At 36.3% G+C, this 115,770-nt stretch overlaps 1 protein-coding gene across 9 annotated transcripts; it reads right to left on the bottom strand.

The window, feature by feature from the left end:
- Nucleotides 1-13,700: 13,700 nt before the first annotated feature.
- Nucleotides 13,701-77,034, bottom strand: POT1 (protection of telomeres 1). Of its 9 annotated transcripts, XR_015286218.1 has the most exons (23): nucleotides 76,634-77,034; nucleotides 72,354-72,487; nucleotides 68,121-68,193; nucleotides 66,740-66,831; nucleotides 66,604-66,631; nucleotides 62,850-62,960; nucleotides 61,056-61,103; nucleotides 59,784-59,898; nucleotides 53,074-53,204; nucleotides 44,003-44,293; nucleotides 39,975-40,130; nucleotides 33,901-34,061; nucleotides 31,676-31,764; nucleotides 30,513-30,557; nucleotides 29,868-30,024; nucleotides 28,407-28,612; nucleotides 26,984-27,119; nucleotides 24,297-24,391; nucleotides 22,640-22,731; nucleotides 20,387-20,492; nucleotides 19,228-19,368; nucleotides 17,381-17,454; nucleotides 13,701-15,882 (listed from the first exon to the last, which is right to left on the bottom strand). XR_015286218.1 is itself a non-coding variant. In XM_086886961.1 (21 exons), the coding sequence occupies exons 4-21, from the start codon at nucleotides 66,781-66,783 to the stop codon at nucleotides 19,256-19,258; spliced, it is 2,124 nt and encodes a 707-aa protein (XP_086743087.1). In that variant the 5' UTR covers nucleotides 66,784-66,831; nucleotides 68,121-68,193; nucleotides 72,354-72,487; nucleotides 76,634-77,034; the 3' UTR covers nucleotides 17,493-19,255. The 9 variants fall into 9 exon arrangements, 3 of the variants coding, with proteins under 3 accessions (XP_086743087.1, XP_023774337.2, XP_023774338.2); XR_015286215.1 differs by lacking the exon at nucleotides 66,604-66,631; XR_015286216.1 differs by lacking the exon at nucleotides 66,604-66,631 and having other exon boundaries at nucleotides 76,854-77,034.
- Nucleotides 77,035-115,770: the final 38,736 nt, after the last annotated feature.

The raw sequence follows: 115,770 nt of genomic DNA, 5'->3' as shown, positions 1-115,770 counted from the left end.
TGGTTTTTTTTGCAATGATATTTAGTTATTAATCAATCTTGTGGAACCCTGAACCTGATGTATACAATGATTATTTATTCTATTATTGTTATTACTTCAATTGACAGAAGGGAACAAATAGAGCTTCATATGAGTATCAAGCAAAAAGGATCTGCATCTTTGAAACCCTGAAGCTCCTTTTTCTGAGCCAAGAGAAACTCCAACACAAAAGTGAAATGTGGAAGAATTTGTTACAGTATATTAATCATGAAACTGAGTTAATTAAACAATACTTGAAGAAAAACACTGTATCAAAAATGGTGCATAAATATAGGTTTTATAATGAAAATATTGATCATTAATCTGTCTTACAATAATATAACTTTTTTTTTTTTCTCAGTAATGGCCTTAAAATCTAAGGTTACATCAAAATTATTTGATTATAGGTAATGAGTATTATTAGGTGGTGAAAAATATTAGAATCCAATACAGAAGCAAGGGATGGCTATTTCTGTATCCTGTGTTATAACAAACATGATTTTCATGTTTCTCTTCAACAATGCTGTTCTATATAGATACAAATAGGGCTTTAAAGAGGATTCTGTAGTCAATTTATACTGGTGTTTGTAGCTGTTTTTGCAGGTGGAGAATTTGCACAGAAATAAAAAGCCTTTTAACATCTGTAAGTACAATTGCCCAAGAGAGAAAAACTACAGACAGGAGAAGGATGCCATTCAAAATTATGACTATTACTGTAGAACTTGTTCTTTCTGTGTGTTCCAAAAAAATCACCAGTCAGTGTGAAAATGGATCTGTTCTTTACCACAATTATTTTCCTCCAATTTGTGTCCAAGTTAGCTTGCTGAGATAGACTGGTGGACTTTTGGACTTTTGGACTCATTTTCCCTTTGGAACCTAAAGAGAAATTTTTTTTAAAAAGTATATATATATATATATATATATATATATATATATATAAAACCCCTGAACCAACCAACCAACAGAAAACAAACAATAAAAACCCTCAACAACAACAATCCCTCCTCCTCAAACCAAAACAACAAAAACCCTGTAAATTCCTTTATCAATTACAAAGCAAAAATGAGAACAGAGGAAGTTACATTTCAGGCCTGCCACTTTCACCAGTTTCCCTAATTTGAAATTGCAGTTGTTCTATGAGCTTGAGTCATATTTGAGTCTTTTCTTGACCTTTTGTAGAAAGAAGCAGGTGTGAGGGAATAGTCAGTTCCCTGTGTACATGTTATACTAATGGACACAACCTTAGGAAGGCAAGGCAAGGTTGGGGAGATGTTATAAACAGCAAGAAGTTATTTTCCATCCCCCTGCCTGCCATCCAGAGGGTGATCAGGGCTTTTCAGAAAGTATTTAGCTGATACAATCTATCCTATTGTGATTTTCAATTTACAGTGCAAGTGATTGACTGATGTTGTTGGTTAATGTAGTGAATATGTTTCTGTATATGTTTTATCTGTGTGGTTTAGGCTGTGTTGAAATTGCATCAATTTACAGTGTTAACTGTTATGCAGCATAAATAGAGCCTGTATGGAAATTTGAATTGGGAACTAAATGAGCAGATGCAGAGATAATTCCAGCTGTCACCATTAATATTTCAATTTTTTTTTAATTTTTTTTTTTTTTAACGAATACTGCTCCAATTTTAAATACAAGTTTGGGGCTATGTATGGATAAAACAGGAGGAAGCCATTTTTACTCAGGTATTGTTCACCCAGGTACCACACAGCGTACCCACGTAGCACAGCCAGGGGTGCCACGTTCTGACTTGCAGAGAGGGCTCTGGCTGCCTGCCCTGCAGGAAACACCTGTCCTATACCCAAAGAGTTGTGTGCTACTGATACTGCAGATGAAGACATTACCAATACACAAACAGATTCTCCTTCAGCCCTTTGTGACTTCCCAACTCATACTTTAAGGGCCCCTTAGTGCAGTTTCCCTTTGGAGCCATACCAGCTGAAAGGGCATAAAGCTGAGATGGAAATCTGCCAGATGCCAACAAATAGCCAAGATTTGGTAGAAAAATTATATTGTGTTTAAACATAATATTTTGTTTATATAGACAGAAAAAAAATTAGGTATTAATGTCATCAAATGTGTGCAGACATCTTTACCTACAAATAGATCTCAATCCTCAGTTAGATATTCCTTCCTCCCTAGATGAGGTGGGGATATAGGGAAAAGCAAGTGGTTGGAACAGATTGTTGAGGTGAAGGTCTGCAGGAAAGACAATTTCCTCTATAACTATCATCTTATTTGTCTTTTTAATCTTGGAGACAGCATTAAATGTTTCCCAGGCACCCCTAACAAACCCCACATAGCTGCGCCTGCTGCACATTTTTCCTTAGCACACAGTTTTACAGATCTACATCCTAAAATTTGTAGGGAATAGCTCCCTCCCCTGCAAAAGATAAGGTATTGCTGCAAGTCACAGAGGACCAATCTTGTACTGACTCCTTAAGTGTTAAAGGGAAAATCAGCCCATTTAATTGGACTGCAGTGGTAAATTGCACTGGCTGACACATTTGTGCAGTATTTACTATATTTACTGTGTAATTTGTGAATTTTACTCAGACATCTAGGTTGTAAATTCATTTAGAAATATAATTAGAGTCTTTAAAAAACACGGTAGAAACAGCTCGTTAAGGAAATTTTTCCCTAGAAAAAACAAAAATCTTCTTATAGACTTTTCTTTTCTGACTGGGGGGCTTATACAGTCTTTCAACAAAAAGCAGATAAAAGAAGCATCTGTTTCATAATCATCATATAGACAGCATAATAGTGTCAGAATGCAAATACTACAAGAACTGCAGATGCTGGGTCAGTCCTCAAAAAGTATTCGATATCCACAGTTTTGAGAACAGTGTAAGATTGGCATACACATACAGCAATCTTTTCATTACAAAAAAAAAAAATACAACTCTCAAACTGCCACTTTCCTGCAGGATTAAACTTTAGAGTTCATTTTCATGAATTGTAATATCTCAGGTTTTTTGTAAAAAAACATGTGAAGTACCCTAACAGATTACACATCCTCTGAAGAGGTATGGCCTAAGAAGAAAATTAGTGGGTTTACCAAAGATGAAAAGTGATTTAGGTAATATTTTTTCTGCTTGCATTTGCTAAACTGCTATTTAGGAATATCCATACTAATTGAGACCCCTGGGTACAACATCAATAAAAATAATAAATGTATTGTGAACACTGATCAAAGTCTCCTTCTTCCCTTGTCCTTGGATTAGAAGTATGAAATTATAAGAAAAATTCAAATAGTTTTTTTAAAAAATAGAAATTATATTTAAAATAATAAACTTATCTATTGCTATCCAGTAAATTTGTAAAGGTCTTTTAATGGGCAGGCTCAGCTGTGCTGGCACGAAAGCATGCTCATCCCATAATCAAAATGGTCCCCCTCTGGCAGAGTGTGGGCAGGAATAAGACACATGGATTTTAAAACTGGATGAAGAAGTTTATGTTTGACCTTGGTTAGAAATCAATATAAATTTTTCACATCCTATGTGTTTGCAGGCCCAGTCTGTAGAACAGACTATAAACCTTGCTCTGTAGAACCTACCAAAGAGCCCAGAATTTTTACTTCCACTAATATGTTCCTTTTGTTTCTGAAAGTAACAATGTTTCCCATTATTATTCCCATTATTATTAAGAAGCATGTCTTTAGTAATGCTCACTTTATCTGCTGGTAAAACATACAAAGACATACACATGTAGGTAAAGTTGACAGAAGGAAACTGACTATTGTAAGAACAATAAAAAGATGGTGCTGCCCTAAGTGGTTGTGGTGGGTTTACCCTGCCTGGACACTAGGTGTCCACTAAGCTGCTCCATCTTTCCATCCTCACTGTGACAGAGGGAGAAAACAAGGAAAAAAAAATCAATTGTGGTTTTAAAAAAAGGTAATTTACTAAAGAAAAAGTGAAGATTGCAGAAGTGTAAGCAAAAAGAAAACCAAAAGATTTTATTCTCTTCTTCCCATCAGCAGAAAATGTCAGCCTCTCCCTGGGAAGAAAGGTTTCATCACCCATAGTAGCTACTCCAGAAGGCAAACATTGGAAATAACAAATGCCCTTCTTTCCTCCTCCTTTCTCTTAGCTTTTATATTTATCATAAGGTATGAAATTTCCTTTTGGTCAGTTTGGGTCAGCAGCCCTGATTTTGTCTCCTCTCAAGACCTTGCCCAGCCCCAGTCCCCCAGTGGAGCGCTGGAATGTTGGAGTGAGGGCAGGGGTGCTGTGCCAGCACTGCTCAGCAGTAGCCAGAAACTGGGCTGTTACCAACACCTTTCCAGTACCAATGTAAAGCACAGCACTGGGGCAGCTCTGGGAGGGAAATTACCTCCATCTCAGCCAGAGCCTGTCACAGCTTACATGTTCTCCTTCCCATGAGAACTGGTACAGGGTAGAGAGCACCTCAAGTCTCTGCCTGCCACTGCTGACGTCTGCCATTCCCTGTCTCTCCTTTGTTTCCTGATGAATCTTTATAAAAGATGGAATAGGAATTTAGATCACAGTCATTACCAAACTGTTCCTAGAGTGTGAGAAATAAACCTGGCAGAATTAGTAACATGGGATTCCGAATGGGCTGTCCTGTGTTTCCTTTTCCTTTTTTTGTTCATCAAATATCTTAAAACCTGCAATTACGTTTTGGTTGTTGTTGGCACTCTTTTGTTGGCCACATTTTTTCAGCCACAATAAAGGGCATAACCTTACTGAGACTGATTATGATGCCCCAGATTCTTTCAAATAACACACTGGCCAACAGTTGGAGACAGTGTGCAAATAAATATATAAATATACACATAGCTTGCAGTGCTGGTCTTTCAAAGATAACCCATTAGCAAAGAAAAGATAGTGAGAATAGATATTGATATAAGAAGCCAGACCCATATTATAATACAAAGCAAGACTGTTAAATTAAGATTGAATAGATGGATATCCATTTAGTTTGCTAACTATAGAATTAATATATTATAGTTTGAAAAAGAAAAAAAAAATGGAGTAAAATCTCATTAAGATAATTATCTTCTTTTTCATGACAATGAACAATTTTAAGCTATACTGAAGTATGCTGAGACTTACAAGGAGCAGCTGTGGTCACTTAGTTGGTTCAGTTTGGAGAAGAGAAGGCTGAGGGTGCCTAATTACAGTCTACAACTTCCTCAGAGGGTCAGAGCTGTTTATCTCCTCTCTTTGGGAACCAGCAACAATGAATAAGTTCAGACTGAACATTAGGAAAATGTCTCTCATCTGACAAAAGCTGAGGAAGAGTATATGAAACAGCCCTGATGAATAATGTCCTTTGATGTGGTTTAGTGGTTTAGGGGTGTGCTGTGCCAGAGAGCTCATATTTCTAATTAGTCAGGAATAGCCTGGAAGCAGGAACTGCTAAGCAATTAACTGTGGGTACAGACCCATCAGGAATTAAGCACAGAGAAACTTTTGGTGAAATCCCACTCTTGCTGAAATGGAAAGCAAAACGCACCTATTGATTTCAGCAGCATCAGCAATGTATTGACTGCATCATTCACCAGTTTGCCAGCCAGTTTGTCCTTGATCTGTTTGCTTTTCTCATCCTGAATGCAGCCACTGGGACTATCACCTCTATTTCATGCTAGAAAGGTTGTGTAACCAGCAGCTTTTTCAATCCACAAGAGCAAAATGTTGAGAGTTTCAACTGGTGGTGTAAAATCATGGCTCTATTGATTGAGTGCCTTGTTGTGGTTGCAGTGGGTAGCACCAACCTTGCCACCAAAGCAATCTTCATTGCTGGTGGCCTTTGGGACTAAAAAAGACTTAAAGCCAGAAGGAATGAGGTGAACTTTAGAATGATGTCACCCCTTGTGCTTTGCCAAATAAATAATTCCTTGTGGCACTGCATAGACTAAGGACCCAGTGCGGGGAGTTAAAGGAATGGGGGACTTGTGACATGACTGCATTCAACTAAAAGTTGGTGTCTTCTTGTTGTTTTGTTGATGACAGCATCCAGAAAATTCCTAAATGTTTAAAGGAGAAATGAAGTATGTTATGGATTTTTCAGTCTTTACATTGGGAAGAGTTATGTGCAACATTAAGCTTAAATTGATTTTCAGTGCTTGAGCACTGGCCTGGACAATGGATCTAATGAGTATCCACAGTTATTTAAATAGCAGAATTGAATACCTGGGTTGCAACAGTTCTCTTCTTGGTTTAGAATTATGTTTTGTTAAGGAAACTCTTCTTTTGGTTCTGAGAGGTGAATTTATTTGGGAACTGTAAACATCAAAAAAACCCCTTGCCTTTGCTATTTAAGCTGTGATAGTTTTGCCCTAGTACTCAGCTTAGAAACAAACAATGAAAACAGAAGCTGAGACACAGAAAATCCCAGCTGCTATAAAGCACATTTTGTGGGAATCATAAATCTATATCTATAAAGAGCTTAAAATTGCCATGATCCTTTGTCAATACACTTGGTCTTTTGGGGTTTTTTCCACCAGCTTTGTGCAAAGCTGGCAGAAAACTGGCCAGAGTGGTACCTGTGGATCACCAGAAAATCCAATCCATTTCAATCTAAATCAGAAATCCTTTCTTCATCCCGTGTGAGAAGGTATTTTGTGACAGAACAGCATCCAAAATTGGTCCTGGGAGGGAGGGCTCTGGGTCTCTACTTTTATGTTCACCCAAGAAAACAGTCCCACAGGAGCTGGTGTGTGTTAAATTTACCAGTTGACTCGGAGAAGAAAGATGTCTGCCTCACACTGTGTTGCAATCCTTAGCTACTTGTTACTTTTAGACAAAAAAATTGTGTGGCTATTACATGATCATTTCCTTTCAGAATGAAAAGACAAGACAGATTTATAACTAAATGTGTATGACAGACTGCTCACCTAATCCTTCAGTTCCTGAACACCCTCAGTTCCCATCGAGGTCATGTGAAATACAGGAGTAATAGCACCTTGCGAAGACATGAAGGAAGGACTATTCAGGGGCTGCAAGTTCAACAAAATCAGTGGCAGAGCTTTGGTATAGGGTCACACCAGGGGTATCACACTTTTTCCTTACCTTTCCTTACCTCAGATTGCATTCTGGACGAATCATATTTAGGACGTGGGTTTTCTTTTCTCTGCACAAACCATTATGGAACTTTAATAGCAGCGAAGTGTGATGTTAACCCCTGTGATCTGAATGATGTTCCTCTAATTTGCAATCTCTTAATTAACGTCTGACGTGGCTCAGCTATTATTTACACTTATAGTGGTTGGCCATCTGGGCTTCACTAATAAATAAGCACTTTAATGGCTGAACTACTTAATAACCCTTCAGTGAAAGAAGATGAAAATTAAGGAAATTCTTTCATTATGAAAATATGCTGTGCCATCTAATTGTTCAAAAGCAGATGTCACTCAAATTCAATTAAGCTGTTTAATGACCTGCATGCTTATTCCTAACTTGATGGAAGGTTTGACACAGTTAAAGTAAATACAAATGGCTGGTATGACTTTATCTTATTGTGTTCCTGCTTTTTGCTACTTTCCCAAAATATCCATGTCAATCTGTGTTTTTTTCTTATGAAAATTGATAAATTTGCATTGTGTGGCCTGAAATAAGAGCTTATAAAAATTGCTAACAGACATATTTTTCTTATTTTCACTTCCAAATGTGTAGTAATTGTCTCACAAAAAAAGTCTCAAATTATTCAAATGTGAGGCAGTCATAAATGTTGTTGGTTAGATAGGCAGCAAAGCTCCCCAAGCCAGATCTAAGTTAGTGATTTAGCCTCTTTTGTTAGTGACAGATTGGGAGAGATATTAAGGCTGCTTTTTCTCTGTAAACAATGTCCTATAATATACCAAGTTTTACAGCACGTTAATGAAATCCATATATAAGTTCATCCTGGTTTATTAAGAAACAGACATGCAATATTCACTGATTATTAAAATGTTATCCAGCACTTCATATTTTATAATGTGCTTCCATCTTCTTTGTTTCCCTCATCCTTGTGACTTTTTAATTAGCTAATTATTGCTTAGTACTTATTACTTACAAAATTAAGAATTAAGGATTATCTTCATTACAAACTTACATCCATACTGCAGACTTCCTGCCCAACACTTTTCATGGCATTAAGAGGTGGCTATTTCAGTCTTTCCCGACAGAAATATGAAGTTGTGTGGATGAGGTGTAGCTCCTCCTGACTGGGATAGACTTAAGGGAGTTGTAGAGGTGCTGTGCTTCCCACAGCCATGTGGACGTGCCAGCTCCTGCCGTGCTGCAAAACTTCTCCCCACAGCAGTCACTGCCCAAGGGCTTTCCTTGCCTTTGCCATGGGCAGCAAGGTCAGCTGCACCTGCCCAAAGCAAACATCAGGAGGAAATGTTCAGTCCTGCACTGCAGTGGGAGAAGGGCTAGAATGTCCTTTAAAAAATCTGGTTTTTAGACTAGATGTGGTGCAAATATCTCTTTATTATAAGCAAATGGAGTTTTTCAGATGTGTTGGTAATTCTGAAACCATGACTTAAACCTAAGAAGAAATCCTGAAGTGAATCTTGATGCAGATGCTCTGGATGGACAGGACAGCTTCCTGCTAAGGAGTGCCAAGAGAAGCCTTTCCTTCACACACTGATCTCAGGATCTGATTTCCAGACTCCACGATGGGAAGCAGATGACCTGGGAGCCCTGGAGGCCCAGAGCCATCCACATGGTGACACAGCCCTAGAGCAATAGAGCCTGAAAAACAAGGCTCTTCAGCATCTGCTGCTGCCAGGGAGCTGGCAGGCCTCCAACCGAGCAGTCTATGTTCCAGCAGAAGGCTTTGAACAGGATGCATTTCTGAAAAATGCTTGCATTTAGACTCATAATTTTTCATTTTATAAAACAATTTGAAGACTGCTTTTGGCACATCCCAGCCTAGATTTTTGCTGTGTCAACAACCCGCAGTAGAACTCCATTCTCTCTTCTTGAAGGAATATGGGGCTACATGCAAAGCTCTGCTCCACCCTCTAATTCTTAAATGTGCCCCTGTGTTTTAGAAAATAGCCCAAAGTACTCTTTGATTAAGAGTTTTGCCACGTGTGTTTTGAGGTCACTGCAACTGTTGTGTCTTTTTCACTGGGTGTTAACATTTTGGGTTGGAATTCACTCCAATTGTGCTTTCCACATACAGAAGTCATTGCTCTGTGTTAGGAAGTAGGTATGTTTATTTACCTATCAGTGTACTAATACCAATATTGGAATGTAACTTTATAGTTGAGGACTTTATAGTTCAGACACGGTTCAGAAACTTGTGACATGGAAGAAGTTTTAAGTTGCTCTGGAAGAAAAGACAGATTTTTAAATTTAAATTTTGAAACATGAAAACATATCCAAACTTTCACTGGTACTTGACAACAAAGTACCATAGATTTGCTAGAAACTCTTCTGAATAGTTAAAAAATGCAACAAAATAAAGAGCAACAAAAACAGTGATATCAAAAACATGTGTCATTCTCCTTCTCATTTCTGTGGCTACGATCATCATCTGCAATTACAAGTTCTTTTGGAAGGTGAATCACAGGCATGTAAAATATGCTTTTCCAATGCTCTTTTCCAATGCTTTCTCTGTTCTGCATAGTTTAAATTTCTAGGATGTTTAGCCAGTAAAATTCTACTGAAAAGCTGCTTTTCTTTCCTTGGTTAGGTGCTCCTTATAGGTACTTGTCTGAGTGAAGTCTCACTTATGTGGACTCTTTTGGGCAAAATCTTGATCTGTCTCTTTCAGAGTTAAAAGTAACATGGGGCTCTTCCTAAGGCAAGGCTAGGCACATCTTATAAAAATTATGATCTCTGCACCAAGTGCTGCGCTGTGAAAGACTTTCACTTTGGATATTTCAAAAGAAAAATGTAAACTTGCTCAGAGATGACTGAAATCCATGTTGGCATGGTTAGTACAGTTCTAAGCTAGGTCTGATCCTTCATATTCCTGTGGCTCAGCGTGAGGGTGGCATTGCTTGTGCACTTCGTACAATGCTGCTTTTTTTTGAGTCTGAAAAGAAGGGCTGATGTTGTCTAAGGATATTATATTAAAAAGGTAGTCTGAAATTAAGAGACAATTCTGAAACTTGGACAGATCTCCAGATGTCTTCCAATACAACAGATTTAAAAAAATTAAATACAAATACTTTGTGATACACTACTGAAGGATTGCCCTGTCCACCTGGTCTTTTGAGCTGTGGCTACATGTCACTAAATGCTCATCAGCAAATCCAGTTCAAAAAGTTACATCCACCATTTCTGTCACTTATTGCCACTCCTTCTTAGCTCTGGTAACTCAACTTTTCATGTGACTCTTTTCACAGGTTCATTTGTGGAATAATGCAGACTAAGTGATCATTTTCTAATATTTCTTTTTAAGGAAATCTTTTATTTTAGGCCAGGACATTTAAAATTTGTTTGGAGAGCTGCCATGCTCAAATCCAGAGGAGATTTGGAGACTTTTGGAGAGGGGGTGTAGGAAAACACAGCTGGGTACAAATGTAAATCTGGAAGTGGATTTGCTGCCAGTACAATAGCAGCTTGTGTGGAGTGAGAGCTGCTTCCCTCTAACTCACTATCATTTAAAAACTGAAAATTCTCACTTAAGCTCTTTTAGCATTTTTTGATTGTGAAATTCTCAAAATTCAGAAAGGATTTCCAGAACAGGACAGTCAGGAACAGCTGCCAGGCTTTTAATGACTTCTGGAAGCAAGAAATAATCCAACAGGTTTTGGTTAGGAATGAACCCAAGATTTATTAAAGATGAAACCTCTTTCTCTGTATGTTTTCAGGACAACACTACCTAAATAACAGTAGGTAAGGTGAAAAAAAAAAAAAAAATCATGTTATTTTTTTATTCACATACCCTCCATTCATCTGCTTAATTTATGAGTTGCAGCTCATCACCAGCACACACAACTTAAAACAGTCTCCATATGCCTGTCTGGGAAGGACATAGCACGTGATTCCCAAATCTGGCTGTGGCTCCTGCCTAGACTGGCTTAAAAATTATGTATTAGTCAGGGATCTTCTGTCCACAGAGATCAAAAAGGAAATACTTCAGATGTACTTCTAATAAGATAATATGTTTGCCAGGCTGAGCTTTGGATTTTGCCTAAGTGGACACATGGCCAGCCAAATGAATGAGCCTATGGCAAGCCTCATGCAAAAAAATAAATGTCATCATTTTCTTGGACAGCAGTGCAGGATTCAGGGAAGTCTTACTGTGCTTGCATCTATGATTGTCTCTTCTCTAGCACAAATTTTTGGTCATCATCCTTAATTTGTGTATATTTAAGTGGATTTCCCTTTAAAAGCATCCTGATGCTGCCAGAACAATAAGGGTAAACATGAAAAGCTTAAACATCCTCCAGATATATGCCAAAGAGATTCCCATTACAAAACAGAGGATGAGTAAAAGGCTCAGGCTGGAGGGCCTGTCATGATGATCTTATTTACAAGGAAAACACTTATTTTCCAGTATCTGCAGATAATAATAATACCCAGAATAACAGAAATCTGTGAAGAATCTCGCAATTCCTTCTTTTACACACTGATAAATAAAACAACATTTTCTTTCAATGAGCACATACATCTTTGGGCTGCAGTACTTCCTGTACAATTAAAAGAAGAGATGTGATACTCATTTGCTGAATTTTCTGAAGCCCTTTCCATCCACTTGCATGTCTCTTAGTACTAGATGAATTAATAGATAATAGAGCCGGTGCTTGAAGCACAGCTGGGTAGAAGTAGAAACAGATTGTCTAACTTCTAAGGGGTTGATTTAGCCTTAAAAATATGACTTAGTTCTGCACTATATGAAACAGATGGGTTGTTTGTGCAATTAAGTGTTAAGTTCTCCCCTTGATGAAAATGCCCAAGACCTCTATTATCAACTATCAGTGAAGGTGTGTGTGTACAGGGAAGGATACAACCCTCAATGTTAAATAATGCATTTGTCAGACGACTGGGGACAGAAAGGTAGCACACTGCACATTTCTACCCCATGATATTCCTGCTCTTAATCTGGGAAATCAAACAATTTATGGACCATAACCAAATTTATTTGTGTTTATCAAAATCCCACATCTCATCAAGGGCCTGACTCTGCCCCATCAGTGAACAGTGCCAGAATTTTAGGATTAACAGCCTTCCAAGTTATTATGTTGTCAATTGTCACACTCTTCACGAAGACCAGGACATCTCAGGCAGCAATGGCCAGACATCAGTGTTTTAGTGCAAGCATCTGCTCCTGAGCCTGCAAAGGCAGCAGCTCTACTGGGCTGAGATGCACACCTGTCCATATGTGTTTTGAAACTGTTCAGACACATGTTATTGTAAACTGTGATTTCATCTGCTGCTTCTATTTTAACTTGTCAGTGCTCTCTTTTAGATCTAGACCAACTGTTGCAGTTTTTAATACCTAACCTTTGAAAATTAATTCGAGGACCAACAGGAGAGTACTGATACATTGTTTGAAAACTGGCAGTGTTTTATACTGGGGAGGTGCCCTTTCTTCTGGGATCCCAGTAAGTAAGGCACTGACACTCAGAGATGGACAGATGACTTATTAAGTATGGAAATTGTAGAGGAGGTGACAGCAATCTGAGTCCCTTTTGAAGCTGAGAAGTGCAGCTGTTGCAGTCAGAGGAGCCCCTCCCTATGGGTCACAGCACAGCACATGGTGTTCTGCTGGGGCTGGGGCTCACTGGCATTCCCAGGTACAGACTCATCCGCCACTGACAGCTGTCACGTTTGGAATCTGGACTCAGCTTTGAGGAGTCCTGGGGATACTACACTCCAATACTCTCAGCTCAATAAAGGTATGGTTCCCAAAGAGGTGCATTCATATAATTATGGTTGAAAACATATTGAATACTGTGAATTTGTTATGTATACCTTGAATATATAAAGCATATATTCAAGGTATAAAGCACTTGTATGGTATCTATAAGAAAAAGAATCCCTTTTAATTCAGTGCCTCCTCTGGGGCCTCTGCTCTATTTGAGCAAGTAGTCTTGTACTTTTCATCAAATTAAATTTTTATTTACTATCTTGTTTCAGATGAAAATTCTTTACCCAAGCTAAATTACCAAAAGCAGAATTTATCAATGTCCCATTTTCCCATGTGTCAGTTTAAATTATTATTTATTTCCAATTCTGATCTGCATTGTTGCATGTGGTCTTGACAGGAGTATTTGGTACAGCTCTGTGCTTTTCTGACACATATTAGCCAATGACCTCGATATCTAAGATGAGGCTTGAGTACCTTTGCCATAGCCCCTAAGCGGAGAGTTCAGGATTCCCTGCTCCATCACATCACATCAGCTACCTCCTTATCCAGACTGAAAAGTAGGCCAGACATTCACATCTTTCTAGGCCTTACAGCAGAGCTAAATGAGTTTTGAAAATTATTGCCATTTTTAAACTGCCTTGATAAGCTTGCTGTGAAAAAGTACACTTAGAAGGTATCATTGTGGAATATCATCTTTGCCAGAAAAAATGATCTGATCTGAGTAGGTCCTGGCACTTGGTGAACGACAAATACTGTAATTTTGCCAATTCCTTCTCCATACAGTTTTTAAAGGATAGAAAAAAATTCCAGTAACTGGACCCAGAGGAATTAAACTTGTATAGAAATATAATTGTGAATTAGTCTAGTTAATCACTTAGAACACAATGGAATAATATTCAAGATGTTATTTATTATCCAATCATATAGAGCACAGTAGGCAAAAGATCTACATTAGAATTTGTAAAGTACAAAATCTGAATTATAGAACTGCCAGATTAGATATTTAAGGTTCACTCCTCATTCCTCATTGTTCCTTCATGTGTAACTTCTGACCTTTCTCAACCCTTCAAACAAAATGTTTGAAGTTTTCTTTTCTGCTTCTGTTTCCTGCAAGAAGGACCCAAGCCTCAGCACATTGCTAAACAAATGCATTGAACTGACCTGTAGGGAAAAAGCAATTCTTCACCTTTGTCCTTACTTTTAAGGCCATTTGGTTTACTCTCAACAAAACAGCAAGTAATGGAAACAGCTGTTTCCCTTAAAGTCAATTGCCATTTTCTGGGCAGTGAGACCTTACACACATGCCATGGTTTAGGAATGGCAGTTCCCAATTCAGTGCCCCCACCTAGACACTCCAAACCAGGCTCTGCTCTCTCTCACTCCCCCATTTTCCCCTCTCTGTCCCCTGTAGCAGAATGGGGAAGAGAATTAGAGACAAAAAAGATAAAGGTCACAATTTTAGATAAGAACAATTTACTGGAAACAGCAATGAAACAAGAAAATGAACAGTAATAGCAACAATATTAATGAGAGAGGGTACAAGAAAAGAAATGATGCACATGGGAAAAAAATCCCCCAAAGCAGAACAGAGGGCCCGCTCTCCACAAGAGGGTCCCTTTCCCCCACCCCTGGCAGTGATGTGAAGTGGTACAGAATAAGCTCTGCATGCCAGCCATGCCCACTCTTGGCTGCTGCAAAACAATTACCCTGTCCTGACCAGACCCTGGACACCACCACACTGCCCGTACCAGGGTACCTCTGCAGGACAGGAGACTGCAGGGCAGCGTGTCCAGATGGCCTCTGACACCTCGATATCCCAGGCTTATGTCAAATGCAATCACACCAATGTTTACATTCTTATAAATGGGTTTTTACTCCTTTGGCATGGTTAATATGTTAGGAAAATTGTATCCTTCAAGATGGAGTAGCAAATGAATGTATGTCAGTGACAGTATTTAAAACAGCTGCATGGTGAAAGCCCCTTACTCACCCCGTTAAAAACAATAAGGAGCCCCTTTGGTTAATATACAACCTGTCAGCAACTGATCATGTATGCCACTTCAAACATTGCTTCAGAGGGGCTTGGAGTTGCTTAAGGCCTCATTTGTAGACACAAGAAGAAATAAAATCTGTAATTAAATCTGTTCCAGCAGCAGATTTCAGTTTCAGTTTTGCTGCTATTTAACCAAAAAATTCAAGCAACATTTATAAACTGCCATTGTTCAGAGAATTCCTTTCAGTGAAGTAACACCTCCATAATTCAAAGCTATCTGATAGCTGGCCTTTGAAATTACAGCTGAATACGGACTCAATTCTAAAGGTGTGGCTTGTACAAAACTGTACTTTTTAGTGTCAGTTTAGCAGTGTCAGTCCACAGGCTGTGCACACAGAGTAGCAGGTACAGAACAAAGTTATGCTTAAAGCTGTTATGTAATAGAACAGTTGATAGAAAAACAAAACCAAAACCTCCTTTGCTGGCACATATTTCCCCATTCAGCATACATCCTTGTAGAAACAAATTAAAACAAGTATCTACTACGTGTAGATTTATTCCTTGAGTTTCAGTCTGCTCTGTTTATGTAGACAAATGGTACCGATACCGCAGTTTTATGGAGATACCTCCACAGCAAGTATCAGACTTGCAGTAGGAAACAAGGAAAAATTGTAGCACATTATTCTGGGGTGAAGTCCACCCATATCTTTACCACAAATATGAATTCATTAATTTTAGCATAATTCTGCTCTACATTTTTTAAGCACTTTGGATCAGGTATTCCATCATCAGATGATTGTTTTCCCAAACCACAGTTCTTATTGGGAATTTCACCTATAGGAAATGTTGTGAACAGGAGCTGCAGCAAACTGTCTCATAAAGACTTTCTATCACTTCTTATTTTTATTACTATCCTCTGGAACTGTTCTTTCCTTCTGTCTCCATTTTATGCTGATTTTTTGTTTCCGATTCTTTACGTTCATTGTACACTTTGAAAAATACTTGGAAGTAAATTCTTATTTGGATTCTTTTTTCTCTCCTCCAGTGAACAAAACTTTTTTGCAGTGGTCCCTTTGCACCTGAAGAAATTGAAAATATGTATCACCTGAAGAACTTGAATGTATATTTAATTTTTTGCACAACTCCATTTAAATATTTGGCCTTTCCCTATAGGGTAGAATCCCAGTTCCTACCTGTTTTACATCTTAATGCAATGGCTTGGCCAAAAAGTGACCTAATATGCATAAATTCTCATGATTTAAAATGCTGTGGTATTGAAAAGCTAAGCACTCATCCCTGTTAAGACAATAAACTCCCTTCCTCCTGTGTTTCAAGCCTCAGTTCGTATCCTCTGGGCTCCACTGTCCTTCTCACAATCCCACTTCCTGCAGCTCTGTAGCCAAAGGATTAGCATTAAGCTAAGCATTTCAAAGCCTTGTCTGTAAATCTCTAGATCCCGTAACTGCAAAAGCTGATGAGAAAGTTCAATCACTACTCAACAGCAGTAATACCTAACAGGAATGCCTCCTTGTTTCTGCAATATGTTATTTATTTACATTCTGTCTTTCCAGCTGGAGTTTCAAGAGTATGACATGTCCAAGAACTTAAATTCAACTCAATTTGGAAAGCCTTCCAAAGTCCTTAAGTTTTTTAATTCCCTTAAAACACAGACTTCAAGGAGACAAATTACACAGGCATCCCTAAAAACACTATTCTGAATCTATTTTGTTTTCTTTTTTTCCCTGAAAAAACCTTTTTTAATTACAGCTTTATCATTTTTTTTGCACTTATCCATTGGAACAATTAATAGGCTCATGGTCCTTTCTTGGTCTTTTATATTTCTGTTATTTTCCCTCACAGCTCCTCCTTTTATATTCAGATATTCTTCCCCCTTGATGATGGTGCTGTGAGTGATGTACTTCACATTCCATGCATATTTTCCATTTCTAGTAGGGAGGTGCTGTTTTGATTCAGTTTTCCTGTACACTTGGATCTATGTGAAGGAAGAAAGATGTGAAACAGGCAAGACATGCCTGGAGCTCTCACTGTATCTTAGTGTACCAGTATTAACCCCATCTCCTCCTACTGGGTCAGATTTTGAGTGTCTTTAAATATATATTTCAGTAATTAAAAAACTATTAGAGTAGACATTTGAGCTTTTATTAAAATGTTTTAGAAACTGAAATCATACACCTGGTCAAGAAACTCACCAAAGGAAATAAAGAGTTTCATTTGTAATTAAGAAAATTGTAAGTAATGGCTAAAAGTCATTGCTTCTTGAGATGCTCATCTTTCAGAAACCAGAGCCTGCTGGTGCTGCAGACTCGGGACACAATCTCAGGATTTCACCCTCCAGTCAGACACTCTCAGCACTGACCAGGCACCCAACCTTAGCTAGCTAAGGTTCAAGTCCCACCTCAGTGACTTCCACTGCTCTGTACAAAGGCTACCAATGAGAGCCATTTTAAAATGTCTGTCCAGTAATTCCTTTCTATACAGTGATCTTCAGTATGAACAAATATATAATTATTAACTTATTTATACACATTATATTTAGAAAAAGAATTAAACATGTACCTTTTAATCCAACAAACCATACATTCATTTGGAGCACTATGATGGATGAAGGCTACCGATGACAGTTTTCACAGCTGTGAAACAGAAATTAAAACTCAAATACATGAAAGAATTACTTGGAGAAATCTTTATTAAAAATTTTAATAAAATATTCAGTAGTCAAAAAATTATGTGATGCACATGTAGGGTTTTTTAGGCAGGGATGTCAGGCAAGACATGGTGAAATTGATTTATTTTACACTGAAGTTCAAAACATCTTTTTATTTATTACTTTACAAAGACAAATTAGAAAAACTGTACAATGTCAGTATCTTTCAAAGTTGTTAACAAAAATCTAGAAATAGAAATTCAGGTTTTTATACCCTATATAAAATAAAAGCAAAGAAGATTGCCTTCAATTTAACTTCTAACTTGTGAAAACATTTGGGTATGGCCAGTGTCTTAAGTTTTATAATATTCATTTGTTCTAACTAATTGTGTTGGTGCATTTATGCAAAAATTCCAGAAAACTTTCTTAAGTCAGTAGACTCTTTGATAAACTGCTGGTTCAATTCCAAAATATTTTTTATTTTTTAGAAATTTTTAAAGGAAATATGCACTCACCACTTTTAATACTGGTTGCCCCTATACACCAATCAACAAAGAACAATATGCTGGCTTATGACATTTAAACACAGTATAATTTACAGTACAAGAAAATTACAAATTACCGGAGGATATTTGATGAAATTTCAAGACAAATTGCATAATCTATTAAATGGCCCTCAAAAATGGAAAAAAAAAATTGTTATCTAATATCAAAACAATAATCTACTTAAAAATATCTCATCTTGCTTCTGAAATTCTTTAAAAACATCTGCTGTAAATACTAATTTTGTTCTGATGGAAAGCATTCGATTTGACAGGGATTTCTACATTAATTATCCTTACAGAAACATGTTCTGAACTTGTCCTAGAGACTTCTGAATGTAAAGTAAAACCACCATATAGTTTTCTAGTCAGCAGAATTTTCAATCCATGATAGCACCAGATCAGTTTTGTATCTCTAAATTTAGGCACACAATCTGATTATGTAAGATGGTAAAGGCAGATCGAGCCTTTGAAAACACAGACCCAGCTAATAAACATGCAAGCAACTTTGGTACCCAACCAGGCCACCTCAGAATCATTACTAAATGTCAATATTCATTTTACAATTTTACACTAGTTTACTTTCATGGCTTGACTTTAATTTTAGTGGTAATCACTACATGGCCATGCTCACAACCCCATCAGGATCTGCAGTAACTGGTACATGTAGCAGTTACTTGAGTGTCACTAATGGGAGGAGTTTGTCTAAATGTACAAATCAGTACAAAATGAAAGAAGTCTCTAAAAACCAACCTCCCTGTCAAACTGAGAACAGTAATATTGGCTTGTACAAAGTAGTGTGAGTTTACCCAAGATCTCTTTCTCTCTGCCTCTGTTGACATAATTTAATACAAAAATACAACAATTTAATACAAAAATGAACACACAGTGACTACATTTTTCTGAGTAAAATTCACAAATTTAGAGTAACCTCATCACTGCCTTTATGAAGGACAGATGGAAAGTAGATTGCTTCCATCAGCCCAAGCCAAGCAGCTTCCAGTGAGAGAAGCTTAGAACCTGTACCTGGCTTTAGATCACAAAGTTGTGAGCCAGGAAAAAAGCAAACATATCAGAGTATAATTCCCATTTCCATTCAAACATAAACTAAAAGTTCATAAAAACAGGTTAAATTCCTAAGATAGGAACAACAATTTTTTATTTTTTTTTTTAAATACAATCTCTGATCCCAGCCCCCCCCAGAAACTGATTCTTACTGGATTACTTCCAATTAGCAACACATGACTATACAACATCTTCAGCAACTGTAGTGTCAAAAATTTGGTAATAAACTTGATTTTTCATTGCGTCTCTGACATTATAGGACCTGATGAAGCACTCCAGCCACGGCAAGTCACCTACCAACAAAATCCAAATTACTGTTCAATATTCATTTCTAATTTTTATAACATGCAAGTATAACTTGAGCAAGATCTTAACTAGGATATCTAAATTTTTACAATAGTTAATAATAAGAAAAATGAATTGTTAACTTTGAAATTCCAACTGGTATCTTTTAAATTTCCCACAAGATCTGAAATGGTGCTCAGTGACAGCCTTCCAAGACTTGTACTCCCTGCACCAGCATTCCACAGAACACTTGGACCCAGCAGTCATGCCACAGTATAAAATACATATATGTAAAGGCTTTCCAATAATAAAAATTCATCTCCATGCGTCTCAATGAGACAATTTCATTGGTCTCAAAGGGAAAATCCTTTACAACCTTTATTACAGGACAACTTTTTGTAAGTATGGCAAAGACTCCAGGGTGATTGCAGTGGTCACTGACAGCCATGTACCCGGAGTATGCTCTGGAGATCAGAGCTGCATATTACACACCCATCTACCTTGGACATGTGTAGTTCAGGCAGAGCTACTTCCTTTCACAACACATACACCGCACAAAAAACTCTGCAAATGGATTTGGATTAAGCATTTGCTCAATTTCCATGGATACTTCCCATGGCAAGGGATGTTCCAAGGCAGCATGTGCAATCAAAAGCAGGGTATCACCCAAAGCATGTGCCATACGCTGAATTTCCTTTCTGTTTTCCCTAACGTGCTGTGACATTCAGTATGAGGGTGTTCTGGTTAACTTTCATATGACTACAGATGGCAGGTTAGTGCCTGCACAGGCATGACTCTATTCACACACCACTGCATGCTACATGAGAATTTACTGAACCATTTCTTTTCTTTCTCAAAGGCAGAGTTAATATGAAAGACATGTTTCAGAACAAATTAATATGAACTCTGCTTTCAGGCTCCAGCATTTTTCAGCTTCCAGTGTAAGCTGAATTCTAAGACTATGCATATGCAATAGCAGATTGAAAGACCCCTTCCCACCCCCTTTTGAAAAAACAGCAAGCTGACCTAGTTTTCTTCCTGGAGGGCAGAGTGTATCCATGGTCATCTGCATCTTTTGCTGAAGAAAATTACTAGTTAAGATTTCAGAGGCAGGAATTTGGAAAAACTTCTCCTGAAAGAGAACAGAAGAATACGAAGTGTTGAAAGAGGGGTAAGAAATCATTAGCCAGAACCTTGATTGCATGTTCTTTTAGGAAGTTAAAATCAGGTAACACAACAGAAGAATTGTATTATTTCAAAAAACTGTCCAGATACAGAAAAAACCCAAACTGTCTGAAAAAAATGATCGGTCTATTTTTCAGTTCCTTGAGTACTCAGGGACTACAGCCACCCAGAAAGCACATGTCGGTCACTGTACGTAACTGGCAGATATTCCTCATGAAACTCCATAACCAGACATTATCAGACAATGTTATGGCCAGAGAGGATCAGCCCCCTCAACAGGCCCTCACATCTTGAGAGGAACAAGATCCCTTTAAAACAAGGGGCACTGCAGCCTGGCTTTGTATCTGTGGAACTCTCTTAGCGCGAGTTTCATTTTTAGAAATTCAGGCAGTTTTAGAAACTACAGAAAAATGCTTATACTGTAGGGTACACTTCTGAATATATTGAGACTAACCAGAAGTGCACTTTCTGAGACATAAAATAATAAATGGAACTCTGAAATGTTAAACATTTTCTGTGTATTATTAAACCACATACAGTAAGTACAAAAAAACTCCAAGTTTATTCTTTCCAAGCTTGTTACCTGATTTTGGATCCCTAAAGGCTCATCATTTTATAACTTCTCAGAGTGAGCTTAAGATTTGTGGTAGTAATTTCTCATTTTTGTTAAAAGATACAGCTACAGAATAATCTGCCTCTGTATAATTTTTGTATGACATGTTTAATGGCAATGATCAGAAGATAGGGGATAATCCAGCAGCAGGAATGACACAGATAACTTTCTCGTCTCTCTCTTCAGTCTTCTTCTGACTACAGAACATTTTAGTTTTTTGCCTTCACTGACTTTTCCTGTAAGGAGGGAAGGAAAGAGAAGCACTGTGCTCCTATGGAAGTGCAACTGGAGGCTAATGTAAAACTGCACTTCAAAGCAGCCCAGCTCCTTCTCAGGTGGTGCTGAAGGACTGGAGTTTAGGCTTGGAAACTCTTGGCTTGTCTTTGAAGTACCACCAGCAGGAAGGTGAACAGCTGGCACTTCAGAAGAAACTGTGGGTATTTTCCTGCAGCTAAACTGTAGTACTGAGCAGTATCTGATAAAAAAATGAGCCACCATGAAGTAAAAATTTTTGGAACTCTGCATCAAGAGATGTCCCCCACCCTCCTTTTACAGTTTAGTTTCTTGATATAAAAAGAAAAAAGAATAGTAGAAGGAAAAGATGACTGGCTGAAATGGAGATTTTAGTCTTAGATCTCCATTGCTGTTAAAACACCATGTATTTTAAGAAAAAACACACTTTTTTCTGATATTATTTTTACTTACAGTCTTAAAATTAAACAAGAGCATTCTCTTTAAAGTCCCATTCAAAGTAATTCAATATAATAACAGAAAATGTGCAGATATATACACATTAAACAACACTGCTGTGCACAAAAAAAATTTCACTAAATTCTTTTTCTGTCCCATTTTGTCACACCCACACTGCTGTGACAGGAAAGTCATCCAATCTTCAGTGTCTCAGGTAGCAGGAATGGTCTTAAGTTGCTTCAGAGAAAACTGAAGGTAGGTTAATTCTAAGGTTAGTGAAGTAGTTGAATAAACTGCTTCTGAAATCCAAGAGAAATATCTGCACAGATACAGCTGTCCAGGGAAAGAGGGCCTCCTTACCTCATGCTCATGTGAAACAAAAAAATCAAGCATTACTGAAAGGAGAGATTCTATTAAGAGTTAAAAAAAGAGGTAATGAGATTTTAAGCTGATGCAGAAGTTAACTGCATAAATCCTGAAACATTCCTATCATTCACACAGCATTCAGGCTGCATAATTTAACATTGCCAATAAAAGAGAACTTCAGCTATAGGAATATATAAGTTTATGGAAATATCAAATAATCTTCAAGCTGCAATTTTGTCTTTATGCTTTAATATTCCATACTCTGTACAGTATTAATAATAACCTTATAGCATTGCAATTGTTCCCACGAAACACTGCAGGTAACATAGAATGAATATTTGTGGACATACATTTGCCATTTTAAAAACAAATATAATCCAAACTCACACCATCTGTAGAGTCTACTTTTACCTAGATTTACTTACATAATCAAAAAGGTATGCATTTAGTGCTCCTGTTTCATCAACCAGTGTAAACTTCATAATAAAAACATACTGGAGCAGTTCAATACCTAAAACTGAAGGAAAGAAAAATTGGTATTTCTCTGAGAGAATATGCAATCTTTTAATAGCAACTCTTTTAATAGGAACTGACTTTGAATATTGTCATTACAAGTATTAAACACCAAAATAGAGAGACTGTGGTGTCTGACAGCAAAATATCATTTATCTCTTGAGACCACATTGCAATTTTCCTAGAAACACCTTAATAGATGAGCCTATAAAAACACAAAGATTCTTAAGTACTTATTCCCATGCTAGTAAACAAAAAGCTAGTATTTGCTTAGATTATAGATCCCACCGTAGTAGGATCCTCCTAGTCTTGTGTTCTTTTATCCATGGAAGATTAAAGGAGAGGTGCTCTTAATTCAGTGGTAATACAAATTCCACCTGAAAACTATTTTCTGAGGAAAAACAGTTTATTTGGTATGATGTAGTAAAAGCTACCAGGCTTGTTCAGGAAAAAAAAAAAACTTTGCTGGCAGTTCTGAAAGTATTTCAGTGTAGGTAAAAGACTACAGTCACCACATCACTGGCAGCAGTAACTGTTATGCCGCAAACACAAAAAAACTGAAACAGTCAAAGTTAGTACAGCTCAGCATCAGTCTTTTCCAGGTACACTTACTTAAATTGGTAGTCATTTTATGTTCAACTGATCTGATATACTTACGGGTTTATACTTTAGCCTGAAAATACAGCTGATAGAAGAATGATACACATAACACAGTGTAACTGCCAGAAAGCATGAATTAATATTGTTTTCACTTTGAGAACTAAATGTCTGGCAGTTATATATTATAATAAAATCACTGGCAGTTATATATTACTTTACAATTATTTAATAGGATACAATTATGAAAGTTTATTTAAGAAAATCACTGTATTGCTCAAATAGTTTTCTTCTTTTAGAAAGTGTTTATCAAACATATATTGCTAGATATCCCAATTTAATATTTTAGAACATGAATTGATAAACATGCAAATATTCTTTTTCCTTAATGTGTTGTAAAGTTTTAAACTCAATTTCCATCATTGTAACATGTTGACTTCATATAGCAACACAAGGAACACATGAAGCACAGAACTCAAGTAATTGTTGTGGTATCACTCCTTTAATTTATTTCTTGTAGACTCTCTGGAAAATGAAGTTTACAGAAGAAAAAAGTCTAACTTGTATGAGTCATTAAATAAGACTGTCTTTAGTTCAGGTCAGAAAAACAGTATCTACAAAAGGAAAAGCAAGATTAAGTTCTAGGACTGCAAGTTTAAAAGTAACATCTAGAAAATTCAATTAAAAAAAATTCATGACCCCTGTATCATCATAAGCGTTACTACTTATGCCAATGGTAGAAACTAGTCAGCATATAAAATCCTTTAATTCATACTGCAATAGTTTCAAAAGTAAGTATGTTATTTTGATTGGTAAAAGGTGAATGAATTTTACAGGACCATATTCAACACAACCATAACTACATGCTTTCTGTGCAAAACTGCAACCCAGAACTGCGAGTCAAACTATTTCACATTGACCCTTCAGAACCAAGGCACAAAAGTATTTCAGGACAGTATCATGTTAGCTGACCTTGTGCAATTTCAGTTGGTTCCCATGATGGTTGCTGTTCTGCTGCAATGGAACTTAGATTCTTCATAGGCTTTGGAGTTGAACACTGCTTGCACCTAGCATTTAAAACAACATATTGAGACTAACCAAACACTGATGTATTTGTACTAGAATTATTCTGCACAGAAAAAAACCCCAAAACTCTTGATTTTCTTACACAGTGAAGTGCAAAAGTATTTATATTGCTGCTTGAAGTAACTACTTCACCAGACACACCAGCTTTGGAGCGAAACAAAAACCCTTAATGCTTTTTTTTTTGAACTATCCATGAGGAGAAATAAACCTAGAAAAGACCACGTCAGTAATTAGACAGGAATAAAACTGTACATCAAAGCTGAAGAGCTGGGGTTGTTCAGCCTTGAAAACAGAGGGTCCAGGCAGACCCTACTGTGGCCTCTCTTATATATAAAAGGGAGGAAAGTGAGAGAAGACAGAGACAAGACTCTTTTCTATAAGAAAGACAGAGACAGACTTTTAACCAGGGCCTGTAGTGAAGAACAAGGAAAAACATTTTTAAACTGAGAGAGGGTAGATGTAGATTTTGCAGAAAGAAGAAACACTTCACAAAGAAGTTGAGGCACTGGAACAGGTTGTCCAGAAACACTATGGATTCCCTGTACCTGGAAGTGTTCAAGACGAGACTGGTGTAGTGCAAGGTGTCTGTGCCCAAGGCAGGGAGTTGGATTAGCTGATCATGAGAGGTCCCTTTCAACCCAAACCATTCTATGATTCTAAGATCACTACATTACTAAACATATGCTCATATGCCACTACTTCCCAATTTGTAAAAGCAGACATTAATCTAAACTTGTAGCATGCTCTAAACCCATTACAGAGTTACAGGAGAAATGTGGCTTTGCCTATGCTGAGAATATTAACTAAGAGTTGTTAAAAAAGTCTATTTTATTACTGGTGTATTTTCACCAAGTATTATAAATTTTACACGTAACATATTAAGCAAATGCTACAAGTGGATTGAAGTATTGAACTGTTTTCAAAGTTGCTCCCATTTGCCTCAAGGAATGAAATTACAGAACAAAACTAGTTGTTCCAAATTAAGTTGCTGTGTTAGTATACTACTGTTAGAATTTGAAATAAACATCTATTATAGTTTAAAATTATATGTAAAGCATGTCAAATCAATAAAACTACTTCTGCTTAAGTGATATAGTCAAGTCACTTTTTTCCTTTAAAAAACTCAAACTCCAATAAAATAACAACTGCAAATTTTGCTTTTTATATGCAGTGTGTCTGTGTTTTATATATAAATGAATATGCACGCAAATGCATACACATAGAATTCATTCTACCAAACAGAATCTTTTCTTAGCAAAGTATATGCCACTAATAGAAACATGAATGAAACATAGCTCTGAAATGTCAGCATACTTTTGAGATTCTTTCCTAAATATCCTATAAGCAACCATCGAATACCTTATAAACCATTTTACTTTTACAGTTCAACCATTTGAAGAGTGAACGATGTCTGACGGTGAGTGGCATGTAGCAGGGGAAATATACGGATTATGAAAGTGCAAGCAGAAATACTTTGTAACAGTGAAGATCCTGTCCCAGTAGGAGTATCCATATACTACCTTTATTTAAAAAAAGCTGTAGAGAGCAATATCTGGAAAGGTCAAAACTATATATGACAGAGAGAAACAATTACCTGTATTAATTTCATGGACGGCCCTTACGTACAGTGAAACTTTACGGTTCACTTGAAACATGGGATATTTCTGCATAGAAAATTTTTGACTGCCTGGAGACCTAGCATAGTGCCCCACTGCACTGTGCTCTGCCTGAGGTGCTGAGAGAGAGGACTCAGCTTGCATGGGGGAGGTTGGTATTTCTGAGCTCAGTAGCTGTATGCTGCTGGGCATTACTGGGGGAACACACTGCTGACAGCTCCCACTGAGCAGGAACATGGCACTGCATGGCAGATCACAAATACCAGACCTAGGTGTGGTTACTGTGTTCCACAGCTTTGGAACTGTGGAATTCAGAAACCCGGTGAAGTCATCTCTACAGTGAATGACATCCACAAAGAGGTAAGGCACTTTGCAGTGCTGTGGATCATCATAAGTTACAAATGGTAACGAAAAGCTGTCCAAAATCCCTTACTGCTTCCAAAACTTAAGCTTTCCCAACACTAAGAATGAGCCGTATATTGACTGGCTGATGATTATCTTCTGTATCTCTATTTAAATATTATCTGTTATATTGTATATATCTGCATCTAAAACCCCTCAGCATACAGTTTCGAAAACAAGGTATGTTTTGACTTTAGTCAAAGTGAGACCAGAAAATGGAAGATCTGGACTAGAAGAGGTATTTCAGTACTTTGCACAGCATGTGCATTTCCATTTCTACAGCCCACTGCTCTGCCCAGGCACCACAGACAAGACTGGAACTGGAGTGCTGTGTAATTAAGGTCTTAAGATTTGCAGATCAAGAGCCAAACTGCAGTCAGTCCTTTGATACCAGGTATCAAATGATACCACATTTCATCCCCAATGTCAGTACTGTAGATCATGCAATATATTTTACATCAAAGTCTTCCCTTCAAGTACTGCAGTCTGAATTACTGAAGAAAATGCTATCTATTACAGCAACTAATGAAATATCAACAAATACTTTTAACCTACCCATAATATTTTACATTCCTTTGTAGAAGAAAAGGAGCTGAAAGATCTAATAATTCAAGATCATCTTCTGTGGATCTCACAGGAATAACACACTTAAATCTTTTTGAAAGCTTCCAGATTTCTTTCAGAGTTCCACCTATTAAAAACCAAATAACCATGGTTTCTTAAACAGTAGTCAGAAATAAACTGAACAACTTACATTTCTCAGCTGATTTCAGGGACTTCAATAGTAATTGATATCACTACTGAAAACCCAAAAAATAGCCTAATACCTTCTCACTTTTACTCAACAATAGATTTGATTAAGAAACAAAAATAGACATTTATCATAGCAGATGCCTTAATAACTTCCTCATAGCTAACACTGCAATGAAGAGGTTGTATTTAGTTAACATCACTTTCATATAATTACTCCGATGATCTTACTAGCCATTTTCTTAGAAAAAAATCAAAGCAACCAAACTGACCTTTTATATGCACATATCCATACACAGACATACTTAGTTGCTGACACTTTAATATCTGAAAATAGATTTACCGAGTTATATTGCTCAGCTGTTCTAGGAAAATGGAGAAGAAATAGATTCTTTTTTTCTTCCTTAAGAAAAGTTAGATTGAAGTCAGTTGGGAACACATCAGAAATAAAGCAGCTATCAGAAATAATCCATTATAAAAGAAAGCAGAAAACAGAAGGGGTTTTGTCATTGACCCTCACACAAAGGACCACCTGACTTACATTCATTTATTCACATCACTACTTGAGCACAATTGAAGATTTTGTTTTGAACTCTGAATGGTGCTATATGCAATTTATTATTTTTATTATATAAAAATTCCTTAATAGTACTCTTGATAAATTGCTTTGTTTAATGGTCAGTGGCTATTTCTCTTTCCTGAGAAAATCTGATAAAAACCACACCAAACCAAAAAAACTCACACTGAGAGAAGCTCTACTAATCTGAAACAACACTGACATCCAGAGGCTGACAAATTTAACTGGAAGCTTGTATTATGAGAAGCCTTTCAAAACTTTCCACATCACTACTAAAAACAGGCCTGTTTAGAAGACTTGCCAAGGTTTTAAATCAGAACTGTAAAACCAGTAAGCACAGCTAGAAGAAAAAAGACATTCAGCTGTTAATTTCAGCGTAATCAACAATAAACAACATTGGCATAGTTTTAAAATAGACTGAATCATCTTACAAGACCTTCACAGGTCTTGTCTGTGAACCTGTTTCCTGTGAACATGAACCATCTCCTGTTTGCACAAAAGCAACTTATAGTTCCATCTCAGTTCTTCTTTTCTTTGAACATGCCTTTATGATCATCACTACTTACACTGAATACAACTTCAACATATCTTTACTCTGTACATACATAGAGGGGACACAGTTCTGTAAGAATTGGTATATTTGCAATTTACCTTCTATCATAAGCAAGGTGTCTTCAGGATGTTGAAGCATTTCATCATGCTTCACAAAATGGATGGCTATTTCCCTCTGCTTCTGGTCTTGTGTAGTCCATGTTACAGATTCATACCAGGATGTACTGTGTAATTCTGGGTTTGGGGCCGTACTGGCAGAGCCACGTAAAATGGAGTCAAAGTCATCTCTATCTGGAACTTCTTGCCTAAAACAATTTCCAAATTGAGTAAGTATATTATAACAGGTTCTCCTTAGACGATCTACCCACAAGGATGACAGTACTCCAAACAAATATTAGAATACAGTCATGAGAGTTAATGTACGTACAGGAAAAACATCCTAATTGTTTTATCAGTTTAAACATTTAGAGTTATATAGTATATCATGGCTTTCCATGTTAATAAATATGCTAAGTAATATGCCAACTTACCTAGGAGCAGAGGCAGCCTAGTGGCCACATACCACACTAATGAAAATCCGTGGAAAGCCAAATCTATCAGCTTTATGTTATTTCAGTTGGGCCTTAAAAGGGCCACAAAATGCATACTGCTTCACTAGAGTGAAAAGACTGCATCAACTTACATAATTTCATATTTTAGTCTGTTTGACTTTGCATAAACTGACAGAGGAAAAAGAAAAAAAGGACAGGATCAGAATAGTTCCACGTAATTACTGCCAAGTGAAAATCTACAACTCTGCACCACGCAGTTTCTATCCTGTCCTGCTGGAATGCACCCTTTGTGTGCTTCCACTTGTCATACACAGAGAAGCAATAATGCAGGCCACCCAAATAACACACATATTATGGAATTGGTTAGGTTATAAAAGGTCTCTGAGAGCGTCCAAAGCAGGGCAATGACGATGGTGAAGGGCCTTAAGGGGAAGCCATATGAGGAGCAGCTGAGGTCACCTGGTCTGTTCAGCATGAAGGAGACCCCACTGTAGTTACAACTTCCTCTTGAGGGGAAGAGGAGTGGCAGGCATTGATCTCTTCTTTGTGGTGACCAGTGACAGGACCCACGGGAATGGCCTGAAGTTGTGTGATTTCCCTGATATTTTTGGATCCAGAAAAGATGCTTTGTCTGGAAGATGCACTTTAGTCAAAAATATTTTATCAATTCATTTAGAGACTATTACACCTCTTTGAATATCCTATTTTAAAGCTTCAATAAAGAAATACTTGAGATACTTCTATACAGCTATGATATGGAAAAAAACTGTACTGCTGCATTTGCAAATTAAGAAAACATTGTTTTGAAAGCACTCACAAGATTCTGTAAATTGAACTCATCTGATGATTTAAAAAAATCCTACTTATTATCAGTGCATTTCAAATCTTTCCACAAAATTTTATACATTTAAATTCAGCTCATCTTACACAAAAAAAATTCACTGAAAATCTAGGCATCCCAAAACATACAGAGCAATTCCTAGTTACTTGTAATGTATGAAACACTTACAAAGAGTTGCATTTGGAACAATGAAGTTTAACAGACTGATGGAGCTTTTGGGGTTTATAAGTTCTCAGCTTTGCTCTAATGCGATACTGTTGAGGTGCTGTGCTGTTTGTTATGGTTTTCAGTTCTGTGTTACTCAAATCCTGATGATCTGTTAATACTGCAAAACAATACACAGAGAGATGAAAAAGCACCATGCATACTATTAATCAATGAAATATTTGTAATACTGGAAATAGCAGTCACAGTTATGCATTTTTCCTTAATTTCCAGCTTTTCTTGCCTTTCCAGCTGCAGCCTTAATTTTATCAACACAATTTGTTATTACAGTTAGTCAGATAAATCACATTAGGCTGAGGGAGTAGGGTGTACAGGGTACAGAAACACAACATGTAGAAAAACCAAATGAAAGAAGAATATACAAATATGATCTATTCTTTTAAAATAAACCAAATACAACACACGTGGAATTTATACTCTCAGAATAGCTCTTCCTATAACCTTATAATAACCTTTATATATAACCATATATGGATAACCATTTAACTATAACCATATATCCTATAATAAACTTTAAGGTAATGTTTTAAAACTACTTTTGTTCTCTAGCAAAATTAAAATTCACCTTAAGGTCAAAATGTTACCTACCTGTAACAGATAGCTGCTGACATCTCTGTAAGTGCAATTCAAGATCTATAATCAAGAAGAATTTCATAATTATTTTCCGCCATTCTTTTCTTTTTTATCATGCAGACACATAGAAACAGGTAGGTAGATAAAGAGGTAGATACACACACAAAACCAAAAGCTGAACAAATGAAAATGAAAATCCCAATAATGTATGAAAACAATACAACAACAAACCCAAAAAAAAGTAGCAAAAGTAAGCTGGAGACACACACTGAATATCAAGAGTTAATATAATAGAGGGGAAGTTAGCATATACATTAAATAGGAATATTTATTAAAGTGAACACTTTTCAGAAGTATACTGTGAATGATTTGCTGACATAAATTGTATGCATCCCCTGTAATCTTTCTGGACATTAACATAAATACATTATTCTAATACCAATACAGACTGCCTGGTCCCTTTAAACAACCTCTACTACACACAGAGTGCAGCAAATAAGTGCAAAATTTTTCAGGTATGGACTGGACATGAAGCATTTATTTATGCTTGACTTCTGCATCCTTTTAGAAATGCCTTATGTTTCTATGTTAATAATGGCTGAGTAACACAGATTTTTTAAAAGCTAGAAGCAAATATACAGACTACGTCCAACCAGCTTTAGAGTTTAATTCCCTTTTAGTTATTCTTATCCTGGGCTAAAAGTACCATTCAGAAAATAATATGGGGTCTGTAGAAGTGTATATAAGATATCACTGTTCTGTGGAAGTGCACCTTACATACACCTCACACAACTTTTCATCCAATGGCTTAAGAAGGGCTCCTCAACAGGCAGCTGTTTAGTAGCATTTTCAGTGCCTGTCCCTGCAGAATCCCCCTTTAGAGGGAGCAACTTGCATAATTCTGCTTTGTGATCTAATACAGTATGATTGAGAACACCATCTGTGTTTAAGAATTTATTCACTAACTCCTATGAAAGTATCTTTCCATGTAATATGAAATGCTTGTGCTGGAAGACAGAAAGAGTAATGTAAATTTACAGTCTAATAAACTGAAGGAATTCTCTAAGGCTTTGAATGTGAAAGTAGCATTACACACACAGAAAAAGCAGTAACTGTGACCTTATCTCAACCATATATAAATAAGAAGAAAGTGCACATCAGCTTTCAGTTGCTCTTACCTGTAACATTGCCAAAAGTGCTATCCATGTCCATTGAACACATGCTTTCCATATCCTGACTGTCTGTCAGTTCCACAGATTCTAAAAATCTAAAGATAAATGGCTAAATATTTTATAAACTAGAGAAATTTTTTTATATATTGTCATTCACATACACACATATAAATATATATGGGACTACACAGACACTTACAAGAAACATATTTATTGTCAATACACAGGTATAGTGTTCAGACATAAATATTCCAGCAGAGACATAAAAATCAACCGAGCCAGAAGTTTCAGAAGGTTATATTAATGATGCAGATGAGACACTTTCCAAATCACTTCTGGAACATTAAACACAAAAGAGTGCCAAAAGAAGTATGTACTTCTGCAAACATAATTCCTGATAATGGAATATGGACTTTGGTTACTTAGCCTTTCCTAAGGAAGAAAAAAAGTTTATAACTTTCGGAAGAAGTGGCAGATCACTCAGGAGGATTACACGGATATTACACAGGCAGAAAATTAGAAGTGCAAAATCTGACTAGAACTTAATATGACTACTGCTGTATGAGAACAAAAATAGCTTCTTCAAATGTATCACCCACTAAAGGAGGGCTACGGAAAATCTCCATCCTTTAATGGATGTTGCGGGAAACAACAAGCGACAAAGGATGAGGAAAAGGCCAATGTACTTCATGCCTTCTTTACTTCCATTGTAATAGTAAGAACAATTATTCTTGGAGCATCCAGACTCCTGACCTGAGAGAAGGATGGGGAGCAAAATGAAACCTCCATAACCTAAGAGGAAATAGTTACTGACCTGCTACACCACTTAAACACACACATATGTTTAATGGGTGGCTGGGATCTACCCACAGATACTGAGGGGGATGGAAGAAGTGCTCAAAAATCCACTTTCTATCATTTATCAGCAGTCCTGGGTAAGCAAGGAGGTTTCAGTAGATTGAAAATTAAAGCAGATGGTTATCTACAAGAAGGGTCAGAGGGAGGATCCAGGGAACTACGGGCCTGTAGTTCTACAATAGGAACTACTGAGCCCGAGCTCAGTGCTGGAGGTCATGGAGCAGATCACTCTCTGTATGTTGTCATCATGTAGCACATGAAGGATGCCCAGGGGATCAGACACAGCCAGCATGGGTTTATGAGACATGTCCTGCTTGACCAACCTCATTGCCTCTTATGACAAATTGACCTGCTTAGTGGATGAGGAAACAGCTGTGGATGTAGTTTACCCGGACCTTAGTAAAGCCTTTGACAGTGTTTCCCATAGCATTCTCACAGAGCAACTGGGTGTCATAGCTGGGATGGGTGCATATTTGCTGGGTAAAAAACTGGCTAGGCCCAGAAAGTAGTGGTGAATGAAGTTACCTCCAGCTGGTGGCCACTCACAAATGGTGCTCCCCAGGGGTCAGTACAGGGGCCTGTTTAGTATCTCTACCAATGACAAGGTGACTGAGGGCATGGCACCCTCAGTCAGTTTACAGATGATCCCAAGCTGAGCAGGAGTGTTGATCTGTTGGAGTGCAGGAAGGCTCAGCAGAGGACTCTGGACAGGCTGGACTGATGGCCAAGGCCAAGTGCATGAGGTTCAACAAGGTGAACTGCACTTGGGTCACAACAAGTCCATGCAGTGCTACAGGCTGCGGCAGAGTGGCTGGAAAGAGGTGCAGCAGAAAAGGACCTGGTGAAGGAGCTAGAGCAGAAGTCCTGTGAGGAGCAGCTGAGGGAGCTGGGATGCTTTAGCTTGGAGGTGAGGAAGGTCAGGGGGGACCTTATCACTTATGTCTACAATAAGAGCGTGACAGGAGGTTGTATTGAGGTGGGGTCAGCCTCTTCTCCCACTCAACAAGTGACAGAAGGAGAGGAAATGGCTTCAAGTTGTGCCTGGGGAGGTTTACATCAGGTATTAAGAAAAATTTCTTCATGGAAAGGGTTGACAAGAACTGAAAAAAGCAGCTCAGGAAAAATGGTGGAGTCATTGTCCCTGGAGGTATTTTAAAATCACGTATATGTAGCACTTAGAGACATGGTTTAGTGGGGGACTTACCTATCCCTCCAAATATGGTCATCTTAGTGGTGCTAAAGACATATTCTGTTCTCAAGCTTCTGATTCTTAGATACATTTACAATTCTAAACTCTATAGCTGTTACATTAGCCTAGAATTTTGAAGAGTGACCTAGAGAAAAGGATATATCTACACATACATAGTACTTACGCTTTTAGTTCCTTAACATCTGGGTTACTTTCTGGCAAGACTCCTATTCCTCGACCATAACAAGTGCCACCATGAAGATGAAATTCTATATGAGAGACATCTTCATTGTCAGCACTTGCTTGTTTCGTATGAATACTGTAAATTCTCAGAAAACATCCAATCTGAAAGGAAAAAAAAACCAACCACTTTGATAACACAAAGTTAGTTACTTACGTGGAAGATTCTAGTGCTCATGAAGCCTCATCCCTGTTTTAACTGAACACAGAACGGCTGAAGCTGGCAGGGACCTCTGGCGATTACCTCGTTCTTGTGCCCAAAGCAGAGTCAACTAGAGCAGACTTCTTAGGACTGTTTCCAGATGGGTTTTAAGTATTTTCAGGTACGAAAACTGTAAAACCTCTCTGTGTGATCTGTTTATTTTGCTTTATCAGAAAACATTACTGGCAGCAAAGGCTGATTCAGAACCAGAATAAGCCTTCTTGGTAAATCTAATTCTCAAACACACTTCAGAAGACAGATCAAACACTCCTTTCACAAGGGCACAATCTGCCTTCTATATTCCCAACACAGCCCCACAGAGACTGACATCCTGTGATTTGGTTTAGGAATGATCACATTCAGCAATTGATCTGCTCATCATCGTGCATGGCTTACTATGTTTACATGTATACGTACATACCTGCTTACTCAGATTTCTCCATCGTATCTTACTCTTACACATTACAGATAACATTTTTTAGCACCAGAACAAAAGACAACATGCATTAGAAACGGAAAGATTTTGGCACTTCTCCTATCTTTGTTAGATCTCCTCAGGTACATGGAGAATATGCTTCCTGTTTTGCTTAGAATGATTTTGTGTTTTCTGAAACAGTTTTGTCAAGTTACACAAACAGACTTATGCTAACTTATGCAAGCACCTATTAAAAATGAAGTTATGACGTGGTGGACACTGCACACATTTTATAACTTTGCTTTTATTTCAAAATATTACTCCCATTATCCCCCAAAGGAAGCCCACACACCCAACCAAATAACCAAAACCAAGCCAAATGTTCTAAAGGCACTTAACATGGTCTCAATTACACAGTTACCAAATATTTTTTTTAATTTATAATATGAGATCTAGATAATAGTTGACAAGCTACATACACTCAACAACCTGGTTTTATATTAATTCTAAACATCTTTTAAATAGCCTGATAGGAATGAGAAATTAATTTAAATTTACTTCAATTAAAATTAGTATTACAGCAGTTCATTTATTAAGTAGTATTTCAGCCTCAACTTTAACCAGTGGAAACTGAAAAAATATTCCTATTAGATTGGATTGGTCATGTCACAGTACAACACTTTTAAACACATGTATATATGCATAAAAGCAGATGGAGCAGCAACCTGTGCCTAGAATCCTCCTCTGTATCAAGGAACAAACTATGACTACATAATGCTGGTATCAAACTGCTCTTTTAAACAATAATCACACATGAAAAAGGCAGCATATTTTCCAATTGAGGCAGCAGGAACATAATGGTGCACTTCAGTCCGCACCTATTTTGCTTCTGGCACGGAGCTCTTACCAGACTTTTAATTGATCTGCACTGTTAGTAGGCTGTTCATTTTGTTCATTCAAAGCACCACCAGGACAGCTTGTGCATTTAGATGGCAGTTAAGAGGCTTATCCTAAGACATTTTGTTTTTTTCCTTTCCAGATGTTGATTTTACTTAATTATGAATTTCAAAAAAAACAAAGGACACTCATATCATAAGACTAATTACTATGAAAAATGCTTTTGGAGAAATTTTTTTAGAAGTTCTTACCTAAGCTCTGCTTAGGGAATAACCATACGTAAATAAAACTGTCATCAAGAGTAATATGCATATTAAGAGAAAAAAGTTTAATTGACAAATTTCTTTGTTTTATAAAAAATAGTATATAAAAAATAAGTATTTTCTTTAGTATGAACACAAAAAATTAAGTATCAGAGAGAGAAGAGCTCAGAAGCCAAGAATACATTTATTAGATCCTTTTCTGAAAATTTTATTATTTTATGTATTTTAATATCACTTTGAACTACAAAAAAGAGATGCATAATAATCAGCATTGCCAAATACCAAAAAAGGTCTGTAAGGTTCTGAATGTCAGCCCAGAGACGCCTGTGTGGACAGAATGCTGTTTCTGTGGATTCCTTTGGGAGGCAGCCTTGCTTACTGTAACAGCAGAGAGCAAATGTGTTTGCTGTTAAAAATGTTACTGTATTAGAATGTTCTGTATTGTTTACAGAATGCCAGCAGACTACACTCTTTATATACCTTACTCGGAAGAAATTGTAATCTACATTAAACACCATGATTTACAGAGCCATCACTAAAATCTAGTACAAACCCAGCTTATTACTTGACTTTACAGCAGTTCTGTTTATGACCTACCTCGTTTAGAGGAAGTTCATTTAAAGGTGAAATTAAAGTGAGTAAAAACATTTCTTGCAGTAATATAAAATATACCAATACCCTATTTTCAGTCTAATTAAAATATGACTATTTAAAGAACACACATTAAGGCTAAAGAGAATTGAAATGCATAAGTCATATATGCAGTTCCCTGTAACTAGTTAACTAGAACAACTTTTCAGCATAGGAAATTCTCATAATTATTTCAATACATATTGGGTTGTGTTCATAATCACACTGGAATTCAGTGAATTCACAACAGCATGTGTCATTGCAGGTAAATATTCATGTTTGTCCAAAAAGGCACACAAGAAGCTGCCTTTATCTACAGGAATCACCCAACAAATTCACCTGCACTCAATTTTGCCTATATTTATGGTTGATTATATTCAGTGAGATTTGTCATCATTTTTATTGCAGCAACAGTCCAATTTTACTGAGTAAATAGCACACAACTTTCTGCAAACGAGACATTTAGGCACCATTTTTGGGCAGTAAGAAATAACAAATCCATTTAAGTTTGAAGGACTCAAGAGTGGTGTCTTTTGGGTTTTTTTCCTTTTCAATGAGTAAAAAGACAGAAGTGGGGAGAATACAACTCACAGGTTGAAAGAATGCTACCTAGGTCTGAAAAATATGAAGCTAGACATTGTATCCATGTAGCAACTCATTTGAATTGTGTGTTGAAAATGTGACTCTGCCACCACTAGGAAAACAAACTTCTTAGTTTAGTCAAACTACCATCATGAAAAACATGACGTGATAGTCATGTCATAGGAGAAACAGCTGAAAATAGACAAATTCTACACCTGAAGATATATAAGACAAAGAAAATACTGTGAAACTACGGACTAGGACACGTATGTATGCTCAAGGTTACTTGTTTTAATTGCATTATCCAAAAAATGCATGGCAACACAGAATTGATGGTATCAAGCCAGAAGGGGAATGCACTGGATCATATATTCAGTGAAAACCAGAATCAGGAAACCTCTGACCAACTGTGGGCAGCTGGACCCCTACTGTGCTGACCACTGACACTCATTCATCTTGATACTTACCACCCAAGCAAAATGCCCCAGATGGAGAAACCCATGTCACAGACCTATTCCCAAACTTCACGGTGAAGTCAGTGAACCCTGAGAAGTGCTGGAAAACTGGCATAAGGTTAAACAATGTGGAGCAACCATATTCCAGACAGCTGTAGGCTGGGGTTCCTACAGCAATAAGAAAGCCTCATCCACTCCAGGTACATTGCCAGAGGATAAGGGAAATTCAAGCACAAGTGGTAAACACCATTTTCTTTGCTTAGTTGTAGGTCTTGCCCTGTCCTTATGGCCCAGGCAATAATCTGCTTCAAAGATGAGATTTCCGAAAATTCTCTTTGTGCTCTGTTATGGCACCAAATGCTGAAAAGCCACAGCCCTGCCCCTCAGGAAAGGGAGGCCAGTAAATATAGGGGAAAAAATTCTACTTACAGTATCACCTGCAACATACCTTCAACATACCTTTAACTAAGGTTCTCTCCATTGAAAATTTAAAGTATTAGTTGTCTTAGAAAATGAGATAAAGTGCTCGTATCTTCAGCATTCTCTGGACAGACAATATAAACAAGGAGTTTTTAACAAACTCTTGCAGCAATATCCCTGGCACTGTGCTCCATGATTTGCCAAAAATTCCCTGTAATATATTACCCACTTTCTCTGGCGTGTGGTACTTAGAGATTCCTTGTCTGAACATGCACCTACAGATACAATTTTAAAACAAGAACATGTATTTCAGTTTGGTTTTTTTTAATCTGGCCTTCTTGTTATCAAGGTTGTGTAAAACAGATTGCTCCTACATAAAACATCATTTCCAAGCTGCAACTGTTATTGTAAATGGTACACTAGAGGCGAGAGTGTAACCTAACAATTTTGTAACAATTTACATTGAAAAAGGCCACTTTAAGCTAATGTTAAGTGTAGAAGACAAGACTGAAAAACAGAGCACTTTTTACTGTTTCTGAAACCATAAACTGTTTCTGAAAGCATAAATTAGCAAAATACCTAATCAGACTTGGGAAGGCACATGTGGATCCACTAAACACTTGCCAGTTCTGTACTGCTACAGAAATTAATTTTTAAAAATAGCTTTGTGTAACAAGATCCTGAACTCAATAAAGTATCATACATATTTTGATTATGCTTTTTTATGATATGACATGATTTCCACTAGTATTTAAAAGCCTTTAATAAAATACTCCATTTTAGGGAGAATTTCCCACAAATTTTATAATATATATATATGTGTGTATATACATTTTTATACATATATATATGTATAAAAATTATTCTCTGAAATACAATTAATTCTACATGTTACAATCTACAATTAATAAATATTTCTGAAATTTAATTGTCAGCATATCAGCTCTTTTTCTTTGATAACTCCACTAAGACAAGCAACTAAAATGTTGTGTACAAGAATTATCTAATTTGAAACTACTGCAACTTTGGACATAGCCAGAAAGAGAAAAACACCCACAAGAAGTCAAAGGGGGGTTTCTTAACAATTTCTTTTGAAATGATTAAATCAATCTTCTACTATACAGTGCAGTATCCAGCAAAGGTAAAAATGCTTCAGAAATGCAAAAGAGCAAGTGGATAGCAAACAAAAAATTGAGAGAATTAAGCTATCCCATGTATCATATACTCAGTATGTGATTCAACTTCTGAATATAAATGGGGAAGAATAATAAAGGAAGAATTATCTGCTACTCAAGAAAATATGTTTTATTAATATAAAATACTTTTTTCCTTCATATTCAAAACATACCATTTCAGTAGAACACCAGTTTTTTACACCAGTTAGCAAGAGAAAAGTTCTATAAGAGAACTTGTAAGAAATGAAATACTGCTGTCAGTTTTGTTATGAATTCTTACAAAAAAATTTTGCACTTACTTTGCTATCTGTAATTTACTTATGAATGGGTGTTAATGTATCAAAATAATTTCATATCTGCTGATAGACCCAGCATAAAAAAAAAGGCTATCGCTTCTCTTTATTTTCTAAGTAAGAGTTTTCTTAAAAACAATCTTGGGTATAGAGGGCAAGGCATGAAATGAAAGATGCATTCTTTGCCAAGTTCCTGTATTCTGAAGCAAGATGGCAGTATTGCTGAAGATCTAATGTTTAATTTTGTTGTTGTTTTCTCCATCTAGGCACAATCAACATTACTGACCTACTAAATGGAGATTGCACTGCAAACTGCAGAAACTTATAGAACAGAAAATCTTCTATTGACTTTGGAATTAAGGGTGTTTAACAGGACTACAGGTTTAACACTGCATCGTATAATTTAAAAATAATTCTAAAGCATACAATACATTTTCTGAGTGCATTATTTTCATTGTCTGGAAAGTGCTTAATTGGAAGAATATTTTCACGGCAATTTTAGGGTAATGAGCCTGTTTAACACATGTTGAAGTTCTGCTTTCAAATAAAAGGTATGGGAAATACAGCAAAGATAAAGAGGCACATTAAACTAATTACAGCAGAACTGAACTGATGCATTCTCTGAAGCAACTTTTAAGCAGAAAACAGGCCACAAAAAGAGCGAGAAATACCAAACTGTGCGTTACCTTAAGTGATTCTGCCAGGTGTACATGGTTATCATAGACTAGAATGTCCACTGTTAGATCTCTCAGCTGATGAAGAAGAACTTTTTCCCCTTCCAGGTCTTTTGCTTCCACAGGCACCTTCCATGTGGGGTAGGGACATTTTGTGCCATCCCAAACCTGCATGTAAATACATGTAAATGAACAATTTCAATGTGCTCAGAATACTTTAGAGTTAGACTTAAACAACTTATATTTTTATTATTTTGATTAAAAATTATTAAAAATAAGAGATCTTAGTTGTAGTCTCAGTCTAAAAGCCATTAAAATACTTGAATTAGACCTTAAGGGATTTTTAATTTATTACTCCTTACAGAGCATAAAATCACCTCAACAGAGAATATAACCAACTGCTAAGACCTGGCATTTTTTAATATTTAAATAAAAATAACAGCTCTAGCTAAACCTCAGCTGTCTATCATCAGCACAGAATGACAAAATATTCTGAGCTGGAAAGGACTCACAAAGATCATCAAGTCTAACTCTTAAGTGAATGCTCCACATGGGGACTGAACCCTCAGCCTTGTGCTCTCGGAACCATGGTCTGAGCAGCTGAAACAATCTTAGGGTCAGCTGTTACAACTATCAGAATTCATCATATGCAGAACTGTCTGCACTTAATATTTTAATCCTGCTGTAGGGTTTTTTTAACCAGTCCACTACGTGAAAACTGAGTACACAGCATTTACTGACCTATTACTGATGATCTCCTATATCGGTATACACTGCTAGTTACCCAGAACATATTAGAAAAACATCAGTACTTAACTGTATTTATTAACAATAATTCTAAAACTTGTTTGCATAAAGCTGATACTTGATACACTCCAAGTACTGAAATATCAGTAGTTATATTTTAGCTATCAAAGTGTTGTGAAAACGTAAGCTTACTGACAGGCTTAACACCTTGAAACAAAATCTCACTTCTTAACCTAAACATCCTGTAAAACCCTAGTTTCCTGAGTTTCTGAAAATATACTCTTCTCAAAGACACAAAAATAATGATTTCATATACTGGCATAGTAGAACAAAAATCTAGAAGCAGTTGGACTATATTTCTGAAATTCTGCTCTTCATAGGATTTCATACATGTATGTTCAACAGAAGAACCTATTTTCCAATTTTCAGATAGTTTGTGATATCAAGGTGCTTTGTCCCACGAGTTAGGCACTGCAAGAGGGCAAGAAAAAAAGACACTAAAGCCTAAAGGATTTCTTCCCCTTATGCTTAACTGTTTTGGATCAACAGACCCACAGGAAAAGATCTAAGAATCAGCAAAGCTATGTATAAATGCACTAAGAATAACTCATGGAATATGCATCCAAAATCAAAAGATAAAAGGGAAAACTGTTCATAGTGAAAATGACCCATGACATCAAATTATGTTGCCAAATGAGAGTAAATTCTGAAGGACCCAGATAATGAGGTGGTGTATGCTGCCATAGATTTAAAAAAGCCTGTTATCTTCTGATCCTGTACCATGAAATACTTAAAACCACCTTTGAAAGAAAGGTTGTCTATTGCTTGAATTATCACATCTTTTACAGAACTCAGCTTGAAAACAGATTTAGTGCATACATATTACAAATTTAGTCACTCTGACGAAGTAAAGAATCTTATGTTTGTGAAGTTTTCCATTATTTTTCAACTGGCTTTACTTGAGACACTTTGGTAATTATACACTGGAGAGATGATCTGACAAATGGATTAAAATAACCTGCATGCTCCCTGATCAGAAGAAAAGGATGGTGACTTAGTTTTAAAATGTCCTCTGGTGAAGAGGAACTAACAGGGTTGGCACCAGGGCACCTTTTAGAAGAATTTATAAGCTAGTGGTTTCGGGATTTTTCTTGCACAAATATAAAAACAGATAAAGCTCTCTACCTCAGGAGCTTGGCAGCTCTACTTTCCACAAAACATGAAAACATCCCAGTTTCAAAAGGTGCTGGTTTCAAAAACGAATACTGGAATAAAATCCAAAACTGGTTTAATTAATTTTGAAAAAAAACCAAAAAATGGTTCTATTACTAGTCATGAACAGACTGGAGCTAAAGAAAAGTTAGTGGTAACATTTTACCACCATGGTAGGAAAACACTGAAATGGGAGAGACAAAATACCAGTTTCTGTCTTCAGCAGAATATGCTCATCATACAACTTACCTTAATGTACACAATTTAACTGACAGAAAGGAAGAAAAGAGTAATAATAAAACTCTTATAAAAGGCATTAATGACAGAATAATTTCTACAGTGTATTCTTTAGTCTTCACCAATCTGAATAACAAAATTCTCATAAAATGGTAAACAGTAACAGGTCAGTGATTATGCCTTGTCCAACTCTACGGCCTTGCAAATAGGAACTAATTTATCAAGTGTAATTTAAGTTACAGTTGTGCTACAGGTGATGCACAAAATTGCTGAAATTAATTTCAGTTGTCTTTGAAGCACTCTCCACTAGGTACATGAGATAAATGCTTAAAATAATCATGATTTTTTTAATAGTACAATCAACCATTATTTTACCTGATATACTTGGAATAAAATAAATGCAAATTATAATTATAAAATGCATAACAAAATTATACAATAAAACACTATTTAATGAGCACTCAATTTGAGCTGGTATTGAATTGGTTGTTTTGTTTGATTTTTTTTTATTTAGCAAATCAAGAAAATAATCAGAGATCTGTCTACAAGTTTTTAGAAACGTTTCTTTTCTATCACAACCAGTATTTGATATCAGAATGGATTTTACCACTGTTGAAAAATGGAGGAAATTGGCAATAGAATATTAATGTAGCTTCTCCAATGTATTCTAATACATATTTAAGTATTTAATATTTTATGCTAAAAACTTGATGTACCATTATTTGACCTCAAGCTTTTACCTTCATATCCTAAGATTTCCCAAATTAATCACCTTTACTACACAAAAGTGACAAAATCGACTTCAGGTGTTACAACACAGGAAAGTGTGTAAAAAAAATATTAATTTAAGAATTAAATTGACTTGTCTCCATCCTTGCAGAAGGTCCCTCAATGCTGAAGATACACTTATTGATGAACAACTTAATTACAGTCCACAAAGTAATGAAAATTTACTGGGTCTCATTTGACATCTCTTTCAAAAGGCATAATTAAATGGAAATATTTGTAGCAGTTGCAGAATATGTTACAGCATGCACTTAAGGTTCTTTCTGTGTAGCAATGCATTGCTCTGTATGAGAAAAATCTTTGCTGCTTCAATGAAGGTATAACGCCAAGTGCTATTTCTAAAAATATTCTAACAATACAGTTTAACACAGTAGAACCAATATATTATTTTATGAAGTCATAAAGTGGAAAATAACAGCTTGTAATTACTCATGTTTTAACAGCCAAGTAAAAAATAAATACAGAGGAATTCTGGAAGAGCACCAGACTGATACATTGGAACTACAACTAGGAATATTATGGAGACCTCCTTTCTATTTAGCTAATGTGAAGGATCACCTTTAGAATCTGCTCTCTTGTTCCATGGCACTTTGCATTTTGTACTTTCAGTGCGCATTGATGCCCAAAGCGCTCATGTATAACTAAAAGAAGCTACCTGAAATCCATCATGATAGCATAATCCATTCATTCTTTTTTAGGCAGTGCTATTTACTGCACTAATCATATCCAGCAAACCTAGAAAAACAAGCAGTAAATGCTGCTAACTAGAAAACAAGTTTAACAAGTTTAAACAAGTTTTATCTACAAATCTTCATGAAATTTTGATCTATATAATGCCATCTTAATAAACCTCTCTAAAAAACCAAACAAGGTGATCAAAGACAACTGGGCTTTCTATTTTGTTTTCATAGAATCAAAATAGCAAAAGATCACAGATTTGCTTACACTAAAAATATTTATCTACATAATATTATTTCAATTAATACGTATGTTTTATTAAAAAATATATCACAATGTCTTAATAAACCTAACAAATTATTTTTAAAAAGGAAGTCTACCTTTAGAAGAAAAGAAGATCCATCCACTTTTGCTTTTCCTACCAGCTGGCACGTAAGATCAAAGAACAGCATTGGCTCAACACCAGACAATTTTGTTGCTGGTCCAGAGATGGAAATATTACTGGCTGCCCAAATACGTAATTCTTCTATTGTTTTCTGTTCTTCATCCAGGAAAGTGTAGTCTCTGCTAGAAGCTCGAGGAACTACTGGAGCTCCTACAGTTCCATCAAATGTTAAGGATGCAAATCCCCCACTGGTAATTCCCTGCATCTGTCCATTGTATTCCCTGATCTGTAATAAAACATGAATGAGAAAAAAACCAGTTTTCACTGCATGGAAAAACGAATATATTTCTGCTTTATCATGTGCATGGAAAATGGACCATTGATCACCTCTGTTCCTGGTTCTATTGGGAGAACAGAGTCAAAATAAAAACAAAACAAAAAGGTAAAATTAATATTAATAAGAAAACAAAATGTATAAGCAGAAATATAACCTTACACAAGAAATTTCTGAAGAGGCAGACAAATAACTACCTGTAACATTTATACCTACACCGTCTTTGCAGAGTATTTTATTTGCACACATCAAAGTATTTGTGTGGGGAACAGATAAGGATTACCCTTATAAAAGGGGAAACTAAAGCACTAGAGAAATTAATTGTTAAGGGTCACACAGCAGAGTAATGGCAAAATTATTCTGGATTCCTGATTTTGGCCCCTCACCAATAGCCCTGCTTCCCAACACTATGGAACTGAAAAAAAATGTATCAGCTCAAGAAGGTATTTTTTTTTCTATAAAGCAAATAGTGATGAGCTTTCATTCCTTGAATTACGAATACAGCTATCACAGTTATTCAGTGTCTACTGCCCTGCTTGTGGCAGGTCTCCTAAATCCTGCTAACTTAGCTGTGCATCTGCTGCCATATGAAACACAGTATTTAAAGTCTGAAGCATTCCTTCAAGGGTCCAGTCTAGTCTTACTGCTCCCTGCAATTATAGATTTATCTATATCAAAGCACTGCATGACTCATTATTCTGAAATCTGAAACAGTCTTTTTTGACCCATTCCTTTTTAATTAATGTCGGGTTACCAAGTAAGCAGTAACACGCATGAATACAGCAACCGTGAGACAGTCTAGGATGAGCTTCCCAGGGCTCAGTTTTCAAATGGTTGAAAATCCCACTGATTTGAAATGCAGAACATGCAATATGCATCAGAAGTCCTAAACAGCAAAACACTGCCAATGATTTAGGCCTGTATTTTATAAACATAGTGAAATTTTAAAAGCACACAAATCAGGCATTCATTGACCTTGGAAATTCATAAGCAAAGCAGTTCAATCTTGGTGACAGAACTCCTTTAATCCCTGGTACTCTGACATAATGCATAAATGCATTAAGGGTCATCTCTAAGATAAACTTTGATTTACTTAAGCAGTCTTCAGACTTGACCAATGGAGCACATCAATTCAGGATGTAGTTCTTCCTCAGTGAACCACTGAAAAGCTTCAGTCTTTTAACCTTTATGTTTAAATATTGAAAATACAAGAAAAGCCAAAGGACAAATAAGGAAAATGCATGGTTTCATAATCATTTTGCCCCCCATTATCAATGATCTGGAAAAAACATGTTCCCCTGTAAGATGTTATCTAATTTAAGCACACAGATTTACTTTAGTTGCTATCAATTGAATGAAACTTGATGAAAACTCTCATCACCTTTACCTCTTCATCCTGTATCAAAATATACTTCAAGAGTATTTTTTGTATCTTGTCTGAAATGTCAAATGCTTCTTGAAGTGTTTTAATTTCTAATTTACCTATTATTTATTTTTTCACTAGTTCTTTTAAATCATCATAAAAATATCTTGATTTCTTTCTTAGTAAAAATTGTGTCCTAGTCTCCTATGAATGCTCTAGGCCTTCCACGAAACCAGAAAGAAAGTACTATGTCTCCCTGGGCTACCACCCAGGGAGACAACTTCCACCTTAAGTTATTCTCCTCTCTTCCCAAATCCTTCATGTCATGCTTTGAGCATTCAGGAGGCTGACATACTGCACTTCTGACATCTCTCAGTACCCTCATTTAGTGAATTTTAAATCAGCCTTAATGTTGGAAAAGGCAATTATAAAATAAAATAAAAAAAAAGAAATATGTAACACGGTAAATCTCAACTGTCATGATGAGAAAATTACCAGTGATCTTTAACAAAACCAGATGTCCTCACTCACAGGCAGGTGGAGAAGCCACTGAGTCCTTTCAAATGTAAACAGAATTCGACAATATTAGTGAGCAACAGAAGAAACAGGAATAGAAAATGTAGAATAGGTTACAGAAAGAAGTAGTTCACAGCTGGAAAATTACTTATGTTGGACCCATGGAACAGACGGTGGTTAACAGAAATTCTCTGGGCCTGTCCTTTAAAAACAAATCATTGCTAAAGTGATGAGGGATCACTGGAGTGTAAAATGAACAAAAATCTATGGACAAATGTTGTTTCATTATGGCACTCTTAAGTAGATATCAGATTAAGTTAAGCATTGATCCTGTAAACATGTTGTATCTTCCAAACATTTTTGAATTTGAATTAAATTTACAAAAGAGTCAATCTGGGACTTTTACATATGACAACAATTCCCCTTCAGTAAATTTTGTGTAATTTCTAGAGGAGATGGATATATCTTTCAAAAAATTGGTGGGGGAAGGTGAATCAGGGGGTTAACAGGGAAGCAGGGCAGACAGGTATCACTTTTAAAATTCCATTAAACTTTTAAATAATTTCAACAGTTAATGGTTGCTGAATAAAAATATCCTCTGGGACAACAATGGAGCAGATAAAATACATTTGGCTTGTTCTAAACAGGTAAATTCCAGTACATATTGCAGGAATCTCTGGCATAGTTTTTGTAAACTAAAGAACAATAGGTGAAATGTCACCTTAACAAACTGCATGGTCAATAAACTCCACTGATTTCTATGCAGTACAACACTATCCTGAATATGGTTATTGAAAAGAAGCAAATCTTGAAATATTTATAAATAGATTTACAGCAAAGTAAAATACATCCTTTTTTCTTTTTTTTTTTTTTTAACTGAAGATGGTGTTATTCATCTCACTAAATGGAAAAGTGTGATAGTAAGTAGTGTATAAAGCTGGAATAATAGCATCTCCAAGGTAGTTTTCCATCAAAACTGATTGTTAAATTATAGAAGCAAAGGACTATTATGAAACCACTGCAGTCACAGATCATCTTAGAGTATCAAAAAATGCCTAGGGAAACAAAATATACCAAGCTAACGTACATGTTTTTATACTAAGAAGAAAGACTTTATTTTTTTTATTATTGTCACTGATGATATCTGTATGAAGGAAAGTATCCTGGCAGAAAAAAAACCCCATTAGAATGCATCTGGTAGATTTCATTATATTTTATAAATATTCTCCCATCTTAAGTAAATAGTCTAAACAAATTTGGATAATACAGGATGCTGATTATATTTTCTTATATTTTAATAATGTAATCCTGGTTTACCTGTACCTCCAGCTGTATGAACAGAGAGCTACTAATGAAATAGAGAAGTCATTTGAAGTATAAATTAAACCGTTCTGAATATGTTTAAGTATCACAAGAAGAACTATCAAAACTGTCTGCAGGCACCTTCTGAAAGAAAATTAACAATGATAGTTACATGGAAGTAAAATGATTTTTTGAAGACATGATGAACACATCTCGATATTAGGACCATAAATTATAGCTTATCCTCTAGCATTCTTGAATTGCTGCCTGTAAAATAAGATTGTCAGAAACATCTGTAGCAATGGAAACACAAATTAAAGAAGAAAATGAGCAATACACTGTATTTTGTTAACCAATTCAATTCACCTGAAGATATAAGTATTTTGTGGAAAAATTTGTATGCAAAAAGTTTATACACTTAGGCCACTTGAAATAATTTCTGGTTTAATAATTTAAAAAGCCAGAAGGCACTGTGATACTGCTTTAGAAATATTCCTTAGAGAAAGTGGCATAGTTTACTTTAGGAAATTCTAAAAAATTATTATTTTGAAATATCTTCTACATATTTAAAACCTGATCCAGTAACTTGACCAAAAGTACTGATATGAAAATCATATGTGCAAATTGCTAAGACTTCAAATTACAGAGACACTTTATCACTGCCTACAGTCACTATTTCCTGACATTATTTACTATAGGAAAAATACTTTTTTAAAATTTAAATTCCATTCAAAGTGAGTTGCATGCCTTACAGAATTTTTGAAGGGGAGCCAAAAGCAATAGTAATACTGATATTTCTGAGAAAAAAAAAAAAAAAAGTTTTTTTCTGTATTAAAAAGAATCTCCTAACTGCTTACTAAAAAAAAAAAATTGATTCCTTCCACTCTTTTGAAAAGAATTTTAAAACTGGGTAGCAGTGCAACAGACAACACCCTCGCTCTTCAACATCCTTTTTAGCAGAAAGTCTCAAACCTGATTTTGGCCAAGTTTATATATTTGGACCACATTTACTCAGAAGACACTAAGAATCTGGGAGCTATATTCTGCCAAAGTTTAATGTTCATTCAGTACGCTGTATAACCAAGCTCCAGACTTTCCCCCCGCCCCCCATCCTTATCAACCTGACAGCTACAGCTAGGGCTGCCCAGGAACAAGTGAGCAGATATTTCAGCTGTGTCTTTCTCTCAGTGTCTTCCATATTTCATTAAGCAGAAAGAAGGAAAGAAATCAGCTTTCATTGGACAAACTGGATTAAACTAAAGGAGAGAATATAAAGAGACAAGGAAACTGCTAGCTAAGTGCAAAAGTAAGAGTGCTCCTGGAAATAACAGCAGATTGTTTAAAGATCAAAGTAAGTAACACAGTGGAACAAATGCTATCTTAAATATTACTATATTTAGGAGAGTGACGAACTAAAAGAGAGACAGAACAGAACTGGTAAGGATAACAAAAAAGGGAGTGTGATACTTTCATGTTGTTATGAAGACGTGCTCCATATACTCAACATTCAGATTCCTCCTCCTCTGTGGATAAACACCTTAGAAACTCACTAACAAAACATCCATCTTACACTTGTCAATCTACTGATCTATGAAAGGAAAAACCATCTATATGGTGGCTATTAAATCCTTTTGCTCAAAGAGACTATGCTTTTACATTGTAAATCTAAAGAGTTTGAATCAGATGAATATGGAATTAATAGCATGCAAAGATTTTGATTTTCCTGGTGTTTTCCTGCATTTTTTTATTCTACAGATCTAGGATGCTGAATCAGGCATGGTGGTATTTAGTCGAAGATTTGATATGCTAGTCTTGGAGTTAACTTCCAATCTTAATGATTCTCCTATTCTGTCATCTAATCACAAAGATAAAACAACAGGATTATAATCCATAATTATTCCAAGTTCAGCAGATGACAGTTACTGATGCCTGTGCAAACTCAGTTCAGCTCATGATGCATTTATGTTATGATACCATGTTCCGTAACCCCCATGACCCTATTTTTCTATAGAACATTTTCCTACACAGTGCATGACTTGAGAAGTGCAGTGGTGATGCAACAGTACTATCTAAGAAAGAGAGGGACAACTTTACAATTTCTACTTCAATTGTTACAGCAACTGGTGCCTATGTACAGAAGTTAAGGTTAATGAAAGTAGGAGAGGAGAACAGCATCAGGATTACTATGACAAAAAGCTAGAGAATTAAGGGTTTGTAGTTGCCAAAGAATTTGCATTATGCCAAGAAAGTCAAGCAAGTGAAGTTTATAATAGAGTTCACTGTCTCTGTCTTCATTCTCTAAGTGTTACACATGAACCACACAGCTCTGCAATGCCACATATTCAAGAAAAAGATCCACCAGAACACATTCTGGACATCCTGACCGCATTGAACAAATACACTGTACTTGTACTAGAGTACACTGAACAAGATGAATGCCAAAATAAGAATGTGCCTCACTTTTCCAATTCTCAAACATTAAAATGGCAATCAAATACCAGATCTCTTCACTGGAAATGAGGAAATAAGTTCTTATTTGTGAATCACTCAGAAGTAATAGGGAATACTAGAGAAAAGCCAACGAGAAAATTAACTATTCTATCATCATGGCAGGGTTTGAAGTATTTTATGAAAGGCAGAAGTCAAGGAAGGGTAAAATACTGCAGGTGTAGCCAGTTCCAGCAGATTGCCTCTTCCCACAGTTTAAGTGCACCATTAGGCATTACTTCTAAGATACTAAGAGTATTCACAGTGAACAATAAACAAGAATGTCCAAGAAAAATCAACCTAAGAAAACTCTTCCTTAGACATGAAGATAGAAAGAGACTAGACAAATAGATCATGGCCTGGCTTTTATATTGGGAGATGGGGGGCTAGTCTTCCACAATCTCTGCAGAGCATTGATTGTGGCTGAAAGCCTGGGTACAGTACTGTGAATCACGAAATTCTGTAATTCATGAGAAATCATCATATGATGCCATGCATAAAGATGCACTTCAAGAAATATTAACAGAAATGTAATTAAAACTAGATAATTTTCCAGTTTTATTACTAAGACACTTAAATTTTCCTTCTCTGCATCAAATATTAGGCAAATTAAATTACTCTCTATCCCCAGTAATTCCAACAGAATCCTCTTCATTAAATTCATATTAGCTCTGACCATCAGATCTTGTCAACACCTCTGTTACTATGAGGAGAAGTTATCCATTAAAAGTCAATAGTGTTAACTGGGAGCAGTAATTTTTAAAACGTGTTTGCTATCAATGTCAACTCCCTAGAAGTTCCTCAAAAGCACATCTGCTCCCTCAATCTCCCTCCAAGGATTGAATGTGAACACATGCTCTTCAGGCTATGTATATCTATGTCCCCACTGGTAAGCACAGCTTTTACAAACTACGGCCTCTACTACCCTGGCTTGCTTTCCATTCAAGCTGAGAGAAGGTGATTAAGGCCTGAATACAAAAGCAGGAAAGAGTGAAGGAAGAACTGCAGAAAGTGTAATTAGAAGTCATACCTACAATGTTGCTTATGGATGAAAGACGAAGAAGTCCTCCCTCTCCCAGTTCATTCCCAGAAGCTGACACCAGCCTCTTGTGTCAGATTTACAGCTGTTCAGATCAGATATGAAAACTTCCAAAATACCTGTTTCTTTGTTGGGGGTAATCAGAACATTCCCATCCAGAAAAAGACATCTTAGCAACTCTAGATCATTTTCACTTAGAAAGTAATTAAACAAGCTCTGAGCTCATCCGAAGAGAGAGAGATATAGAAGAGACATAGATTGTGAGCAGCTGGAGGTCTGTTAGGACTGGAAACTACTTAGAACAGCTCAACTGGGATGAAATAAAAAAGATAAGAGAAGCAAATTGATAGACCTTCTCTTTAAATCCTGGAACATCATCCTGGAGAATGATAAAAGTACCAACTGACAAGAATTCTAGAATGATCTCCTAAAAAAGTGATGCCAAATCAGAACAGTGAGGTCCCTTACCTGTAGGCTGTATCAGTAGGCTTCCTTAGTAAGGTTGTGATAATAATAAATAGTAGAAATTAGACATTACTATGTTTGCATAAAAGAAGGTGCAAACATCAATTTTCTGACAGTGGTCTTGTTTATTTTCTTAATGTGTACTTAGAAATCCAATACTGACCTACCACAGTCATACAATTTTTCAATTATTCTTTTTGACCAGTTCCTTTCTACTTTCTTTTTCCACATATATAAAATACATACTCTGTTTCAGAAGCAATAAACAAGTTTTTATCTCCACTGAGTTTCTAAACTGAATGTATCTGTATAACAATCACCCTGATGGTTTCAGAGAAAATATTAAAATTTAGTGTAAGACTTTCCCATCTGAAGTCAAATTCATGAACTTCCAAGACTGATAACACATCTCAAGTACTGATCAGCACCACAAGCTTCAAAATATAATAATACAATTTAATTCCACTCTCATTATATATACAGATGACCTCAGAGAAACCTTATACTAACTCAGAATAGGTTAGCTAATTTCTCTCTCAATGGTAAATACTTATAATATAGAGGAATAACTCTAGACTGTTTCTGAATCTTAACAAGTTCTTTCGTAACAATCTCAGCAGTATGAAACTCAAATACTGGCTAAATCTTACTACTTTTTACATTTATTGTCATGGGGTTTTGTTCTTTGTTCTCCTACTACAGCATATCAAAATATTCATGCTTAGGACTATGGATATTTATCCCTTTAATCATCCTTTTGTACAATCCTAAATTTCCTACATCTCTCAAGTTTCCTAGAACACTCTCAAGAGTGTTCTGATATGCAAACTGGGCTCTTCTTTCCCCCACCCCGCCACTGGCCTCTTTCATTATCTTTATTAATTTCTGCTATAATTATTTTACACAAAAATTAAATACAAAATTATGTACAGTTATGTTGCAAATTAATGATAAAATCACATCTTTGGTCCTATTAAGCACCTCTTTATGTATGATCCAGCATCACAAGACTTCCATTCAGTGCCTGTAGGATGGTTCCCCCTCCCCATACAGTTGCAGCAGGCATAAGAAAAATAGCCAGCAGAAGCAGTACCAGAGCTACAGTTTCCTGCATGCCCTTTCAGACAGATAGATAGGAAATGATGCAGGGTAACACTGAAGCAGCAGCAGGAGCACACTGCACACTAACAAGCCCAGACTGATTTGCTATACTGGAGTAATTCTCCAGCTGACCTAAACTGCTCCATAATAGAAGACCTAAAGAAACTCCTCAATTCTATCAGCTTGAACAGGAGTAAAATGTGCCAATTTATGTCAGTTAAACTCTATCCATCTAGAAGTACCACATGATTTCTTGTCAAGTAGTTTAATAAACACTGTTGTTGAAAAAATGTCATTGTCATTTTCAGTTTTGGTCCATGCCATAACCACAGCTGTTTTAACAATCAGCTGTTTTATCCAGTGTCTCCAAGAGTTAATTTCTGTATGTGTAGAACTAAATTATTACCGTGGTCCTCTCACTGCAGAAAAGCAAGCACATAAACACATCCTAGTACATACCTTTATTCTATGAAATCGAACAATATCTCCAACTTTGTAAATTTTTGGTAGAAAATCTACGTTTCCATTAAAAAGATTGCATGTTAACTTCACATTTGATGGGTCCACCAGTGTTACAACTGAGCAATAATCTGTAAAATATAAAAGTGTCTGGATGAATAACAGGCATTATGGAATTATTAATACACATATACTAAATTTGGGAGGAATACCCTTATGGGCAATTTTTTTCTACTATGACATTTTAAATATTAACTTTTTCAAAGTTAATTTTTTACAGTATCATAGTAACTGAAGTGTGGCCCATCTTGCCAATAATTAGCCCAAATAACTGAAAATGAAATGTGTGATTAAGCACATCACAACAATCACATGTTGCAAGGACACACAAGCCTTTTTCTTCTGCCTGGAACAGGCATCCTATTCTTTCATGTTTCAATTATGTGTTCTACAAAATGAGGAGCATATCTAAAGTTTTATAAAATAAGTTTCTAAGATTTATTTTGCACTATTTCTGACAAGGTAATGAGTTCCACAAGGAAATTAAAGCATAAATTACATATCCTTCACTTCAACAAAATATGCAAGATAGACATATATACCACAAGAACAGAGTAAAAATATGAAATATGCCTTTCTGAATTTAAACTTCATGGAATTTAATTTCTAGTAATGATCTAAAAAGTAAAATCAAAACACGATACAAAGATGACAATGCAGCCCAGAATACAGCAATATTTGTGGATGACATAAATGAAACCTGTATTTTCCATTTCAGCTTACAGAACATGTATGCTATCCAAGAGACACCATCTCTTAAAAAAAAACCCAAACAGAAGAGAAAAAAATCTAAATGATCAAAACCCCCAATTTCCCTGAGCTGTAACTCTATGAGGCAACTAGTAATAATGACACTACACCAGTTTATATAGCTAGGAACTGAATAAAGGTGTTGTAGTTCTAAAACAAAGTCAATAAAATGTCCATCATTCACATTACAAAGACATGTAAGTTGATGCTAGACAGCTTTGAAAGAGAATACTATCAGTCTAGTAAAACTGACAGATTTGCCTTATATAAAAAAGCTACAGGAAGGCAGTCATAAAAAGATGATTTTTATATGTAAATTTTCTGAATAGATTCCCTAAACATAAAGACAGGTATGTAAGACTGGATTAAAATACATGCTTCTAAAGAAATATTCCTCTGTTTCCAGCACTTATCCCCTTTAATTTTCCTATCATTTAAGCTTAGAGTTTAAATGCCCTAATGATTTGACTGAATTAAGTGGTGAAAGAAATCCAGTGAAGGCTTACCAAGAAATAAAACTTTGCCTACAGATACAAAAACCTTCTGTATTTCAACAAAACTAGTACCCTTCATCCTTCCCAGGATTTTTACACAGGCTCAATAATGATGAATTATCATCTTTTGCATTCAGAAGTTGCTGAGATCACTTTTCCACACTCCCACCAAAGGCACAAGGTCCATATGGAGTTTATTTTGAAATTCTATACTAGGAATGTCAAGAATAAACTTCAGTCACTGGCTGACGAAACTGCAAGTATCTACTCCTGTAATCCAAAGACTGATGTATTTCTTTGGGTATGAATTCTAGAGGTTAACTTAAAAGTTCTATTGCAAATATGTGCAAAATGAGGAATTAAGAAGAAAAACCCATATGGTTCATGGATTTACAATCCTTTGGGGATGAAGAATAACATGCTACAGCGCACTGATATAATCCAACATCAGAATCAAGGGGAAATAGCAAAAAAATTCCACATTAAAATTGTGGTTACTCTTTGATGCTGTGATTATACAACCTAGTCAGCTTCATACATGTGCAGCTGCCTATTTAATGGTAGAAGTTAACACACTGTCTCAATTTTGCTGTGTAATTAGCATAATCATATAGGACTGATAATCATCCTAGTCAGAGCAGTATAAAATAGTACACTTGCTTTACATAGCCAGGAAACACTTTCTACATAATAGAGGTTCTCTGTCTCTGTGACTTTAGACTTCCATTCCTTACTATCACCTCAAAACATCACTTCTATAAACTTAATTACATTAGAGGTCTTTGAGAACAAAGCTTAAAGACTTTTTAAAATGAAATCCTCATTCAACAAAGTCCTTTTTGAAGGTTAAAACAAAAAAGTCACCTGCCTTTTCTTTTTCAGCTGAAATGTAAAAATTGTTTCCTATATTCCACACTAGCATTATAGATCAGTGTATGAATTCACTGAAAAAAAATGAATTTTCCAAAAAAATAGTGAGTCAAATGCTAGACAGAATTGCTGAATTTAAATAATATCCTAGAGTTAAACAAAACAATATAATGCCATTGGTCACACTTTTGATTTTTCTCAATGTACCCTCCAACAAAGCAAAATCCCTTCATTACCTAGCTAACAAACAAATAAATAATGGAAGTTTACATATTGGAGTCAATTTTCTGTTACTACAGAAATTCACTCCACTTGTTAAAAAAAAAATCCACTGATTTTCTTTAAAATAATTTTACCACTGGTAGATGTTACTTGGAATAACATGACTTAAAAATATGACACAATGGATGCACAGTTCTGCAAATTTATATGCTATGGCAGAAAGCCTTTTACTTTCATACTAGATTGTCTTGGTAAAAGCACTGAATTTCAGCTGACACTACACAAAACTACAAACTGCATTTACCTTTTTTTTTAAATATATTTAATTATTATGAAGGGGTATTCTCACTTAGGCTTAACATTACATGAGGAACCACCTGCCATGGACAGCTACCTGTAAGGATGCTTGTAATATCCCACAATTGTTACAAAAACAAGGAGACATAACTCATGTTTAATTTAAATGAAAGTACAGTGTGATAGTCTGCATGTGTCTTACATGCTTCTTATATTCTTCCAGATTAGTCCTTACTGTTCTTTAAAAATACAATTGCTATAATTTGCTAATGAGTTCTTTATTTCATTTCATAAAAAAATCCACAACTATTACTAAATATGAGAAGGTCTGTATAGAGAATGCTGACTGTCAAGCTTCTAGGTCCTTTAAATAGTTTGAAATAGAAATCTCTTGCAGCTCTGTAACAGTTACTGAAAATCTCAAGTTGCCTCCACTATCATGACAGTTCAGGTTCATTCTTCAGGTTGCAACTTTCCTTTCACAATTCCATAGCATTTCTAATCTTTTATGGAAATCTCTGTTATGCTGGTTATTAGCATGAGCAGAAATCCAGCATTTCTCCACATTGTGTACAGATAGATAAAAAACAAACACGAAAACCCAAAACCCCACAGCTTTACATACCATCTCATTTTTCAGTCATCCTAAGAAAACCAGAATTGCTAAAAAAGCTTTCCAGATTGGTAGCTATTGATACTGTAGGACCAACAAGTTGTTTAGAATTTACTGAATAAATATTTATTATAGTTTTACTGAGGACTTCAGCAGTTCCTGACTAATATGCTTGTATAAATTGTTAAGGTGGAAAGCACTGATCTAATTACACATCCCCTTTTGGGCAATCACAAATTTATTTCTCAATAACATTTAGTGGAAAACACACTACCCTGAACCAGTAACTTCTCCATTCCAAGAGATAAAAAGGTTTTGGGCAATGTTGTTAGCAGTCAGAGACTCTAATTAAAGACTGCCTTCTGTTTCTTTTATTTCAATACATACAAAAAAGGCAGAGATTATTGTAGCAAATTATTCTCTCTTCAAAACTAAATGAAACATTTAATACTGTTTTCAAGAATTACTGAGGCCTTTCAATACACAAGTGTCTGCACTAACACCAAGAAATTGACCTAGTTAATTTACCATTTATACTTCAACAAGACAGGGAAAAAATAATAAAAATGTACACACACTTCTATGTGTATATATATATATATATATATATATGTACATACAAATACATTTTGCAGAAACCCAAAACAAAAACCCCTGAAGAACCAAACTGTTTTACTAAGGCTTGTTATTTCTAACACGGTGATACGCTTTAGAGATACAATTTGGTAACTACCAGAAGCATCTGGCTAAACAGATGTTTCAGTGCTGTAATTTTTAAACTGTAGATCAAAGTAACTGTCTTGAGATTTCTATTAATTATTTATTCAACTATTTACTATTGTTATTAATTCCTCTAAGTATCTTTTATTTATCTTCTATACTTAAAGATAAGAAAGAGTGGTTATTTAAAAAAGAAATGCATATAAACCACTGTGAACAGAAGGGAAAACATTATTCTAATCTCTAGGGGTCCAGATATTAAATTGCTACCTTTACCTCTGCAACTGTTTTTACTCTGTTCTGCAAAACTTAAATAAATCCTCAACATTTTGATTCAGAAAAAAACCCCCAAAATAGAATACAATACTTTGAAGGAAAAACTACTACAGGTTTAAGTTTGCTTCCTCACAAATGGATACCACAACATTCTGTGATGGGTTTGCTTTGCAGTGTAAAGTTGGTTTGCTATTACTTGCTAAAATTTGACTATTGTAATTCAAGTTAACCAAGTGGTATAGTTTAAATTAGAGTTCATTCTTTCAGCTACATAATTTTAAACAAATTCTGGGCTGTTTTATTAACTTGGCTCAAGATCAAATAAAAACTGAAAATAAAAATAAAACTAAGGACTTAAAAAATTCTGTAAGAATCTGATTTGATTCTTAATCTGCATTTTGGGCATGTAAAACTGTTGACCTGGAAGCGGCCAAGCTTTTTAGAAGTATCTTTTACAACTTGCTATCCTTTATTAATCTTGATTCTAAGAAATATTTCATAAAAATAAAATAGTTGCAATCTACATGCATGTCTAGGTAGGATAAGATTTTAACTGAACATGTGACATACAAATAGACTGCATGCACCTATGATAAAATGCTAGATGGAGGTTTCCTCAGAAAAACAGGATATTCATGCTGTGACACTGTTAACCAGCAGCAAGGATTCTTCATTATTCCTTGCTTTATGGAAAATACTGACCAATATCTACATGAAAACAAAGGGCTGGGGAAACAGTAGGTGTCACGCTGTAACGTCCTAAAACTTTCATGGTCAAGCACATAGTCTTTGTAATTGGACACTACAAAGACACTACTCTTATTTCTTCTATTTACTTCTCTTTTCTATTAAATCTCAAGGTTAAGTACTTGAGATATCCTAAAGATTAAGGGAGGGGAGAGAGGAGAATATAATCTTTGTTAAAAATTTAAAATATCTTAGAGACTCATAAACTACTGGGGAAGGAAAGTTGGAATATAATTTTGAACACTTCCAACAGCTCTTCTAGCAGACAAAATCCTGCCTGTCTCTTGTACCAAGCAAGACCCAAAGCACTTTCTTGGACAGTTTTCAGAACTCATAAAGCTCTCATATACAGACATTTCAGACTATATGCCTCAAGCAAAAGCGTGCTTAGCTAAAACAACTTTATCTGTAATAAATAATTTATAAACATAATGAAAACTCATTTCATTCATCAGTGTTTTAACATTCATCTAATGCAATCATGGCAATGGAAATGATGAACTTTTAATTATACATTATATAAACCAACCAGATTAAATTAGGCACCAGTCCAGTGGTACCCACCTTTAATGAGAACACAGAGCAAGGCCTCATCCTTAAGCCTTAATATGTGTAAGAAGGACCAGCATCCTATACCTCAGAACGTACCTATATAGTGAATAAAAATCCATGTGGATAAAGCACAGTGGCCCCACTTTCTGTGCTTCCAGTGGGCACCAGCTAAAAATTATATGATTCTATTATTACTGTGTCAGACAGAGAATGCATTGGTGTAGGACTGGGCCAGATCTAAAGCAACCACAAAATTTTCTGACAAGACCCACTTTGTGCCCTGACAATGCAGAACAATCGTTGACCATTTTGTATCCTCTCAAGCAATCATCACTCTGGATAATGCAAAAAAATCAAAAACCAACACTGAAATATTTGACTGATTAGTGAATATTTTTACTCAAAACCCCAGACTGATTAAAACTGTCTCAGAGATTTTCATTATAAAGTAGCAAGTGAATTACAACTATCTTCATAAATAAGAAATATCAGATTGCATCCCTGTTCTCTACTGATACTATTTTAGTGTTAGCTACACTGTGTTATTTTAATAATGTCAACTGAAAATATATAGGGAAGACATATTAGGAAGTTATTAATTACATTTAGGCAAGGACTAGTTGCTAAATAAATAATCATTTTCCCTAATAAATTTCTACTACTTAAGAAATTGAAGTGATTAACTTGGCAAATGACTCAGCAGAAAAAAAATCTCTCCTAGCTGCTTCAGAGACATGCTGCTTCGAAAGTTGGTGCATTTAACTTCACTGTTTCTATATATGTCGAAAGAATGGCTGCCCTAATGATTTCCAGCAATCAGCACTTGTCTACTTAAGATGTTCCACATCCTCAGCTGCCCAAAGTCTTGTTAAAGTAGCTGGACAAATGACAAATCTCCTTTAAGAACCTTCTTAATTTGCTGTCTTCACCAATCTGCCTAGAGTGACTGGTATCTCTCATTTATTTGTTCTTCTCTTTCCTTGGTATTAGCTGGTCAAAACTATGGTTAAAGGATCAGGTGAATTTGTTGTTTTGGTTGATTTTTAACAAACATAATAAGAACAATTCTAGCTGGAGGAGATTTCAAATGTCTTGAACATAGTACATACCAGTTCCTTTGCTAATATATGGAGGCTTGAAGAATTTCACAACACCATACAAGTTCACTATAGTTCCATCTTTCAGATGATTGAGTGGAGTATAAACATATTTTGGAGCAACAGACTGAAAAGGCATGATACAATGAGGGAACAAAAGAAAAAATTATTCAAACATTCACATAGAATTTTGCCTTTTAACATCATTTATCCTCAGACATAATTATTTCATCTTAAAGAAATAAAGATTATCTATTTCTTTGTATTTTATTCACTTGAGACTCGAAAGCACACAAGACTTTTAATTTCTTTCTGGGATTGCATCTTTCTTACAATAAGCCAACCACTTAATTGAATAAGTTTCAATACACGAACCAGGCGAGCAGAAGTCATTACAATAAAGAACAATGAGACTTTTTTACTGATCCATTTTAACATGTCCATCCAGAGAACTTTTTAAAGCACAAACATAAATAGCTTTGTATTTCTGCTTGGCAGTGTCACTGTACAGACTCCTTGTCTTGGGCTGGTGCGGGGGTTATGTCTCACAGCCACTGTGCATATCTGATTAAAATACCACAATTCTGGCAGATTTGAGAAATTAGGGGCTACATTCTACAGTTTAAGGACTATTCTCCTCTCATCTTAAGGTTGTAATATATGCTGATTAGATTCTTTTAAAGAAAGAAGTTCTCTCAAACTGCTTGATAACTTACGTTTTCAAGTACTATACTGAAAAAACGAGACTGTAAGTAAAAATTCAAAATGAGCTCTATCACCATTGGTACTGAATCTTTAAAATCATGATAAAGACCATTACAATTTCACAAATCAGTTCCTCTGTCTTTAAAATACTATTTATTGTAGAATTTTAATTTAGACACGTAAGGGCTTGCTCCAAACAGAAATCAAAACAAACGTTAAGACCAGTATTGGAAGTCTGATTTTAAAACAAAGGAAGTTTAATATTTCCTTTTTTTTTGGTTTTACAACACAAGCATACAATCTTATTTAAATCAATGAACCTTTCTAGTTCAAATTTCCTAAAGCAACATGAAGTCCGTTTGGAGATCAAGATGGGAACTATACAAGTATAGAAAATGTACTACTTTTTTCAAATGTTATTTTGTGTTCCAGGTATATTATTTGCAAAAATAAAAGCTAATGACTGCTGGGATAAGAGAACAAAAGTAAATTAAACAGGAGCAAAAATGAATGCCACACCTTCTTATTTACATGCCGTTAATCTCATGTGATTTAATAATATCCCAAATACAAACTCACCACAGATGCAGTTTCTGATGCAGCCGTTGTTCCTGCTTTAACGCAAATCTGTGGAGAAAAAATAACAAACTTTCTGATTACAAAATTGATAATACTGCAAATATAACAACATTTGAAAACTTTAAAGCAAATACAACACTGTAAGGAAATGCAAACCAGCCCTACAGCCATTTTTCCCAGAAGAATCATGTGTGAATCTAGTAAAATTTTAGCTACAGAAGAAAAGGAAGTATTTAATGCAATTACACTAGGATAAAAGCTTCTTCAAAAAAAATACACACGTTTTCTAAAGCCATGTAGCTGAATATGTTAGGTGACATTAATAGAGTAGCATTTGAAAGTTGGAGGCCACAAACTTAAAAATGCACTTGCTTAACAAAGACCAGAAATGGGTTTAAGGTTTTTTACATAAAGATGTATGTACATGTAAATGCTTAGAGCAGATCTATTCTCAGTGACTCATTACTTTCCTTTGGGAGAAAAAATTCACCAGAATGGGATAAATTGTATTTAAAGATAGTTCCTAAGCTTTCTGAGACTTACTTGTAAGCCAGACTTATCTTCAATGTACGGTCTTGTAAAGAACTAATCATGGTGATTTGATGAAAAGCCCCACTCTCTGTGAGGAACACAGGGCTCAGCTGCCTTCCCAGCCCCTGTGACAGAGCCCCTGTCACAGCAGTTCCCTGCCCCACACTGCCAACTCCTGCTAGGGATCTGCTTTTGCTCTCCACCTCAGCTACATCCCTGAAACTGATTTTACTTTTAAACAGCTGAGTGAAAAGTTATGATTGAGGAAGTGAAGCACACATGAAGTCATTTGTATGAATGCTATTATGCATCCAATACGCCTGTCACCAAGCAAAGTGCCACACGCTCCATTCTGTGGTCAATGAGGAGAGAAACAGCACAACCCAGGCATTCAGGGGGCTGCACAGTGTCTGAGGTCTTGCCAATACTCAGCTAAAGGCCTTGGGTAGACTCTAAAGTTTAGACACTTTTAGTTTACACAAACCTATTCAGGCTCAGGGTGGTTTTGCTATCTATCATCTTCAATGAAAAATACTCTTTTTACCTTTATATCATCATCATCATCAACAGATAATGAATGCAGGATACAATCTGCACTATAATTTTAAATAATTTTGTTTCTCATTGAGCTGTGTGCCAAGTTTTAATTACCTGTAGAGGTCAATTAAAAAACAAAAGTGCCTGAGATTTAAAAAAAAAAAAAAAATATTTTTTTTTCTTAAATTTAGGATTTAATTAGACAACAACTGTACAGATAAGGCTAAACAGAACTGATGTGAGAGTGGCATAAAAGAACAAATATTTTACTCAGGACAAAAGGGTATAATTCTCTGTATAAAATTTAGATTATAGCATTCCATCTATTTAAAAGGCAACAACTAATGATTTGCATTAAAACAGTAAACTCATAGACCAGAGAAAACTAAAAATTATAGACCTGAAATCACTCTTGCACCCTCTGCCTTGTCTGCATTATTGAAATGTGTTATGCACAGGAGTAGTTGAAACAACTCTAGAAATCTATCTAAAGTCAACTGAAGTCAAATTCATGCACTCAACAAGTAGAAATTTACCTGGAAAATAATTTGTTTAGGGTTATTATAAAATTCCATGTGCACACAGACACAAACGTGACATGTTTCCTGATTAACATGGTAAAATAATCTGTACCGTTTCACTTTCTAATAGGTTTTATTGTTTTTTTCTATTATAAAGCAAAATGTCAATATAAGCATTTTGGAAACTAAAAAATTGGGCACATACATAAATGGCTGATCCAGCTTCTTCAGACACTTCCAGGTGACACTCATGTCTACCATCCTCTCTTGCTGTAGGCAATTTTATCACCTTAAATCCTGCAACTATCATGGTTTCCTATGGGAACAGAGCAATAAACAGAAAATTACAGACTCCAACACATGCTCTATTTTAAGACTATATGATGTGAAAATTCACTCTGAAGTCTCAAGACACTGAAGAAACAACAACCCTGAACAAATTGTAAAATCTGTCTTTAAGTTTCTCAATTTAGTTCTTTTACCCATGGAATTTATATTTACAACAAACGCCAGAAAGCTTTTCTTTTTAATTCTGCTAAAATTTTCACACCCATGATGCTACTATAACTGAGTGCTATTTTTGACAAAGCCTAAGGAGGAAGATTCACACTGCATAAAGCAAGAGAATCATTCCTCTTTGAATACACTGAAGACTGACTCCTTTCTGGTTAGCTTAACTAAAGTAGAAAAAAAATCACATGTCACACCAACAGTGATCAAACATTTTTTCTTAGAGCTTCTTTCTCATTGAATTACAGCTGTACTTTTAAGAAACTCTCCTATAAACTCTTTTTTGGCTGGACCAAACATCCAGGCCAACATCTTCCTGAAGGGTTAAATACCTAGTTCAATCAAGAGGTAGATTTCTTTTAGCAAAAGAGACCTTACAAACTTCTCTGGGATCACTGCTGAGATTCTGGCACAGGAAGCAATTGTAACTCTATTTTCATGTCAGTACAAAGTTCCTCAGACACCACAAAATGAACAAGAAAAAGAGGATTTAAAGGGTACATGGCAAGTCCCAGAAGCAGCTCATGGTTTTAGCAGCAACCTCACCAAATCAAAAAGAAAAAAACAAAGAAAAAAATAAAAAGGAGGACAAGATAGAAAATACATTAAATATCTTTAGGTAATCAGATATGATTAAGATAGCTATGTGATACAATGTAAATCTTCTTTATAGTCAGCTCCCCCTGTTATCAGAACTGTTTAGCTGGCCTGTGCCAGTGTGCTCCATTCCAATAAACACATTAGACTTGGAAGCCTATTTCTATTCAAGCTTCTACCAAAAGCATTTCCATAAACTTTTACTGAATAACTTTTCTTCATGTGTTTATTTGTTTACAACAAATAAAAGATCTTTCTGATTAAAGTTGACAGTTTTAGCCAAATATTGCACTATGACAGCACTTTTTTTGCTATTCAGCAATCTGACAATGCTATGCTAAATGATTTAAGATCTAAAACCTTAATGTTTTGTGCAAGAAAAAGGCTTCTAGATTAAGTGACAGTGATATATGTAGTTATTAAAACATTGGGGGGAAAAATCTGCAGAAAATATAAATTTAATCAGACAGTTTAATTCACAATGAAACTACTTAGGGCATGGTGATTTTCAGGTAGTGTCACAATATATACTTTGACTAAAAAATAATATATAAACATAAGAGTAAGCCAAAGCTAAGTTAAAACATGGCAAAACAATTAGAACACTCAGTATTCTTTTTGCACCGCTAACAGACTGTCCTACTAACATACGAGAAAGTTGTTTCAGTCTTTCCAGACACAGAAACACATGAATAAAATTTCAGGAAACTCCATGAATTTTGTCAAAATCAGATATTAGTACAATGACTTTCACTCTTAGCTGATGCTAACCAGAATGTTCCTTCAACAGTAAAATCAACCTTTACCTAAAAAGTTATGCCTTGCTTATAAGTTTTTCCCATTTCAGCATTTTATTAGAACGTAGACTGCTCAACATTCCGGGATGTGGCTGTTGAGTCAGGATTGGAGCTCTGTACAGGTAACTTCTCCTGTGTCAGAAGGAACTTCAGAATTACATAGACTCAGCCCTTTAACAGGCTGACAACAAATGAAAAAAATTTTGAGTAGCATTAGGTCACTGATGATTATTCTCATGTAATACATATGCCATATGTAGCACCACATTAAAAAAACCAAACAAAATCCCTCTCAGACTGAGAAAGGGCTGTGCAATTCCGTAAGGAAGACAGCACTAACCTCAATATCTAGTTCTACAGGTAGAAAGAACAGATACACTCTCAGATTTTTTACAAATTCACAGTCAACTGTGACAGGTTGTGACTTGCAGTTTCTAAACATGCAAAAAAAAATTTCATAATATTTGCACAGTGCCTTGATATTTAATTAGTTTTCAAACTAGATTAGTTTCCATTTCACCTTTAGCTAAGAAGACCTTGTAATTGGCTTGGGAATCAAAGCTATTTATAGAAATTGGTGGATATTCATGTCAACAGATGTGCATTGCATAAATAAACTATGAGATTCAAACAATACCTTTAAATGGCAAAAAAAAATTCTATTTTCCTCATTCAAAAAGTGTGAAATACAGGAAAGACAATATTTTTCCTGATGGTTATTCTTTTACAGATCGAGAAGACTCAGGAGACAATATGGTTACTCATATTTTTGGAAATTGCCAGCTCCTCCCCCAGCTACTTTGCTACATTTCTTCTAGTATGCCAAGAATGATATGGAAATTAAAAAATACTAAAATCTGAAATGGCATACAGCAAATAAGCAGTACTAGACCTTACTGAAGTAATTTTTAAATGGCTAAAAAATGGGACTTTTTATGAAACTCTGCTAGCTTCAGAAATCATTGTCATCTCATATTCATATTCTTCCAAAATTAAAATCTCATTTGAGATATGAGGGAAGACCACGAAGGCTCAGTTCTCTGGGGAAGAACAAATTGACATTTTAAAGCACCTCAGCTTAGGGTTGTTGCTTGTGGGTTGTAGTTTTCTACCCAGGTCTTTAGTAATGATCTTTTTCTCTTCTAATTGCTGCTCAGTGCCTTGTTCAACATTTGTATTTCAGGACAAAACTGATTTGTTCACCAAATTTAAAAAGATTCTGCAGCTTGCACATTTAGCAAATTAGTTCAGGAACTTTCCACCCCAGCTTCCTCATCAAAATTCAAAATTCCTTGGAATAAAAAAACCTGTATAAACACTGTAATTTACCCAGAGAGATTGTAGATGCCCCATCATTGGAAGTGTTCCAAGTGAGACTGGATAGGGCTTTGGAGCAATCTAAAGAGGTGAAGTATGTCCCTGCCCATATGTCCCTCCCTGTGGTGGGAAGGTTGTGACTGGCTGACCTTTAAAGGTGCCTTCCAGCCCAAACCATTCTATGATTTAGTGTGAATTTGTATCACAAATCGAAAAGCACTAACATGAGCTCATAATGCATCATATACTAATTTTAATTTCATATTTGGCTAATACTGACATGTCAATAAATTGATCTGCAATCTTATAAAAAGACTGAGATAATTGTTTTTATCTTGTTTTCCTTCTTTAGCGGTAACACTGTCTCAGAAACTCATAGGCTCACTTGTCTAAGTCTTTTACCTGGAGCAAATCTAACCAAACTTCTATTTCTGACAAAGCAAGACACTGGCACCAAGTCAGTAAAACAACTCTGTATGGACAGTTTTGAATTTATTTTTTTTTTAATCTTTTAGTATAACTGTCTTTTAAGTTAATTTAATTGTAAAACGTATTTTATCAAATGGCAAAACATTCAAAATACAAATATAAATGAGTGACTTCTCTATTATCCATATTCATGATCCTTTGCTTGCTAGGTAAACAGCACTGATAAAAAGAATTGTTTTATTTCAATATTAGTGTAAGAAATAATTTACATAAGCAAATACTTTTTTTTTCTTTCTAGTTTGTACTTACAGATTTGAAGGGACTGAACAGACTGTTTCTAATTTTAGGGATAAAAGAAGACAAGAAAAGAAGTCAACATATATCTGTGAAAAACAATTCCTATGACAAGAATATATATGTATATAAGTCTTGGTGTTTTTTTTACCCCATGGTGTATAATTTTTGCACAATCCTCTGCCATTTTTCCATATATTAAAACACTGATGCTGTTGATCTGGGAACACAAGTTATCCGAATCTACAGGAAAAAAGGCAAAATTGATTCAAATCACTATACCTTCTCCAAAACTAAACAGCAGTGGAAAGAGATTTACAAAACAAGCTGATCAACAGTCTAACACATTACAGTTAATGTACAAACAGGAAATGTACTAACTACAGGTATGCTGCCCAGAATATTCTTTGTAAGAGGATTAAAATGTGAATGTTGTACACCAGTGTACAATTAAACAAAAATTAAAAAGATTTCCACTTGGTTAATTCAATGTATAGTGTTAGAAAGGAAATATTATGCAGTCACATTAACACAGATCCTATTGTAGAATCTATTATAAATTGAAGATATTCTAGGACACAGAAATATTAATTAATAGCCTCCCAGGAGGACTGGAGCAGAAATCATATTGTTATTTTAAGTTTTCTACTTTTTACTGTTAGATGTACAAACTTATGTTTCCATGGAGAATGTGCATAAATTCTCCTCTCCTGAACAGTCACTGAAATCAGCAAGACCCAGGGAGGTTAAGCAGGAGGTTAAGCACCCCTCTGAGAACCCTGGAGCCAGCAGGGAGACTGGCTAGGGTCCCAAGAAATTCAACACCTCTGCTAACACCAGCCACAACTGCAGAAACAGGAAGGATCTGCACACCCCAGGACTGCTGTTCAGGCACAGGAGGCAGCAGACCCCTGACAAATTACCTCCTCCACCTTCCTGACTGGAGGGGATGACAAGCTTAAGGCTGGAAAGGAATGTATTATTTTTTTGCATCATTTATTACATGATGAACAATGCAAAGAGTTCAGATAGAGGACCTATCCTTCAAAGAGCTAATCTAGCTACTGGTATTCAAATACTTGAGTAGTCAGGTGAAATTTCCTTAAGTGCTTAAATTAAAACAGAATGAAACACAAATATTTTGCTGCTAATCAAAATACTGACCTATACTAAATGTGCCCTTGCACAGTATATGCTATATATATATATATTATGTGGTCACTATTATATGTGCAATTTCCTTGGTCCTTCTTATGATAAGCAGTTTGAAAATACACTGTTAAAGCTATACATATACCTAATACATTTCAAGGACAGTCTTTTAAAAAGTTATGCAACAAGAAGTCTACTGAAATATAAAGACTGCATTGTTTCCGTTAACTCACCTGGCGTAAGTTTATCTTAATTTTTTTTTGTAGAAAATTAACAGTTTTAGAGAGTATTTTAAATCTTACATTCTATTGAACACTATACAAAAGCAGGAACTACTAATGTAATACTATAAATTAAAAATATATATTTAAATGTAGTACCTTGAAGAACAATCTTGAAAAAGTCTGTTCCATCTCTGAGTTTTGTTAATGGATAGGAAAGAGTAACTATTCCCTACAAAGCAAAAAATAAAAGAAAATGTTGTGAACTAAGACTTTATGCCTCTAAGTTACTGAAATGCTGGTAACAGCATTAACATCTGTAAGATAAAGGCAGAATTTAAGGAACAAGCCTAAATTGCCATCTACATTCTTAATAAAAAAACAAAAAACAACTGCTATAGATAGCATTAAAAAGCAACATTCTGGAGATATAACAAAGTATTATATGTCAATACTATTTAGATGCTACAGCTAGATGATAAACATAAATAAGATAGTAAAATAAGACAGTAGCTATGGAACTGTACATGCAACTTTTATTACAAAAATAGCAAAAAACGTTAGTTTTAGCACAAAACCTGAAAGACATCTGAAGAGGTAGTGATCAAAATCTTAAAAGATACAGAAATTTCTTCAAAAATATTGGAAAAGGATTACAACACAAATATCAGAATAAAATCACATTCAAGATATAATAGAAGCATATGAAGAAATATAATGTTCTGTACAAAAAAAATACAGCTGTGAGAAGAGTACTACAAAGGTTTGAAATGGTCATGTCCTACTTATTAGGCAATAATACAAATGCTCTAAAAGATGCTATGATTTAATGATTAATTCAAAATATTCTTTATATTGTGAAGCTGAAGTTATAATGAAGCAAAAATCAGCAACTTCAGCGATGTTAACATTTCACACCTCTTTAGTAACACTTCTAGTTAGAAATATGGTTATCATCTGCATTACCAAAGATGTCAGTCAAGTGTATTCTTTCACAGCATGGCAGATAAAGCACTGTTACCTTCTCAATGATAAAACCAAAAAAAATTGGTTCAATAAAGAAAAATATAAATACTGAAAACAGACTCTGTAAAATGCTTAAAAAAAAGCTAAACAAATAACACAAAAATAGACTAAAAGGTTTCTTGCAAAAAAAGAGCAGGGCAATATATCTATAAATGCAACATTAAGAGGACAGACAGGTAAATTATAGTTTTACTTTAGTAATTTGCTTAAACCAAATCAGGATAAAATATGCAGCAGTGAATTGTTACCCCAGAGGCCTTTCACAGTAAAATTTGTCATACGATGTGCTAACTGAGGAGTAATCCAAATCAAATTCAACAAGATTTTACTATCTCTTATAAAGAAATAATACCAGTCCACAAAACCTCAACATTATTTACAGATGCTGATTTCCAAAATATTTTGATAATTAAATCTCCTTATAAAACTCATTAGTCTTCTCTGTGAAAAGTAAGAACTTACATGTAAAAACAGAAAGCTTTCTTTCTTGTTTTCAAAATTACAGCTTTGTTTAAATTTTCACTCTATATATATATATATATATACACACACACACATATATATATTTGTTCCTGCTGAGATTGTTGTGAATTGTAAAGGTAAATAAAATTGTGAACTGTGAATTGTCACAGGTAAATAAAAAACTACAGAATTTTTCTTATAATAAAATCTTTGCAATGAAACAGTCACCTCAGGAACACTCAATGTTTACATATATATTTTTTTCTTAGTAAGAAATTTCAATCTGCACCAGCACACTACTTAAAAGTGGAATTCATCGATGCAATAGTGACTGCTTTTTGACCATCTTTACTTTTTATTTTTCCTTTTACATCCCAGTACCTTCCAAAGTGTTTTCAAATTCTGGGATCACATTCTTTGCTATAATGGTCTGGCCCCTCCACTTTCCTCTGTATCCCAAACACCTAAGCTATAGTTCTCTTTCCCCAGCTACTACCCATTTCCTCACACTGCCCCACTGCCTTCCCCACATGCCTGAATATCTCGAGCTTCAAACTTCAAAAGAACCTACCTTAGCAAAATTTACTCAGATTGACTCTTCCCTAATAAATCTTGCACTGCTTATTGAGTTCAGAAGCAAACTTTCCAAAACACTCCACATGCCACTAGATGCACTCTCAAACCAACCACGTACAATTCTTCTACTGCATGTGTCTCCTTCCTGAGAAGGCCTCGCTCCCTCAATTTGGTTCTATAGCTGTTTTGGCATCTTATTTTCAGGTTTGGTTCAGATTTGCCACAGCAAAATCCAGAGGATGATGAACTAATAGGAGAAGGCATCATGTTTAGTTAATGAACATGATGACTTGAAGAGGTACAAATATTGCTTGTGCTGTTTTTCTACCAATTTGAAGTTTGCCGTTTTCAAAGAGGTGCCAGGAAGATAAAAACACACAGAAGAATGAAAGGACTGAGGCACACAAGTCAGACAGAAGGATTCCAAATGTTTTTTGTTGCTTTTGCCAGAACACATTTCATAAAAATCCTCCCCTGCCCTTCCCCCCTTGTCAAAGCAGGACCTGATCCCTGTTTTGGCAGGTCTAGAGTGACAGTGTGCCACCACAAAGATAACCTAACATCAGTGCATTCTAAGGTTCACTTCAAGCTCAGCCTGCAGAACTGGATTTTCCTTCACATTTAATGGTGCATTAGCACCAGCTTTATCAACTCTCAGTCGTGCTGTTTATGCCAAGCTGTTTTAGTCACCTACTAATCCATGTCAGCAGCAGCATGAAGTTCTCTTTACATAAGGCAGAAGCCTGAGAAAGACATTCTACATACTCTTCCCTTCAGAATCAGCTAGAGCACTGCATGTATGCTTCAGATCATAGTCTGGTAGTAATTGCTCTGCTTTCTGAATAGAAATATTTATTTTGGCAGAAAGATTTTCTAACTTATAATGCATTTTTATCTCCTTCACCCCTTTCTTCTGAACAAGTATCCCTGTTCTTCCATGTCAGAGCTGCTTGCAGACATACCTCTTCAAAACAGGAAAGTCTATATATCATACAGGTGAACAGGGACAGAAAACTACACCCTGAGGAACAAACCCTGTTTGCTAGCAGCAATGGTTATTGATGTTTCCATTTGTTCCTTTACAAGACCTGAGGGAGGCTCATTCTCAATCAAATCACCTCCTACACCACTCAACTGCTGCCTGCTGCCAGACAGGGTAGTTCTGCTCCTTCGCTACACCGAAGCACACCACTCTTGGCATCCATTTGACACCAGAAGGAACCAGTGCAGAGTGAGAGCAGCAGAAAATTATCCTTTCTCCAGCAATAAGGACAGTCTTCTGAAAGCTTCCTTCTCATGAATGGCCTCGATCACAGGGTCACATAAGCACTAGAGTTGGAACTGAGAATACACAGCTGTGGTAGCAAAAGTGCTTTTTCAGATACAGAAATACATTAGATCAGTTCAGCTCATATTTTTAAAACGCTTATGCCATTTTTTTAAGGATTCAAGACAACTTAGGTTTTCTACAGAACCAGATTGCTTTAACTTTTCCCCTTTTTTCTTTTTAATTAACAGATTGAAAGAAAGCCTGAATTAATGCTGATATCCTGACACATAAGCATCAGTGATGCCTAAAATGATTCTCAGTCACAGACAAAAAAAAAGTTAAACAGGATAAAAAAAGAACACACTCAAGAATTGACACTGCGTTTTACTGAGAACACTTGTTTTAGGCATGGAAAAGGTTGTTTCTGCATTTCACTAGTATCGCAGGATTGTACTTCCAATCCGAAATATATTTAAGATTACTGTCAAATGTAAGTGCACACTTCGTAATTATAAAAAACCTAATTGTGCCTTGATGCTGATAGTTGCTACAAACATTTTTTATAAAACTGGATATTGCATTATTTCATACAAAAGGAAAACTACTTTAGAAGTTTTTTAGTTACCCTGTAATCAGTTATTCTCAATTCACTTACTCTGATCTTTTAACAGGATTGAAGTGCTTATTACGTTTTTTTTTTATACCAAAATACCACTTAACCTCCCACAATCCCTCCATTTTAAGAAATGCATTCTGCATATTAATGTGTTTTAAATTGGTCCACAGCTTATAAACTCTGAAAAGAGAAACTCCTACAAAATTTTAGTCTGATAACGTAAGAGAAAGGGACAGGACTGTGAATCAATGAAGGTAAAAGCAACATGAAATTAGGTTCAAAATGGTCATAATTTTCCACTGCTAAAAGATATGCAACAGATGAACACAAAGACACACAAGTTGCAGAAGGTCACCAACTGAGCTGGAATACAAAAGTGCATTGCTAATGTTAAGAGGAGCTATTTCAAAGCTAGACAAAATTTTTTTACTGGTCAGTTTACCTGAATGTATTTGTTGGTGTGATCACGGCCTTCTTGCAAATGTTGCAAATTCTCCTTCTGCAAATGGCTTGGTAGTGGAATCTCAGACTGTCCTTTAATGATTTTCAGCAACTGAACAGGCATAGCTGCTTTATCTAAACAAAAATCATAAAAAGAGTCCTGAAGCTCCTTCTTTTGTTCTAATGAAGAGTTACTAGAAGTTGCACCGCAGTCAGAAGGGGACTATTTTCCTATTTCATAACAAGACAGTTTAATTATGTAAAACTATTTCAGGGGGATTGGGCTCATCTCTTAGTATCATAAGAAGCAAGAAGAAAGTAACATTTCCTCGAAAATAGACTGCCATCCAAATTACTTGATTTTTCAAACATTCCAAAACACCATAAATGACAATAAAATATTTATTTACATATAAATAAATAGAAATGCATATAAATGCAAAGAGTAATGTAAACAGTGTTAATATTTTATATAGAAATGCAGATAAAAACCATGCAAAGGCTTTGAATAACTCCTTCCCCAGCACAAGGTCAAAGACAGTCTCCATAAATAGCTTCTTCCCTAGAAGAAAATTCGACTGCAAGAAATTAAAACATCTGTCATTTTAACTTAAAATGAACAAAAGATGCTTATGTACAGATCACAAAATTTTCATCAATGAATCAAGTAATGAAACAAATAATAATAAAAAAATAAGATGGGTATCTACAGATTCCAAGCATGGAAGGCACTCGGAATAAGATAAGGAATGTATGACTGTGTCATCTATGGTCTGCCCTCATTGTGCTAAAAGTCAATGAAATAAATTAGTAGTGACAGTGTTATAATGCTGAGAATAGGGGAGAGCTTCAAAGAGTAATCTATTGCAGTGAAGTTACACATAATAGAAAAAAGTGATCTAGCAATGAGAAGCTATTGGCGTATTTTCTCATTACATTGTCATCTCATTTCTTCTGGGGGTATCTTTGTCTTTACAGTACAATTTTTATTTCAAGTGGGTATCTACAGAACAGCCACAACATTATCAATCTTCTGTTTCCAGTAAGTTTTAATAAACTAAGCAAAAAAATGCTTTCTGTTTTCTGAAAATCCAGATGGCAGCATTATTGCCACAGCTTTAATTTCAAACAGTTTAGCAATTCTTATATGATAGTAAAGAACAGGAAAGAAAATATTTTCTGTAGTTTTGAACGGACACAAAAACTTGGCATTCTACTCAGTAAAAGCTTAAACTACATTCAGTTATAGCTCAAAAGAACTTTTGCAGTGCTAAGCAGACTGAATTCCCAAAAAATATTCAGTGATAATGAAATGGAATTGGGAAACCACTGCAAAATGGAAAGACCAGTGAAGACTTTCTCTTATGACCATCATAAGTTACAAACATAAGTCAGCACATAGAGGTGCAGAGTGCAAAATTATGCACATTCTTTTAAAAAGTGCATTATTCTTCAGAAAATTCAAAAATCTACCTTATTGTTACTCCAGTATCCAAAGATACCAGACTTCACTATTAACTCATGACTGTTTCTCTGGCTGTTAGCAACCCTTCTTTCTCCTTCCCCATTTTCTGGGAAACACCCCCCCAGTGCTGTTATTCTTGTCTAGCAGATATAAGCAAGAAGTCACAGTCACTCATGACATATCAATATTTTGGTTTGAGGATGTCTCAGTTGCAATGGCACACACAGGATGACTATCTTGTTTTTTCCTAGCTTCCAATTTACATGAGGAGGAAGAAAGCAGAAATGAAGCATTATGAACTGACCACAATCCTCATTCTCTATCCCCTGCACAGCTCAGGGAGAGAAACTGGTAGAGAAATTGGAGTGGAGCTAAGCCCAGAAAATAGGAGAGGTGAGTGAAAGGTCTTTAGACTTGTTCTTATTTATCATTATCCCACCCTGATTTGATGACCAGCAAGTTAAATTCCTTTGAGTCTCTTTTGTCCATGTAAATGGTGAGTGATCTCCCCATCTCAACCTGCAAGCTTTTAGTTGTATTTTCTCTTCCCTGTCCTCCTGGGGGGAATGATAAGAGTGGCTTTGGCAGGCATCTGGCTTCCAGCCAGGGTCAACCTATGACAGCACAGAGCTGAGATGTACAGCACCAGACAGGTTCCAATTTCTGCCTGTTTCAGTAGAAGTAAAAGCCTGCTACAAAGGTGCAGATGCTGTTCCTGCTTTGATTAGTGAGGTATTAGAAGTTAGGATTTCTGTAAGACATTACTAAATGAGCCTAAAAACGATGCCTTTGTCTGTATGTTTTCAAACATGCACCAAACCACAAGAGCATTGTCATTAGCCTACTAGGATTTCAAGTCTCTAGTGAAAGAGCAACTAGAAGATTTACACAGCTTTTCAGTTCAAAGTATCTACTTCACACTTTATTCTAGCAGACTGAGAAGCTGATCTATTCCACCTAGAAAAAGTCAACTTCAAAGTTAATCAACAACTGTTGTTAAACAACAGTATAATGAGCCATATATATACAATACAACATAACAGAATAACAATTTTTTTATCTTGTTTCTCTCTGTTACATTACTTAGCAGTGAAAAATAGTTTTTTCTGTTTATTTTCCCCATGATGATGTCTTAAGAACACAGAGCATTATATTTTAATAACAGAATTATATTTTGTTATAATTTGAATTTATGTGAATAACATTCTAGTAGAAAACAAGTGGGGTGTTTTTACAGATCTTAAACTCCTATATATATATAAAACTAAGGTCATGTGTTCTAACTGCTAATCTCTGCAGCTTTCAGATTCTTCTTCTCAGCAATTAAAAACCAAAGATATGAGTATCCAGTTCTAAGAGTTACAAAAGTAAATTTTCCAAAACTAACTGATAGAGCACTGGCTCACAAAATCTACATGAAGATATTGTTAGGGCTGTTCTTGGTGTCCCCAACTCATCTGGAGAGCAGCTAAGTGAAAATGAGTGTCAAATACCTTTGTTGCTCTCAAAAGCCTGACTAACACTGACAGGAATCATTCCAACTTGAGCCTAAGGCCTAAGGAGCCCGTAAATGGTGTAAAGAGAGATGCATAAAGATAGATACTGAAAAAAAACCCAAACAAAAACAACAGAGACTGCAGAAAAGGCAGACAGCAGCATGGGACACTCCTTGAAGAAGAGTGACACAACACATACACACAGCAGGAAGAAGACTGAACTAGAAATACCTTTTGCCTTCCAGTAATTAAAGTGACAAAAATATGGAGAGTGAGCAACCAGAGAGCTTAACAATTTTAACAAAGAATTATATGAAAGAATGTAGACTGTTTAAAGTAGACTATATACTGTATATAGGATGTAACTCACAGTTTAACACCCCCAAAGAGAATGCAATATGCATCACTCAAGTGAAATGTAACACTGAGGACTGCTATGGTCTTAACTCTTATGGGCTGCTCTGCCCTATCCTTGATGTTCTAGAAAATTTAATCCTTTCCCTGCTACCAAGAAATACTTCAGTCATACACAAAAATTCCATGAAGAGAATAATGTCATTTTGGGAAACCAAAGAGAATAAAACACATGACTTTGTGGACTTCTGAAGGAAACTTCACCGAAGTCTCACGAAGAACGAAGGAATAGCCAAGAGCATCAGCATCTTACTAATGTGGTAAGTCACAGTGGTAGGTACTTGAAGTCCCTGTAAACATAAATACTAGTCCGTGCAATATTCAGGCTAACTGTGCAAAAGTTAAAATAATTATGAAATAAGTCATGTTTCATTAGAAAAACGCACATACTTGTAGACACAGCCATACATTCTTGCTATATTTTATGCAACGTTTGCCATAAAAATAATGATTTGCAGCTTGAGCAGAATAGGCAGTACAGACTACCACAAACCCAAGCTGCCATCACAAGACAAAGCTTTTGTCACATAGCAGTCTTAATGAAATCAAGACCATCAGTGAACAAAGCGTGCAGTCTGGCTAGACTTTTTTCAAAGGTCTAATTTTGTAATTTATTAGTTGAGAATTCTCATGAGGTGAAAATATCATGTCAGATTAACTGAAATAGAAGGAGAAATCAAGTCAGTACCGTGACACATCTTATTGCCCTGGCTGCAAGGCTTCACCTTGCTCTTGCTGCAGATCTTCGGGCATTTGTCTTTTTTTGGGAAGTATATCCTTACTATTAATTACACAAGTGATACTTAGTTTCATTAGAGTACAACTAGGTTTCTTAAGGAAACAAAATTTATTTCAGATTAAAATTTACTCATCTGACATTGTCAATAGACTACAATCAAACATTACCTGAGGAAAAGGGATTCTCACACAGTCATTAATATCTCAACTCTAGTACTTCATCTCTAGAAAGCAGCAACACACTGAAAAGTAGCGGCCTCAGGAGGACAGGGCTACTCTGCAGATCCCACACGTCACACGGTATTAATTAATCGCTTCAGAAAGTGAATCCACCAGTTACAAGAAGCCAAGACTCTTAAAACCGAGACCATCAGCACAGGCGTATTACCAACAAAACTCCCCTTTCGGTTTACTCAGTGCCCGGAAAGAACTTCCAAAGCCGTGGAGCCCGTGTGCAGGGCAGCTGCGGGACGGAGGGAGGTACAACCGGGCCCGCAGACCCACCGCTCCCCGCCTGCCGCCGCTCCCCGTTCGTGCCCGTCCCGCTCCGCCGCCGCCTGCGCAACTTCCGCCCGCACCGCGCACCGTCCGCACACTGCGCATGCCCGGGCGGCGCGCGCGCGCGCAACGGCGGTGTCGGGCACACCCGTCCTGCCGGGACCGGGACAGGGACAGGGCTGGGAGTGGGAACCGGGACGGCTTGGAACCCACTGATGCTCTTCTCTTTTCTCTTCTGGTTCTGTTTGTTTTTTTTTTTTTTTTTTTATGTCTGTGAAAGATCTGTTATCAGTTAAAACTAGTGAGCTGAAATAATGGAAAGCTTATACATTATAGGTACCTTAATTAAAATAATCTGGAAACATCAAGTTGCACTCCAGATGAATATATGGTTACTTGATCTTCTCGTCTTAACTTCTCTCCTTTTTGCTCTTTCTTTTTCTAGTTACTTTTATTTTTAATTTGCTATTAAATTATTTCTATAAAGTAATCTTAAACCTAGAAGAGTTGGAGGTTTTTATGCCCTGTCCTGTATGTAATCAAAAGAGAAAAAAAAATAAGCAGACTTTTGATAAAATACTCAGTTTTATGTGTCGACAAAACAACAATCGGGTCTGCCAGAAATCTAGCCTGAAGTCTGTTTTTCTTTAATACTGTTTTTGAATGGTAGTCATATTCCTCTTCAGAAGGATGGCGCGGGGCGGGGACGGGTGAGGGAGGGGCGGGGACGGGTGAGGGAGGGGCGGGGACGGGTGAGGGAGGGGCGGGGACGGGTGAGGGAGGGGCGGGGACGGGTGAGGGAGAAGCGGGGACGGCAAAGCGCGGGCTGTGGGTGGCCGGGCTGTCCCAGTGTCCCTGTGCCCCGGTGTGCCCGTGTCGCCGTGCCCCGCTGTGCCCGTCTCCCCGTGCCCCGGGCCGGTGCGGCCCCTCGTGCAGGAGCCGTTCCGGCCCTGGGCAGCCCCTCCCTCCCGGCCCGCTCCCGGCTGTTCCCCAGCCGCCCTGGGATGTTCAGTGACCATATGTGGTAGCCGGTAAATCGTGGATGTTGCGTCCGTGTTCAGGTGAACTTAGAAGCCGCCACCTGCAGAAAGTTAAAAAAATACGGGGGAGAAGAACACCCTGCGTCTTGCTGGCGTCTGTTGTTGAAATGGCTTTGGGAAGCAGTATTCATCGCTGACAGCGACGCGGGGGCCCTGAGGCTTGCTGGTGTTTGGATGCTGCAAGTTGACACGTGCCAAGGTGTCACTGACACATGCCAAGATCCCGTTTGCAGTGCTTGCCAATTCAAAATTACAGCATTCGTGGCTCAGCGTTTCAACAGTGATGCTTCTTCCTTTAGAGACTTCAGCTTTCTGTCTCCAGCACCTCAGAGATACGTTTGCTGCCAGTCTATGTTCTCTCTTTCCTTTCCCATCTCTGCAGTCCTGAATAACTGGGACAGCTTTCTTTTCCTTGTTTCTCATCACTTAGTAATTTTTAAAAAGTCCCACTGGAAACAATTTTCTCCTTTCTCTACCTTCAAATAATTTCTTTCTCAACCCTCCTCCTATTTTGGAACTCTGTTAGTTACGTCTCTGGAGTGTTTTATAGTTACACTTAGAATTCAAATCCAATTCAAAAAATGGAGCTTGGATCTATCGATGTTCAGGCAGCCTCTGGAGGGACATCTATGCTTTGTACTCATTTTCACCGCTGACAACCTTTTCTGGAACAGGCTTCTTTTCTTTGATCATCACAGTTCTCAATAAATTTTAATCCTGTACCTTCCATTGGGTATTGATGTACCATGCTTGATTATGAGCAAAAATATTATTAAGACCTTGTTAAACAGACGTGATAAAAGTAGCCCACAGTCAGAGCTAAGGCAGAGCTGGGAATTTAAAATTTAAGGCAGCTGGTTACATGGAGGTCTAATGATCTGCCGTTTGTAGAGCCAGCTATAGCAGATAGGCTGAGGCTAGCGTGACTTGCCCACATCCTTCATTTCCATCAAAAGATTTTGAGAAATCAAACTTATCTTTAGGCTATTAAGTTCTGTCCAGCAAACATTTCTGGTAGAATATTTTCTGTCTTATTTTATGACCTCTATTTTTACATTGCAACAATAGTTTTCAATATAGAAAGCAATATGAAAACTTCATCGGCAAAGAAAAGTTGATGAAGTGGTAGCTTTGGCCCATGATGCATTTCTCTTTTCTGTTAGGTTTCTTTTTTTCATGTCTGTAAAAGGTCTGTTTAGCAATTAAAATTACAGTAAAGTGAAATAATAGAAAGCTTATACATTATAGGTGAATTAAATTAAAATAATTTGGAAACATCAGGTTGCATTCCAGAGTCATTTTAATGGTTGATTGATCTTGTCCTCTTACTTCTCTTTTGCTACTTCTGTTTCCAGTTACTTTTTCTAAATTTACTATTAAATTCATTCCATAAAGTAATCTTAAACCTAGAAGAATTGGAGTGTTTTATGTCATGTCCTGTATATAATCAAAAGAGAAAAACCTGAGAAAAAGCTGTATATAAGCAAAATTTTGATTTTGATAAAAGAATACCTTAGTTTATATGTCAACAAAGCAATTGAGTCTGCCAGAAATTTAGCCTGAAGTCTGTTTTTCTTTAATTTTAACCTTGCTTCTTCTTCAGTTACTAGTTTTAATTTAAGAAATTTAAGAAGTTAGATGAATTACGTCAGAAGGTTATTTTTAATGTTCCAGTAAGTGTGTGTATTCTCATACTACTCATACTTGGAGCAATCTTGAAATGTGCTGCAGATTAGATGTATCATAATAGAAAATAGTACCTCTGCAGAGGGAAAGAAATCACCAAAACCATAATTCTGATCTTAATGTTGGTTTGCTTTGTGGCTTTTAATAAACTGCTTGCACTACAAAACAAAAGTCCTTGAATAAATAAGATGGTAGTGTTATTTCTTGAGCCCAAGCTTTGGGGCGAGGTCCACATGTAAATTACACATGCTTTTAACCAGTTTAAGAATCCTTGGAAATCCCCAAATGCAACTGAAATTCTGATCTCACTGAAAATACTAAAAAATTTCCATTCACTTGAGCAAGACCGAAAGGTCTCCCCTGTACATCAAAATTGTATGAAACATCAGACATTGAATCAAAGCTTTGAGGAATAGGAGCCTTACACATTAAATCAATACCTAGTCACAGAAGCTTCTGAAGACTGCTGTCTTAATGAGGCAAGAACTAGATATGGGTTCCAGAAACTAGCCTCAAGTTAATGGTTTTGGTGGGGTTTTTTTTTTCAATAATAAACCCCCTCAAAAAAACACCCCAAAAATCAAACACCCCCAAAAAACTAGGCAAGCTTTTCAAGTATGTTTTTCCAAACACACATTGCAGTACCAGTCAAGTCCTTAAGCCATATTGAAAATTCTACCTCTTCAGTCTTATTTCCCTCAGATATCTTAGTAAACAGTAGCAAAAGAATTCTCCTATAGGAGTAGAATTGGCTATTTTCATTAGCAGCTGCCTTGGTATAATGTTTTCCAAGTTCAACATGAGACATTTCACAGCCTAAATGCAGCCCTTTCTACTCCTTTACCTTTACTTTGTTTTGATGATAGCGCTTGATTTTTACTTGAACTTTTATGGATACTGGCCAAATTCAGGTAGAGATCCTTTGCAGTACATCTGAAATTATGTATTGCTTGCTAGAATTGATAGGCTAGGAGAAGTCAAAAATGCAGATTTATTAAAATTACAGAAATTATTACAGCATAAATGTTTAAGAATTTCTAGATGATTTCCAGGAATCAATTTTGATTAATTGCATCTTTATAGAAATAATTAATGTGTAGTCACTCAATAAAAAATCATATGACTATGGCATGCTTTTTCATTACAAAGTACTGTGCTTAAAGGATTTTCCTTCTGTAAAGAACAGTCAGATTCATGACTTGTTGTAACTGCTGGGAAATCTGAAATGCAGAGACCAGAATTTGAGTATTTTGAAATAAGTATATATGAAGTACTAAAATAAGCAATTCTTTGTTGTTTGTCTTATATTAGTGTTCTGTGTGACTGAAGCTCACTTACATGGCTGTAACTTATGTGGGTTTAAAAATAAATAGAGCATATGTTTATAAGTATTTAATGGCTATGTTATCATAATTTAAGAAGCAAGATTAGCAGAGGAGGATAAATCTTTTATTAGACCAAATTGTATAGGTTATGATTTGTATATGATAGCATGGAACACTTTCAATGATTATTAATGATATTTCAGTAGCTCAGTCACTGAGCAGATTCATGACTGGCTCCCTGATCAAAAGACAGCTTTAAATAACTCACTAATGGAGTATTGGGTGAAGAAAGACACATTTTGAGCAGGAGACAATTTTCCTCAGTATCTAGGAGATAAGGAAAAAGAAATAGGAGAGGATCCTGGGAAGAGCAAGAGATTGAATATAGGCAAGGGAACGGAGAAAGTCTCCACTAATGTGATCCTGGACACACACCTGCTTGTGGCAATTCTGTAGTTCAGCAACTCTAAAGTGCATCTGAAAATCTCCAAGTTTGCTTGTAAAAGAAAGTGGTAAGTGTTAGATGGAGTCTCTTGTAAAGGGTTTTTGTGCCAACTGGCGACTTCGAACCTTATTGGGGTTTTGAGCATTATTAAGATAAATGCTAAGAGAATATATTGAGTTATTACAGTTAGTGTAAATTTTGGAAGCTAACACAAAACTGTTTGAATTCAATGCTAGCCTTTTCATTTGTTCTAAAAGTTTCCTTTTCATTGAATCATCACAGCTACTGCAGATTAGATGTCTGTTTGCAGGTATTAAGAATGCTTCTTTGTTTAAAATGAGACATTTTTCTTTTCTAAATTTAATACACTCATTAAGTTTGTTTGCTCAGTGGTTGTGTTCTTAGCTAATTTTCTTAGCAGTAGGATGTTATCTTCTAATAAGGCATCTACCCAAAAGCCTTCTGTAGAAATCAAGACAGAAATTTATTGTCTCTTCGCATAGTAGTTTTTCAGTATTTAAGTTGAAATACTCATGAGCTCTAAGAATGTTGAAGTACTATTCTTTATTCTAAAGCCTCAGATGTCTGATTAGCTATAGAAGTTTGTGCTTCTTTCCCTGATGCTTATAAGCTTACACTGGCTAAGAAGGCTACTGCAAAAAAATAAATCTTATTTATACAATTTCCCAAAGAGTTGATGTGTTAGTGTGACACATATCCTAGGAGTAAGATAACTAAAAGAAACACTACACTTCAGAAGCCCTGGATTTTTTCTTTTCTGTTTTGGAAACATAAAAATGAAGCCAGGGATGTATTAAAATTTTTGTGTGAGAAAAGCAGATCAATTATAACTACAAGGTAATTAAAAACAAAGTGGCATCACTGGAGAGTTTAATCTTTTAATGTCAGAGCATTTGTTTGTACATCCATTCATTGGATGTGAATTTTGGTTATGTGTGCATCAGTTGTAGACAACAGTGGACAGGAATCCAGGCATATATTTTCAAAAAACTCATTAAAAGAGCTTATTAAATGGTGTCATTATGTGAGTGCAGATAAACAGAACTAGAAAAGCTATTCATGTATTACTTGTAAAATATTAAAGTGTTTCTTCTGCTATTTTCAATAACTGAAGCAATTTCTTTTTTTATGACGTGCTAAAAAAAAACCCCTGAGGTTTTTTTTTTCCCTTTAGAAAATATACTTTAGATAGAATTCTTTATGAACTGGTTTACCTGGAAAATTCAAGTTCTTCCATTTCAAGAATGAAAATCTAACTATGGTTATTATCACAGGCATCACTTTTCTCACTGTAAAAATCTATGGATGTCGTCATGAACTGAAATCATTGTCTTTAACAGTGCAGTGGTGAACAAAATAGTGTCTTCACCCCACCAAGTTTACAGTCAAAATGCACTGAGAAAATTAGAGTTGAAGTTATTTTAATATGTAGTGAGCTCCTTACCAAACCAAAAAAAGTATGTCAAGAAGCTGAAGGAGACTTCGGAAGAGATTTCACTGGGAAGCCTATTCCTATTCAGTTTTTTAGCTTCCCTTTGTGTGATGATGGTGCCAATTTTCCAGACATCATTGAGTTCTCCAATCTGGAGAAAACTTTTATATATAAATTGAATTATAATTTACTAAAATATGGATCTTTTGGGATGTATAAAATTCTCCAAAAGCACAAAACCCATTTATTCTCTTTCTTAAAAATCCTTTAGCTATTAGGGCTCAGTTCTGATAATTCTGTCTGCATTGACTACAGTGGGATATTTCAAATTTTTTTTCATGTTTTTTCCCTGTTCACATTTAATTCTTAATTCAGCTTTGTATCAATGCATTTTTAATGATACATTTCTTTTGGCTTTCAGTAAAATAAAAGTAAAAGTAAAATGAAATTAAAATTAAAATTAAAATAAAGAGGAAGAAACCTGTGGCTTAAACAGAATGATTTTATCTAGTCACACTAGTCATGTTCACCTCCTATCCTGAGATATTTTGAATGTTTTCTAAGACATCCTTAATTCAGTTTTAACTCAAAGAGTCTTAAGTGCTTTACAGTACCCTGAAGCTGGAGCCTTGACTGTCCAGTGTTCTTAACCTTTTTAGCTTCAGCATTCTGTGAAAAAATGAACAGAACTTGCTCCACCAGGAATAACAGACCACTTCATTTAAAAACACTTATAACTTGGAAGATGTTTGTCTGCAGTCTTCCAAACATTTTTGTCAGTTTATTTTCTTGGGCTAGATGATTACTTTTTAGAACTTACTTGTTACAGAAAACCAGAACTACAATTTTCCAAAACATGATAAACATAAATGTTATTTTACATTTGGAAGCAGCCAAAATATTCAAAATGAAGCAAAATGTGCCATTTGTTTTTGACCATGAGAGAAATGAACTCCATGTTAGTATCCAACAGTTTAGCGATGAGTTTGCACTCATCTTTACTTCTGGAATTTATTTATGTCATGGCTTGGGAATGGTAATCCCCAGTCCCCAGCCCTCACTGAGACTCTCCAAGCCATTCTCCACTCTCTCACTCCCCCATTTTCCCCTTTCTCTCCTCTGCAGTGGGATGGAGAAGAGAATTGGAGACAAAAGTCAAAGGCCACAACTTGAGATAAGAGCAGTTAACTGGAAATAGCAATGAAACAAAAAAAATGAAAAGTAACAACAACAATACAAATGACAGAAAGTGCAATAAAATAAACTATTCACATGGAAAATAGCCCAAAACTGAACTGGTAACAGACAATACCAGTGGGCTCCCTCTGCCATGTTTTCTTTGACTAGAATTTACTTTTTCTCCTTGGAAGAGGGTCCCTTTCCCTTGCTCCCAGCAATGACATGAGGTGGTATAGAATATATTCCACTGTATGTCCCAGCCATGCCTCCTCCTAGTTACTGCAAAAAATTAGCCCTGTCCTAGCCAGAACCAGGACAGCCTAACTCAAGAGTGCTTGTGATTTCATCCACTACTGCTCACATTTTTTGGAGTGCAGTTGTGTTGTACTTGATGCTTTATATTCTTGTGGACTTCAATGGGACTTAAAGCCATGTGGAATCTTGTGGAAATCGGGATTTTTTTCAGCTGTGTCAAGACCTTATACAACAAACTGCTGAGCTCTTGAAAGGTACTACATGAGCTCAATTTCCACAGAAATCTCAGGGCAGATGTTCAGGCCCTGCAGAATTGTGAGAATATGCTGGTATGTTCTTACAACCTTGGCAATGGTCTTGTTGCTGTGCTCTGTAAAATATTGCACACCTAGGAAGTATGGTAAATTGAAGACTCTTAAGTAATAGCAGATACTGATAATATTGTTTCTTCATTGTCCTACAAAAGTATTTTGTTGAATTGAAGAAAATGGTTAAAAATTAAGATGCAGTCAAAAGGGAGAAGCAAAAAATACTACACTTAAAAATAGTCACAGTGTAAATACACAAGGACAAGCAATGGGCTAGGTGGCAGTTCTTTAGAGAAGAAAGGAATGAATCACATGTGAGTCAGACATATCATTCTGTTCTAAAACACCAAAATCATTAACAAATTGCACAACTGTACATAAAATAACCTTCCTGTTCAGGAATTCTGATAAGCTGAAATAATGTGTCACAGTTCTGTCATAGAGCTTGAAGAAAAAAAACCTGATAGATCCGTTGGAGGCATTCTGAAGGATGAGAGTGTGAATGAGGAAAGGCTTAGGAAACATGACCACTGAAAATGGATGGAAAGAGTTGGGGTTATTTAGCCTAAAATTTTTCTAATGTGAAGTCATGTGTGTATACAAAGAGAAATATGGTTTTTTTTTATAAAGAGTATTTTTGTGTGTGTATCTGTGTGTGTTCATGGTACAGAGGAGAAGCAATAACCTTCAATTCTGTAATGAATTATTTGTATTTGACAATAGGATGGACTTTCTGAGCAAAAAAAAAATTAATGCTAAGGCATGGAATAATTTTTCTGAGATCTGCATTACTTGAATGGATTTTTTTGAGCTGGGTTAATAAAATATTTAGTTTAGCTAGATGATTTGTCTCCAAGTAGATGGATAGATAGGTAAGATACCTTCTGAAGGTTGTTTTAACTCTATTCTTCTATGATTCTTTAAGATTTGGCTTGAAACCTTTGCTTACTTTAAATTTATTCATCTCTTAAAGCTGTATTATTCTCAGTTAGCATTATTCTCAGCTGTTTTTATGAACTCAAAGTAATCACTAGACAAGGATGGAAATCTGTTTGCATTCAGACTGATATATTTACAATTTGTTGCTTTTTTGTGACTTAGTATGTATTCATTGTATTTGATAGGATGTGGTTAATATGAGCTTAATAGCTGCCATTTAGTTTTATTCTAAACAATCGTGCTTGATTGTTTTGCCCCATTTTCATGCTACATCAGTTCTTTGTTCTTTTTTGTATATTGACAATGTCATTCAGTTTTGTGGTTTGTGTATTTTAATGTTATTAGTTTAATTGTAATTTTTTGATAATAAAAATCTACAAAGTGCTAAGAAGTTTCAAAAATAGATGTTGAAATTTCTTTGATAATTTGATTAGTGGCAGGCAAAAAGGAATAAGCATTGTAAACAATGTTTTCTGATAAATCATAATTGCAATTGAATTCAACTGAATTGACTAAGACTAGTGCTCAACCAAGCATCTAATTATTTTGAAAATTTGCAGTTGGATGCTGCATTGTGACACTGAATATAGACAAAGCTTTCTGATACTGACTTCTGCATCTTTAAGAAAGTAGTCAAGCATGAAGGAGCACAATACCACACCAAATTTGGAGCTTGCAGCTTCTGCTAATAGAAATAGTATGGTGGTGGTCAAATTATTTGCATATGTTTATTAATGCTGTTATTTCTAACAGTAGAGAGGATGTCCAAGATAGTGTTTTTTAAGAAAACAGAACACTTTTCCAGGAAGACATTAGGAAGAGTCATGTAGATCACATTTGTCTCAAACTTGGTGAATATGAGTATTTGCTATTTTTATGCAAATCTTCTTTGTCATTCAGTTTGCAGAACACTGCACTTGATCAAACACTACACGTCTGAATATATCATATCAAATATGAAGCTCTCTCTGAAGCATTTACAGCAGTGAGGATGGCAGTTTTAGCTTCTCAGTGACCTAGGTGGATTACTGTAAACAAGTTTCCTTTCTGTTTGAGAAGGGGGACTACTGAGGAGGTCAGCAACATTATGGAAAGTATAATTACCAAAAAGGTCTGTGGTGGACTGGTCCTGGCTGGTAGCCAAGCATTCATACAGCTCCTTCTCACTCTTCTCACCCTCAGCATGGCTGAAGAGCAAACAGAACAGAAGATAGCTCGTGTTTCAAGACAACCTGTGGCAGGCAGAGTAGACTCAAACTGGGCAAAATTTTTATTGCAAATTAGTATAAATAATTAATTACTCTTTCAGGTATTAAGAAACAAAAGCAAAACAATAAAAAAAATCATTAAAACATTTAAGGAAAATGCACCACTCCTTTTTCCAAGCTTCACATGAGGCACCTCTCACCTCCCAGCTTGTTGCGGCCGCAGATTCCGCTCAGTACTTTCAGTTAGGCAAGGGATCCAGTGGTGGAGGGGTGGCAGTGTTTGCAAGTCAGGATATAATGGTTCCTTTTGGTGCCTCTTTCTATGTTTTTTTCCTCTGCTTTGGCCTGAGCCTTCCACAGGCTCTGTGCCTTTGGGAATATACGTTCTGCCATGGAACAACTCTGACCTCAGTATTCTCTTGCTGCTTCCCTCAGGTTCCCTCCACCTATCTCTGTTCCCTCATTGTCTCCATGTTCCTTCCTCCTCTTTCAAGAGTCTCCATTTTTGCAGAGACAACACCAAACTCAGTGATGGGATCATCTTTGGCCTATGATGGGTGGAGAGCTATCTGGAAATGACGGTGTCCAGTGCAGGACAATCACTGACCTTCTTCCACAGAGGCCACCCCTGCAACTACTCACCCCCAAAATCTTGCCACACCAACACAAATGGTTTTATCCACATTACATTTTCGAACAGAAAATCCACATCCCCTTGTCACTCTTTAAGAGCTGAATAGATTCTTCAGAAATCTGAAGTTCATGTGCTCACATCAGCTTTAATAATTCCTTTCTTCTCAGCCTGCCTCACAGCTTTTAATTTAAACAAATAATATATAAATTGTGTATTTTTTAGCTATTTGTCTGATTTATGGGGTACTTAAGAGACATTGTTATGCATAGACAATGATAACTTCATTTGTATTGACATCCAATTCTAAATTTCTTTCAGGATGGGCAAATTTTATTCTTATTTATTAGTTTTATTACTCTAGCAAGCAGGAGATTTATCAGGAATTCACACTGCGTTGTCCTGAGGAGAACACCAGCCACTGACAGTAAATGCTTTCAACTAGCACAAGAGAAGGCCAGCAATGTAATAAGGTAACACTCTTGATGAGAGTGTTAAAACTACAGCAGCAAATTAAGCTTTGCCATGGTCAGCAGTCCAATTTCTTAGTGAGTCATTTGTCCATTTTCTTGTTGGTCTTCTTCAGAAGCCAGTGTCCATTTGTGAGAAAACGTCAACAGGGAGAAAAAGTCAAAAGGCATGAATTGTGGTAAACAAGGTGTAAATATGGATCATAATAAAGAATGTACAATATTACCTTCATTGGAAAAATAGCCAATTACAATTTCAGAGAATTCTAATATCTCACAGCTAGTATATTTTATTAAATGATGGTAGAAATCACAAAGAGAAATAAAAAAAGGCAAATAAGGATTGCAGTAGTGATTGAGGATAATTATTTTGTACATCTCTTAAAATCTTAAAAATGCCATCACTACCTAAATGCCTTTTTTCTCATCTATCATTCTTCATAGCAGTTTCATGAAATTCTTAGGATTAGAAGAAGAAAAATTAGCCAGGGTCTCTGGCATCTATGGAAAGGACTTTCTACAGAGTTTTCCTAAGTGCAGTGCACATCTCACTGGTAAAAAGATTCAGAGATGGCAATCATGAAGTTCATAGGCAAGATAATAGCAAGACGTTGATTGATAGGTAGTCTATTTGCTACCATAATCTTACTCTAAACTTAATAACCACTGAAATATAGAATGATTTCCCACATGATGTACTAGTAAAAGAAAGTAATACACTACTAAGAATATTAAAAATATTCCTTTCTTATATTCATTTCAGGAATCAGATTGTTCTGGAACTGTTTGTCGGGTGGTACTGATAAAATGGAAATTTTACCAGTGCCACCTCAAATGATAATGCATGCCAGAGCACAGCTTCCTCTGGTATCAACAGGTGTTGCATGTAGTGATCTGAGAATTGATGTGGACTCTCTATATAGAGTGACATTTCACAGATTAATGGATGTTTATGGAGAGTCATGAAAAATCTGTATATGAATTATTTAACTGTCATAGACATTTCTACATAGAAAATCAGAGAAAGTTGCTATGAAGAACTGAAATAGAAAACAAGGTAACAAAGCAACTGGACAAGACAAAAGGCTATAAAACCAATAAAAGATACAGTTAACATTTTACTATCTAACCAGACATCTACAACTTATTGTATGCTATACAATATCCCCTAGAGAATAAACTAAGATGATTAAGAGCTCTGAAACAAGGTAGAGGCTAAAAATTAGCCCTTTAAGTTTATTGATAACTAAAAAGGTGTATTCCTACAGTAGATTTTAAAATTTTATAAGGCTCTTATGAAAGATTTTTATAAGGCTCTTATGAAAGACAGAGGATGTTAGGTGTGGTGAAACATCAGAGCTTATCAGGTGGGGCCATGAGTCTCACATAATGCTTTTCCTTTAAATCAGTGCACTATTAATTACACTTTTTAAAAATAGTACTGAAAATTGTTCAAAATTTTTCACAAAGATGAGAAACATCCTCAGAAAATAAGAATCAGTAACTGCCATTGTCTTTTCTAACTGTAAGAACAGGAAAACAGTCAGGAAAAACAAAAATTGGTCTGAGTGAAAAGAAAACACATTAATCTCTTGGCTGTTCCAACTGTGGTCATCAGGACAAAGTCCTGCAGGAGGACACTTGTTGTTAGAATTAACCAGCAGTTGATATATTTTTGCCCAAAACATTTTCATTAATGGCCTGGACAAGGGGACAGAGTGCACCCTCAGCAAGTTTGAATATGATGCAAAACTGGTAGGAGCAGCTGATGGCTGTGCTACCTACTCCTCAGGAAGACCTCAGCTGGCTAGAGAAGTGGGCTGAGAAGAACCCAGGAGATGAGCCATTTTAGAGTGAACTCATGGAAGGAACCTCACCTGTGATCTCTGCAGGAGTCTCTGGAACAGCTTGTCTCTGCCCACTGTGAGAAAAGGGGAACCTGCCTAGTTTAGGCTTTTGTGCCTGAAGTTACACTTAGGGAATGTGCACCTTTTAAAGCAGCCACTTTGTAGAGCCCTAGCACATAAAATCAATCTGACAGAAAGGATATTTTCTCTCATATGACAACTGGTTCTCAAGAAGTGGAATATAGAGATGAAATGACATGTTTCCTCACTGTGGTCGCTGTTCCAGTCCTGAGTAATGCTACCTGGTGCTTGTCCAACCACTGTTCTGACAGCTTGTCAAGAGGCTCCTTGGAAATAGTTTTCACATGATTTACTGCATCAAAAAACTGTCTTTATGTTCCAATTCAGGCTTGACAAATTTGTCAGTTTCTCAAATCCATTCACAGTTCATAAAGTTAACATTTCTATGACGCAACCTGAGAGAACTGCAAGGAAACCCCTGGAGTTTGCTTCAAGTGTTACTAATTTAGAAACAGTGCAATATATTTTTAAATCCCAACAAAAGAATGAGGTTTGGAAGGCAGCAGGAGATCTTCATTAAAAACTAGCTAACAACATCTGAGAGATTCCTGTGCAGCAAAGATTTGTGCTTTAAAATTCTCACTGGTCTAGGGAAACTCAGGGCTCCCCTTGAGAAAATATTTCGTAATAAGCTATTAGAGTATGAGTTATAAAAATGATGAGGATAGAACCTTTAAGCACTTGGGTGAGCAAAAAAACCCCACTTATTTTGCTGGCCAGATAAACAACCTGAGTACTTCATTCCTTAGACATTGTCATGCCTTTAAAGTTGTGTTAGCAAAGAAATTTTCCACTTTTTTTGCTATATTTTTCCCTATTGCAGAGAAGAGCAGGGTATTAACTTGTTACAACATGTATGTCAGTTAACCGGGAAAAGATGGATATTAACAGTTGTCTCTCCTTCTTTTCACACATGATTCATGTTATTTTAGTAAAATTGATTTTTACCATGTTTTAACAGATGACACAAGTTAAGGGAAGCTAAACTGTGTAAATTACTAGAATGCCCGAGTTTTAGCTAGGGTAAAGGTAATTTCTCCTTACTAGCTGATGCAGTGCTGTAGTTTGGACTTGGAATGAGAATGGCATGGATAACACTGGCTCTAGGGATATTCCACACCATAAATTGTCATACCCAATATATAAACAGGGGGAGTTACCTGGAAGTGGGATTGATCCAGGTTCAGGAATGAGGTCTGGCATCAATCAGTGGGTGGAGCAATTGTATTGCACAGAAATAATTTTTTTGTTCTTTTCTTTCCCTTTTTATTGCCATTATTATTTACTATTATGATTGTATTTTGGTTTGTTTTTAATTTTTAAATTGTTCTTATCTCAACCTACAAGTTTTACTGTTGATTCTCCTCCTCATTCTACTGCAGTGGGGGGTGAGAAAACGCCAATGAAACAGAATTCAGCAGGGTTTTCATCTTAAAATTAAATGAGAGAACTGAGATTTGTGACATGTTCCCACCCTGATCCTTCAGGCTTCATGATGTGGCTAAACTGTGCACTGGGATGCTCTCAGGGTATGCGCAGATCTTCAGGGTGCTCTAGGCCACACAACTTGTTGAATTTAGCTTAGCAAAACTGGAACAGCTGCAGAAATAACAAAGGCCCCCAAGGCTAAGCCCCATCCCTTGACAAAGCTATTGCTGAGCAGCAAGCCAGGTTGTTCCACAGGGCGGGCAAACCTCAGCTGAGGTTACGCACAGCGCAGGCACCACTGCATCCATTTAATCCCACCCAGCTGGGATTAAAACCATGACATGAGGGAAAAGAGGGTGAATAAGAATACAAAGATATAAATCAATTGGGATTGTATGTAATTCTAAACTGGAATTAAGTTTTGTCCACATCAATGTACTTTATCAAATGATACAGCCTATTCAAAGTAGCGTGTCATGATGTGACATAAAAATGTTGAGGGATGGAATTCTTTTATGTTTTCTATACTGATTTAACCTCTTGCATGAAGTGGAGAGATCAGTTTTTTGAAAACTGTGTTGGGTTTTTCTGGGAAAAAATAGCAGGCTCTGAACAAAGAGAAAGCAGATTTGTTGCTTAGCAGAACGTATATATGGCGATGCTTCAGAGGACAATAAATGATCTTTTAGTGTGGCCAAAGCAGTGACAGGAATATGAGCTTGAGGTTACTTGAATGTGTGAGCAGAGATGTGTAATTGATATTCACAAAATCATAGAAGTCTTTGGACAATTTATGGCACAAAGAGGACAAGAAATTGCTTGCAATCTTTTATACAATTGCTTTGACTCAAGTCTCAGCACTAACTTGAGTTGCGCTTGGCCCAGCCGTGCAGTTATATGTCAGAGAGCCCAGGGTAGCAACAAAATTCTTTTGTTCTTGAGACATGAATGCAAACATTTCTTGAGGAACTTTGATTTGTGCTAGTACACCTGACATTTTCTCTGTCAGAAGAGAGAAATGCCAAATTTGAGAAATCTAACCACTGTTGCTCAAAATGCTTTTCTGTAAATCAGTTTATGTGTTTCGCCTGGCAATATATAAATTCCCCCTGATGTTTTGTCCTCAAGACGAAAAATGCTTTAAAATAAGAGGATGGTTTTTCACTCTTTAGGGTCCATGACATTTATCCCAGCTATCTTATGATATGTAACTTATGAAGCAGTTTATTCACAAAGTCTTCAAAAATTTCTTGTGCCTTGAGAAAGTTTTTAATTTGTTAATCACCTGGAAACACCTACAGGAGATGATCATGGCTGGGTTTGACCAACAAGAGCTATAATGTTCTTTCTATTTTCTACTACCGAGAAGTGTTTGCTAGTCTCCTGCAGTAAGTCTCCTGTATCAGTCATGATCTGTGCACTCAAAATATCTTCCAAAGGCTGGGCATAACAGAACAGGTCAGCTGCAAGTAGCCAGGAGGTTTGGATTTGGTTGGAGCTGCATGGAAACAGTTTTATTTATCTAGTCCAGCTGGGCTCCATGCATGCAAATATTTGCTAACATTACACCAACATAGTTTACCTAGACAGGACATTGTTTTGTGTTATCACAGATTCTACTTGGATCCTGCTATTAGCTACCAGTCTTCAGCTCCATATTCTCCAGCCTTGTCCATGTGAGGTGCTGTTCTGCTGAATGATGAACTGTCTTGAGAGTACTCTGTGATCTGAGATGGTGAGCTAGAGGATTTTCTTGAAGAATGGCCATAAACAATGTCAGAGTATATATGACTAAAGAAACGTGTAAACATTGTTGTGCTTTGTCTCTATTTTATGTGTGCTTTGTTGGTTTGCTCCAGTGAAAATGCAGCAGGTTCCCTTGCCAGGGGGCTCCTCAGCTGGAACATGGAGCAGAAGAGTGGTGTGAGATCAGCAGTGAATAAGTAAACAGCATTAGATCAACCCAATATAAGGTGATGATGTAAAATTGAATCGTGATGAATAAACATAGTGTTTGAGACTGCAATGTACATAGGAAGCCACAGGAGCTGTTGCCACATTATATGGTTGTTACAGCATTTATTTTTTATATGTTTATTTTATGTACATATAAAATTTTATATGTGCATATTTCATACAATCCTGATACTTGACAAAAAAATTCCAGCTTTTTATGCACTATGTAATGATGCTTCTGAGTGCTGGAACACAACTGCCAGTGCTAGTAAGCTTTTATCTTTTCAGCTAGCGTTTTTGGCAGTTTTTTTGATGTGCCATGAGTAACTTACTGAAAGAATTCCTGGGTATGATGCTGGAATTGAAAGGTTCCAGTGAGGACTGCCAATAGATTGCATGCAACCATATAATTTCCCAGGATAACAGTGATTACTAGTGTAGAAACAAGCTTTTTTGTACCACCTCCTTTCAAGACCAAGGAATACTCTCAGTAAATTTAATTTACTAGCATAATTGTCAGGTGTCTCATTTTTCTTTTCTCTTAATTTTGAACTTGATCTCAATAAAATTCTGTATAATCTCTTGCAATCTAGAATATCTGAGACTGCATTCAGAAAAGTGAGTTGGGTCTTTCCTATTTAGAAAAATGACTGAAGGGTAGATTAAGGAAATAAATTGAAGTTGCTTTTATTGCTTCAAGTTACTGTAAGTGTTATATTTCAGGGATTCGAACTTTGCTCTGTAACTACCTAGGTATAGGAATTTAGTATTTTTGCCCCTCATGAATCACCCAAATCCATATACTGATGCTTTGAAAAAATGTTGTCAATAGACTTTGCTGTAAATGAAATATGCAACAAAATATCAGAAAATGCAAGAAGTGCATAAAGTTAACTGAAGAAGTGTTTAAAAGCATACAGTAATCAATGTACCACATCCTTTTAAATTCTCTATAGTCACAGATGCAGTCATTTCATATTACTGACATAACTAACCCTTGTGAAATCAGTAGGACATCTCATGATGGCTGATATAAAGGATAAGCATTGGTAATTGCAACAACATCACACATAGGGAAAGGAAGACTTTTTTTTTTTCAAATTCTATAGTCAGATGGAGCTGACTTAGTAAAAAAATCAGAAATTTTCATGACCAGAAAATAAAAAAAACCCCAGAGAGTCAGATCTCTTAAAAGAAGATACTGATTTTGGCATCTCTCTTTTAGTGAAAGTTCATATAAGAAAGGAAAAACTATCCCCTCAGAATTTCACCTCAGGTTTTTAAAATGTAATTTACAGATTCTCATGACGTAAAATTGTGATTTCACTAAGAGGAAACATCAGGAATTTATTAAGGACCAGAAATAAATTATTACAAGCCCTTCTGAGTAACCTAGTGATTGATTCTTGGGTTTTTTTACTATATAAGATTTCCTGACAGAAAAGTAATTGCAGGTGTTCAGAGAGATATGGATGCAGCTCACAACATCCAAAGTTAAATCTGTCAATTGAAGTACAGGAATCTGTCCTTTCTCTATGGGATTTTCAATTTTCAAAAATGCAGTATAGTTGTATCCACTAATACTTGGACAATGAAAGACCAATGAGCAACTAACTAAACAGCTTCCCTTGAGTCCTGGTGAAAATTGGTCAAACGTTGCATTCTACAGCCACAGGATCACATCCAGAGAAGGTACAGTTACCAGGAACCACCACGGGACACCAAGGAGACGGACTTCTGCTCATGAAACCATTTATTCAGCACAGGAATAAACTCAGATCCAGAGGCAGAGAGCCCCGAGCAGAGGCAGGGTGAGGGGTTTTGAGGGACAGAACCAGGGTGGAGCTCAAGGTCAATGACCACCAGGAACACAGCAAGGGAAAAACCCCAGGGACTCAAACCCAATCAGAACCCCTGGGCTGACACCCCAGGAGGGGTCGGGGTGGGGAAACTCTTCCAGGGCTCGAAGGGCACATACACTGAGGCAGTGGTTTAGAATTCACACTAGCCTGGCTTTACAGCCACACCTCTCACTTTAACAATGCTTATCTGAAACTAAATCTTTGTCTCCCTGAGGCACCTCACAGTCCAAGGTAGAGTGCTGTTTCTATAATACTGGCAAGCAAAGATCCAGTTTTTATCTTTCTTATGAATAAGAGTAGCTTGAGGTAATCCAAATTTACACAGCAATTCCATCACTTGAGCACTCACATACTGAGTTTATTCCTTGGTCTTGTAACCAGCTGTCACAGCAGAGCCCTAGTGCCAGTACTAAGGCTGTCCTAGTGACCTTCTTTCGCTGTTAGGAGTACTGTTGTAGCCACAATAGCATAAAGATAAATAGGGAGTGGCAATGGTCAGATACTTGAAAAATGCAGAGCTGGAGGAAACAGGATTATTTTAAATGTTTTTCCATTATTGGACAAGTATTAACATATCTCTGACACAGACTGGAGAAAAGTTGGGGAAAGGAATGGAGAAGGTTGCAAAACTTACAGGCAGAAAACTCTCACTCTTCTTGAATTTCTGTCAGGTGGATATTCCCTCTACCATAATTACTTACAGTACTTCAGTGCTATGTGGATGTCAAGTGAAGATGTTAATTTTCATCAGACCATTTTTTCAACTTGCTTAATAAACACTTTTGAAAGAAGCTTAGTGCTGCTTCTGAGGAAACGGTGATGATCTGATCGTCCAACACTGCCTGACAGGATGGGACCTTGTTATCAGCTGTTTAATGGTCTTGTCACAGATTCAGATATTGACCACATTTTGTTTATAAAATAAATAAAATTATACTACCAGTCATAAAATTAGCCATGTATTTTAAAAATATGTCAGGAACATTTGATCGTAAGAGTTAATAGTATTGACAGTTTCACATCCTGACTACAGGCTATGCAAAAAAATGCTTGGAATAGCCTTTGAAAAAAACAGTGATGGCAAAACCACCAATTACTTCAAACTCTAAACAAAGAAATTTATTGATTATATTATAGAACAGAAACCAAGGGGACTAGAATCAGAGAACAGGATGATCTCTTTTAATCTCTATTTCCAGGGTTTTAATAGTTTTTAATTTAACTAACACTAATCATGAGTGAAACAGGCAAGGTGGGAAATGCTGTTGCATCAGGAAGGAAATGTGAAATTTATGGTTTGTGTACTGTCTACTTTCCCAGGAACCGGTTGGCATCATAATCCAAGCACTATTTTTTACAATACCAGGATCAATACTGAAAATGGGAGAGGTAATAAGAGGCTTTAATTCTTCCTGTAAAGTCAGAACACCATCTACCAAATGATAAATAGGCTCAACCATTGCTCTGTTTTCTGAAAAGCTCCTCATCCACAAGGACCTATTTAATTATTTCTTTGTTTTTATGGGTCTGTCTACAGTCATTTACTTTTCCTTCACAGTCGGTTACCCAAGGTAATTCTAACTCTAATTAGACACTGGGATGTTTTGCTACAGACATTGGAGGACAGTTTAGAGACCCTGCTGAAAGCATTTTCTTCCTGCTAATAGTGAAACCCTCTCCTCTGGGCCTCCCTAGTCCCATTATGAAATATTTCTAGTGCCCTGTCAAGCCTTGCATTGGACCCCTACCCACCCACCCTTGCCATAGCCGGAGATCTCATTCCAGCTCCAGCCTGTGCCCCTAGTCTCACCTCATCTGCCTGTCTCCAGCCCTGTCCACATCATTCCCCAGCTGGTGATTAGATTTCCTGGGCTGATATTAGACTGAGTCATTACCTCAGCTTTCTCTGGATGGTGGGTGGACCCCACTGCTGTGCTCACCCTGCTCAGGCACTGTGGGTGTGGGATCTGCAGGTGGGGATGCAGTGGTGCCTGCGCTGTGCGTAACCTCAGCTGAGGTTAGCCCACCCTGTGGAACAGCCTGGCTTGCTGCTCAGCAATAGCTTTGTCAAGGGATGGGGCTTAGCCTTGGGGGCCTTTGTTATTTCTGCAGCTGTTCCAGTTTTGCTAAGCTAAATTCAACAAGTTGTGTGGCCTAGAGCACCCTGAAGATCTGCTCATACCCTTAAAGTGTTTGGACTCCCAGAGCACTATTCAGACAAGGGATTGGAGGAGAACATGTCCCAAATCTCAATTCTCTCATTTAATTTTAAGATGAAAACCCTGCTGAATTCTGTTTCAATGGCCTATCATTCCTGTGATTTATTGCAAAATTATTTGTCTGTGGTTATTTTGACTGGGGTAGAGTTCATTTTCTTCACAGGGGCTGGTTTGGAGCTGTGGTTTGTATTTGTGCTGAAAACTGTGTTGGTAATACAGAGATGCTTTTGTTATTGCTGAGCAGCGCTTGCACAGTGTCAAGGGCCTTTCTGCTATATGTACCACCCCACCAGTGAGGAGACTGGGGGTACAAAAGAAGGTGGGAAGAGATACAGTCAGGACTTGGGAGCCATACCATCCCATGGGGCATTCCAGATCATATGGTGTCATGCTCAGCATATGGAGAGAGGGGAAGGAAGGGTGGAGATTTTGGAGTGGTGACATCTGTCTTGGACAGTCAACATTATGTGTGATGAAGCCCTGCTTTCCTGGATATGGCAAGCATTCCTTGGTTTGCTTTGCTCATGCCTGTGACATTCACGTTCCCTATTAAACTGTCTTTGTTTCAACCCATGAGCTCTCATTTTTCCAATTCTCTTCCCCATCCTACCTGAAGAACCTCAGTTTGTATGAGACGAGTACAAGGGGGAATGTGAATGTGTATCCTCTAACCAGACTATGTGCTATCAGCTCTGTAGCATGAGAAACAAAAAAATTGCTCAGAATAAAATCTAAGCATAGACTCAATAGACTTGCTTTTAAAACCAAGCAGTCAAATCTAATGGGAAGAGTAAGCAGACTTTAAAACTGGTGTTATATGACATTTTTTTTGTTGGACGGTGAGAACAAATATGTAAATTTCACACACTCTCCTATTTTCCTTAGACTATATTTTTTTGTTTAGCCCTTTTGCTTTAAATTCTTCTACATCATTTCCATCTCAGCATCATTCCTGTTTGCTGTTGGCTTAAATGTCTTCCTTTGAGATGTTAACTGGTAAGTTCTAAAGTGAATCAATGATAGCTATGCTCTATGGGAAAAAGATTAGTCATAAATAATAATTATATTCTGGAAGAAGTTGCTCTTCTCAGACTAGAGCCTGGAAATGTTGCATAGTACTAATGTTGTTCGATTTATTGCTTTGTTTCTTAATTACCTCTGAAAAAAAATAGGTAAATCTTTCTTGCTGTCAGGAAGTTCTCATCATCAGCATATCATCCATAGGCTCCCACTTCACACAAAGCATGAGCATATGAAATTAGCATTTTAAACACTGTTCTTTAACCATTTTATTATAATCCCTGCCTATTATACTGTAAAATATTGCAGCTCCTCTTAGGAAATGTAACATGTAGGAAGAAAATATGTGAAAGCTTGCATCATCTGGTTTACAAGGTCTAGCTAAAGCTTTAAACACATATTTTTATGACTTCATTTTATTTTTATTGCTATATTTTAGAGCACCACTAATAATGCTGTCAGTACTTTTTATGTAAGCAAATCACATAGGTTTCGGTGTTTTCCCTTTATTTTTTTCCTGTGAGTTTCAGCAATTAGTCTGAAATTCTAAGCCCAAACTTTCCAAGGGATCATGTTAAAAGAAAGCTTTGTTAAATTATTGGATTTTTCTTTTCTGAAATAAAAACTCTGACTCTGAACCCTACAGTGTTGGCTGAAAGCATCTAAAATGATCAAATCACTGCAGTCCATTCCTTTTTTCTTGGCTGTTGGAAAGAATAAGCAAAACAGATGTACAAGAATTTCACAGTCTGAGGAGGCAGAAGAGGTATTTGAACAAGAGCATTTCACCTTTACCCTAATTCAATTAACAAGTTTCAGTTTCCTCAAACTGTTGCTTCAGTTGCCAGATTAAATTGTTTCTTGAATGTCCCAAACCATGTAATCTTAGATCAGGATGGCTAGCTAGAAAGATTAAATTATTTTCTAACTCTTCTTTGTCAGCATTGTTTTTCTTTTAGTAATGTTAGAAATTATTTTCTTTAATTAAATATATATATATATAAAGATAATATAAAGATAATAGAGATAAATACTCAGAAGAGGTGAAAATTTTGAAGGTGACCATAATTTAAAATCTTTTGTTATTAACCTGTTGCAATTGTCCAGTTTGGGTGCTTCAGTAGAAAAGAAATATCAGGAAACTGGAAAGAAGATGGTGGAGGCCACTAAGGGTTGGTGGCCTGAGGAATATTGTGTAGAAAGAGGGGTCTGAATCTGAAATTTTTAGGCTCAATGAGGTCTTCCCTCCTGGAGTTAGAGACAATGGAGCTAGACTCATTTTGGAGGTAATTAAATGTCTTCACAGTGAGAGCAGTTAAGTTCTGAGAGCTGGTAGCACAGAGGGGTTGCAGAATTCAAGCCCCACAAATCCTTGGGCAACCTGCTCCAGCTTTGTAAGTTAGCACTGTGCCAGGGAGTAGCATGAATGGGCTGCTCTGCCAAAGTTGTCTGATCATGCAGGGATGGGGTTAGGAAAGCCAAGGCTGAACTGGAATTGAATCTGGCAAAGGGATAAGAAGGATAAAAATAAAGGATTATATGAGTACATAAACAGCAAAAGGAACACTAAGGAAAACCTGGCCCCAATGTTGCACAGGGAAGAGGAGCTGCAGACAAAGGGTTTGGAAAAAAGAAAGGTACTTGGTGCCTTCTTTTCTTCACTCTTGACTGGCAAGACCAGTCTTTGGGAATCACAAGCCCCTGAGACCAGAGAAAAGTCTGGAGTAAGGAAGAATAACCCTTGACAGAAGAGGACCATGTTAAGAAGAACTCAGCTGAACATACAGCAATCCATGCAGCCTGAGTGATTGCACCCACAAGTGCTGAGCCACTAGAAGCACAAGGGTAAAGCATAAGAAGATGATCAGGAGTAGTCAGTGTGTTTATGAAAGGCAAATCCTGCCTAACCAGCCTGATAGCCTTGTACAGTGAGGTGACGAGGTCGGTAGACGAAGGGAGAAAGTTGACTAATGTCGACTGACTTAGGACTTCAGTAGGGTTTTTGATGGGAGTCTTCCATGACATTATCACAGATTAGATGACACAATCTGTGTTGTGCAAACAGAGTGAGGAAGGATTAAAAACTCAGGGAACAGCCAGTTCAGCACCAGAGGGTTGAGATCAGTGACATAAAGTCCATTTAGATGAAAGCCACTAGCGGTGTACCCTCAGGGGTTATCCACCACCTGTCCACCACCCGCCCTTGACAAGGGACAATACTGAGAGACTATATATTAAAAACAACAATTTACTAAAACCACAAGTAACAACAACAACACACATAGCAAAAGTACACAAAAAAAGGTGCCCTACCCACAGAAAGGCATTTACCAGTGGGACAAAGCTAAGACAGCTGCTGCTCCCACAGTACACGGCCCCAAGGAGATAGACAGAGGAGCAGGGAGGCTCCTGTGTTAGCCTACACAGGTCAAGAGAGCTATGAAGACAGTGTGGTAAATGAATTTCTGTGGGCCAATGCACGGCCCCTGCCAGACAGATGATGGGGAGACAGAGACAAAGCAAAAAGAAACCTTGGAAAATAGCACCCTCTGAAGCAGAAGCCTGTGCTGCCAATGTGCCCACTTGGTGAGGTCTGCAGGGTCTCTCTTGGTGGCTCCTTGGTGGCTGGAACTACAACTGCTCTGGTTCCTGGGGCTGCCCCCATGACAACATTCCACACAGGAGCTGCCTTTTCCAGGCCTGGGCTCCACCCAGCCAGAAAAATGGTGAACAGCAAACCTGCAGCGATGACAGTGCAGTCCTGGATGAAGGCTACCTCTCCTCAAGCTCCAGGCTTGAAGAGTGAAGAGCAGCCACGCTTCTGCTTCTGCCTGTGCTTAGAGAGACAGCCCATCAAAGATGATGTAGATGATGTGGAATAGTACTAAACTCTGCCTCCTACCTCTATAACTGGGACAACTACTTATTTCATTTTTTTTATTAGACAGAAAGGTATATTTTGAAATGATAGACAGCTTTTCTGTTCGTATTTCTGTCCCTGTTGTTGCAACTCCAACATGAAGAGGTTTTGATTGATAGGGTGCATCCTCCCACCCTTGGCAGAGCTGCTGCAGGTTTGCCAGCTTGTTGCCTTTCTCAGTAGGTTTCCTATCAAGTCTCTTAACTGACTTTAAACAGTACAGCTTCAGAGGAGTAATATTCTGTCCCACATTCTGTAATAACATGTACTTAGTACAACTGAAAAGCATAGAAATGGAAATAAAACATATGGGCTGTCAATAAAATACTGTCACCTTAGAGTTATTATATACTCCTTGTAAGAGCCCAAGTCTCTAGAAAAATCACTGCATGGAGGTTTTCTTTCCCAACATAATTTCTGTCTTTTTAATTTAGTCCTCTTCAAAAACTTCTATATTTCATCATTTAACTCAGAAATTGGATGCCTTAGGGCTTGACTTTATCATGCACTAATAAAATGAAGAGAAACAGACCTTCAAAAATAATTGTGGAAATGTAGTCTGTCAGTAAGGATTGGATTCAGCTGTGGCACTGGCCTGAAAAAGTTATTTTGCTCTAAAATACATGAAATATTTATTAGCTTTACCTGAGGTAAACATGCAGTTGTTTACATATCTTCAAATTTGTAAATACACACTTGTAAATGAATTCAGAAAGGAGCACCACACTCTTAAATATATACCATTCTTATTTCTGTTTTGAAAAATAAATCATCAAAGTGTTCCATTAGAAATAGGCCAAGAGTAGAAAGGTAGGATATTTCAGAAGCGGGACTGATTTCCTTAACCTGTCTAATAAAATGTGCTATTAATAATTTGATTTTCCTTGTCTTCTTTCTGCCTCAGACTCTTCCTCTCCACAACCTAAGCAGGTTGACTTAGGGAAGAAGTTATACATGGAAGTGTAAAGTATTCTGGCTTTCCTCATACTTTCCAGTAAGAGAAGATGAAAAGAAACCCATAAACCCATAAGAAATGTCTCTGCTGTGATAAAGAGATTTGTGAAGCTGAAGGTCTCAACAAACTTTTTAAAATCTTGCTGAGTCCAGATAACATTCAGAGAGTTTTCTTTGGCACCTAGGATAGATTTTTGGTAAAATGGGAATATGTTGCTGGACCATGCACATGTAATTAAAAAAGCTTATGCCCCAAAACTTGTCACTTTTGGCATCAACATTATGAACTTCAGAGTTCCTCAGGTCTGTGAACTTCTGTCACTGAACTTCTGTGACTTCTTCTTATGCACAGAAGTAGTTCAGCTTCTGAGAAAACTGTGGCTATTTCATGACCAGAGTACCTGGATTAACCAGTGGTCAGAGATCCTCAGAGCACACCAGATGCACAAAAAAGTGAACAAGAAACAATTGAATGGTCCAGTGCAATATAGGAAATCTGTGTTCCACCCTGTGTTCTCAGGACTGTTTCAATCTTCTGCATAATGTAAATGAATTGTCATAGGAATTGAGACAGCAGCAGTATTCGAAGTTAATTTTAGACCTTGGATAAATTTTTTTATGTGATTTTCCAGTGCTTAACATAGTTTCATCTGCTCAATCCTTTTTCTCTGGAAAATTATTTACTTAATGTTTTTTCAGCACTTTTTCTTTCTACCTCTTTAAAAATAGATATTTTTCAGAAGCTATGTTTTATTATTCTTATCTGTCTGCTGCTTGTAAAATGTTTTTATATGTTCTATGGCAGTAATTCAGATTCTTCTGTTTTGTTCCTTGCAAGAGTGTACAAGTTTTCTTAGCTTTTTACTGCCCTCACCAATTAATCCAAGTATATTAGATTTCAGTCTATCAAAGATTGTATTCCTAGCACCTTTTAGCCATAAATCTTATTATTTTCCTCCTCTTACAGTCCATCTATTTCCTCTGTCTTTGGTTGCCAGATTTTCTTTTCCCTTTGTAGTAAAATAATGCATGGACACCACATGATTTTTTCACAGCTTTCTTCAGCAATTTAGTAATTGAGCGTTTGTCTTTTCTATGTATTTTCTCAGCTATTTACACAGATTTTGACAGTCAAGAGAATTAATCCTTAAATAAATTCTCCCAGTGGTAAGACATCTCCTTTTCACATGATTGAATCACCTTTTCATTTGCATTATCCTGTCCTTACTCCTGTAGAAAAACCTTTTGCCTTCACTTCAGTAAGCATCTCCTGCAGGTCTGTGTAAACTTCCATGCACCCTCTGTGGGGGACAGTGGCAGTCATTCACTGTGGTGGAAAGGACAGTCAGGACACCTTTCTCTTCAGCCCTTCCAGCTACAATGCATATTCTCAGTCATGGTGAGCAATCAGTAACTTTAGAAACGTTACAGTGATATACTGAAAAAATATTGCTATATATGAAGTTTCGCTCACATAGATATGCTTCTGCCAAGTGTCAGCATTCTTGCTGATCCTCTATTCAGATCTCAGACTGAATAGGTACTAAATCCTTTTAGTTCTGGTACCTATTGAGTGATTTTTAAACCTTTTTATTATTTTTTTTTTTCCCCTCTAGATTATTTTAGCTATCATTTTGGATTGTTGAGTTGGCCATCAGCTGTGGTGAAATGCAAGAAATTTCTTACATGTTTTCAGCTTTCAAGTCATGGTCTCCACCTGCAATTCCTAATCTTCAAACTGAAATGAGTCATTGATACTGTCAGCTGTGACCAAAAAATCACCTGGAAATGGAGGAAATTTTACTTTTGGCCTCAGGGAACAAAGACCAGGGTTCTTTTTCTCACTGTCAGTCATTTGATTTAAGATTTAATATCTTTAAGGAATATCCAAATTAACATGAATAATGAAATAATTAGAACTATTAATAATATTTTTCATCCCCACCTGCTTTTGTGTCTTATAAGATATTGTAAGATATTCTTCAAATAAAAAAAAAAAAAAAATAACCTGAAAGGTAGATAAAGCTTACTAGAAATCATTAATTTCAAGTAGAAAAGCTATTTTTTAATACATTTCTCTGCTTTAGCATTAATGCACCCAATGAAAATGTTTCTGTTTCCCAAAGATCATAGCTTTACTTTTCCTTTAGGCTCTAATAAAATGATCAGTTGGTGCAAAAGGCTGGAGTGCACATTACAATACAAATATTCTTGATCTGACACAGCGACAAAACTCTTTCACATTCACATGCTTCTCATGTCTATGGACTAAAACTAATAGAGCATGTAAACACTGAAGTAGTAATTAAATTCTAATCTGTATTAAACTCTGTGATACCTGCATCACATAGCTACAAATAAATAATGAACTTTGTGGAAAACACTAGTGACCCAACATTATACTAAGTATAGTCGCCTTTGCTAAAGCAGTTAAAAATGGTGGCATTGTTCTAATTGCAGGGTTCTTTAGCCATTAAAAAGACTTTTCAAGTGTGCTCAGCCTCCTCTGACCACTAAGGGATTTCTGCTGAGGTGTCTTTCTGTTTGTAGATGATAACACATAGGTGTGCCTTATCCATTGAGATCGTATTATTGCTCAGCAGGCATAAGTTGGTATTACTTTGTACATGTCAGTCATATGCCTTTTAAAACTTGTGAATATGACCTATGATAGGATTTTGAGTCAAAATCTAAAGGATTTTAGTTTGTTAAAATGATTTACCCTATTCACATATTTGAGCAAATTAATACTTTTGGAAGCATACTTTGAGGAAAACCTATTAATACAAGCATTCACACTGTGCTGATCTGTGTGGTATGTCTGCTTCTTACATAATGAGCAGGAAATAAAAAGGAAAGAATTGATTGAACCAGTTTCTTCAAGCTACAACACTGTGTGTTCACACTGTAGTCTCTTTTTATGCCATCTAGTTTGCTCTCACTGTCTTGAATCAACAGAAAACATTTACTGTGTGTATTTTTCCTATGAAATGGCAAGAATATATGGAATACAGTGCTTGCCCGTTCTGCATTATGGAGTATTATACCCCTTTGTCACACCTCAGACAAAGAAAATGAAAATTGCACTTCTGTAGCTCAGGGCACATAATTTTAGAAGATAGGATGCACCTCTTGACAGAAGGCTTGAAATATGCATGAGCATTCTTCTGAGAGTTTTCAGTCTTCTGGAATTAACATAGTAAGTATTTTAGCAGATACATGAGGTTAAAAGAATAAGAGAAGATATTCAACCCTGGGTGTTGTCTCTCACTGCAGTAAGTCTTTTACACATAATGTGCTAGTAGGCACAGAAGGGGACAATAACACTCTAATCAGGTTTGGGTTTTTTTCAGTTTTAAACAGTAAAGAGTACCCTTTCTTTGCCATACTTCATTTCAGGAATCTCAAAGGCTCAGTTCTTGGTCCTCTTCTCTTTGTTGACATATCCATGGCTCCCTCATGTACTAAAAAACAAACTGGGTATTTCGAGTCATGTGAACATGAATCATCACAATTTGATCTTAAATGTCTGCTGTAGCAACACGAAATACCATTTAGATCAGACACAGAAACCATTACCTAACATACATTACCTGAGGGTAACAAGAAAACATAACAGAAAAAGAAATTGTTCATATCAGGTGTTATCATCTTGGCAGAGCTGTGTTGACTGGAGCATTCATGCCAATAACATGACAAACATTTCTCATTTTTTAGCTAAAAAAGCAGGTTTTTAGTGTGTCTGTCACACAAAAAAAAGGACTGCTGCCTTCCTTTCCAGCATGAAATCTTATAGTGATGCCGTAAATGATTTGACAGAGGGATTGGCATAAAAATAGAATCATGATCTCTATGAGATGGCTTTGGAAAACACTGTTTGAGATAATTTAAAAAAAATCTTTTGACTTATAAATCACATTTTTAATCTTCTGGTAAAAATGTAAATATATCTCAGATAGTGTTAGTCCCATTTAAGAGGATATTCTATTTAGGACTAGATTAGAGAAAATGAAAGAAGCCTGTTTTGTGTTTGGCAATAAGAAAAAAGTACCATGAACTACCGTCACGCACTGCTTGCATATAGAATTGCATAACACTTGAAAAAAGATATCTCTGGATTTTCTTAACAGCAAGAAATTACTGTATGTTATTTGGAGGGTTTAATAGCAGAATAATTTTTTTTTTTTTTTTTAATTAGCAATCAATAGATTTGTATTCTGCTTTGTACTTCTACAGATGCTGAAGTGAACTAAAAGGGAAATTAAGAGTTTAATTTTGCCTGGCTTACATTTCTGAAAGCAAGTGTTATAGACTTTTTCCATAATGACTATACAGAACGAGATACAGGAAGGTAAGTAAGTTCCACCTTTAACAACAAAATTATGTTACCTGCCATCCTTCAAGAGTCCATATCTTGTTTGCTATGATTCCTCACTGTACAGATTACATTTTAAGAATCCAGAGCAGTAATTTTTATAAATTTTCTTTAGTCAGAATAATGGCTATTGTTAATGCAGGGCTACATACCTCCAAAGTGGAGGAGAGCATTAAAGTAGGTGGCTAAATATTTCCTTGATAACTAGAGAAAACTTTAATTAAAAACAAGTTATTTTTTGATAACACAGAAATCTACATGTGAATTTTGTGGATAACCATTTTCTTTCATCCCAGAAAATGGTATGAACATAACTTCATTGACACTTTAATAGGATATGTCTCACCTGACTTTAGTTGTGTGAAAATTACATGTTCAGCCTAAGGTGATTATACAGACAACTCTTTAATCAGTGAAGATATTTTCTGTGTGGGGCATTATAGCCAGAAATAGATTTCTAATGCAGAATGGGATTAATTTCCTCTGGGTGCGCTCATTTATCTCCACAGGTTAGAGCAAACTGGCAAGTCCAAACTAGGCACACAGTTATGTGACATAAATCCTAGTTATAAATGAAAAAACACACATAAAGGAAAGGATGAATTTTTAATTTTATTAACTCTGCTTCCAGAATGAGTTTGAATGTATTGTACTGAGATTTTTGTCCACCAGATGTATGCTCACAACAACCCCTTATTGAATTTATTTCTTGAATATGTGTGTATTTACCACTAAAAATCAAATTTAGTCCCATGTTAAACAGAAAGTAGGGTCTACAGCTGCTGTAAACTGAAACTGCTGAATGATTAAGAGATGCAGAACTTGTACACTCTAACATGCTAAATACCATATTCCCATTTCTCCAGTCAAGTGAAGAAATCCAATTCCATGAACTTCAAAGCAGGTAAAATTTTAGCCATGCAACCCATCTGATTATCTAGATTTGCCACCATACAAGAAAAAACCTTTTAAAATATACCCTAAATTGTGCCAAATTATACTCAGTCCTTTCCTAGTGAACAGCAGAAGCTGAACGAGGCAGTTCTTTGCAACAGATGAAAATGGAGATGAAATCTTGGCTAATGGCACACTATTTTATTTCAGATCTCTTGCTCTTTTTTCCCCATTGCACCCAGAAGGAGATAAAAAAGGAAGAATAAAAGATTCCATGTTCTTTCCCTCATTCCTGACCCTGCTCTGTAGCAGATTTTGCATAAAATACTTTAACCTTGGACCTGAAATGATCGGTCCTAGTTGATAATAGACCTTAAAAGGTTGTTAACCAGTAAGAATTTCACCAGTATTGTAGCATTCCAAAGGCTACAAAACAGGTAACTTGCAGAAAGTTTAAGTAAGAAATGGATATATTTCCATATTTCTACCTGATGCTGAAAAAAATGGATGGAATAGAGCAGACAATATCATCTTTTATACTCACATCTCTTTCAATTTCCCTTAAGCTGAAACACTTTAAAATGCATTTATAATACAGACTGGACAGGTTCTTTTATTCAGAATAACTACGCAGAGTAGGAATGGCTGATGACACTCATGATATACCATGGAACATTAAGAATTGTTATGTCATTCAGATAATAAGGGATATTTTTTTATCCTATTACAAATTTTATATTCAGTAATGCAGTTCCCTTTTCCCTGAAAAAAATGACCTTGTCAGGTGAAATAAAGAGTAAAACAAAGAGAGAGCAAAATGACATTTACTCCCTGTTACCAGCTCAAGTCCAAAGGGAAAGTTCTCAGCAGCCCTTGGCTCTAACTCTTGTTCTCCCACAAGAAACACTGCAAGCAATTTTCAACTTGTCATCCAAGCATGTATTTTGACTAGGTGATGAAAATTAACTTGGTATTTAAACAACTCTTTCTGAAAGAATTTACTAGATTCAGCAGCCAGGGTTTGCTGATTACACTACAGGTCATGAAGCTGAGCCACCTAGAGGAATCAGTCCCCCTGCATATGTACAATAAGCTCTACAGGATTGCTCCAATTCTGTTTGAGTTTTCTTTTGTTTTGAGGGGGGTTTTGTGTGTCGGTTTTTTGGTTTCTGCTTTTTTTTCCCCCTCTCAGTAGATCATATTTAGCAGACTCTTCTGCCTCTTCCTAAACTGTCAAAATCCAGACACCATGTGCTAATTGCTGTGATTATGACATTAAGAATCAAGTTTCTGAGTCTTCTGTGGCAGTGGGGCCAGATCAGCAATCTCTAGAGTAGGAAGGATATATTAAAGGTTTGAATATAGTGTCATATTTATTCCGTAAGTGTCACAGTCTTCTCTCATAATTAAATCTGTCGGGTATTCCTTTTTTAAAAAAAAGGCTTTCCTTACAGTTATTTTTTATGCATTTTTGGAAACAAAAAGTAACATTGGTTGATTTCCTTTGATTGGCAGAGGAGTATCTTTAAAAGTAAAATATGGTGCTAATACCTCCCATTTCCTCCCCTTCCATTTTTAAGTGGAATTTCTTGATCCTCATTACAGCAGTGCCCCACAGGGATGTTGATGTTTGCACATAATAATGATTGCAACCAGCACTGTAGATAAATCTTGGCATGGAAAGAAAACAGGCTGTAAATGAAAAAGAAAAAAAACTCTACTGGAAATGCAAGATAATGTAGTGGGCTGTTTTTGCTGCTGCTTGAAACAAATGTATTTAAACAGAGAGTGTTAGGCTGAATAATTAAGAATTATAGAAATGTAGAAAAACAAGCATGTACATGGTTATGCTATAAATGAGGTTTTTACTAGAGAGAGATCTTTCACATTTATTTCCTTGTTTGAAATGATGCTAGCAATTAATGAACAGAAGAAAGAACTTCAAGAGAGGTCTGACCTAAGAGCAATGTTGCTTCTTTTGACTCACTCTTTTATTCAGCAGCTATACAATAATTTTGTTCCTACTTCAGCTTTCATAGTAATACTGGTAATGTAAAATCAGACCTGTGAAATCAGGGAAGAAACATTTGAAAGCCTTCAATATAAGAACATAGTGACACCAGGGAGAATTCAAGCTGGCTTCTTTTAGGACTCTAGTGGGCTTCAGCAGTCATTGTAGCTGGCCTAATATGGTTGAAAATGAGTGTGATTTGTAAAATATTCTCAGAAAACATTAATTGTATGTCTACTGAAGAGAAATGCTCTGCTCACTGGCTACATTGTGTGCTGATGTAGGTTGGGATTTTGTGGAAACACACGTACCCTTTGCTTTCAAAGTCACTAGAGTTACTTGGACAGTTTCTCCTGGGTAGCAGAGCAGAATTTGACCCCAAAGCATCATTCCTCCTCTGGCTGTCAGCTCTCCCAGCAGCACGCCACACAGGCTGCAAATGGAATCTGGCTAATAACAGTCCTAGGGAGTTTATCAGTGGATGGCAGTGTGGAAATGTGTTTCCTCTGTCTCGTTTCATATTCGTGGGGGAAAAAAAAACCAAAAAGAAAAGAAAACTAAGAAAAGACACATACTGTTTGTATTTCTGAAATGACAGGCATGGAATGGAATTGTGTAAGTGGCTATGATTTTGTTCTCCTAGTTATTAGAACTGAAATATTTATCTGTCTGTATATATATATATATATACACACACACACATATATTACATACTGAGGAGAGTCAGAAATGACTTAGAGAAAGGTCACTGTAATTCAATTCCAATAAGTTAAATTTAAGAAAAAAATGCAGCAGTGAGCAAACATATACATACCCACACACTGCTGAATGTCACCCTCTTCTGCATAGCACTGTGAGGTTGTTCTATATGACCTCCACATTTCTCTTTTCCCCAGAAAATCCATCCTTGATAGGGCACACACAGAGAAATATATGGAAAGATGATCAGCTTAATCTTTTACTTTGTTTGCACAAATCCACATGATTTCAGTGTTAGCTCTGTTAACCCCTTACCAACTGAATATACAAAAAGAATAAGAAAACAGTAAGAAAAGGAAGGTGATGAGAAGGTGGGAAAGGTTCTAAGAATATGCCACTGACACTATATGGATAGATATAGATATAGAGATATAGCCACTGATATATGGGCAATTGGCTCTTTATCATGGGATTGAGGCCCAGCACATGACCACTTATCTAAACCTTTTTTTTTTGAGGAGACCGTATTTGGTGCCTAATGAGCTAGATGGATTTACTAAAGTAATTTTGTCAAATGATAGCATTCCCTTGTGCTCAATATCCTGATTCATCTTGTGAAATGAATTCAGTAAAGGACTTCTGTCCATCAGCTGTAAAATACCATATTATATGATGCACACCAGCCAGACTGGGGCATGGATTTAATGTCTATAGAAAATTAAAGAATTTAACAGTTAGGAAGGGAAATAGGATTAGTAAAGTAAAAGGGATTGAACTTTTTCAGAATAAAGCATAATTTGAGTCACAATTATGTTTGCAGATAGCATCTATTATGATACAAATAGAGCATACCTAGTCAATCATAACTGTTAAGGGTTTATTTTATAGTTTTCCAAACACTTGCTGTATCTTTTTTTTTTTTTTTCTACCAGTTTGGTACTCCTCAGCAGAACAAATTTTTTTCTCTCTGAAGCTCTTTTCTCTTGGTAGAAGATAATTTAATAGAGGTGGAGCTTTTGTAAAAAGTGTTTTTGGTATACCTGTATGATGATAAATTTTGATCCATCACTCCTCTTGACAAGATTAATATTAACACTTTTAAAAACACTTCTTTTGATTTGAGAGACTGAAGTTTCCAGCTCAGCACAATTCACCAGTTTGTTTCTGAGTCTTGTGTGTTTCCTCCAGTACTCTGTCTTGTTTGCAGCAAAAGAGAAGGATTATCTCAATATCGGTACCAACTGGTAAGGAAAATATCGAGACATAAAAAGTAACTGCAAAAAAACCTACAATACCAAAAAAAAAAAAAAAAATCTATGGAACACACTGCAAAAAGAAGAAACAAGATGATTTTAGATGATTTTTTTAAATAGAAAAAAAAGGACTGAAACTATTTCTTACAGAGCAGCTCAAGGTTCCTCCAATGTGATGGTGTGTAGTTCCTTTCCATGAACAGAATTCTTGGGATACACACAAGTATTTTCTCTTGCTGATAAGGCTCCTCGTTCTGGTAGAGCACAGAAAAGTATGTTGGTTTTTCCTTTTTCCTTCCACTCTTTCCCCATCATCCCAGCAGAAATCTTGGAAATTAATTCTTAACACTTCCAGTGGCCTAAGAGATCTAGCATTAGAGTCCTGGTAAAACTTTGGAGCCAAAATCTAGTTTTGACTTTCTTTGTATTCCACTTGAAGTACTTCAGGATTTTCTTTTTGGAGCCCAGCTGCAGAGATGTTTCAGCATGCAAAATAGAAAAAAAAACAATACAAATGCCAATCTCCAGCTTGTTAAGAGCCAGATTACAGCGACTGTAAGTGTTTCTGTGGCCCATATATAGACTTCATATTGAATACATTTTTCTGACAGAGGCTTATTTTGGTAACAGACCAGTGTTAGTTTGTGCTGGATATATTTTACAGTGATGGTTGAATTGGCTGATCTACATGCTTTAAGAAAAACCCAACAAACAAAAAAACCAAACATAATGATAATATCTTTCTTGTTCAGCTCTACTCAGAGGAAATGTAGGGCTTTCAAACTGAAGATGTTATTAGGAGAACTCTACTATGATTTTTAGGAAGGCTGAAGGTTTTTTTTTTTTTAAATCAGTGATCTATGAAAGCTTCTAAAGCAGTAATTAGGTATCACAAATCCATGGAGATACAGGTAAACAGGATTTACCCACCTGCCACAGAAATACAACGAAATTCAGGCTGGCATGCAGCACCAAAGAACAGACAGTAGAGTGACATGCAATTTTGCTCTGAATTAATGTCAAGTACCAGTCACCAGAGGGACTAGACATTGTGTAAACTGAAATCAAGCTACTCTGAAATGAGTAGTGACGTCTGTGTTTGAAACATTTAGTTAGACTGTGCAGATTTCAACTACCTGCAAGCCAGCAAAATCTCTTTCTTATTCTGATTGTCCTTTCCTCATCCAGTTCCCTTTTTATCCCATGGTTTTGGTTTTTAATTTTGGGAATAAATAACCTGCATTGAATACAACCAATATTCTGAATATTTCTCCAATATTCAGTCCTTCTTGAATTCTGTTATTTGTTGTTGACCCTGATTAACTTGTGACATTTTAAAGAATCACTATATGATCTGGTGAACTTGCAATATCAAACAATAAAACTAGCAGAAGTGTTCAGAGCAGAGGATGAATAAAAACTGCTCCTGAGACCAATAAACATAATTTTTGTCCTGAAAGGGAATTTTGAATGAATGAAAGAAGATCAGTGAAAGGTTTGGTGCACTGGAAGCATCTTACATGAAGAGAAGTTTGGCAGTGACTGGATGAAAATGTTAGACATGAGTAGGCTGGGATACTGATAAATCTCGGAAAGGAGAGAGAACACCAGAGACACTGGGGAATGAAAGCTGTATGCTGTTCATCAGTGCACCTGATGTTGAGAAGTCTATTTATTAAAAATACTTTAGGGGCAGAATTTAGTCCTTCTACTTTTTCATGTGTTACAGAATATCACAAAATTCAGACCCTGGGCAGATTGCTGACAGTAGAAGCCTGTTTGTGGGTCCCAGAATGGAAGGGGCTACAAGGAAGGATGCTGCCTATACTAACAGGAAAAATCTGGCCTAAGGCTTGTGAGGATGTTTCATACTGCTTGGGATACCAGCCTAGGCAAAGATCAAGATGACCTTGTTTAATACATCTATCTCTCAAGCAGACTTTGTTTCTCAGGGCCAGATCTGGCCAGAATTGTTGCACAAAGGGCACTGGAGCTTCCTTCTCCCAAAATGTGAATCCTGTTCTAGTTTGTATGGTGAGTTTTGCAATGTCTTCACTGGGGTAAACTGCCTCATCTTGTTTTTATAGAGAGACAATTTGATCTCTGTGTCTCAAGACTTTCTTGATGCTTGTAGAATCTGGAGAGGAGGCTCTGCATATTAGAAGGATTTGAAATGAGGATACTACATAATACTTGCAAAAACTTCAGTGTAAATACAGTTTGCATGATTATTTCCAAGAGCATAATTTTACTCAATATAAAAAAACCTAATCCACAGATAATAAAGGGGTCTTGGAGGAAGATGTGGTCATCAAATTATTACTTTCAATTGATAAATTGCAAGTGCTTTTGCTACCTCTGCTCCTTTTACTTTATTTCCTTTGTTCTGAAAGGGTTTTTTCTGAGAAGTAGTTGCTTGGTTTGGGTTCATTTATTAGAAGGATATTAGTGTAAAATAGCCTTCTTGAAAGTGCAGTCATAGACTAAGGAAGAAAAAGGAAAGAAGTGAACCAAGGAAAACTCTAGGAAGCTGGCATATCTAAGCCTCCTCTTAACTTAAAAATTTAATGTGAATTTTAAATAAAGTTAGCATAGGCTAACATAGAGAAGAAATTAGTGGCCTTTTCTTTAATTAGTAATATCACAATACATTTTTGTTCTTTTTTTCTCATCAGACATTTCAGATGCCTGTGCCACTCTTAATGGATTACTATGCTTGAAAGGTTGGTGGTGAATAAAAAAGGAAGTCTTGCATGGTTAAGGATGATTCAATATGAAAGTATAACAGAATTTTGTCCTCAATTCTACAATGAAATATGTAAGCTTCAATAGTTTCACTGCAGGAGTTGTAACAAGAATTATGGGGTTTGTTTTTTTTTTCTTTAATGAAATCTTTTCCCAATAAATTCAGTCACTAACCTGGCTTAGCTCAAATATTTGCCATATGATTCTTACTGTAAATTTGCTTTTTCTTCTGTCTGAGGGAGATGCAAAATGTGTTAAAAATTTAGATAAATTCATTTTAATTTCACCTGCAGAGAAATCATCTGGGTATTCCCTACTGACACAGACTAGTGATAATTTGGCTTCTGATGTCTCCTCTAGGCCTGCTGTCCTGCTCAGCTGTGTTCAGCATATATTACAGTGCACAGAACATGTGCAATCTGATGGCAGCTAGTGGACTCCTGAAGTTTGATATGGCTTTCTCTGTTTTCTGCTGTGGACATCACAGTCATGAAGCAGAAATAATGCACATCCAGGGAAAAGTAGTACTAATACACCATACCTGTAATTTTCCCTTTTCTGACCTGCATTTAGATGGAATTTCTGGTGAAAATATAAACTATGAGTGAAATCCATGCCTGAGGTTTTGCAAACAACAATAATATATATGATAAAATAGTAGCATGGAGATAAGTGCTATTCTCCTTATCTGACTCAAACACCGTATGAACTTCCTTACTAATGAAGATATAAATTGGAATTCTGCAGGGAGACAGAATGAGCAGGTGGAAGTCAGTCCTCTATTCTGCATAGATTTGCTAATACAGCAGTAGTAAAAGTCAACCCTACATTGCAAGTTAACACAGCTTTGTCTAAATTGACTCATATTCTAGTAATGTATATTACTCACCACACTTAAAAAGGAGAATATTCTTTACTGGTCTTTCAGTAGGATGAGCTGTAAAAAAAATATCTGGAGGCCTCCTTTTGGTGGTTATAGTGCATGGCAGGAAGGTCAACCCTAACTTCCTCAACTGTTAGAGAAAACAAAATTCAGCATCTCACAGTGTTCCTGAGTCCAGTATTTCATTGGGGCTTAGAAAGTAGTACAAGGCTCCACATCACATTTTATTGCCCTTGGAAAGCCACATAATGCTCCCATATAGCTGGGGCTCAGTAGTTTATTGTGGGTGATTGTGATTATTTTCCTCTTTTGATAATTTTTATTTTTTAATCTGTTTACCTTCTACACTTTTGAGTGTTTACTAGGGATATGCATGGCCCAAAACTGGTCTTAATTCCTTAAGGAAAGAGATGAGTAGCTATTTATGAGCAAAAGCAGATTAGATTACCAAAAAGGGGAAAATGCCTATGTGGTTTCAGAGGTAACCTTGTTGCCAGTAGTAGGAAGAAAGGTAAATTGAGGACATACATATTTAAGAGGAGCTCGAGATCCCTGTAGGGATAGATAGATAGATAGATAGATAGATAGATAGATAGATAGATAGATAGACCCCTATAGCTGCAAAATTCTGGTGTCAACACCAAGAGCTGATGATGTACTTGCTTCTTGGGCCATGGTTCCTCAGCTCTGAGATGGGGGTGACAACACATGGTCCTGCTGG

The sequence above is a fragment of the Cyanistes caeruleus genome, chromosome 4, assembly GCF_971803275.1.
Source record: "Cyanistes caeruleus chromosome 4, bCyaCae1.hap1.1, whole genome shotgun sequence".
Taxonomy (NCBI): domain Eukaryota; kingdom Metazoa; phylum Chordata; class Aves; order Passeriformes; family Paridae; genus Cyanistes; species Cyanistes caeruleus.
The sequence above is the reverse complement of the archived record's forward strand: the minus strand, read 5'-3'. Positions and strand labels throughout refer to the sequence as shown.

Coding starts and splice junctions, on each gene's coding strand:
- POT1 (XM_023918569.2), bottom strand. CDS start 72,476: ATGCCTGTTCAGTTGCTGAAAATCATTAAAGGACAGTCTGAGATTCCA. Junction 62,961..66,739: donor CAAAAATTATACACCATGGG/GTAAAAAAAACA, acceptor CTGTTCCCATAG/GAAACCATGATAGTTGCAGG. Junction 59,899..61,055: donor CATCAGAAACTGCATCTGTG/GTGAGTTTGTAT, acceptor ATGCCTTTTCAG/TCTGTTGCTCCAAAATATGT.